This window comes from Hylobates moloch, unplaced genomic scaffold (genome assembly GCF_009828535.3).
Source record: "Hylobates moloch isolate HMO894 unplaced genomic scaffold, HMol_V3 SCAFFOLD_22, whole genome shotgun sequence".
In the NCBI taxonomy this organism is placed as follows: Eukaryota; Metazoa; Chordata; class Mammalia; order Primates; family Hylobatidae; genus Hylobates; species Hylobates moloch.
This window is the reverse complement of record NW_026652297.1, coordinates 2,945,205-3,054,052: the sequence shown is the minus strand read 5'-3', so window position 1 is coordinate 3,054,052 and position 108,848 is coordinate 2,945,205. Positions and strand designations below refer to the sequence as shown.

The 108,848-nt window shown below is 52.9% G+C and overlaps 6 protein-coding genes and 1 non-coding gene across 18 annotated transcripts; 2 read left to right on the top strand and 5 right to left on the bottom strand.

The window, feature by feature from the left end:
- Nucleotides 1-2,859: 2,859 nt before the first annotated feature.
- On the bottom strand, nucleotides 2,860-24,668 carry WNT10B (Wnt family member 10B). 4 transcript variants are annotated; one of them, XM_058433622.1, is made up of 9 exons: nucleotides 24,485-24,668; nucleotides 13,782-13,893; nucleotides 10,417-10,555; nucleotides 9,576-10,173; nucleotides 8,998-9,146; nucleotides 8,000-8,113; nucleotides 7,633-7,895; nucleotides 5,488-5,861; nucleotides 2,860-4,091 (listed from the first exon to the last, which is right to left on the bottom strand). In XM_058433622.1, exons 6-9 carry the CDS (start codon nucleotides 8,071-8,073, stop codon nucleotides 3,633-3,635), a joined length of 1,170 nt encoding a protein of 389 aa, XP_058289605.1. In that variant the 5' UTR covers nucleotides 8,074-8,113; nucleotides 8,998-9,146; nucleotides 9,576-10,173; nucleotides 10,417-10,555; nucleotides 13,782-13,893; nucleotides 24,485-24,668; the 3' UTR covers nucleotides 2,860-3,632. The 4 variants fall into 4 exon arrangements, with proteins under 4 accessions (XP_058289605.1, XP_032000074.1, XP_032000073.1 ...); XM_032144183.2 differs by lacking the exon at nucleotides 24,485-24,668 and adding an exon at nucleotides 17,119-17,195 and having other exon boundaries at nucleotides 9,576-9,799; nucleotides 10,405-10,555; XM_032144182.2 differs by lacking the exon at nucleotides 24,485-24,668 and adding an exon at nucleotides 17,119-17,195 and having other exon boundaries at nucleotides 9,576-10,144.
- LOC116462194 (U6 spliceosomal RNA) lies at nucleotides 13,123-13,226 on the top strand. Its single transcript, XR_004246283.1, has one exon. It is a non-coding gene; the product is annotated as a U6 spliceosomal RNA (small nuclear RNA).
- On the top strand, nucleotides 15,931-20,240 carry WNT1 (Wnt family member 1). The gene is made up of 4 exons (XM_032144184.1): nucleotides 15,931-16,363; nucleotides 17,088-17,341; nucleotides 18,044-18,309; nucleotides 18,772-20,240. The coding sequence occupies exons 1-4, from the start codon at nucleotides 16,260-16,262 to the stop codon at nucleotides 19,258-19,260; spliced, it is 1,113 nt and encodes a 370-aa protein (XP_032000075.1). The 5' UTR covers nucleotides 15,931-16,259; the 3' UTR covers nucleotides 19,261-20,240.
- A 7,947-nt stretch (nucleotides 24,669-32,615) lies between the features above and the next one.
- On the bottom strand, nucleotides 32,616-36,848 carry DDN (dendrin). Its single transcript, XM_032143464.2, has 2 exons — nucleotides 36,552-36,848; nucleotides 32,616-36,139 (listed from the first exon to the last, which is right to left on the bottom strand). The coding sequence occupies exons 1-2, from the start codon at nucleotides 36,758-36,760 to the stop codon at nucleotides 34,210-34,212; spliced, it is 2,139 nt and encodes a 712-aa protein (XP_031999355.1). The 5' UTR covers nucleotides 36,761-36,848; the 3' UTR covers nucleotides 32,616-34,209.
- A 2,895-nt stretch (nucleotides 36,849-39,743) lies between these two features.
- PRKAG1 (protein kinase AMP-activated non-catalytic subunit gamma 1) lies at nucleotides 39,744-56,299 on the bottom strand. Its single transcript, XM_032143471.2, has 12 exons — nucleotides 56,222-56,299; nucleotides 50,576-50,624; nucleotides 43,205-43,314; nucleotides 42,925-43,006; nucleotides 42,769-42,827; nucleotides 42,583-42,628; nucleotides 42,427-42,481; nucleotides 41,983-42,109; nucleotides 41,229-41,394; nucleotides 41,031-41,068; nucleotides 40,620-40,766; nucleotides 39,744-40,482 (listed from the first exon to the last, which is right to left on the bottom strand). Exons 1-12 carry the CDS (start codon nucleotides 56,228-56,230, stop codon nucleotides 40,375-40,377), a joined length of 996 nt encoding a protein of 331 aa, XP_031999362.1. The 5' UTR covers nucleotides 56,231-56,299; the 3' UTR covers nucleotides 39,744-40,374.
- A 170-nt stretch (nucleotides 56,300-56,469) lies between these two features.
- KMT2D (lysine methyltransferase 2D) lies at nucleotides 56,470-98,022 on the bottom strand. 8 transcript variants are annotated; one of them, XM_032143463.2, is made up of 55 exons: nucleotides 97,599-98,022; nucleotides 93,287-93,372; nucleotides 92,912-93,038; nucleotides 92,534-92,757; nucleotides 92,313-92,422; nucleotides 91,984-92,146; nucleotides 91,481-91,646; nucleotides 91,212-91,326; nucleotides 90,920-91,077; nucleotides 90,569-90,714; nucleotides 88,864-90,429; nucleotides 87,660-88,768; nucleotides 87,080-87,193; nucleotides 86,634-86,744; nucleotides 85,940-86,044; nucleotides 84,570-84,751; nucleotides 84,221-84,385; nucleotides 84,026-84,135; nucleotides 83,881-83,928; nucleotides 82,408-82,629; nucleotides 82,067-82,186; nucleotides 81,864-81,968; nucleotides 81,531-81,661; nucleotides 81,298-81,445; nucleotides 81,026-81,091; nucleotides 80,739-80,849; nucleotides 80,402-80,539; nucleotides 80,222-80,306; nucleotides 79,750-79,991; nucleotides 79,578-79,651; nucleotides 79,314-79,364; nucleotides 77,383-79,194; nucleotides 77,092-77,274; nucleotides 76,879-77,015; nucleotides 74,782-76,646; nucleotides 72,182-72,305; nucleotides 71,952-72,036; nucleotides 71,780-71,846; nucleotides 71,437-71,669; nucleotides 68,515-71,334; nucleotides 68,240-68,380; nucleotides 67,949-68,116; nucleotides 67,628-67,787; nucleotides 66,879-66,954; nucleotides 66,539-66,714; nucleotides 66,306-66,436; nucleotides 65,488-65,620; nucleotides 65,282-65,409; nucleotides 63,666-64,806; nucleotides 62,296-62,432; nucleotides 62,064-62,194; nucleotides 60,079-60,364; nucleotides 59,770-59,843; nucleotides 59,533-59,641; nucleotides 56,470-59,363 (listed from the first exon to the last, which is right to left on the bottom strand). In XM_032143463.2, the coding sequence occupies exons 2-55, from the start codon at nucleotides 93,333-93,335 to the stop codon at nucleotides 59,271-59,273; spliced, it is 16,671 nt and encodes a 5,556-aa protein (XP_031999354.1). In that variant the 5' UTR covers nucleotides 93,336-93,372; nucleotides 97,599-98,022; the 3' UTR covers nucleotides 56,470-59,270. The 8 variants fall into 8 exon arrangements, with proteins under 8 accessions (XP_031999354.1, XP_058289314.1, XP_058289320.1 ...); XM_058433331.1 differs by lacking the exons at nucleotides 91,481-91,646; nucleotides 91,984-92,146; nucleotides 92,313-92,422; ... (2 more) ...; nucleotides 93,287-93,372; nucleotides 97,599-98,022 and adding an exon at nucleotides 61,538-61,585 and having other exon boundaries at nucleotides 81,855-81,968; nucleotides 91,212-91,349; XM_058433337.1 differs by lacking the exons at nucleotides 91,481-91,646; nucleotides 91,984-92,146; nucleotides 92,313-92,422; ... (2 more) ...; nucleotides 93,287-93,372; nucleotides 97,599-98,022 and adding an exon at nucleotides 61,538-61,585 and having other exon boundaries at nucleotides 67,628-67,721; nucleotides 81,855-81,968; nucleotides 91,212-91,349.
- Nucleotides 98,023-102,766: 4,744 nt separating this feature from the next.
- RHEBL1 (RHEB like 1) lies at nucleotides 102,767-108,030 on the bottom strand. 2 transcript variants are annotated; one of them, XM_032143472.2, is made up of 8 exons: nucleotides 107,785-108,030; nucleotides 107,104-107,175; nucleotides 105,057-105,124; nucleotides 104,709-104,791; nucleotides 104,566-104,622; nucleotides 104,321-104,368; nucleotides 103,441-103,522; nucleotides 102,767-103,283 (listed from the first exon to the last, which is right to left on the bottom strand). In XM_032143472.2, exons 1-8 carry the CDS (start codon nucleotides 107,834-107,836, stop codon nucleotides 103,194-103,196), a joined length of 552 nt encoding a protein of 183 aa, XP_031999363.1. In that variant the 5' UTR covers nucleotides 107,837-108,030; the 3' UTR covers nucleotides 102,767-103,193. The 2 variants fall into 2 exon arrangements, with proteins under 2 accessions (XP_031999363.1, XP_058289325.1); XM_058433342.1 differs by lacking the exon at nucleotides 102,767-103,283 and having other exon boundaries at nucleotides 103,311-103,522; nucleotides 107,785-107,987.
- Between the last annotated feature and the right edge of the window lie 818 nt (nucleotides 108,031-108,848).

The window sequence follows — 108,848 nt, the reverse complement described above, 5'->3', positions numbered from 1 at the left end:
AAATTATCCGGGCCTGGTGGTGCACACCTGTATTCCCAGCTACTCAGGAGGTTGAGGCAGGAGGATCGGTTGAGCCTAGGAGGTGGAGGTTGCAGTAAGCCGAGATCACGCTACTGCACTCCAGCCTGGGTGACAGAGAGAGACCCTAAGACCCTGTCTCAAAAAAAAAAAAAAAAAGTACTGCCCTAACCTAATACTCCTCAAAATGTCCTCGCTACCTTGGTACTACTCTCATTTCATCTGATTTTGAGGGTAGCAGAAGTGTCTATTGTCTAGAAAAATGGAGAGAACTATTTCTACATTCTCTGGCCAAAGAAATAACCTGTTAGAGTCAGCATCTGGCAGCTGCATAAGTGTGCAGTCATTTGTGAAGTTCTAGCACCTTCCTTTTCTGCATTGAATCTTAGAAAGATAACAGTTTAGGCCGGGCTTGGTGGCTGACGCCCGTAATCCCAGCACTTTGGGAGGCCAAGGCGGATGGATCACCTGAGGTCAGGAGTTCAAGACCAGCCTGGCCAAAATGGCAAAACCCTATCTCTACTAAAAAATACAAAAATTAGCTGGGTGTGGTGGCCAGCACCTGTAATCCCAGCTACTTGGGAGGCTGAGGCAGGAATCGCTTGAACCTGGGAGGCAGAAGTTGCAGTGAGCCAAGATTGAGCCATTGCACTCAGCCTGGAAGACAGAGCAAGACACTGCATGAAAAAAAAAAAAAGAAAGAAAAGAAGAAAGAAGAAAGAAAGAAAGAAAGGAAGAAAGAAAAAGAAAAGAAAGAAAGAGAAAGGAAATAAAGGAAAGAAAGGAAGAAAACAGTTTATGTATGTATGTATTTATTTATTTATTGAGACGGAGTCTCGCTCTGTCACCCAGGCTAGAGTGCAGTGGCATGACCTTGGCTCACTACAAGCTCCACCTGCCGGGTTCATGCCATTCTCCTGCCTCAGCCTCCAGAGTAGCTGGGACCGCAGGCGCCCGCCACCATGCCCGGCTATTTTTTTTTTTTTTTTTTTTAGTAGAGACGGGGTTTCACCGTGTTAACCAGGATGGTCTTGATCTCCTGACCTGGTGATCTGCCCATCTCGGCCTCCCAAAGTGCTGGGATTACAAGCATGAGCCACCGCGCCCAGTCCAGTAACAGTTTATTTTCAGATGTTGGGCTAGGGCCAGGCACAGTGGCTCATGCCTGTAATCCTAGAACTTTGGGAGACTGAGGCGGGTGGATCACCTGAGGTTAGGAGTTTGAGACCAGCCTGGCCAACATGGTGAAACCCCATCTCTACTAAAAATACAAAAATTAGCCAGGCACGGTGGCACGCACCTGTAGTCCCAGCTACTTGGGAGGCTGAGGCAGAAGAATTGCTTGAATCAGAGAGGTGGAGGTTGCAGTGAGCCAAGATCACACCATTGCACTCCAGCCTGGGCAACAAGAGTGAAACTCCACTTCAAAAATAAATAAATAAATAAAAATCTTGTTCTGTTTAGTTGATGTTATCTCTTATAAGATAAAGGAATTATTTTACTAAGATGACATACAAAAGAGCTCTAAATGAGGAAAGTAATGGGAAGCTGAGACAGGCAGATCGCTTAAGGTCAGGAGTTCAAGACCAGCCTGGGCAACATGGTGAAACCCTATTAATACAAAAAAATACACACACAAAAAAAAATTAGCCAGGTGTGGTGGCATGTGTCTGTAGTCCCAGCTACTCTTGGGCCCAGACTTGAGCCCAAGAAGTAGAGTTTGCAGTGAGCCAAGATCACGTAACTGCACTCCAGCCAAGGCAACAGAGCGAAATCCTGTTTCAAAAAAATAATAATAGGCCGGGCACAGTGGCTCACACCTGTAATCCCAGCACTTTGGGAGACCAAGGCGTGTGGATCACTTGAGGCAAGGAGTTCGAGACCAGCCTGGTCAACCAACATAGCGAAAACCCATCTCTACTAAAAATGCAAAACGTAGCCAGGTGTGGTAATGCATACCTGTAATCCCAGCTACTCGGGAGACTAAGGCACAAGGATTGCTTGAACCCAGGAGGAGGAGGTTGCAGTGAGCCAAGATCTCACCATTGCCCTCCAGCCTGGGTGACAAAGCAAGACCCTGTCTCAATCAAATAAATAAGGACAAAAAACATGCAAATAATTCCATGAGAGAACATGCTGGTTTTGCTGGTTTCCAGAGAGAGAAACTCCCATTTCAAGCATCTGAATCTCTTTTATATGTTTCCCATCAGTCTTGCATCTACATCCCAAGTTCACTCCTTTGGAACCAGAGAAAAAAGTACCTGTTCTTTTGGGTCCAAGTTCAGTGTTGAGATACATTTAGGACTGAAAAACTCCAGAACGAAGGCAACCTCGTCTAGAACGAGGGTCAACAAACTGCAGCTAGGGGACCAAATTTGGTCTTGCAGCCCATTTCTGTGAATGAAGTTTTACTGGACACTGCCATGCTCATTCATTTATGTGTGGTCTATGGCTGCTGTTGATCTATAACAGCAGAGTTGAGTAATTGCGGCAGAGTTGAATAGTTGGGACAAAGACCACAAGTGTAATGTATTTACTATCTAGCCCTTTATAGAAAAAAAAAAAAAAAAAAAAATGCCAGCCCTTGTTCTAAGGCAGTGATCAAGGTGAAATCTGGAGTTGAGGCACATAGTCAATAGGGCCTACATCTGGAACTCTAGCCCTTCCCACATAGTCCTTCCTGGTTTTACAAAGGAAAAGTTGCCAACAAAGTCACTGAGATTCATTTCAAATCCTTTGCGGAACTCAGCAGGATATACATAAAGTCATTGAGTGTAGGAAGGTAGGAGAATTCACCTAGAAAAGAAGCTATGGACTGGGATCCCAAGTGTGGGTACATACATCACCATCTGCATCCACCAGTCCAGTAACTTAATTTATTTTAGTTTCAAACAGGAACCAAGAAAAAGTCTCAGTAGATAAATTATCCATTCCCACCCTTCCTGCTGAAGAAGGAAAAAGAGGCTCCAAGAGTCATGGGAAAACCCCTTCCTTTGGAGGGTCCCCATTAACATCTGAATGGAAGGAGACAACTTCCCTAAGGGCCTGGACAGACAACTCTCTGAGGATTCAGGGGAGAGTGCCCCTCAGCACTCTGTCCCTTTCCCAAGAAGAACCTCTCTACCACTGTCCCCCATTATCCCACAAGAGGGAGCCCAGGCTGCAGGAGAGGAGTTTGGGGATAGTACATAGGAGTGGATGATCGCTTTCTAGATACAGATCTTATGGCTCCAAACAGTGCCTGGGGTTATCCCTCAAGGGAGAGGAGTGGTGAAACTATAGGGACTCCCCAGCCAAAAGGAGTATGAATCAGGGTTAAAGGGGCTCTGGAGTTGAGAAGTGGGAGGAGCAATACAGTACATTTCATCTTAGTCCTTTCAGGTGTCTAAGGAGCAGAAGAGGGGTGGCAGCTTCCCCTCAAGACCCTCCAATTGTTGGGGAGAAGGCTACACATCCCAGAGTCCACCTGACCCCCACTACCCCTAAAGCTGTTTCCAGGTAGATACTTTAAGCTTCCAGGGACCAAGAGTGACCTTGGAAGGAAATCAGAGCAAAGGGCTGAAAAGGCGCCCCTCTCACAGTCCTCTTCCCCAGCCCCAAGGTGAGGCTGACCCTCACTTACACACATTCACCCACTCTGTAACCTTGCACTCATCACACAGCACATAGCAGCACCAGTGGAAGCGGCAATGGCAGCGCTCAACTCGTGTCTGCCGGAGCACGTTGTGCCCACGGCCACAGCACAAGCTGCCACAGCCATCCAACAGGCGGCTGGTCTTGTTGCAGGCCCGGCCCCTTGTCCCTGGGGAGCCCATAGTGGGGTCTCGCTCACAGAAGTCAGGAGACCTCTCAAAGTAGACCAGCTCTCCTGAGAGGCGACGGGGACGCAGACGGGGCTGGAAGGCTCCAGAATTGCGGTTGTGGGTATCAATGAAGATGGCCCGGCCCAGCCGCTCCCTCAACGCTGCCCCCACTGCCCGGAACTCTGGGGCCGCCCTCCAGCATGTCTTGAACTGGCAGCTGCCTGACGTGCCATGACACTTGCATTTCCGCTTCAGGTTTTCAGTTACCACCTAGAGCATCAGGGGGAGAAGAGGTGAAGCGGAGGGCAGCAAATGGACAGAACACAGAGACACAGGAGAGGAAAGGGAACAGAGAACACAGGGAGGGACAAATGGAGGCAAGAATAACATGGCATATCAGAACAGAAAGGACACTGCAGTTAGCTAATAGCCAACTTCCTCATTTTATGATGGCAGAATTGAAGACAGAGCAGTGTGATTTGTCCATCTTCCATCAACAGCTGGTAATAGAGCCAAGACTCAACTCTAGTTGTCCTGACTCCCAATCCAGTGCTCTTTCCATTGTAAGCACTTATAAAATTGGGAATCTGGCCCACAGCACGCCTAAATTCTGTAGGGAAGGTGGCTGTAATAAGAGCTACTATGCAGTCAGCCAACGATGAGGCACTATGCTGGGTATACTATTTGCTAGCTCAGTCTGTTTTTTTGTTTGTTTGTTTGTTTGTTTTTGTTTTTTGAGACGGAGCCTTGCTCTTGTCGCCCAGGCTGGCGCCATCTTGGCTCACTGCAACCTCCGCCTCCCAGGTTCGAGTGATTCTCCTGCCTCAGCCTCCTGAGTAGCTGGGATTACAGGCACATGCCACCACGCCCGGCTAATTTTTGTCCTTTTTTTTTTTTTTTTTTGAGAGGGAGTCTCGCTCTGTCACCCAGGCTGGAGTGCAGTGGCACGATCTAGGCTCACTGCAACCTCTGCCTCCCAGGTTCAAGTGATTCTCCTGCCTCAGTCTCCCCAGTAGCTGGGACTACAGGCACATGCCACCATGGCCGGCTAATTTTTTTGTATTTTTAATAGAGATGGGGTTTCCCATGTTAGCCAGGATGGTCTCGATCTCCTGACCTCTTGATCCACCCACCTTGGCCTCCCAGAGTGCTGAGATTACAGGTGTGAGCCACCGCGCCCGGCCTAATTTTTGTACTTTTAATAGAGATGGGGTTTCTCCACCTTGGTCAGGGTGGTCTTGAACTCTTGACCTCAGGTGATCCGCCTGCCTCAGCCTCCCAAAGTGCTGGGATTACAGGCGTGAGCCACCGCACCCGGCCCAATCTGTTTTTATATATATAATTTTTTAAAATAGAGAGATGGGGTCTCACAACGTTGCTCAGGCTGTTCCTGAACTCCTGGCCTCAAGCAGTCCTCCCCCCTCGGCCTCCAAAAGTGCTGAAATTATAGGCGTGAGCCACCACACTGGCCTGCTAGCTCAGTCTTAATAACATTGTAAGATAAGTATCATTAGGTTCTTTACAGATACAAAACTGAGGCTGGGTGACTTGCTGATGGTGAGTGTCAGTCACTCATCACACTTTATCCTATCATTTCCCTGTGCCTCTCAAACTCTAACCAGGCCTCAGAAGCTGGGGAGACCCAGGACAAGATGTACACACATACCTGGCGCCCCACCCTGTTGTTGTGGATTCGCATTCGTGCCTGGATGTCCCGGGGAGCTTCCCTGGAATCCAAGAAATCCCGAGAGAACTTCTCTCCAAAGTCCATGTCATGGTTACAGCCACCCCATTCCCATGTGTCCTGGGGGCCAGGGCTGGGGCTTGAGCCAGGGCCAGGGCTGGGCAGAGAGTGGGGGAAACTCTTGCCTCGGGACAGTGCCTGCAGCTGCAGCAGTTTGGCCCTCAGCCGATCCTGCTCACCACTGCCCTTCCAGCCACAGCCACAGCTCACCAGCTTGCCCAGGCTGCAGGCTGTGGCTACTGCGTGCATGACCCCAGCAGCCAGCATGGAGAAGGAAAAAGCACTTTCTCGGAAACCTGGGGATGAGAAGGGTGTGATGGCGGAGGTAAGGTTGACAGGCAGCTGAGAGTGTGGCGGCAGAAAGAAATAAACAGCCCCCCTCCAACTCCAGAAATTCCTAACTGAATCCTGACCCTGCCATTCACCAGCTGAGTGATTTGGAGGAAAGTCATGGGACAAGGAAGGGTACAGAAAGCACAGAGCCTCAGATTCTTCATTTCTAAAGGGAGGCGGGAGATGATGGGTCAAGATGATCTCTGAGGCCCATTCTCATTCTGTAAGTCTGTGATTTTCAGGTGTAGATGAAAGAGCTAGCCCAGAGGGAGAGACCCCTGGAGTCGGGAGATGACTAAGAGGGAGTCCCTGAGATCTTTGAAGATGTGTACAACTGAGTTCTACATCTGAAAGCCTTAGAAATTCCCCCAACCCTGCAGGGAGCTTGGGTGGGTGAGGTGGGAGCAGAGCCTTTTTGGTTCTGTTTTTTTTTTTTTTTTTTTTTTTTTAAATTCACTTCAGGGTTAATCAGTCTTTTAACAAACCTACCTTCCACCATCCTAGCACCCCCAAAGCACTGGAACTATGGAGCTGCCCTTCCGCTTCCCAGGATGTAGTTTTATATTTGCCCTTCAAGACTGCCCTTTTTATGTTTATCCTAACCTGCTATTACCCTATAAAACACTGAGAGGAGGAGAGAGGTGGGGGAGTGATTTTCCCTAAGGCCCTCTTAAAGGGTTGGCTTCTTTGTTATGTTTTGGGGGTCACAGAAGCTCAGGATGCCAAGCCTTTCCCAGACTTAAATAAACATGCTCACCATTTGGGTGTCGAAGACTTCCCCTACACCAGGCCCTGTGGGGAAGGAGGGGGACCCTCACTTCATTTTAGGCAGGGGCTCTCCGGAGCCCTGAGAAGATGAGAGACAGCACCCCCTGAGAGACCAGGCCTCTCCTACCCCAGGATCCAGGGCTCCTGGGCCAGCCTTCTGATCCCCCCAACTCCAACCCTCCAGGGGTGAAGCTGTTCGCACAAGTCTTGGGAATTCCCCTGCAGATGGCAGCTGCCTATTAACCCCATAGTCCCCAGAGCACTGCCCCCATCTCTGGGCTGAGCCCCCATGGGTCTTTACACCTCAGGGAGTGAACTCCAGCAGGGAACGGGGAGAGGCAGCCATGACTCCCAGACCAGGCCAGCAGTGACCTGTTCTCTGCCTCTCCAGCCGTTCTTCACCTGCTCAGGTGAGCAACACCTGGAGCCCCCACAGCACAGAGGAGGGGTCTGGCTCCCCAGCTTCAAAGTCATCAGGGTCTTTGTTCCCAGCTTTGGCTCCTGGGAACCCCAGCAATTAGGGGAGCAGATTTAACCCTTAAACGGTTGGGGGCGTCACCCCACCCCCGCTGAGGCACTGGGGACACCAGCCTGGGCTTGTCCAGCCAAGATGGGGGGAGAGAAAATGGGGGAGGGAATGGGGGACGTTTGAAGCTTCCAGGACTGGGGGCATCTCTTGTTCACAGGTGCAACCCAGATTAAGCTGAGCGGAGGCAGGAACGGGGGGCCCTAGGGTAGGAGAGCAGGGACCCAGCTGCCTCGCCGGCAGCACGCAGGTGGAAGTTAGGCGCGCAGGGGCCCAGACGAGTGGCCAGACCTGGCTCAAAGCGGCTCGGGGGGGGCGGGGAATTCCAGGAGAGGCCCCTCCCGGAGCCGCGAAACCATCCCTTCCCGCCTCCGCGCGCCTCGCCCTGCCCCCCGCCCCCTAGCCTCGGCGGCAGCGCCGACCCGCCCAGCCGGGCTCACCGCGCCTGAGGATGGCGCTGTGGTGCGGCAGGCGACCACCGCCCTCGAGCGCGGAGCAGTTCCAGCGCTGGTCGCGCAGCTGGTGCTGACACTCGTGGACCGCGATGTGCAGACCCTGAAGCGCGGACGCCGTCACGTCGGGGTTGCGCAGGCACAGGCCTAGCTGCCGCTTGCTCAGGCCGGACAGCGTCAAGCACACGGTGTTGGCCGTCAGCGGCGGCTCGCCAGGCAACTTCAGGCCCAGAATCTCATTGCTTAGAGCCCTGGGAACCAAGAAGGCGTCTGGGGTCTGCGGCCCAGACCCCGCCAACTCTCCCCACCCCGGGTCGGTGCTTCTATGGCCTGGGAGACAAGGGAAACTGCTCACCGACTGCACAACACCAGGAACAGGAGACCCGCGAGGCCCGAGGGCGGAGGCCGCGGCCGGGGCTCCTCCAGCATGTCGAAGCCCGGAGGCTCCGGTGGGCAGATCGATCAGGACCTGCGGGACAGGGAGACTTGATGCGGGTTCAGGAATAGGGCGGCTCGCCTGGGGAACCAAGTGATGCCCTTCTTCGGGCTCCTAACCCACCGGTGCCACCCTACTGACCCTTCTCATTCCTCCTCTAACAAAGCAAGAAGAATCACCCCTTGATTCCCAGAGTCCCTGAGGCTTGGAGGTCTTAAAGAAGAAGAGTGAAGGCGTTGTCCCAGCTCAGGACTCAAGCGAGCACCCCTGGAACCCTGCCCAATCAGACACAACGCCTGGCACACAGACACACACTCACTTGCAAACTCAGACACACAGACTCACAAACACTTGCTCCACAACCTCGCCTACTGCTCCCTTTTCCAGGGCCCCACAACTAGCTTCCCCGCCCTCACAGGGCTAGGGAGAGGGATAGGGAGGAGGTTCCCCACCACCTAAGGGGGTTTGTCACCTCCAGGTGTCATCAACGGCAAGTAGGCTCCATGAGAAAGGTCTAAGAATGAGTTCCCCACCCACACTGCCCCCTCCCTGAGCAGCAAGGAAAGAGGAGAGGCTCCAGGTGCAGGAAAGATGGGGAGGAGAGCCTGGCTCCCTCCTAAAAGGGACCGTGGCACAGACTGAGTCCTCTTCCCTATCCCTCACCTTGCCTAACTACAAGCTCCCCTCCTCCATAGTCGCCCATCTGGTCCTCACCCCTTGGCTCTCATATTCATTGCTTTCTAAATCTGGGGGCACTCCTTTATTCTCTGTGTCTTTATCTCGAGCAATATCTCTGGCTCTCTATGCGTCTCTGTGCTTCTGTGGGTGGATGCGTGTCTGTCTGTCTGACTACACACGTGCCTGTCTCTTCCCCGTGTGCACGTCCCTGCCCTCCCTGCTTTCCCAGGTCTAATTACCTCCAGTGGTTTGGGTGCGGGGTCCGAGACGGGCACGGTTGGGTTGCCTGGGCTTCACTAGTGCTGCTTAAACCGTGGGGAGACTGCGTTGGGTTCTGTCCCCTTGTCAGAGCCGCATTCTTCCAGGGCCGGGCCACTCCTCTTCACCGCTTCCCCAGCGCCGCCGCGGCCGCCGGGAGGAAGGGAGGGAGGAAGGGAGGGAGTGATCGAGAGAGCTAGTAAGCCGGCAAGCAAAGGACTGGGGGCTCTGGCTTTGCTCTCACCGAGCTCATGGTGGCTCTGCCGGGCTGACGGAGCTGCAGCCCCTCCCCGAGCCTGGGGCTTCCCCACCCTACCCTCCACTCCCAGCCTTGACCAGGCAAATGCAGCCTCCCCCTCCTCCCAGCGCGCGCGCGCGCGCGCGCACACAGACACAGACACACACACACACACACACACACACACACACACACACACACACACACACTCTCTCTCTCTCTCTCTCTCTCTCTCTCTCTCTCTCACACACACCCTCTCCCCCGACGCCTGGGTTCAGGCTTGGCCCCACTGAAGAAGGAGGTGGCCAGAGTTCCTCTCACCTGATCTGGAGTCTCCAAGGCTGCAGGGAGGGTGTAGTAACCTTCCTAGGGAGCCAGAACGGGGCCCAAGTGGCCACATCTTTCATCACTTCTCTTTGCGTCAGTTTCTCCACCAAGATCAGGGTGGCTGGAAGGTGACTTTGACAAGACGAGGATGGAGCCGGACAGTCTTTGGGCTTCTCGGTGTAGGACAGTCACATGTGGCACCCACAGTCTGAGCGCACCTGGGGTACTCAGAGCGGGCAGGAGAAGCACACGTCTGGGCAGCTTGGTTCCCACCCACCTCCAAGCCCTGCGCCTGCCCCTTTGGAGGGGTCAGCTTTGGCCTCAGAGTTTGGCCCTAGCAGAGGTTCAGGTAGCACCAAAGATCGTCAGCCTGCCCCGATGCTTCCTTGCCTGGCAGGGATGCTTGCCAACAGAGGTATCCTACCCTTCTCGGGATTCCCCGGTCTGCGCTTTGGGTGGCCTGGATTCCTGCTCCAAGTTGTAGACTTGCTTCTTATGGGATGAGGAGGGCCTTGGGATCCAAAATTGAGCCAAGCCCAAGGGCAGCCGGGAAAGAGCCTGGTCTTGCGGTGCACAGGCAAAGGCAAACCGCCTTAGGGAGATCCAGTGGCAGCGAAGGGGTTAGGCACCACCGTGCTCCCGCCTGACTCACCCTCGAAGCTCTAACCACTGCGGGCTATTTTTGCCAGAGAGGGGCCCCAGGCTTTCCAGCCGCCCCCCGCCCCTGCCAGACCGCAGCCCAAGGCACGGCTGGCCCCACGCGCCCCAGGCACATTGACTCAGACTGCCCCCAAGCCAGCAGAGGCACAGGGATGATACCCACAACCACAGTCACCTCTTCCTTGGTGGTGGCGTTGCAGCTCTGCTGGGCAGCCAGCCTCTAGTCTGTGCTGCTGGAGGTCTTGCCCATGCTGCAGGGGTCACTGTTGGATAGCGGGCACAGCAGTCAGACAGGAGATCGAGCGAACTTACATCTGTTGGGACATTTACAGATCACCTTTATGTGCCAGGCTGTGAGCAGTCTGGGGAGGTGAAAGTGCTATGGTCCCTGACACTGGACAGCCTGGACCAGGCTGCTTTTCTCTGATTCCCTACCTCTGGATGGGGAAGAGGGAGCACTAGAGTTCCTGACCCTCCTTCCCATTTAGAGGACAAGAGCCAAACCATGTGTGGCTTTGGAGGTCACCAGAATCTGCAAGCCCCATCTCATAGTTTTCATCCTTACACCTGGATTCATGATCCCTGCCAGTGTCCTTAGCCTTTTTCTTGCAGTCAGCCTGGGATTCCTGCCAGGTCCTTGGAAGAGGGGAATGAAGTTGCCTAAGCCTCTCTTCTCCATGGGGACCTCATGGACATTTGTATTTCTCTGTGTGTCTCTGGGTCCCCCTTAGGTTTGGGATTATTTTTTGCCTTCTGATTCTACCCTTGTCAGGCTCCAGCATACAGCCAGGTGCCAAGAAGGGGCGAGGGGCAGAACTACTACAATAGATTTCAACTTCCTGGTGACCCTAGGTCTCCCTAAGCAGGACTGTTCCAAATCCAAGGACCCAGAGTCCTGCTCCTTCTCCCTACTGAAGCCCAACTCTGGGACAAGAGGCCACAGGCCGGCAGACTGGGTGGCCTGAGCTGGCCCGCAGTGCCCTCAGCCCGACCGGCTGGCCTGAGCACTGACCCGCAGGCGGCTGGAGGGCGGTGGGACAGGCGGGGCCTGGAGAGGGCTGTGGGTGCACACCCATTGCCTAATACCCCAAGCACGCAGCCAGCTCCAAGAAAGGGGAGGGACGGGAACCAGAGAGACCTTGACGTGGGTCGGGGCCAATGACAGGAGGGGGAAAGTGGGGGGCTTTCATCACTGCAGGGAAGGACTAGGAGCAAGCTGGTTCCCCTTCCCCTCAATGAGAAGAGTGGAGGGCTGCCCTTCCCATCCTAGGGATGGAGGGTGTAACGAGAGCAATGTGGGAAGAACACTGGGGCCCTGGAGGGCGGGGGTCAAAGAAAAGAGTGGGGGCCCCTGGAGATTGGGGGATGTCGAGCAACTGAGGCGGTGGCTAAAGCCTCAGAAGCCTCCTCCTCCTCCTCCCCCCATGTTTGCCTTGGCCCGGGGTCCCGGGTGACTCATCTGTTGCTGAGCCGCTGATAGGGGCGGCCAGACCCGGGGAACCCAAATTATAGGCCCAGGAGGGATGGATGCACCCGTGGCGGTGAGCTCAGCTGCGCTGCCCACCCTCTGCTTAATGCGCCTTCTGCTGCAGCACCGTAGGCCACCACCCGGAGGCACCAAAGGGTCTGTGGGCCGACTGTATACTGGAGTCTCAGGAAGGCCCCACTTTCAGCAGTCCACCCCAACAAATCCATGGGATTACCTTAGACAGAATTTTGCCCCCTTCTCTACTCAGGCCTAATGGATGGGCTGTGCCTTCCCAGCCCAAGGGGGCAGTGCTGCCTGTGGGTGCTTCAAAGGAGGGTGGGCTCCTCTGCCCACAAACTCTAAACCCTGGTGCCCTGCTTCCTCTCCAGATCCCTAAGTCAAGGCAAAGCCCCTCTCCCCTCTAACATCTCACCTCTAACCCTATTCCAGGGGGGTGGTTTGCTACTGATTTTCAACTTCAAGCCTTTAAAGTCATCCACGGTCAAAATTGATACAGAGAAAAATGAAGCAGGGTAAAGGAGATTAGTAGTGGGATTCTATTTTATAAAGGGGGAGGGAAAACAAACTGAGGGAACAAATACATGGAGAGATCTGAGGAAAAGCATTTTAGAAGACAGGAAAGCAGGTGCACAGACCCTTAGAAAGGAGCATGCTTGGCTCAAAGGATTAGAAAAGAGGCCAGCGCGGCTAGTGGGGAGGAATTCACAAGGAAGACAGTGGCAGGCAATGAAGCTGGAGGGCTAGGAAGGAGGCCTCTGTAAAGATTTTGGCCTTTACTTTGAGTGAGATGGGGACTCCCTGGAAAATTTTGAGCAGAGAAATGAACTAATCAGACTTCTGTTTTAGGAAAGATGGCTCTGGGCTGGGCGCAGTGTCTCATGCCTGTAATCCCAGCACTTTGGGAGGCCGAGGTGGGCAGATCACGAGGTCAGGAGTTTGAGACCAGCCTGGCCAACATGGTGAAACCCTGCCTCTACTAAAAATACAAAAATTAGCTGGGAGTGTTGGCGGGTGCCTGTAATCCCAGCTACTCGGTACGCTGAGGCAGGAGAATTGCTTGAAACCGGAAGGTGGAGGTTGCAGTGAGCCGAGATCATACCATCTTGTGCTCTGCACAAGAGCAAAACTCCATCTCAAAAAAAAAAAAGAAAGAAATTGGCTCTAGTAATTAAATCAACTCTTTTGATTTTTGCAGTAAAATGGAGCACTGAAATGGAGCAATCTTGGGCAGTAATGTGGGGTCTAATGAAGTTTTTGGGTTTTTCAGATGGGTACTATTGCAGCATGTCTGCATGCTTATGTGTATGTTCCAGGAGAGAGATAAGTGGATGATGCATGAAAGAAAGAGGGGACAGTTGATATCATGATTATTTGATCTGAATAGAAATTTGGGTGCTTGTTTTGGCAGCACATATACTAAAATTGGAATGATACAGAGATTAGCATGGCCCCTGCACAAGGATGACATGCAAATTTGTGAAGCATTTCATATTTTAAAAAAGAAAAGAAAAAGAAATGTGAGCCAGGTCATAAACAATGTGACCCAGATCTAGGGGCCTTACCCTCTTCCCCCCTACTCCTGGTGGGTGGAATGTTGGAACAAAGCACAGTGGCTCCTTCCTCTCTTCCCACCTCTGCTTGACAACAGTGGTCAAAGACAGGGCTTCCATATTTTCCAGCCAGCCTCCCACCCTCACGATGTTGTATCAATCCACCAGGCCAAAAGATGTGACCCAGGCCCCAGTGGGAAGAAACTCGTAAGGGATAAAGGACAGGCTCCCCATGGTACATTGTCCATTTACTTGAGCCATCTATGCTGGGTGCTTTCTGCAGGGACTACTGACTTTTGGATCTATGGAGGATACTGGACCACTGCACCTTTTCCCTCCGGGGTGGATCCTTGGAAGGGCCAGATACACTAGGCTGGGCAAAAGGGAAGAAAAAAGGGAAAGAAGGACATTTCTTTCTAAAATAACTTCCATCAGGCTTCATTTGGGTTAATATACATCTCATTTAAAACACAAGTGCCCAGGAATATTAATGAAACTTACCTGGCATTTATTCCTTAGAGTGATTTCCCTGCCTTAGAAGGGAATCCTAGTCATTTCTGGGACTTGCGACTTTAGGTTCATGCCTGGGGAAATTTCTCAGTCAGAAGGCATCCTAAAAGACAAGGGAGATGAAAAAAAATGAGAGCTAGGACTCAAAAGGGAGGCAGGAAGGCCCTAAAAATTATTTTTACCCATCAATTTTGAGAAGGGTTCCCAGCCTGTAATTGCTGCACACTGGCAGGCAGCTGGTAAGGTCAAAAGAGCATGGGCTTTGAGTCAAATTGGTCTGGGTTTTAATCTCGCTCTACCATTGATTCATTTATTAGATGTGGACCTTGGACAACTGCCTGATCTATTTTTAATTCTGCAAAATGGGGAGAGAGAAGAGACCTTCCCTCCTTCCAGGGGCCATGTGTGTGGTGGTGGGGCATGATAACCAGGCTGGCAGTGCCCCCTATTCCCCATACAGGGAAAAGCAGCCACTTCTTTTCTTTTCTTTTTTCTTTTTTTTTTTTTTGTTTGAGACGGAGTCTCGCTCTGTCGCCCAGGCTGGAGTGCAATGGCGCGATCTTGGTTCACTGCAATCTCCACCTCCCAGGTTTAAGCCATTCTCCTGCCTCAGCCTCCCGAGTAGCTGGGACTACAGCTGCATGCCACCACACCCAGCTAATTTTTGTATTTTTATTAGAGATGGGATTTCACTATGTTGGCCAGGATGGTCTCGATCTCCTGACCTCGTGATCCACCTGCCTCGGCCTCCCAAAGTGCGGGGATTACAGGCATGAGCCACCGCCCCCAGCCTGTCACTTCTTCAATAGGAGGCCAAAGTGGCCTTGAAGCTGAGTAGGAGTCCCTGGGAGAGAAGAGAAAAGTGTACAATGGATGAGATGGTCACAGGCACTCTGGGTATCCCAGTGTGGTGGGAACTAGAGCTTTGGGGGAAGACAGAAACTTAGCAGAAAAATCCAAAGAGAAGCAAACACACGGAGGCACAAGTTTCCTAATCTAGGTTCAATGCAGCCAGCAACCCTTGTCTTCCCAGTCCTCTCCGTCACCATACATACATTGGACATCCACACCACTTCCCATCCTTTCTGAGCCTAGGCCTCAAAGACTTAGCCACTCCAAGCCGGGTTCACCTCAATATCATCTTGGTTGTAGGCTCGGCTCTCTCCCCCAATGACATGCACTGGTTGACACATACCACAGTGTGACACACCATAGGATGCCACAAGGTACAAAGGGCAACGGAATGACGAATACACACATATTTCATCTTCCCATGCACATGCTCATCCACCCACTCCACACACAGTCCAGACACTCTGCATCCCTCAATCATGCTCTGAGTCTCCTGTCGACAGTCGCCACCTCCTTCCTGACACACTGCCCCAGGCGGTGACTGTGACAAGGTGACTCCATGACCCTTTCTGACTTGAGCTAAATTCCAAAATTCTTTGGAAAGTTTCCTGACATCCTTCGTCAGAACAAGGAGTTTCTGCACGTACCAACACACAGGAGGATGCACCCTCAGAACACAGCATATTCTCACTCCCACCCATATTCACGTTGTCCCACTTCACACACACACACACACACACACACACAGCCACTTGTGCGCTTCTTCTGGCCCACATGAGCAAACTGCCTGTTGCTTTAGGTTTCTCTCCACCGCTAGGCTCCTTTTGGTTAGCTCACCCCCACAACTCATCCCCGGGATTTCCCTGACCACAGCCGCACTCACGCCCCCGTCTCCCCTTTTTCCTTCTCTGTCCAGCCATCGGGGGTTCCTGGGCGGTTAAGCGTCTCCCCGGAGTTGCTGCCCAGAACCACAGCTTTCCTTCCGACACTTAGGATGGGGGAGAGAGGGGATGTCGGAGGGGCCCGGGGTGACGTCGAGGGGACAACCCCACCGCGGGCGGCGAGGCGGGCTGGGTCCCTGGCGGGCTCTCCCCGCAGCACACTCTCGCCGCGCCCCCTGGCGGATGCTAGTCCCCGACGGGCTCCGGACGCTCAGCTGAGTGAGGCGGGCGCGCGTGGGAGGGTGTCCCAAGGGGAGGGGTCCGCGGCCAGTGCAGGCCCGGAGGCGGGGGCCACCGGGCAGGGGGCGGGGGTGAGCCCCGACGGCCAACCCGTCAGCTCTCGGCTCAGACGGGCGGGAACCACAGCCCCGATCGCTGCCCATTGTCTGCGCCCCTAACCGGTGCGCCCTGGTGCCACAGTGCGGCCCGGAGGGGCAGCCTCCTCCCGTCACTTCAGCCAGCGCCGCAACTATAAGAGGCGGTGCCGCCCGCCGTGGCCGCCTCAGCCCACCAGCCGGGACCGCGAGCCATGCTGTCCGCCGCCCGCCCCCAGGGTTGTTAAAGCCAGACTGCGAACTCTCGCCACTGCCGCCACCGCCGCGTCCCGTCCCACCGTCGCGGGCAACAGCCAAAGTCGCCGCAACTGCAGCACAGAGCCGGCAAAGCCAGGCAGGCCATGGGGCTCTGGGCGCTGTTGCCTGGCTGGGTTTCTGCTACGCTGCTGCTGGCGCTGGCCGCTCTGCCCGCAGCCCTGGCTGCCAACAGCAGTGGCCGATGGTGGTAAGTGAGCTGGTGCGGGGTCGCCACTTGTCCCGAGGCACAGAGCCAGGGGCCAACCCTACCCAGCTCCCACGCTGTGGGATCCGTCTGCAGACAGGCTCCCTCCCCGCTCTGACTTCCCTCCGCGACACCGAAGGGCGCTCTGGCATGGAGCTGCCCCAGACTCCAGCTCTGTACAAGTGGGGCGAATGATCCGCCCGCGGAGGCCTAAGATACCCCAGGCAGGGAGCCCACTCTCATCTAGCACCGCCCTTCCCCTTTGAGCGCCAACTCCAGCCTCACGGCGGTGGCCTCACCACAGGTTTCCCCACCTAGGGAAGTGAAGGGCCAGGAGTTCGCCTAGAAAGGAGGGGAGAAGAGGGTGGGACTCCTAAGCATTTCACGCCTTGGGTGGGCAAGAACTGCAGGCCATGATTATCTCGCTCAGGCTGACCGGAAGAGGCTCGGAGATTCAAGGTAGACACTCGGTCTCCGGGTACCTCCTCTGTCCAGTCTCCGGACCTAGGGCTCAGGCGAGCAGCCCTGGGACTACTGGGCACACACAAGTCTGGACGCCCAGTTCTTTCAAATTAGTGAGCCTGGGAGAGCCGGGTCATTAGCGTATTATTAATCTCCCGCCACTCTCTCCAGCCACATACCCCCAGGAAGAGGACCGGGTGGCACAGTTTTTATGGTTAGGGTGCGGATCCCCTTCCTGAGCCTGAGCTATCATACGTCCCACCAGGGGTATTGTGAACGTAGCCTCCTCCACGAACCTGCTGACGGACTCCAAGAGTCTGCAACTGGTACTCGAGCCCAGTCTGCAGCTGTTGAGCCGCAAACAGCGGCGTCTGATACGCCAAAATCCGGGGATCCTGCACAGCGTGAGTGGGGGGCTGCAGAGTGCCGTGCGCGAGTGCAAGTGGCAGTTCCGGAATCGCCGCTGGAACTGTCCCACTGCTCCAGGGCCCCACCTCTTCGGCAAGATCGTCAACCGAGGTGGGTGCCCAGGAAGGCGACGCTTCCGGGAGCAGGGGAAACGCGGGGTCACCCCCAGGGCATGGGCGGGCGAGTTCAGAGAAGGTGTCCCAGGCGCCTGGAGGGTCACACAATCAACCTTGCCAAGTGCCTCGTGCCCAGCGCCAGCTCGGGGCCAGACTTCTACCAGGTGTTTTCCAGCCGTGCACCCTGGAAACGAAGCTTAACTTTTCTGAGCTACTGCCCCAGATAAAGAAAGTTTCGGGTCGCCGACGCCGGCTGACCGCCGCTTTCCCCCAGCCTCTCTCAAAAGCGCCTGGGAAGCTGCTGTCTGCAGGCGTGTGTCTGGCCTCTCGCCCAGCAAGGCTTGCATCGCCAAAATGGGCCGAAAGTTTTGGGCTGCGAAGAAGTCTTGGGGATGTATGGTTCTTCCGCTCCCCTCTCTTCGGTTTGTCTCTCTGGGGCTGCTCCACTTCCGCTATCGAGCCAAAATGCGCCCTGGAACCTCCCAGTAAGGTGTGATTACGCCCGTGGACGTGGCTGCGTGCCCACGCACCTGCTTTCTCCACTAGCCCTAGAGACCAGCTTTCCAGCACTGCCAGCCCTGGCTCTCAGGACTCTAAGTGCGGAGTCGGGGGTGGGATTCCGGTCCCAAGCCCTTCATGAGGGTGCTGGCCGCGCCCCGCGTACCCCCTCGCTGATCCCCGCTCCCTTCTCCCACAGGCTGTCGAGAAACGGCGTTTATCTTCGCTATCACATCCGCCGGGGTCACCCATTCGGTGGCGCGCTCCTGCTCAGAGGGTTCCATCGAATCTTGCACGTGTGACTACCGGCGGCGCGGCCCCGGGGGCCCCGACTGGCACTGGGGTGGCTGCAGCGACAACATTGACTTCGGCCGCCTCTTCGGCCGGGAGTTCGTGGACTCCGGGGAGAAGGGGCGAGACCTGCGCTTCCTCATGAACCTTCACAACAACGAGGCAGGCCGTACGGTGAGCTTTGAGAGGCTCCGCACCCTAAGCGGAGCGGCAGGGGCCAACATCGGGCTGGGGAAGTGACGGTCGGTGAGATAAGGCAAGGGGCACCAGGAGAGGGCGTCCTGGGAGAGCCGGAGGCTTGGAACGAAGCCGGAGAATAGAGGAGACAGTGGCTGAGGGCAAAGGGATGCCTGGCCCGCGGACAGGTAGAAGAGGTTACAAATCAAGCACAGTCTCTTCGCTGTACAGATTCGAAAAATAAGCCTGAGAGGCCGAGACTGACTCGCCGCGGCGGAGCAGGGTTGGGCAGGGTTTCCAAATCTCAGCGGAACATTTCGCGCCTCCCTTCCCCTGGGCTCAGCTAGGCCTGGGCCTTTGCTGAGGTCCGGCCCCCGTGGCGTCCGGGAGAGGGCAGTGTCTGAGAGGGTGACTCTGGCCAGGTGCCCTGGGACAGTCTTTCTTCCCCTATCCCCGTAGACCGTATTCTCCGAGATGCGCCAGGAGTGCAAGTGCCACGGGATGTCCGGTTCGTGCACGGTGCGCACGTGCTGGATGCGGCTGCCCACGCTGCGCGCCGTGGGCGATGTGCTGCGCGACCGCTTCGACGGCGCCTCGCGCGTCCTCTACGGCAACCGCGGCAGCAACCGCGCTTCGCGGGCGGAGCTGCTGCGCCTGGAGCCGGAAGACCCGGCCCACAAACCGCCCTCCCCCCACGACCTCGTCTACTTCGAGAAATCGCCCAACTTCTGCACGTACAGCGGACGCCTGGGTACAGCGGGCACGGCAGGGCGCGCCTGTAACAGCTCGTCGCCCGCGCTGGACGGCTGCGAGCTGCTCTGCTGCGGCAGGGGCCACCGCACGCGCACGCAGCGCGTCACCGAGCGCTGCAACTGCACCTTCCACTGGTGCTGCCACGTCAGCTGCCGCAACTGCACGCACACGCGCGTACTGCACGAGTGTCTGTGAGGCGCTGCGCGGACTCGCCCCCAGGAACGCTCTCCTCGAGCCCTCCCCCAGACAGACTCGCTGGCACTCAAGACCCTGTTATTCGCCCACCCGAGTACCTCCAGTCATACTCCCCGCGGTTCATACGTATCCCATCTCTCCCACTTCCTCCTACCTGGGGACTCCTCAAACCACTTGCCTGGGGCGGCATGAACCCTCTTGCCATCCTGATGAACCTGCCCCGGACCTACCTCCCTCCCTCTCCGCGGGAGACCCCTTGTTGCACTGCCCCATGCTTGGCCAGGAGGTGAGAGAAGGATGGGTCCCCTCCGCCATGGGGTCGGCTCCTGACGGTGTCATTCTGCCTGCCCCATCGCGCCAGCGACCTCTCTGCCTGTCTTCTTCCCCTTTGTCCTGCGTTTTCTCCGGATCCTCCTAGGTCCCTTCCTATTCTCCTGCCACGGGTGCAGACCCTGAACCCACACCTGGGCATCAGGGCCTTTCTCTTCCCCACCTGTAGCTGAAGCAGGAGTTTACAGGGCAAAAGGGCAGCTGTGATGATGTGGAAATGAGGTTGGGGGAACAAGCAGAAATGCCCCCATTCTCCCAGTCTCTGTCGTGGAGCCATTGAACAGCTGTGAGCCATGCCTCCCTGGGCCACCTCCTACCCCTTCCTGTCCTGCCTCCTCATCAGTGTGTAAATAATTTGCACTGAAACGTGGATACAGAGCCACGAGTTTGGATGTTGTAAATAAAACTATTTATTGTGCTGGGTCCCAGCCTGGTTTGCAAAGACCCCCTCCAACCCAACCCAATCCCTCTCCACTCTTCTCTCCTTTCTCCCTGCAGCCTTGTCTGGTCCCTCTTCTCTCCTCAGTTTCTCAAAGATGCGTTTGCCTCCTGGAATCAGTATTTCCTTCCACTGTAGCTATTAGTGGCTCCTCGCCCCCACCAATGTAGCATCTTCCTCTGCAGAATAAAATCTCTATTTTTATCGATGATTTGGTGGCTTTTCCTTGAATCCAGAACACAACCTTGTTTGTGGTGTCCCCTATCCTCTCCTTTTACCACTCCGAGGCTTGGAAGCTTACCTCTCTCAAACAAATAGAATATGCTGTTGGGGGACTGGTTTCCTAACCTTGCCAGAGGACCCTGAGATTCTGACCCTTGGATGACCCTAACGAGGCCACTGGGAATCCAGCTCTCCTGAGAGAGGAACCTGGTCAGTAGCCAAACAACTCTGCAGGGTTCTTCTTCCTCGTGGAACAGCAACTGGCTGTGTGATATGGACAAGTGCATATACTTGGTGAATGGGGGTTAAACAACCTCAGTGCCTGCTTTTCCTGCCTGGAACAGCTATTGAGAAAATAGCTACTATTGAATGACAACTGTGACCATCTTCCAAAAAGTAGGAAGAGAAACTAAAGCAGAGTGCTGCTGCCCCTGATGTGGAGCTATTGGTCCCTGAAGCTTGGCTTCTTCAGCTGTGGTCAGGGCATTGGACAAGGGTGAAGCCCTTCCACCACCAGAAAAGCAAATACTGGCCTGGGGCAGTGGCTCATGCCTGCAATCCCAACACTTTGGGAGACCGAGGAGGGTAAATCGATTCAGCCCAGGAGTTTGCGACCAGCCTGGGCCACACAGGGAGACCCCACTTCTACAAAAATATATATATATATATATATGTGTGTGTGTGTGTGTGTGTGTGTGTGTGTGTGTGTGTGTGTATACTATTAGGTATTATATATGTGTATATATATATATATATATACATAAATACCTTATTAGGAGCCCCACTCCCAATCTTGGGCTCAGGGGGATCCAGATAATAGGTGATGAGCCTGGTGCTGGACCGAGAAGCTCAGAGATGCTGGTGGGAGAGAAGGGAGCAGGTAGGCTAGAATCCAAATGCAGGCTAGGCTTAAACCGATGTAACCAAAGGAAACCCTAATGTGGTCCATAACCAAACCACTAAGCTAGCCATTCCCATAAAGAACCAGAATGAGGATTTTCTTCCTAACACCACCAATGTGATGCCTCTGTGTGCACATTCGCCAGAGTCAGCGGGAGTTCTAATCCTACCCACGGCCCTAAACCTATCTCTAACTCTAATCCTCTTCCTGTCCCTAGGTCTAGGTTGAACCTTAGCCTTAACCCTAACTTCAGACAAACACTAACCCCTTCTAAGCTCTGAGGTCTGTCCCTAATCCTAACCCCTCCCCACAGGGGAGGATCAGAAGGGCAAGGGGAGCTGTGAAACACCCCACCTATCCCCTAAGAGCAACAACTGCTCCCAGCCAGCTTGAGAATTTCCCCTTCTCCCCTATTCTCTCCCCTCTTATTCAGGCCTCTTCTGCTGTTGGTGCCTCCCACCTCTCCCTGGATGTGTGGCCTGCTGTGGGCCTTTGGGATATGTGTAGGGGGTAGGGGAATGGAGCCAGGAACTGCTCAATCCTGCAACGACATCCCTTTCCCTTTCTTTCCACCTGCCAAGCCAGCACCACCTCAGCTCTGATTCCTCACCCTAGGGGGAGAAATGAAAACCTATTGATCCTGGGGAAGAGGCACCTGAAAAGCTTTGGGTTTCCATAAAGAGCACCCCGCAGAGAATGCCCAGTCTATAAGCCAAAGAGCTATTAGATCCCTCGACTCCCCAAATAAGAAGTTAATAGGCTGCCAGAGGTGGGAGGGGGGGCTTGGGCTCCTGCTAGACAGTGCCCAGAGTTGGGACGAAGCAGCAGGGTAGAGTCAAAGCATTGGCAGCTGTCTCCAACTACTTTCGCCTAAATTCAAACTCCAAGAATTGGAGTCAGTATCAGCTTTCAGGCTTGGAAGCTGGGGCACTCTGAACCAGGTTGACAAACAGGAGCTGGAGTAAGAGCAAGGGAAAGTGGTGAATTCTTTTCTGCCCCTACCCAGACTTCCAACAAATCTCGTGCTTTCTCAGGCTCAGTTGCCTTGCCTATCAGACAGGGATGGTTGTTGTTACTTAACCTTTCAGGGAGGTGATGAGGTTCAGATGAGATGATGTACATGAAAGCCTGGGTCATTTGAATACTCACTGACACCTCTTCTATACCAGGCATCTGCCAAATGCTGGCAATACAATGATTTATAAACCACAGTGCCTGCTTGGAGGAGGTTGGCAGTCTGGCCAGGGGATCAAGCACATCCTCAGATATTGTTAGTATAGTGGAGGGAGTGCAATGAAGGCTCAGTGAAGTGTAAAGCCTTCTGCACATAAATGAAGTTTAAGGGCAGACTCCCATACTCAAGCCCTCAGCATGGAGGCTCTTCTCTTCCAACGGCTGGAATTTCAAAGGTGATGGTGCTGGGAAGTACAGAATTAGGCTGGGCCCTCAATGGGCGGTAATAAAACACACACACACGCAAGCAAAAGGGTGGAGGGAACTGCAAAGCATTACATAAAAGCTAGTCATTTTGTTATTGTGATCATCTATGCTATCCTCACACAGGGCTGCAGCAGGTACATCCTGGGAAGAAGAACAACTGTGCCTAGAAAGAAGACTCACGAAGATCTCAGGGGCCACAGTAGGCTCAGGGTGGTGGCCATAGGATGGTGTCATCAGGACTGTGCCTGATGCACCACCTCTCACCCCTCTGATCTTCAGGTGCCAGGACCCTGGATACAGGTTGGCCTGAGCAAGTGAGGGAAAGACTAGTCCTGAAATATCCTGGGGGGAGTGGAAAAGCTGAGAAGAAAGGCAGGCTGTGCACAGTCCCCAGGGGGTCAGCAAGCCAGCACCACACACACCCTGCCACACGCACCCTGGAAAAACCCTGTCAGTGGGGCTGCAAATACCCTAGGGTCCAGCCTCCCCCAAAGCCTCCCCCCTCGCCCCAGGCTGGCTCAGTCCTCCTCTCCAGCGCAGAGGGAGAAAAATAACAAAACGAGGAGAAAATAAGCTGTTTGGCTGTGGTGTGAGCAGGAATATCCATGCAGGGCTGCCCACCACTCACCCTTACTCACTCTTTCCACACCCAGCCGGGGCGCCCAGCATGAGACAGACCACCCCCCTGCCCCCTCCCCCGTCTGGTCTAAAAGCAGACTCTGGTGAGCGAGCAGCAGGTTATAAATATGCCCAGGGAACTGCCGCCAACTCGCTCCCTTGTCATCCCCTGGGAGGGGCAGGGTGGGGTGGCTCCCAGGGAGGAGCCAGGGCTGCCCTGTTCCCTGAGGCCCAGGAGGAAGTGGGGCTTCCTACAGGCTACCATATTTTCCCCCTTTTCAAGGTGAAGGAACCACTGCCACTCCGTTTTCCCTGAATATTTGCTCATCTCTTCAGAGATGGGGTCCCTACCCTCCCTGGGCCCTGGCTGGAGGCTCAGAATGAAAGGGCCCAAAGCTCTCTGTGTCATGGCGCAGCCCGGTGCTACTTCTCTTCTTCACATGCATTTGCTCTCAGCAAAACAGAAGTTCATTCATTGATTCGACAAGCATTAACTGAAAGCCAGCTGAATGCCAGACCCTGTGCACAGGCCCACCTGTGTGCACAATGTCTGCACACACAGGTGCAAGCACACACAGCTGCCCCTACTCCATGTGCTCACATCACCTCCAGCCCCCACTAAGGACTTCCTGGCTTCAGCCTGGCAGGCTTATCAGGAAAGCAAAGCTTCCGGCTCCTGGTTGTGCCTCAGAGTAGGTTATGGGGCATGGGGCAGGGGGTGGCTGAGAACAGGACCCCAAACACTTCTGCTTCCACTACTTCCCCTGTAAATGAGGGGGTCCCTTCTCCCCTTCCTGCCCAATCATCCTCCCTAAGTAGGTGCCATGTGACGAAGAAAGAGCCATTCTTGGGATGCTGAGGGTACCTGTCCAGGCCGCCAGAGCCTCCCACCTCCCAGCCACTTGCCAACTAGGTGCCAAGCTGGGGCAAGAGGGGGCACTTCCACCCTGTGAAGCTCCCAGCTCTCCTCCCCCAGGGCTGAACCCCTCCCTTTTCCCTCCTCCCTATTAATCCTCGGAAGTTAAGGGGCCGTCCCTGGCGGCCCCTCAGCCCTATTGTGGCCCCTCACCCTCCTCGGCTGGCGTCTAATTAACTCCTCCTGCCCCTGGTTTTGTGTGCCCCCCTTACCCCACCTTGTCGGCCCCGCCCCTCTGCTCGGCCAGCTCCCCCCCACGGACATTCCAGCCAGGCCGGGCCAGTGTGCCAGGGCAACCAGGGCCGGACCGAGGCCTAATCCTCCCGCCGCCTGGCCCGGCTGGGGGAGCCCCACTCACCTCCCCGCTCTCTGGGGGCTGCCCGGCTCTGCTGTGGCGGAGACACACAATCGGGACAAAGGCACAGCCCCCAGGGGGCTAACTCAGCCTTCACGCCCAGGTTGTGCGGCATTTGGGGAGTTTAATGAATTGTCCATCACGCCTTTCAGGGCCCGCCCGTCAGCCTGGATTAATCTTCGGAGCCCTGGTGGGGTAGGAGACACTAAGCCTGTATTTATTACTCTCCCATTGTCACTAATTGAGGTAATTATCTGTGACTCTGGCCTGGCCAACAATGCGGCATTCACTCCTGGGACTTCGATGGGCCTGGCTCCCACTCTCGGCACCAGCCCTCCCCCCCACCCTCTTCCAAACCCGCCAAGGGCTACGATGGGCCCTGGAGCATGTTGGGAAAGTGGACAGTGTCCCACAATGCCTCACCTCCCCACCGGCGTCTCCCATAGCCATCACTACAGAGCTGTCTCCTGGTCCCCCCAGAGAAGGTGAGAAAAGAAGGCAGCCTCTGCCAGGGGATGGAGTTGGCTGGCAGAGCCCTCAGGCCGGAGAGGGACCTGTTTCTGAGGACTTTGGTTTTCTGGACTCTCCAACTCTCCTCATCTCCAGATGCGTGACACCAGGGTCTCACAGGGTGCTTTTGCGGATCCATCCTCAAGTCCCTATAGCCTCTAGGGTGTTAGGAGGCTCTAGCCTGTACGAGGCCTACTCTGGGGAGGTCCCTAAATCTACCAGCGCTGGCAGAGTGGCTGTGGATGTGATGGGAGATGCTGAGAGAGATAGCAGGAAAGGTTCTGCCAGGGGAAGAGCAAAAGGAGCCACGTCAAGAAGGAGCAGTCGAGAGTCACAGCATTCCCAGGGGTCACACTAATGTGGCCATGCAGCAACTTCGGGGAGAAACTTGGATTTGGAGGGGCAAGAGTTCCAAAGAGCGGATTTCACGTGGAGACAGCTTTCTGGATCAAGGTGGTTGGCCCTGGGGAGCAGGTGTGTGTGTAAAAGAAAGAGAGAGAGATAAGAAAGGAAGATTTAGGCAGAACTAGATTGTGAACTCCCTGAGGGCAGGAACTATGTCTTTGTGTCTTGGTCACTGTTGCTTTTATGAGAGCTTAACACTGTACCTTGCACGTAATAGGCACTGTCGAGTGAATGGATGAATACAGATGAAGCCGGTACTTGCTTTAAAACTGGGATCTGTGAGTTATTCTCGTCCACAGCTGCACTCAGGCTCCTCATTCTCTCAGGACTTGCTGGAAGGAGATGTCTATACCATCCCTGGACAGTGGGGTGGGCACTTCACCAGCTGTAACACGACAGATCCTGGCCGAACTCAGAGCGGTAGTTGGGATAGCGCCACCTTGTGGTGACTCTTGGGAGAGCCCCTGGAGAGACGCTGGCAAAGAAGGCAGGGTCATCTCTCAGGAGCAGGGGATCACCCCAGGCCGCAGCCATCCTTCTTCCTGTATGTCTGAACTGCATTGTTATGCCAGCGGTCCTGTGGCACAGTTTTATCATTTGTTCCTTCTTTATTCCAGCATTTTCTGAGAGCCTGCTCCACGCCAAACTTGTTGGGTATACAGAGCTAAATCACCTCCAGCAGCTCATGGTCCAGCAGGGGATTCCACAAGGTAACAAGACCAACGAGGTTACGATCAAGCCGCAGGAAAAAAATTAATCCAGGTGTAGAGGAGGCACTAGAACATTCCCAGCTCAAAAACTCCATCATTAACCTCTCCCTCAATTCCTCTCACCGAAGTGCAAATGTTTTATCTTCATTACCAAGAAACAGTCTGGGCATAGTGGCTCACAGCTGTAATCTCAGCACTTTGGGAGGCCGAGGCGGGTGGATCACTTGAGATCAGGAGTTCGAGACCAGCCTAGCCAACATGGTGAAACCCCTGTCTCTACTAAAAATACCCGGCTTATGGCCCCACCTGTAACCACTACTCTGAGGTTGAGGCAGGAGAACCTTGAACCATGAATGAAGTTTGGGTGACAAATCTCCCCAAAAAACAAACAAACAAAAAAACAAGAAATACTTCAAGTTCTGGCTCCCACACATCTTTCTAGGATTCACACTTCTGCCCCTCTGCATTCCCTAATGCCTCTGTTCCCTGTGAAAGCCACATATTTTCCCACCTCTCTGCATTTTCCCACATCCTAGAATGTCCCCTTTCCCTGTCTCCCACTGTTGAAACCCATCTCAGATGTTCCTTCCTCCATGAAGACTCTTCTGATTTCCCTTGGTAGAGTGGTCTTGCCTGTTCCAGCTCCTGAAGCACCATGTTGGTTTGGGCTTTCATCAGCAGCACATACTGGGTGTCCCATTGGTGGTTGTCTGTGTATATTACTCATCCTCCTACTAGGCTAGCCCTCGCAGCACTGACCTGGGAATATCATATGCCTTTGTTAAATGGTGAATAGATGGATACATGAATAAATGGATGCATGGACAGAGGAATAAATTGATGGAAGTATAAATGGGGCTGGGCACGGTGGCTCATGCCTGTAATCCCAGCACTTTGGGAGGCCAAGGCAGGCGGATCTCCTGAGATCAGGAGTTCGAGACCAGCCTGGCCAACATGGTGAAACCCTGTCTCTACTAAAAATACAAAAATTAGCCAGGTGTGTTGGTGGGCACCTGTAATCCCAGCTACTCAAGAGGCTGAGGCACGAGAATCACTAGAACCCAGGAGGCGGAGGCTGTAGTGAGCAGAGATCTCACCAATGCACTCCAGCCTGAGCGACAGAGTGAGATTCTGTCTTAAAGAAGAAAAAAAGGTAAAAATGGCCAGATAGATGACAAATAGGTTGGTGGATGGGTAGATAAGTGGATGTGGAATGTATAGATGGATGGGTGGGTGGATGGATGAATAGATGGATGAATGGAAAATCTATCCATAAAAGACTCACAAAAGGCTATGTAGGCTGAGTGCAGTGGCTTACACCCGTAATCCCAACATTTGGGGAGGCCAGGATGGGAGAATCGTTTGAGCCCAGGAGTTTGAGGTCAGCCTGGGCAACATAGGGAGACCCCGTCTCCACCAAAAAAAAAAAAATTAACCAGGCATGGTGACACGTACCTGTGGTTCCTGCTATTCAGGAGGCTGAGGTGGAAGGATCACTTTTGCTGGGGAGGCTGAGGCTGCAGTAAGTTGTAATCATGCCACTGCACTCCAGCCTGGGTGACATTGCAACATCCTGTCTCAGAAAAAGAAAAAAGAAAAAGAAAATGGCCAGATGTGGTGGCCCATGCCTGCAATCCCAGCACTTTGGAAGGGTGAGGCAGGTAGATCGCTTGAGGTCAGGAGTTCGAGACCAGCCTGGCCAACACGGTGAAACCCTGTCTCTACTAAAAATACAAAAATTAGCTGGGCGTGGTGGTGCGCGGCTGTAATCCCATCCACTTGGGAGGCTGAGGCAGAAGAATTATTTGAACCCGGGAGGTGGAGGTTGAAGTGAGCTGAGATCGCACCACTGCACTCCAGCCTGGGTGGCAGGAAAGAAAAGAAAATTTTAAAAAGCCTAGGTAGCACCAGAGGCTTCAAGGGAGGGAGCTCACCCCATGCTAGGATATGCAGAGGCAGAGGCAGTATCCAGGCCAAACTTTCCTTCACTAACATCTGCACTCTCAGCAACTTGGCTCCCAGAGGCCTAGATACATTCCACTCCCCATAAGAAGTCAGTCTGGGAGCTGCTCCTGTTTTCATCCTCCCTGGTCCCTCAGGAATGCTTTCATTAACGTATATTATGCCATCTTCCTGCACTGCAATGACTGTGGGTTTCCTCTTCCACATCTCTTTCCCTATATCATACACACCCTAGCTTGTGAGCTCCCCGAAGGGAGGAAGCATGCCTGAGTCTCTTTTGTGTCCCTAGCACCTGGCATATATGTTTAATGAGTGAGTTAACAAATGAACAACTGAGTGAGTACTGCCTCTTCCCCATAGACACATTTTACACACTTCCTGTGTCCTCATGTTCAGTTTTCTCTCCTGGCCCTCTCCTCCTCACACACTTCACACTCACACTCCTGACCTTGACACTCTGAAATTCCAGAGTTATATGCTGGGGCTTGCTTTCCTTACCTATTTGTGGCTGATCTAGGGAAGTCCCAGCCCTCCCCTGAGAGTCTGAAAGAGACGGCTCTTGACTCCTCTAAAGCCATATTAATTGGGTCCCATGGAGGGCAGAAAGGGGCTTCCCTAGGAAGAAGCTCTCTATTGGGAGGGTAGCAGGATCCTGCACTAACCTGAGGTCTGCTGCCCCAAATTGACCACATCCTCCTGCGTCTGCTGTCCCTACTCCTGACCAGTGAGGCTGTCCCAAGGTAGGGGGTGGTTGTGGCCTCTGTCTCAAGGCTGGCTGGCAGACACAGCCAGATTTAGAAGTCATTTTCGCAGCAGGGAGCCTCCAGTGTCCCACCCACAGAGCCCTGGAGGGTCAGTCTGTGATATGGCTCACCAGGGGCTGGCCCCTAGACCTGGAGTCACTCCTCCCCTTCTTGTCTCTCTCCTTTTTTTCCCCAGAATTTTGGCAGCTGGTGCTGACTCTATCCTTAGGCAAAGATGGAGTAACTTCTGGGGGAAGGGGTGTGCTGCACTGACACTCTAACTACCCAAGCACTGCCAGGGCACCATTCACCCATTAAAAGGGCTGTCCGTACCCACCCCAGGTTTCCCTCTCCTCTCCACTGGCATCTGCTGCCTGATTCTCCTCCTCCCCTACTTTTTTTTTTTTTTTTTTTTGAGACAGAGTCTTGCTCTGTGGCCCAGGCTGGAGTGCAGTGGTGCGATCTTGGCTCACTGCAAACTCCGTCTCCCAGAGTCAAGTGATTCTCCTGCCTCAGCCTCCCAAGTAGCTGGGATTACAGGCATGCATCACCACACCCAGCTAATTTTTGTATTTTTAGCAGAGACGAGGTTTCACCATGTTGGTCAGGCTGGTCTCGAACTCCTGACCTCATGATCCACCCACCTCTGCCTCCCAAAGTGTTGGGATTACAGGCGTGAGCCAGCGCGCCTGGCCTTTTTTTTTTTTTTTTTTTTAAGATGGAGTCTCGCTCTATAGCCCAGGCTGGAGTGCAGTGGCCTGATCTCAGCTCACTGCAACCTCCGCCTCTCGGGTTCAAGTGATTCTCCTGCCTCAGCCTTCCAAGTAGCTGGGACTACAGGTACCTACCACCACACCCGGCTAATTTTTGTATTTTTAGTAGAGATGGGGTTTCACCATATTGGCCAGGCTGGTCTTGAACCCCTGACATCATGATCCACCGGCCTTGGCCTCCCAAAGTGCTGGGATTACAGGCATGAGCCACCGCACCTGGCTGTCCTCCCCTACTTCTAATTCTCTCTGTCCCATCCTCCTGTTCTCATACCCCAACACTAATAAAATAGCCCTAGGGAGAAATAATAATCAGAGCTAACACTTAATCACCTACTATGTACCAGGTGTTGTTTTTTCTTTTCTTTTAATTTTTTTTCTTTTTAATTAAATAAATTTTAAAAAAAGAGAGAGAGAGAGACAGGCTCTTGCTAATTTGCCCAGGCTGGTCTCGAACTCCTGGGCTCAAGCAATCCTCCCACCTCAACCTCCCAAAATGCTGGTATTACATGGGTGAGCTACTGTGCCTGGCCAGTTGTTCTAAGTGTTTTACATATTGAATTATTTACTCCTCCCAACAACTCTAATAGAAAAGCACATTGTTTACTTGTTTATTTATTTATTTATTTATTTATTTATTGAGACAAGGTCTTGCTCTGTTGCCCAGGCTGGAGTGCAGTGGTGTAATCATAGCTCACTGCATCCTCAAACTTCTGGGCTCAAGCAATTCTCCCACCTCAGCCTCCTGAACAGATGGGACTACAGGAGAGTGCCACCACACTCAGCTAATGAAAAGCACTTTTAATAACCTTAGTTTATAACTGAGGACACCAAGGCACAGAGAGGTTGAGTAACTTGCCCAAGGTCACATAGCTAGTATGGGGTAGAAGCTCCAGAAACCATATTCTAAACACATTAGTCAAGTTGTTCGACTGTGTTAGCAGTGTGGGTGAGATTTTAGAAACTGGCTTCCTGTGTGTTCAACCTCAAAGGGGCTCAGGCAGGATGGTAAAGCCCACCCTCATAGGGCCAGCCCTTCCACTGTTGCATACAGCTCACCTCCTCTACCAGTCCCAGAGCCCTACAGCCCTTTGGTTGTAGAAAAATCTAGGCAGATGCTTTCATCCCTGCCCTGGTCTTTCTCAACTTTTTTTTTGTTGTTTTTTTTGTTGTTGTTGTTTTGTTTTTTTAAGACAGAGTCTCACTCTGTCACCCAGGCTAGAGTGCAGTGGTGCGATCTCGGCTTGCTGCAACCTCCACTTCCCAGGTTCAAGTGATTCTTGTGCCTCAACCTCCCCCATAGCTGGGATCACAGGCATGCACCACTACACCCGGCTAATTTTTGTATTTTTAATAGAGGTGGGGTTGGACCATGTTGGCCAGGCTTGTCCCAGTCTCAGGTGATCTGTTCACCTCAGCCTCCCAAAGTGCTGGGATTACAGGTGTGAGCCACCACACCCCGCCCTTCCTCAACTTTCCTCTTCAGCTGAAGTCCAGCCTCTTCCCAAGCCTGAAGGTCCAAGGCACATACTCCTCAGCTGTTCCAGGCTTACCCCAATCTGGTCTCAATTTTCACTCTTGCCTTATCTTCTACAGCTGCCATAAATGTACTGTCAACTGCAGGCAAATCAGACCATTGAGCAATTTCCTAAACATATCCTGCTTACCTGCATCCATGCCTCTATTTGGCTGATCCCTCTACTTGAAATGCCTCTTCACCAAATTCTACCGCTGAGGGCATCTCCTGCCCTCCGTGGAGCCTTCCCTTATCTCACAAAATCCATACAATCTCCCTCGTTTGACTCATGGTAATACTTAACATATTGCTCACCTTCACCCCATTGTTGGAAAGGCCTTACTCATCCCTATCCTGGAATCCAACACAGTTTCTTGTTCCCAGTAGGTGCTCAGTACACGCTCATAGTTAGAATTGGTAGTAGGTAGATAGAATTGTAGGTGAAAGGGAGACAGATCTCAATAACTGTTGTTTGTTTTTTTGAGTAGACAGAATTGTAGGTGAAAGGGAGACAGATCTCAATAACCTTTGTTTGTTTGTTTGTTTGTTTGTTTGTTTGAGATGTGGTCTGGCTCTGTTGTCCAGGCTGGAGTGCAGAGGCCCAGTCTTGGCTAATTGCAACCTCCTCCTCCCAGGTTCAAGCGATTCAGCGATTCTCGTGCCTCAGCCTCCTGAGTAGGTAGGATTACAGGTGCGCGCCACCACACCTGGCTAATTTTTGTATTTTTGGTAGAGACGGAGTTTCACCATGTTGGAGGCTGGTCTGGAATTCCTGACCTCAAGGGCAGATCTCAGGAACCTTTGATCTCTGCCCAAGGTGACACTCCTCCAGCTAGAGCTAACTTGAAACCTGGCAGTCTGGGTTCCTGGAAGTCTCTGGGATGAATCTTCCTGGATAGCTCTGACCAGTGTCTTCCCTCCGGTTCAGAAACCCAAAGAGGAGACCTTCCTCCACTGAACCAAGGCCAGCGGCCCAGCTCCTGTCAGATCGTCGCCACCCCCCACCCCAGGCGGTCCTGCCCCACTCCGAGTTCTGCTCAGAGTCCCTCTGGGTGCGGGCGGGGGTGAGGTCGAGATAATTGGAGACTAAAGCCGTAAGTGGTTTGAGAGCGGGGTTGGGGACCTGAACGCTGAGCGGGAGTTGGAGTTGACGGGTCTCGGTTGGAGTGGGAGCAGAGGCGGGCCGGGGGCCGGGGCCCGGGGCAGGACCGGGCGACTGAGTCTGGGAGAAGCCCCCGCGCCCGCGGAGCCGGCTGCTAAATTTACCCCGGCTGACTCAGCCCTTGCCCGGAATGGGGGGCGGGGGGAGGGCGCCAGGGCATTGGGAAGAGCCGACAGGGGTGGGCTGGGGGCAAGGAAGGGAGAGTCCCGGCTGGGGGAGAACAGAGGTGGGCTAGGAGCTCCCAACGAAGAAAGCAGCCCCCTCCCCGTCACACAGAGCGGGAAGTAGCAGAGGAGTCCCAGGGGAGCGCCACTGTGGGGAAAGGGTCAGTGAAAGGAAGACGATGCCAAGGCTGGATAAAGGGAAGCTTAGATTTATTGAGCGCCTACTGTGTGCCAGGCAGTGTGCAAGGCGCTTTACATACATTATCGCATTAAATCCTCACAACAACCCTGCGAGGTAGGTGTTTATAAACCCCCATTTGACAGATGAGGAAACTGAGGCTCAGGGAGGTGAAGTGATGAGGCCAAGTTCACATGGCTGATAAATGGCAGACAGAGGAGGTGTCCAAGGATCGGAGAGAAAAAAAAAAAAAGACTTCGGTGTCTGAGTCCCAAGCCGGCTGGGGTGGATGAGTACAAAGATGGGCCCGGAGGGCTCCAGAAGTCTGGGAGGCCGGAGGCCTGCTCCCGGCCCCGCACGGCTGGAGACTGCAAGGCGGGGGACCCGCGCTCGGAAACCAGGGATCGGATTGAGTGGCAGAGCCGGGATTAGCAGCTGGGGAGATCCGCGACCTGCGCGCGCCCTGTAGTGGCTGTAGAGAGTATCACACCCCACGCCTACTAGCTTCTGGGGACCGGCCTCTTTCCTTGCCTGGCCGGTTTCTGGAAGAGGCCAAGATGGGAGAAATTCTCAGGATTTTTTCAGGTGGGCGATACCACCTGGGAGGGAAATCGTGGCCACGCCTCAGAGCATCACTAAGGAGCACTGGGGTGGAGGAAAAGGGGAAGGCCTAAAGAGGTCCCAAGCTGATTCATTGGCGTCCTTCCCTCCCCAGCTCAGACCACCACAGGCCAGGGTCAGTGACAGGGCCGCTATCTTGCCCTGCCTTGGGGAGCCCTCACTTAAACCTGGAAGACTGGGATAGTAGTGCCTCACTCCCTTACCTCTTCTGCAAGCCTTGGGCAGTCTCCTGAATTGATCATGACTTCGGGTGACAAGGAGGCCTCCCAGAAACGCTCAAACTCTGTTCACTTATTCCCAACTCTCATTCTTGGCTTGTCGAGGGGAGGATGAGATAGAGTCCTTTCCAAAGATCTCAAAATGTCAGAGATGGAAGGACGGACCTTAGAATACCATCATTTTATATACCAGGAGGCCTGCAGGCCTGGAGAGGGAGAGTGACTGGCCTCAGTCAAACAGCAAGTCAGTGGCAGAGCTGGGATTGAAATCCAAGACTTGTGACACCAAGCTGAGCCCTCCTTCTGCTTTGTTGGTTGTTGCTGGACCTATGCCTCTTCTGCCAAGAACCCCTCTGTCATCTGGTCACTCTGTCACTGGGTCCAAAGCCTCTCCTTCACTTTTTCCCTCCTCCTCAGAGGCCCTGCCCTACCCTGCCCTCCTATGGCTGCCACCATCCCTGCCCTCCTGCCTGATCCTGGTTAGGCCTCTCTGCTCAGCTCCACACCCAGTGCATCAGCCCCTGCGAAGAGCTCACCCTTGTGCCCTGACCATAACAGACATTAATTAAATCTGCTCATTCTCACCTCTCCTGAAACAAAATCATTAATGGGCATATGCTTCCCTTCCTTTCATTTATATTTCAAGGATGGGAACAGGTATGGGTAAAGAGACAAGGAAAAGAGAAGCAAAGGAAGTCTGTGGGGAAGAATGGGGACCAGTGGACCCAAGGATGGATGTGTTGGGGACACAAATACAAGAAGGGGCCTCTCACTGCCTCTTCCTATTTCCCTGTTGGGTCCCTCTGATGTCCCTCACCCCGAAGAGGACCTCCTCGGTTTGGCTTATGACATCTAGGATCTCCTCGACACTGTCGCTCAGTTCCGCTGTCTTCCCATCTTCCTCTGGCGAACTGTTTCCAACCCCGGGCAGGGTCCTCTCATTCCGCCAGGAGGCGCCCGGGGCTTCTGTGTCGCTTCCATCAGAGGAGCCGCTATGGACGCTGAGCTCCTCAGCTTCGTCCGTGTCCGAGTCAGGGGCGGTGTGGCGGCGGATACGGGACACGGCTTCTCGCAGGGCCCCGGCGTAGGGCCCTGGGGTCCGCGCCCAGACCCGGCCGGCGCGCCGCTGGACCACCGCCACTCCCGAGCCCTCGGCTGTGCCCTGGGTTCCCGAAGCTGCTGGGCCTAAGGCTTGGTGCTCTGAGCTACCTGGCTGAGTGGGGGCGTCCCGCAGGTTTACTTCGGGGGCCGGGAGCCCCAAGATGCGGGAGGTGCGCTCCTCCAGTGAGGAGTCCTCCGGCCTCCCGCCCTCGGCTTCGCCCCCGCGGCCCCCGCCGGGCTGGTGTAAAAGGCGACTGCTCGACAGCTGCTTTTGGCAAGGGGAAGGAAAGACTGTGGCCCCTTCACCTTCCTCCTTGCCGGGCTTCGATTGGCTGGGGGAATCCCCCACCACGCGTGTCACCCCAGAGGGCAAAAGCTGCACCTGCTGGGTTCGGGGGGTTGGAACATATTGGGATCGTATCACTACGCACGTGGCGTCAATGACAAAGACGCCTTCCCCACGGGACGGGCCCTGGGAACTGCGGGGCAAGGTGTGGGCACGGCGGGTCGCCTTCCAACCCTCCAGGGTCTCCGGTCCTGCCCCCTCTCCAAGACCCAGAGATTCTCTCCATCCGGTGCCTCCGGGAGCCCAGGGTCTGGGGAGTGTCTGGCTATGGCGGGGCGGTTGCTTTTTAGGGGAGGGAATCCAGCATTTGGGAAACCAAATCTGTTCTCTTCCTTCTTTCCCTTCCCTCGAGCCCTTGAGGTGGTGCCTGGATCTGGGAGCGGGACGCGGGGCACAGGGAGCCGCAGTTCCAGACCCCGCAGGAGCTATCTCGGTGCCTGCGCTCCCTGTAGCCTTGGCTTGGGGATGGCTGTCGCTACCACTGTTCAGGTCAGCAGCAGCCAGCCCCAGGCTTTTCTCCACGACCCCCTTGCTGGGCTCTGGCCTTGCTCTGGCCGCTCCACAGCCTGGGGATCCCCCCAAGAGACCTTGCCCCTGTCGGAGACCCCAAGCCCCGAGGACGTCCCGGTAGATCCGAGGATCCAGCCTCTTCTTTGTGCGCCCTCCCTCTGTCCTGGCCGGATTCGGAGCTGGGGCGGATGAAGTGGGCACCTGAGAGTGCCCGGGGCCTCGCTTAGTCCCCAAGGTCCTATGGGGGCCTTCGTAAGAAGGTGGAGCCACATAGGGTGGCGGCCGGTCCCAGCGGCGTCGTAGGGCCGTCCCGGCAGAACCTCTCAGCAGCAGGTGAGCCTCGTAGCTTGGGGGCCCGGGCCGCCGACCTCCCCAGGGCCCCGCCCACGCCGACCCTGGGTCGCTCTGCGGCTGCGCGGATGGACGGGGCGCTCGCCCCACAGGCGCCAGGCGCTCGGGCCGCAAGGGAGCAGGGAGCCCTGCCAGCTGGGCCGCCCGAGGGGCGTTGCGGGGCTCCGGGCGGGGCCGACCCGGGGGGCTCCGTCGGGCCCCACCAGCCTTCCGCCTTTTTCGCTCGGTCTCCTTGGCCTCCCGCTCCTGCGACGCCGCTTTCCTTTTCTCTTGCTCCCGAGCTCGGACCTCGGCCAGGGGCCCCGCCCGCCAGTTGGTCGCCTCCTGCAGCACCCTGGAGGCCCAGGGCCGGCGGGGCGGCGGCTGTGGGGATCCCGGGCGCGGCCCACACCTGGGACAATGAGCAGGAACCCAGGTGAGCAGTTTGTGGGGGAAGGGAGCCGAGGTCCGGGGAGCTGGGAGCACTGGAGACCACTTGGGGCAGCCATGTGAAGGGGTGTGTGTGAGTGTGTGCGCGTGTGCACGTGCGTATATGTTAGGACTGAAGTCGAAGCGGGACTCCTCGCCATCTCTCCATGCACACTTTAACAACGTCTGCCCCATCTCACCTCCTGCCCTTTCTCACACCCACTCCTGTTCCCCCAGACAACGGGATGAGTCAGGCCCAAGCCCTCGGGAGCGGGCAGGGGTGGGAGGCGTGGGAAAGAGAAGGGGGACCAGCAGCGCTCGCTGGTGCCTGCGGGGAGGTCCGGACCCCACTCCCCGCCCCACCACTCTCTTCCCCTCACCCCTGCTTCACTCACGTGCGGTTCTGGAACCCGCGAGCCCAGTGGCTGGCCTGGAAGTCCATGGGCTGTCGAGAAGGGGCGCGGCGACTATAATGACAGGAAATAGTCTTCACTTCTATCACCAATAGCTTGGACTTCTGCACCCAGAGGCAGCTGCCAGACTCCTCATCCTGGAGCTCCCGGGGGCTGTCAGGCCCCTCGGAGAACAGTGGGCCATCCAGCATCCTGCCCCACCCCACCCCGGCCCCCCACCCTCCCACCCGCCCCAGGAGCCCCCTCCCAGCCCAGGGAGCCGGCGCCCACTGCAGAGCCGCGGGCCCGGGGACTGGGAACTATATATACCCGGGCACACGTGTGTGTGCCTGTCTCTGTGTGTGCGCGCGCATGTGACACCGCGCGGACTGCTCCGCGCTGCTACCTCCCCCATGTGCACGGCCGCCCCCTGGGGCCCGGGATTGGACGCCCCTTCCCACTGCTGTTGTCCCCCAAGCCTGATGGGATCGCACGAGTGGGCGGGGGAGGGGCTTATGATTCTTGCCAAGCTGACGGTGCCCCCTCCCCCGCCCCTATTTCTTCAACCTTCCTGCCGTTTTAACCCTTTACTCTCCTGCTTGTCAGGTTGCCTGACCACCAGGGTTCTGCCCCTGGCTTCCTGCCTCAGATTTCAGTTTCCCCAACATAGAGTGATGAGAATGGAACTCAAGGTCTCTGCCTGCCACTCTGCTGGTTTCCATGGGGTTGGGGTGCAGGAGGGGCTGGCCCACGGCTGGGGGGCTATTTTTAGCGGCAGTGGCTGTTCGGGTGCAGAGATGAGATGAGTAACCAGCTCCCATGCGGTGGAGAGAGGAGGCGGTGGCTTTTACCAAGCTTTTGTGCGACTGAGGGAGAGCTGCCTTCCCTAAGCTCAAAAAGGGTGACCCCTACACCGGTATCTCCTCGTCAGCTCAGTGCTGCAGCCTAGGACTGCTGGTACAGCACGACACAGGCGTCTGCCTTGGCCATCCAAGCTGCCCTACCAGTTCCATTCTACATGTTTGTCCTTGGGCAGCCAGGGAGCCCTCCCACAGCAGCAGGCTTTCACCTCCAATCCAGAGGCCAGGATTCGTGGGTTATATTGTTCTGCGCCCACACAGCCTGCCCAGCTTTATGGAGGACCAGAGTAAGTGCTTATGCACTCTCACCCTTCCAGAGGGGGGTGGAGGAGGAATGATGTGTTTGTTGGCAAAACTAATCCCCTAGCAACTGAAATGATAAAAGTAGCCTTTATTTTTTTCAATGTAGAACTCCCCCTCACCACCACCACAAAGCCTAGTTCACTCAGCCCCCGCCTTAAGTGGTGCTCCAGATGCTCACCTTTTGGGCTGCCTCTGTCCTGGGGGGCTGTTGCTTATATCCACATGATCCCTCCTCCTAAGCTTATACCAGGTGTCCCCTGATTCACCATGGTAATGTTAGTGGCAGCACAGCCCACGCCAACCCTTCCATGCAGAGACTTAGCAACCATGCCTGGCAACCATGGCAGCAGCTTCAGTGGAGGGGAGGGGTGCAGAGTGAGGGGAAAGAGAGTGTGTGGGGCATGGTTCCTAGGGAAGAAGGGATAATTTGCCTCTCTGGAGAGGAAAAGGTAAGAATGGAAGCTTGTGAGTCTCCCAGATTTTATCCCTTGTCTCTCCCTCAGCTTCATCCTCACACTGAGACTGATAGGTTGGGTTTTAGGGGGAAATGGGAGAAGCAAGAATTCCCAATTAGTTTTCCACTAATGTACACGGAGCCCTTTGGGTCCAGACCCTTCCTTTTAAGGGGATGGGGAACAACCGGAAAGGTTGTTGTGGGGCAGAGACTGACTGACTGAGAAACAACTCAACAAAACCAGGCCTCTGCTCCCTAACACAAAACTTTAGAGAACGCAAACATCCCCTGTCCCATCCACCCTACCCCCCTTGATTCCACACACCTGCCAGCTGCACTGATGACTTGACTCGAAGGTGCTTCCTTCCACCCTAGGTCCCACTAGAGTCCCGAGGCTTTTTAAAGCCCTTGCCTCCTCCCTAGGCAAATCTTCCTTAATGAGGGAATGTGACATAAGGGGCCATCTGTCCTTTCCACCATGTACTTACCCTCCCCACACATAAATATACTCTAATTCTAATAACTTGGAAGCCTTCCTCCCCCAAGCTTGAGAATGTGCTGTGAGAGCTGTAAAGGGGTGAAGGCAGAAGCAGGGGCTCCTCCGCAGCCATGATGCAACACTGAAAGCTGAGCTCTGATAAGGGCCACCTTCATTTTTTAAAATAAGCTTCCTCGGGCCGAAATCTGATGAGGGCCTTGATGCTTTTCCCTGTGTTCCATCAGGAGAACCCAGTACGCCCTGGCTGGAGGGTTATCAGAGGGGTTAGGCACTGTGGGGGCAGGGCTAACGAATGACTCCGAAATTGCTCCTGGCTTAGATGGGAAACTGTATCATACCTGTAAGGCCGGGGTGAGCTGGCACCCAAATTTAGCTCATACTCCAGTCTAGCAGTTCTTCTAATGTTGGGTGCTGACTGCTGTTTGGGTCTACATGGTTTCAGTACAGGGAATGGATCTGATGGAGTGACCACTGCCCTGCTGTTCTCCCACCATCCAGCTCATTCTCACCTTGGAAGAAAGGCAAGGGATTTGTAGATTTAAAGATAGTGCCGGCCTGGTGCGGTGGCTGATGCCTGTAATCCCAGCACTTTGGGAGGCTGAGGCAGGTGGATCACAAGGTCAGGAGTTCGAGACCAGCCTGGCCAATATGGGTGAAACTCCATCTTTACTAAAAAATACGAAAATTAGCTGGGTGTGGTGCACCTGTAGTCCCAGCTACTCAGGAGGCTGAGGCAGGAGAATCACTTGAACCCGGGAGGCAGAGGTTGCACTGAGCTGAGCTTGCGCCATTGCACTCCAACCTGGGCGACAGAGTGAGATTCCATCTCAAAAAAAAAAAAAAAAAAAAAAGATAGTGCCAACTCAGCAAAAGCCTAACAGTCCAACCTTCCATGACTAAGAAAAGCTGATGATGGTGGAGGATTCTCTGCCCAAAGGAGACCCTCAAGTCTGTCTACTCTTGTGTGTGTGTGCGTGTGTGTATGCATACACACGTTATTATTATTGTTATTAATGACCAGTTGAAGAAGCCATATAAAGTAGGAAGGTAGTACCCATCAACTGTAAAAATCAAACACTGCAATACCATGAAGAGATTCCTGTCATTTAATTAGATTTGCCACAAAAAGCAATAACCTTAGCTAACCACGCTGCCCTCCTCCTCCACCTAGCCCCCATCTCCCTTCATATGCACAAACACAGGAACCCAAAGCCCCTCCTCCCCACAATCCTCCCCACTCACATTATGGGAAGAAATGTCACTAAATGGACTTGGCCTCCTCCACATAGCATGGAACAGGTGAATAAAAATATCTTTATGAAGAATTTTGTTGTGCTATTATCTTAGGGTTGAATCAGAGCCGAGATGGAGGCAGAGGCAAGTGAGGTCTGGGGATCTCTTAGAGATCAGAATTTGTCTGAGAGGCACAGAGCCTATAGTTCACCCAGAAAGGGGGCTATATCTAAGAGGACAGGGGCTAGAATTGGCTAGGCTGAAAGTTTTTTCAAGTGTATGTGTGAGGGTAAGGGGAGCTATAAATCCATTCTCTTTCCTCCCCCATGCCTTCCCTAGCTCCCAGATAGAAGGGTAGGGGGCCCTGAACAGGGAACAGAGTCACAATTCCCTCAAGTTTCATCTGATTCCCACAGAGCTTCCAGCAGGCAGTGAGTTGGGCATATCCCCTGGTGCTGCCTGACCCCTTCCCCCAGCTCAGGGCTTCTTCTCTCCACCTGTGAGCACCAGGGCCTGCAGGATGTCAGACAGTGATACAATTCCCTTGACCACGTCATTTTCATCCACCACTACAAGTCGGTGAACCTGGCACAGAGCAACAAGGGAGAAAGGAAATGTTTAGTGCTGGCCTCAGGGGAAGCCCCTCTGCCCCTACTCTCCTTGCCAAACCCCACTCTCAAGGCTGCTCCCCTCAGCTCCTTTAGAGTTGCTGGCCTCCCTACCTCTGCTTCCACCAGCCTGTTGATGATGGTCTCCAGAGTCTCATGCAGGTAGCACTTGAGAACACCCTCAAAATAATGTGACCGGTGTTGCAAGGCTTTAGTCACAGACACATCTAGGTTGTTGTAGGTCTTTTCTGCTGCCAGATTCTGGGGAGACAGAGGAAGGAGCTTGCAGGGAAGCAAGAGAGCCAGCCTCCAAACCCTGCACCCGTCCAACCTCACCAGAGGGATTCAGGGCAATTGTCAGCCACCAGCCATACCCAACTCATTCAATTCCTTTTCAAATAGGATTTGAAAGCCTGGAAGCTTCTAAGACCCTTAGATCACAGAAGAGACCCCCTTCTCCCTCTCCATATTTAACAGTGCCCCCCCACCACTTCCCTACCTCCCAGACCCTCCACAATCACTCACGATAACATCAAACTTGGAGTAGATGTCCACCACACGCCCTAGGGGGACAGAGGCAGCTCAGTAAGGAGGATCTGGGATCTAAAGCTCCCCTACTCATAGAATCACCCTCCTGGCTAAGCTGAGGGGAAAGCAGATCTTCCCGGAGCCACCCTGACTTGCCTGGATCTTCCCTCCCTCTCCTTCTGCCCAATCTCTCACCCTTCTCATCCACCACTGGCAGGGCTGAGACTCGATGCTGTACAAAAATCCCCAGAGCCACATAGACGGGGGTGGTAGTGCGAACCATAGCAATATTGGCATAGGTGCCAATCTGTAGCTCTTCCAGAGACTTGGACATGAACTCTGGCTTGGGGAACTCAGTGATCTGAGGAAAGAACCAGCAGCTTAACTTTCAAGGCACCCAAAGCCACCCTTGGACACCCCCTCCAACCCAGTATATTAGAAATAAGGGCCAGGTACGCTGGCTTATGCCTATAATTCCAGCACTTTGGGAGGCTGAGAGGGGCATATTGCTTGAGCCCAGGAGTTCGAGACCAGCCTGGACAACATGGCAAAACCCCATCTCTATAAAAAATATCAAAAAATTAGCCAGGTGTGGTGGTACACACCTGTTGTCCCAGCTCTTCTGGGGGTTGAGGTTGGGGGTCACCTGAGCCCAAGAGGTTGGAGGCTGCAGTGAGCCATGATAGCGCCTCTGCACGCCAGCCTGGGCAACAGAGTAAGAACTTGTCTCAAAATAAATTAATAAATAAATAAGAAGTGGGGCTGGATGCAGTGGCTCACACCTGTAATCCTAGCACTTTGGGTGGCTGAGGCGGGAGGATCACTTGAGCTCAGGAGTTTGACACTAGCCTGGGCAACACAGTGAGAACTCGTCTCTCTTTTCAATCAATCAATCAATCAATCAATCAATGAAAAAAGAGAAAAAAGAACTGGGCTGAGGAGCACTTACAAACAATTTGAGGAACTTCAGAATGCGCTTGTGGGTGAGGATGTACAAAGTATTGCCTGACTCTGGGTCAATAACTGGCAGCCTGTGGATCTTGTTCCGAATTAATGAAGAGACAGCATCAAACAAGCTGTGAGAGGGTGGGAGATAATAAGTTCCACAGTGCTGGGGCTGAGGGCGATTAAACAGGTCCATAGAGTGTATCGCTAAACAGGGAAAACTGATGGTTAGGGAAGGGGGGCAGTGTACAGGCCAGACTTAAAGAGAAAGAGTGAGAGAGAGAGAGAGAGAGACTGTGTGTGTGTGTGTGTGTGTGTGTGTGTGTGTGTGTGTGTGTGTGTGTGTGTCTGTGTGTCTTTCTTCCCCTTTCCCTGGGTGTCTAGGGCATTAGCTAGGCTGATGGCAAATCTCTTCCCCTTTTTGGACAGATGGATAACTGGAACTCACCTGGCATTAGGAGAAATGCAGACAAGCGGTTTAAAGGAGTCCTGGAGATACACCTCTGAAGGGAAAAGGGATGGGTCACAAAATACCACCATGGAAAAGTGTTTCCCAGAAACCCTCCATCCCTTTACCCTTTTATAACCCCAATTCTCTACATACCTCTCCAAGTTTCTATCTTGTGTTCTTCTAGCTCATAGATCTGTACCTGAAAACAGAAGCAACAGAATTTGAGACCTGATCTCTCTGCTTCCTTAAGCCCTTGTGGCTTGCTTGGAGGAAAAGAAATGAGAATGAGGGACTTAGGGTAGGGAAAGTGATTTTGGTCATTGGGTTAAGGTTCCTTACCAAGGCTGATTTATAGTAGCGGTGCAGGATATTGATGAAATCAGTGATGGTCAGCATGCCTAGAGGACAAGACAGAGCCCTCAGCACTGCCCGAAGCTTGTCTCCCTGCCCAGCACAAGATGCCGATAATATTGTGTTCCAGAAACTTCTGCTTACCCACAAAACTTTGCTTCTTACTATCCCATAAAGGGGCAGCGCGTACACCATTAGTCACCAAAGCAAAAAAAGCTTTCTTCACCTGTAGCCAAGACAGTAATAATCATAAAGGCAAATCCACAGGGGCAGGACTGTAAAAAAGAACAGTGTTTGGGCATGTTGGGTAAAACATGAGACTAACTTCACAGAGGGATAAGGATATTACCCTTAGGATGAGATAGGATGAGAGGTATTAAACCACAGGCTCCAAAGGGAGAAGGGAAAAGAGGATTTCACCCACCTGCAGGGACGTATCAAATACAACCAATTTGGAGCTTGTGGGAATCAGGTCATAGCAGCGATGAGACTTCATGAAGGAAGTATACACGCTATTGTTGGATTCTGGGGTCTCTGCATATAGGGTGGGATAGTTAGTAGCTTCCTTCCACATAAAAACTCCCAATCAAAAGAGACAGAAAACAAAATAGTGTTCTAGTATCTCGAATATTTAGAGCATGATTTTTTTATAAGACCCCTTATTTTATGTCTTGTTCCTATTGTTTCCACAAAACCTGGATAAACCTCTTAGAAACCATTTCATCCAACCCCTGTATCCAGGTTAAGACTTTATCTGTTGGTCCCTATAGGTAAAAGAAGTTGACTAAAACATAAAGCCTATAGTATCTCTCTTTAACATGTTATAGTCTAAAAATGTTTTTCATCTTTAATCCAAGCTTTCTCTTTCATATATTTAGCACATTTTCACTTTCCTCTTTTTTCAATGAAGTAAGCTTCTTAAAATTCTTCCAAGACTGTGCTGGGGATGGTGGCAAGAACCTGTAATCCCAGCTACTCAGGAAGTTGAGGCAGAGAATCACTTGAACCCAGGAGCTGGAGGCCAGCCTGGGCAACACAGCGAACCCTGTCTCAATTAAAAAAAAATGTATTCTAGGACCTGCAAATGGGAAAGTGATGGTCCAAGTTGGGCCATTTCTCATTAACAATAAGTTGGAGCCCAGTGCTCAATCAACCTGGCTCAAAACACCCTGATAGTCCATTCTGGGATCACCCTGTAAATCAGAAATCATCCCACCTACTCTAGACAAATGGGAGATCCTGGCTAGTTTACCTTTTTCTATTCCTGTGATTTTAATTGCTTGCTCTAAACTAGGGAAGTAATCTCCTATAATAATAGCTTGAATGTGCTACATACTATACTACGTGCACTTAAAAATATTACATTGAGGCCGGGCATGGTGGCTCATGCCTGTAATCCCAGCGCTTTGGGAGGCCAAGGTGGGAGGATCACCTGAGGTCGGGAGTTCAAGACCAGCCTGACCAACATGGAGAAACCCCGTCTCTACTAAAAATACAAAATTAGCCAGGCGTGGTGGCGCATGCCTGTAATCCCACCTACTCGGGAGGCTGAGGCAGGAGAATCACTTGAACCCGGGAGGCAGAGGTTGCGGTGAGCCGAGATCGCAACATTGCACTCCAGCCTGGGCAACAAGAGTGAAACTCTGTGTCAAAAAAAAAAATAAATTAATAAATTAATAAATTAATTACATTGGCTGGGCATGGTGGCTCACACCTGTAACCCAGGACTTTGGGAGGCCAAGGTGGGTGGATCACCTGAGGTCAGGAGTTTGAGACCAGCCTGGCCAACATGGCGAAACCCCGTCTCTACTAAAAAAATACAAAAATTAGCCAGGCGTGGTGGCACGTGCCTGTAGTCCCAGCTACTCGGGGGCTGAGGCAGGAGAACTGCTTGAACCCAGGAGGCAGAGGTTGCAGTGAGACGACATTGTGCCTCTGCACTCCAGCCTGGGCAACAGAGTAAAACTCCATCTCAAAAAAAAAAAAAAAAATTACATAACTTAATCCTTACAACAAATGTGTAAGTACTGTCCTCATGTTTCAGATGAGAACATAGGTGTAGTTAAATAAACTGCTCAAGGTCACACCATTAATAAGTGGCAAGAAAGGCTCAAACAAACCCTGATCTGTTTCCAAATTTCATACTCTTAAGTCTTTAATCAATTTGGTTTTTAATATTTAATTTTTTAACCAAAGTTATATAGACATACAGTTTAAACAGTCAAACAGTTTTACAAATTTTGTTAAGCAAAAAATGCAGTCCTTGCAACCCACCTCCCTGTACTACCCTTCCCTAGAGATGAGAACATCTATCTACCTCTTTTAGTTGATTATTTTGGTACTTAATTCTATGTCCTTAAATAACATGCTTGTATTGCTAGTTTCCGATTTTTTTTTCATTTTGGGGCATTATTTATCATCCACCTACCAAAGAAGATGAGAATTTCTAGTTCTCTCTCCTACTAGACTTCACCACAAACATGTACTTCCCATTCTCCTTATTCCAGGAGCTAAACCATAATGTTGGTTATATCCGTATTTCAATCTTTTTTTTTTTTTGAGAGGGAGTCTTGCTCTGTCACCCAGGCTGAAGTGCAGTGGCACGATCTCAGCTTACTACAACCTCGGCCTTCCAGGTTCAAGCGATTCTCCTGCCTCAGCCTCGCGAGTAGCTGGGACTACAGGCGCCCGCCACCACGCCCGGCTAATTTTGTGTATTTTTAGTAGAGACGGGGTTTCACCGTGGTCTCGATCTCCTGACCTCGTGATTCGCCCGCCTCGGCCTCCCAAAGTGCTGGGATTACAAGCGTGAGCCACCGCGCCCGGCCGTTTGTTTAATTTTCTATGTATAATTCTTATAACTAATCCAACCTCCAAATGCTTCACCAACTGTTTAAATCTGCTTTCAAGAGGTTCAAAAGCATTAGATAGTCTATCAATTTAAACTACCCAAAGAAGTCTCGCTGGAGCCTTCTGACCTGCTCACATATGGGCTGGTTTGTCTGGTGTGCACTGCTGTCATCCTGAGATCTTTCATCACCATCCTGGGTACCCCTTTCACGTCTCTCCTCTACTGGTGCTCCTGTATCCTATATCGCGTTTTTATCTTTTTTGATTACTCCCTTATTTTGGTGGAACACATCTTCCAGTAGCTTCCTGAGAAAGGGTGCATGGGAGGTACGTTTTTTTGAGCCTTGCAGCCTGTAGGTATCTTTATTCTACCCTCATCCTTGGATTTATAATTCGGCTGAATAGAGAATCTGCAGGAAAGCTTGGAATGTATTTTCCTGCAGAATGTTGAAGGCATTGCTCCACTGCCTGCTAGCTGCTGGTGCTGTTGAGAGTCCAAGGCAATTCTGACTTTTTGTATGTGACTTTTTTTTCCTCTTTCTGAAAACTCATAGGATCTCTGTCTCCAGTGTTCTGAAATCTCAGGATGACTGTGCTTTGGGTGGGTCACTTTCATCCATTGTGCTGAATATTCGATGGGTCCTTTCAATATGAAAACTAATGTCCTCAAGTTCCAATAAATGTTCTTGAATTAGTTCCTCAATTATTTCCTTCCCTCTGTGTTGCCATTTTTCTCTTTCTATGACTCCTATTTAGATACTGGACCTCCTAGACTGATCCTTTAAATGTTTGTTTTGTGGGTTGTTGAAATCTTTCCTCTCCTTTTTTTTTTTTTTTTTTTAAAGAGACATTCTGTCACCCAGGCTGGAGTACAATGGCGAGATCATGGCTCACTGCAGCCTTGACCTTCTGGGCTCAAGCAATTCTCCTGTCTCAGCCTCCTGAGTAGCAGCTGGGACTACAAGTGCATGCCACTATACCTGGCTAGTTTTTATTTTTTTGTAGAGACAGGGTTTTGCTGTGTTGCTGAGCTGGTCTTGAACTCCTGGCCTCCCGCCTCAGTCTCCCAAAGTGCTGGGATTACAGGTATGAGCCACTGCACCTTCTCTCCTATTTTCTACTGTGTTGATTTTTAACTCTCCTTTCTGGGAAATTTCCTCATGTTGATTTTGGAAACCTCCAGCTGGATTTAAATTTTTGCTATTATATTTTTAATTTCCAAGAGTTCCTTTTTGTTTTCTGAAAATTCCTTCTTTAAAAAATTGTATCCTATACTTGTTTCATGGTGGAAATAAGGTTTTTTGTTGTTGTTATTTTGGTTTTTTTGAGACAGAGTTTCGCTCTTGTTGCCCAGGCTGGAGTGCAATGGTGCAATCTTGGCTCACAGCAACCTCCACCTCCCGGGTTCAAGCGATGCTCCTGTCTCAGCCTCCCGAGTATCTGGGATTACAGGTACATGCCACCATGCCCAGCTAATTTTTGTATTTTTAGTACAGACAGGGTTTCATCATATTGGTCAGGCTGGTCTCAAACTCCTGACCTCAGGTGATCTGCCTGCCTCGGCCTCCCAAAGTGCTGGGATTACAGGCGTGAGCCACTGTGCCCGGCTGTTGTTTTCTTTAAAGATATACTACTTTCACAGGTATTGAGAAATATGTTCCTTTACCTAAGATTATATTAATGTTATTAAAGTTTTCTTCTCACCTTTTCCTTCCAGTTGCTTTTTTCCTGTTTGTTTCTTCTGTGTGTACATGAGGTTGGGAGGGGCAGTTTGCTTTCTCATTTTTATTTATTTTTTACCAGGGAGATACAGAGTAAAACAAAGGTACATTCCAGGGTGGGGTGGGGGGCAGTTTGGATCACTTTTTTTTCACAGATCCTTTCTTTAGATGTTTGGTAATCCCTGGTTTCAAGGAGAACTTAAAGAGTGGAGGCTTTAAAGCTGAGTGGAAGCTCTAAGTGTGTAAGTGAGCCTTGCTGACTGTGAGTCATTTGGATAGGGAACATTCAATACTTATATATTTTAGGACTTCCCTTCAAGAGGATTCTGGAGAGAAAGATTATTCAATTTCATGCTTGGAGGGTGAAGTCTTTTCTGCCAGCACTCTGGAAACTGAAAAGGGGAAGAGGGCTGGAGGCTCAGCATCGAGTATAGTTCACTACCTGCTCCTGTTTTCAGTGCAGTACTTCAGCCCTAAGCTGTGCCCGAGTCCCTTGCCGGATTTCCAGTCTCTGCCACAGTTGGGAGGCGGAGTTGCCCGCTGTACTCAATGGCGTAGGGTGTCTGGGATCTGACTGTTTCTTAGACCTTCGATGCTTCTTGGCTTTCCTCACTGCTAGTTATAATTGTTTTCTCAGGTCTAAGTCGTTCATCACTCTTTTGTCTGCTTTTCAGCTTCCAAAAATTCATTGCTATTATCTCCTCTCCTGTTTTCCCTATGGTGTGTTTGTGTCTTTTCTTTAAAAAAAAATTCCTTTATGGTGGTTTTAGGGGAGTTTTTGTGAATATACATTCAATGTACCATCTTTTTTTTTTTTTTTTGAGACAGAGTCTTGCTCTGTCACCCAAGCTAGAGTGCAGTGGCGCGATCTCCACTCACTGCAACCTCCTCCTCCTGGGTTCAAGCGATTCTCCTGCCTCAGCCTCCCAAGTAGCTGGGATTCCAGGCATGTGTCACCATGCCTGGCTAATTTTTATATTTTTAGTAGAGATGGGGTTTCACCATGTTGGCCAGGCTGGTCTCGAACTCTTGTTCTCAAGTGATCCACCCGCCTCAGCCTCCCAAAGTGCTGGGATTACAAGCATGAGCCACTACGCACAGCCCAATCTACCGTCTTTAACTGGAAGCCTACCATCGTTATTCAAACTTGAGAATTCAGACTCCCAAGAACACGTCTTTGGACACCAGTTGAAGATACATACACTACATTGATAGTTAAATACTTTCATTCAGGCCACAGGCCCACAAACATATTGGATTTAGCTTTCTCAGTGCTTGTTTGTTTGTTTATAATTGAGATAGGATCTCACTCTCTGCCCAGGCTGGAGTGCAGTGGCACAATCACGGCTCGCTGCAGCCTCAACCTCCTGGGCTCAAGCAATCCTCCCACGTCAGCCTCCCCAGTGGCTGGGACTAGAGGTGCACACCACCATGCCTGGCTAATTTTTAATTTTTTTAGAGACAGGGTCTCACTAAGTTATCCAGGCTGGTTTCGAACTCCTGAGCTCAAGTGATCCTCCTGCCTTGGCCTCTCAAAGTGCTGGTGTTACACTGTGCCCAGACTTAAAATAATTTAAATCAAAATTTTTAAATCTAGAAATTTACATAAAAATCTAAATTTCTAGTGTCTTTTCAAAATCAGAAGATCTGGCAAAAATAGGTCTTAGTTGACCAGACCTAGATAGTTGTCGCCTTTTTTTTTTTTTTTTTTTTTTTGAGACGGAGTTTCGCTTTTGTTGCCCAGGCTGGAGTGCAATGGCATGATCTTGGCTCACTGCAACAAAATCCGCCTCCCAGGTTCAAGCGATTCTACGATTCTCCTGCCTCAGCCTCCCAAGTAGCTGGGATTATAGGCGCCCACCACCAAGCCCAGCTAATTTTTTCTACTTAGCAGAGATGGGGTTCCACCATGTTGATCAGACTGGTCTGTAACTCGTGATCTCAGATGATCCACCTGCCTCAGCCTCCCAATGTGGTGGGATTACAGGCGTGAGCCACCACACCTGGCTGCCTTCTTTAATTTTTTTTTTGAGACAGAGTCTTGCGCTGTCGCCCAGGCTGGGGCATAATGGCACGATCTCGGCTCACTGCAACCTCTGCCTCCTAGGTTCTAGCAATTCTCCTGCCTCAGCCTCCCAAGTAGCTGGGATTACAGGCATGCAGCTCCACGCCTGGGTAATTTTTTTATTTTTAGTAGAGACAAGGTTTCACCATGTTGGCCAGGCTGGTCTTCAACTTCTGACCTCAGGTGATCCACCTGCCTTGGCCTCCCAAACTGCTGGGAATACAGTCATGAATCACCATGCCCGGCCCAGCTGTCGCCTTCTTTTCATATGTCGTTCACTTCACTGCTTGGTCCATGTAGGCAATTTGAGTTTCTGGTTTCTGCCTTGGTGCTAATGCAAATGTACTCAGAAACATAAAATAGGCACTGGCCAGCATTGGAATTGTCTTCCCTGTGCTCTGGATTTTAGAGGTTTAGTGCTTCTATTACTAGATTAGTTCTAAGAGCCTTTTCCTAATTTTTTTCTTTTTTTTTTTTTTTTTTTTTTTTCTGAGACGGAGTTTCACTCTTGTTGCCCAGGCTGGAGTGCAATGGCACGATCTTGGCTCACTGCAATTTCTGCCTCCCCGGTTCAGGCAATTCTGCCTCAGCCCCCCAAGTAGCTGGGATTACAGGCGTGCGCCACCACACCTGGCCGATTTTGTATTTTTAGTAGAGACAGGGTTTCACCAGGTTGGTCAGGCTGGTCTCAAACTCCTGAGCTCAAGTGATCCATCTGCCTCGGCCTCCCAAAGTGCTGGGATTACAGGCGTAAGCCACTGCACTCAGCCCTTTGCATAATTTTTTGTGTACACTCAGTGGCTTTAGTGAGCTTGCTGGGTGATAAAAGCCTGGTAGCACTGTTTCTGGACTATGCAGAAAATACCCAGGACTTCTAACACATGGTTAGCCGGCCCAGAGTTGCCTATGGAAGTTTTCCCTGTACCTCAGATGTTTCTCTCAAGTGGTCTGATAACTGAAGATATTAATCATCCCCACTCTGCCCAAGAGTTATTCCTGGGTGATCTTGCCAAACTACTGTCACTGATTTTTGTGGTTTGGCACATTATCTGGCCCTGCTCTGATTTTCCCAGGGGAGAGATTCAAAAGCATTGTTGAAGACATTGTTAGGGTCAGGCTATTGGTTTCATGCCCAGTTTCCTTTCTTCAGTAAACTTACCTTGAGGATGCTCATTTTCCAGAGCTGGGGAGCTATCTGAAGAAACGACCTGGAGAGACAAGAAAACAGATTCAGCTTAACCTGGTTCCATCCATTTTAGCCTAGCAACATGAGGGGAAGGGCTGGTGAACAAACAATGACTTTCTTTAAAGCACTATAAAGCCACTGCCCCCACCAAACCCGTTTTTTTTTTCTGTTTTTGAGACAAGGTCTCGCTCTGTCACCCAGGCTGCTGTGCAGTGGTGTGATCACAGCTCACTTCAGCCTTGACCTCCTCGGGGTCAGGTGATCCCCTCTCACCTCAGCCTCCTGAGTAGCTGGGACTACAGGCGCAAGCCACCATACCCAGCTAATTTTTGTATTTTTAGTAGAGATGGAGTTTCGTCATGTTGCCCAGGCTGGTCTTGAACTCCTGGGCTCAAGTGATTGCCCTCCTTGGCCTCTCAAAGCACTACGATTACAGGCACGAGTTACTGCACCCAGCCTTATAAGGCTCTTCAGAAATATGATCTCATTTAATCTTCATAACAACCCTGAGGTAAATACTATTATTAGCCTTATTTTCACAGATTGTCTCTGAGGGTCAAGAGACATTAAGCAACTTGCCCAAGGTCACATGGCTGATAAGGGGTGGAGTAGGCATTCAAACACCTATCTTCTGGTTCCAGACTTGTGGTTTGCTTTTTGTTACATCAAAATTTTAATAAACAACATACTTGAAAAAACAAATTTTTAAAAAACTACGTGTACCTAACAAAATAATTTCTTATAACTGATGAAGAGTTTGGTTGGGTTTATCTTGGCAGTATTCATTTTTGTAAATTTTTTAGTTTGTTTTGTTTTGTTTTGAGGCAGAGTCTCGCTCTGTTGCCCAGGCTGGAGTGCAGTGGCGTGATCTTGGCTCACTGCAACTGCCTCCTCCTGGGTTCAAGCGATTCTCATGCCTCAGCCTCCTGACAGCTGGGATTACAGGCGTGCACCACCACACCCACCTAATTTTCATATTTATAACAGAGATGGGTTTTTACCATGTTGGCCAGGCTGGTCTCAAACTCCTGACCTCAACTGATCTGCCCGCCTCGGCCTCACAGAGTGCTGGGATTACAGGCATGAGCCACCACACCCGGCCATTTTTATAAAATGTTTGAATGTATTTACGCCATTCTGATGAAATTCTCTCTCTCTGGAATCACAGAAGAGAAGAAACCAATGCTGCTACAATATTGTGCCTTCCAGAAATGCTTCTATCCACTTCTGAGCTGAATAAGCATTATCTGCAAAGCTCATGTTCTTGTACACCATACTGCCTAATGAAACATTAAGTCCTAAAAGCTAGGACTAAAGATCTGAGCTTAAGGCTAACCCCTACGAGATTCTCACAGACCTACTTTATTAAAACATGGAAGCCAGAGAGACAGCATTGTCTTCCCCCAAACACAGACACTCACTAGGCATAGTTGTAGGCACTAGAACCACAGACATTGGTTCTACCATTGTCTACCTCCATGGCAGAGAGAGGGCCACAACTGGGGAGGATCCCAGTTGTCAGCCAGTCAAAACCTGAATGACTGAGAGGTGGATAAGGAACATGAATGTTCTGCAACTGGGAACTTGAGTCCACTCAGCACCCTTGTGAGTCAAAGGCTGCTATAGCCAGGGGATGCTGGTTTTCCAAGTTTCCCTTCCCAAGATAGTCTGAGATTAGAGAGTGCTTTGACTAGACAAAACTTAGAACCATTTCTGTGCTCCCTCAAGTGGGAACATTTGGAAATGCCATTGTTATTTAGGAACCCAGAAGGGATCACAATTTTCATCTGCTAGCATCAACAGTCTTGGCTCCATTTTCTCTGGGTGATAATCTCCAAAATAAAACCGTACTTCATCCCCATAGCTTCTGTAGTAACATGACATTAAAAACTTCAACCTGGGAGGTTGGCTGACAAAATTCCTAAACCAGGGAAGTTTAAGACAGCCCTAAACTTTTCTCCCTTAATGGGCTAGGGGAGAGTGCAGGGAATAAGGGGGATAATCTCCCTCTCTTCCCTCTGGACTGCATAAGACTGTCAGCTTGGCCTGCCATTTTGGCAAGACTATCAGAACAAGAGCCTCATCACTTATAAGTGGGAGAGAGGGCTGTGATAAAGATAGACACATGATATATCAGAGTCTCACAAAGATCTACACAAAGGCACAAAAACAGCTACTTCTGTAGAATTTACCCATCATATGATATATACTGTACTGTGCTACAGTTGTTTTGTTCATTATCTATCCAAACAGATTATAAATTCCTGGAAACCTAGAACTATCTTATACTTTGTATCTCCCATACCACCAAGCACAGGGTTTTGCATATAATTCACAGTTGTTTTGTTTTTTAATTCTCAAAGAATGATGCACACCGATATGAACAGATATGCCCAAGACTAAGTTACAGAGGGAGGAAAGAAACTTATAGCTAACTAGAGATACAGATACCAACACAAGACAGTCAAACACAACTGAGTATGTGACTTTTTTTGGGGCGGGGGTGAACAGAGTCTCGCTGTGTCGCCCAGGCTGGAGTGCAGTGGCGCGATCCTGGCTCACCGGAATCTCCGCCTCCCGGGTTCAAGCGATTCTCCTGCCTCAGCCTCCCAAGTAGCTGGGACTACAGGTGCCTGCCACCACGCCCAGCTAAGTTTTTTTGTATTTTTAGTAGAGACGGGGTTTCACTATGTTGGCCAGGCTGGTCGTAAACTCCTGACCTCGTGATCCACCCGCCTCGGCCTCCCAAAGTGCTGGGATTACAGGCATGCGCCACCGAGCCTGGCCGTGACTTTTAACTTTCTGCCTGTTTCACCATATCAGAGGGGGAATTATGTAATTACGTCTACTCCTTTCTACCTTTTTTTTTTTTGAGACAGGGTCTCACTCTGTCATTCAGGCTGGAGTGCAGTGGCACGATCACAGATCACTGCATCTTCAACTTCCCCAGCTTCTCCGACTTCTGCCTCCCGGGCTGCTGGGACTACAGGAACACACCACCAGGCCCAGCTACTTTTTGTATTTTTTTTTATAGAGATGGGGTCTCGCTATGTTGACCAGGCTGGTCTTAAGCTCCTGGGCTCAAGCGATCCGCCCACCTTGGCCTCCCAAAGTTCTGGGATTACAGGCATGAGCCACTGCACCTGGCCTCCTTTCTACTTTTAATAACATAAGAGACCTGAGAAAGTACCACTGTACCACGTAAGTACAAAATATTACAGAGACACAGTCTACATCTGACAAATAGACTCGCAATTTCTTCCAAACTTCTGATCTACATTTCCAATTATTGGTTTGACAACCATAGATGTCACAGAGACTCCTCAAATGCTTCAATACGAAACAAAACATTTGTTCCTCCAATCCTGTTATTCTCGCTGTGGTTCCCATCTTGTTTTGCACAGCTGTCTTCTTAACAGTTATCAGCTAAGTTGGTATGTTAGAAATGCCTCAGATCCATCTCTCTCATTGCCAATTTCACAGCCTTAATTTAGGCTTTTACCTCTCACCTCTGCAACATTGTTTAAACTGGGGTCCTTGGCCCAAATCTATCTGCTCTTCAATTTATCTTTCATGCTTTCACCAAGTTTGTTCACCAAAGCATCTCAGATTTGGAAGGGACTTTCATCTCCATTAACAAGAAACTTTACTTTTCGAAGTAGCTCAGTCCATGTACAGAAAGCTGCTATGAACATTCCTAAAGGACATTCACTGACTTGCTCATAAATCTTCCGTGGGTCCCCATTACAAAACAAAGTTCAAATTTAGCATGGTGTGTAATACCTTCAACCTGATCTTAGCCTACTTCTCCAGTCGTTTCTCCCACTGTGACCAAATCCAAAGTCAGCAACATCAAGCCGCTGGCTCACCCCCAATTCTCTACATACCCCAATTTCAGTGCCCTTGCTCACACCGTTCTCTCAATTTGCAGTGCCCTCTCCTAGGTCCAAAGTAATTTTTCTCTCAACTATTCTGTCACAGTCCTTTTTCATATTGATGATAGCATTTATTATATTCTACCTTTAAATAACAGCTGTTGCTGGCTTGCCCTCACCCTCACTCCAGTTAGGCTGAACATTTTCAAAGGAATTTTCTTTCTTTTTTTTTGGAGACAGGATCTCACTGTATCACTCAGACTGGAGTGCAGTGGCATGATCTCAGCTCACTCCAGCCTCTACCTCCTTGAATCAAGCGATCCTCCCACCTGAGCCTCCCGAGTAGCTGGGACTACAGGAACACACCACCACCACCACCACGCCTGGGTAATTTTTCTATTTTTGTTTTTGTCGAGACAGGGTTTCACCATGTTGCCCAGGCTGATGCTGAACTCCTGAGCTCAAGCAATCCACTTGCCTTGGCCTCCCAAAGTACTGGAATTACAGGTGTGAGCCACCACACCTGGCTGAGTTTTCTTTTCCTCTTTTTAACTTCTACCCCAGAGCCTAATCCAGTACATAAACTGTGAAGGCTAAATTAGAAAATCTATATAAAAATGCTTTGTAAACCATAATACATTTGCAATTAAGTAGAATATGACATGTTATTTTAAACTTAATGGAATTAGACTCCTTATTTTTGTTCAAGATTGTCCTGATTAGTCAGAACTGGCTCCCTTGCCTGGGATACCAACTGCGAATCGTTTTAGTACTTTGGTCGGTTTTCTTTTTGAAAACCTGAAAGAAACAACCTCTCTGTGGGCAGAGAAACGGTGTGGCAAAGAATTACTCTGGGCATGTAATCCAAAGCAAAGTGAACCTGCAGTCCTTTCGTAACTACAGTAGCAGGTGATAAAAACCAAGATGGAAAGAGTTACTCTGCCTGAAAGAAGACACATGGTTAAAAACTGTGGAGAGGGAGGTGTATGGGAGGGGTTACAGAGCGCTAGAAAAAGACTCCTGAGAGTGAGGGTGGGTGCAAACATGTAGCAGGCAACCCGCAGCAGCATCTGTGGGAGGGTAACAGGGCGCTTCCACAATTGGTCAATGCCTGCTCGCCAAGAATGAGCTATGCCAAAACCCCTGCTTAGAGTCGCAGAGCGGGCCACGACCTAAAATTGTCCAGGGACACATCGGCCTCTAACACTGCAAGATTTCCTCTTTCAAGCAAACCTCAATTCTCGGTCTTATTAAGGGAATGTGACTTCACTGGATGCAGTATAAAGATCTTCAGACGTCCTCCTGCCGGGGATTGCAGGGATCAAAGAAAGACCACCGAGGTCCAGCAGCTACCTGCAAGTGGAGATCCCTCTGGACGCCCCCTGCCTCACCCAGCAAAGCCGGATCACAACCCTGCGCTCTCAAACCTCTAAAAGGGCTTGAGGTGCTAAAACGAAAGGAGGCCCGAGATTGCCACGGCATACGTGGGTTGCAAGGAGGGAGCCAGGAGTCACTGCCTGCTTGGGCTAAGGGTACCGCGTACGGAAAGGCGGCGGGGGCGCAGCCCAGTTCTAGGAGATGCGCCCAGCGAAGAAGCGGAGGGACAGGGTCACGGGATAGGGCAGACACCCGGCTGCTTTTTGTTTGCTAGACACCAGCGCCAGCCCCTGCCCGGCCCTCCCGGTCTCCTAAAGGGGGGTCTTTGGCTCCACAGCGCCCCCGACCGCCCTCCTGCACTCCTCACCGTCTCCATTGCAAGAGGCGCCGGCTTGGTTTCCTCGCTTTAGGAAACTCTCTTGGGGCAGGCCCCGCCCCACATCCGGTGCGGCGACGCCACTTCCGCCCACGTCATGGCAGTCGCCAAACTGGGGCGGAAGGCAGGGAACCCACCCTTCCGGCGGTGGCGGGCCTCGGTAACCGCCCTCCCCCGGGTCCTCACGGACCGCACGGATCCGGCTGACGGCGAGGGTCACGGGACGGAGCCGCTTGTATTTAAAATGTTCTTTTTTTATTTGTCGTTTAAAAACAAACTTGGAAGAAGCAAAATCCAAAACTTGCCCTTTGCCTCTCGCAACATAAATTATGTACAGTTCAGAATGATCGCTGATACAAAACATGCCAAGGACAGGGGCGCTGAGGGTGGAGGGAGAGAGGGCGCTTTAAAAAAGGGAACCATTTCATCCGTTGTTACGAAGGACCAACCTTGCTGTACAGGATACACACAACACAAAATAAAGTCTTCACGGGATTCACACTTGTCAGCGATTTATTTTTTAAAAAGGGGGAGGGTCCTGGAGGTGAGGGGAGAAGACTGTAAAGGGGAAAACTGAAAATTGAGTATGTGTGAGTGTAAACCAACCCAAAATACAAACACGGGGGCGGGGGGTGGGGTGGGGGGTTCTGATGCAATTATACAGGCAGGGTACTTAAAAAAACCAACCAAAATTCCAACCTTGTAGCTTGGGTCTGAGTTATAGTTTATATAAAAATTAAAAACTGTATAAGGTTTCTTCACTAAATTCTACAGGACTATCGGATACCTAGCATATGCTTACAAAGTCTGCCCCATCCCCTTTTCCCAATCCCAGGGCCCAAGCCCCAAACACAGCCTGACTCACGGGAGCCAATCTCCGCCTCCCTGTAGCCTAGACCTTCTGCTCTCGGAAAAGGAACATCCAAGGGCTGTGGCTTTGAGGGTAGCAGCCCAGTCTTCCTACTGTCTGATTTAATTACAGCGGTTCCTGTGGGAGTGGGGGGTGTTATTCTCTTAAACATTTGCAGCTTGAAACAGTTGAGGAAGCAGCTTTTAAAAAAAAAAAAAAAAACTCCCTACCCCCAACAATCCACAACCCCCCAAATTCAAAACAAAACAAAAACAAACCTAAAATCACAACAGCGACCAAGCTCCCCCTCCAGCAGGCCTGCCCGTTCACCACCACCAAGCCCACCCCTACACTCCAGACATCTGATTCTTGAAAATATTAATTACAAAATGCCCTTTGCCCACAGCCCCTAGAAGAGAACTGCATATAAGCTTCATCTTCATCCCCACGGTTCCCTACCAGAGAGGGGTTTGGGGCCTCACCCACCCCTTACCTACCCCCACCCCCAGGAAGAGGTTCAACTGCAGCACAAGCTTGGGCAGAAAGGGGAAGGGAAGGGAGACAAGGAACCCATCACCCTCTGGCTCCCCCTGGGGTCAGCTCTCTTTTGTGCGTTATAACATAGTCCAACTATACAACAGGGGGTGGGAATTGCCCAGCCTCTATACCCCCAACTTACAGCAGTCACAGCCAGGGGGTGGGGAGTGGGGTGGGGGGTGAGGAAAAGGGCGGTAGGTTGGGTAATGGAGGGGGCCCCCCCACAAGGGGAGCTCCATGTGTCCGCCCCACACCCCCCTACCATTTATAAACTGGTTTTGTAAAAAGAAAATAGATATATTTATATAGAATATATAAAGCACAAAAATTAGTAGTTTTACATTTGCTCTCCCCGGGGGTGGGGGGAGAGGGGAGGGTTCTCACCTCCAGCCGGCTCCCCCATGCCCCACAAGACTATGTACAATCCCATGTATAAATAGATAAATACCCCCCACCCTCCCCGCGCTGACACTAAGCTCCCCCACCCCCACATCACCACCCCTTCCCACCAGACCAGCAGCAGTTTGGTGACTGAGGGAAAGTGGGAGCTCCGGGCCACACCCTGCCTCACTAGGTATGGGCATGCCACTCAGGGATAGCCCTCACCCTATCCCCCACCCAACCCGTCCAGGGGCTGGAGGGCAAACGGGCTCATGATGGGGTTGGGAAAACAGGAGGGAGATATCCTGGTCCTAGGTTTAGCTCCCTCCTGCCCCCCATGTCCAGATGGAGAAGGAAGTCCTAGAGCAACTAGGGGCCAGTCATCCCCAATCTTCATCAACATTTGCCTCAACCACCATCCCATGCCCATAATTAGAAACAAAGATGGATTTTTTGTTGTTGTTTTTCTTCCTCCTCCTACCCCCCTTCCACCCACTCAGAAGAGGGCAGTGAGGTGGGGGAGAGGGTTGGGGCAGTAGGGGGCTTGGAGAGGGTCTCACATTTCAAAACAGCAAAAAATCCAACACTTAAATGAGGTAGGTGTGGGTGCGGGGTCTCCTTGCCCGGCTTGCCCAGCTTGCCCTCCTAGGCAGCTGGGCGCCTCTTTCCCGTTCATGTTGCATTTGTCAGAGTGGAAAACAAGGAAACACAACCCTTAGAGAGACAGAAACACAGAGGAAAAGAGGGAAACAGAGACAGATCAAGAGGGAGGGGGATGGGGGTGAGGGTGGGGGCAGGACCCGGCAGGCAGGGCCAGGTGTGGGACCCGGCCTTTGGGATTGTCAAGCTTAGTCAAGTCTCTTTGCAGCCTTGAGTTGGGCCGGAGAGGTCAGTGGGAGCAGCAGGGCTGTGAGGCCCGGCCACACATCCTCTTCCCCCACCCTGCTGCCTCCCAGATGCTTCTGGGTAGTTCCCGGCCCATATCCCCCTCAAACCTGAGATGCCCAATGGCTGCTTCTGTCTGGCCCCTCCTGGAGCTGGGGGCAGAGATGCCAGCCTGAGGGCCGGTGGTGGGGAAGAGGGTTGTCCCTGGTGCCCAGGGTGGGCTTGGCCTAGGGCCCTCTGCCCCAGCCTCCTGCTCCAGGGGCTCCGGTCAGCCGGCAGCCCCAGCCCTGGGTCCTGGCTCTGGCTGCTACCTCTCTTCCCCCTCATCCCTTTCAGGGAAGAGGTTGTGGGTAGGGGGACTCCCCTGCCTGGTAGCCTCAAAGCTTCTTAGTTCATCCATTTCCGACAATTCCAGGCTCCACAGTGGCAGGGGATCTTGTGCTGATCGTCCTCAAAATCAAACTGATAGTCATAGGTTAGCTGAAAAGAGAAGAGGGCAGAATCAATGCTGGTCCCCACAGGAAGAGGGGAGGGCAGAGAAGATATGATCTGAGGTGCCCAGCCTAGGAATCCACATTTAGGGAATGGCAGAGAAGGGGTGAAAGGAGGAGGAGCTGCTTTGTCACTCACTCAGGATACTTCCTCTCACCTCCTCTCCTTTGGGGATTCGCCGGCTGGAGATGATGATGATTTTGTCCTCTTTGTCAAATGTCACGACTTCGGCCACACAGTTAGGGGCACAGGAATGGTTAATGTACCTGGGCAGTGGGACAGAGTCAGGGATGTCAGGCAACTAACTTGGGACAATTTTGATTCTTTGTTGGTCTATCCCCCAGAGTGCCACTCTGAGGGACCACTAAATCCCTCCTTCCTCGTCGTCTCTCACCTGGCAGGGCCGCCGGTCAACGTAGCATCAATCACATGTTCATTGTTTATTCGGAACATGTAGATGCCTCGATTCTAGAAAGGCAGAGGTTGCAGAAGAAGGGACAAGAGTATCAGAGAGTGGCAGCGGTGGCTGTGGGATCAGGTAGGAGACTCAGGCAGTGGGCTTCTGTTGCATGTTCTTCATTTCTCCTGCCTTTCCCTTCTCCCCACCACAGCTTTCCTCCTGCTCTCCTGTGACCAATCCTGCCCATTGCTCCTTGGTTGAGTGCGGACTAGGCACCACGATGGCCCCTCTGCCAGCTCATACCTGCTCTTCGTAGATTTTCTCCCGCCGGTTGGCCACCTCGTTCCGAATGATGGTGCCAATGTACTCGATGACCATCGTGTGCTTTTCTAGGTCCTTGGCTGCATAGAGCCCCAGGCCCTGGATACGGGAGCGAGCCAGGTACACGTTGTTCTTCCATTCGGTGCGCAGCCGCCGGTACTGAGATGACTTGGAGTGCACAAACTGCTTGCTGTACGGGGTGTTGGTCTCGCCTGTGAAGGTGCTCTGATATGCCTTAGACATGCTGGTGCTGTTCAGGGTATGGGGCCTGGGAGGTGATACAATCCATGACAAGACAGCTCTCCCTCAGACCAAGCACACACCACCCACCTCCTCTGCCACCTCCTGGGATGTGCAACACACCAGTTAGGGGCGTGTGCTGCTGGCAAGCACTGGAAGTGCAGCCTTGGGAAAGGAGTAAAGGCAACTGGCTCTCAGCTCTGGTGAGGAAGCAACTAGCTACAGGGACCCTTCTGACACCCTAGGTGGCACAGAGAGCCCAGGGTGAGGGGTGGGGTGTGGAGGGAGATGGGGGGCACCAATTCCCCTACACTGAGCCTGCTCTCCCATCTCCCACTTCCTACCACTCTCCTGCCAAACCATTCTCAAGGCCACGCTCCTCTGGGAAGTTTTCCGCAAGCAGCCCAGGCCTAGAATTTAAGCTGATGGTTTGCTTGACTGTCTGAATCCTACCTCCTGCACACACTGGAAGCCCTGAAAATGGGGACTGCGCCTACCACGCTGGGCTAGATGTGAATTAAAACTGGCTGTGAACTCACAGCCTAAAGGTGGTATCCTTTCTTCGGACTGTCCCCTTCTCTGACATAACATTGGGCTCTGTGCAGATGGCTCAGTGCAGGGGAATGACGGCTGCCTGGCAGGATGCCTTTTACCACCTTAGGGCACCAGCCAAATTCTTGCCATCCCAGAGCAGTGGTTTTCAAACGTTTCTGGTTCTTTTTTTATTTAGCAGAAATCTTTGCTTTTTTCTTTAACAAAATGTTGACTGGAACTCCAATACATAAACTAGATGACAATGGAGCTCTTCTGGTTTAATCCAATTTGGGGAAGGAAGAGATATGCATGGGAAGGCCAAGTTCAACCCATCAGTTTATGTGATCCAGGACTTTTTGGAACACATGCACTCAGTTTGAAAACCACCATTGCAGGGCATCAAGGACAAGGCTGGCTAGGGATAGAGTCTCTGACACTCTACGACAGCCTAGGAGCCACCAAAGACCTTCAAGAAAGCCCTGCTACCACAGATTCTGCCTCCCTCTACCCAGGGACTAAGGTCCCTGGTACACAGAAAGAACAAGGACCCGCAGTGAAGAGGTAAGGGTCTGGTCCCAACTGTGTGACCTTTGCCTAGTCATTTAATCTTTCTGGGTCTCAGTTTTCTCAGCTGTAAAATGGGGGTCATACCACCTGCCCTACCTACCTCATAAGGTTGTTGTGAGGATCAAATGAGATAATGGATGTGAAAACGCTTTGAAAAAAAAAGTATAAAGTGCTATACAAATGTAAGGTTTTATTATTTTTCTATTATATCTCTAACTATTTATTTCTGACACCAACACTCATGGGGAAGGGAAGGTGACCCTAGCACCCCATGGGGTATCTGAGGTTTGGGAGAATCACAGGCCCTCCCCCGGAAGTAAAACAGGAGAAGAAAGAGGTGACCAGGTCCCTTATATATTTCATAAAATTTCACCAGTTTACCCATTACCTCCCCAGGGTGCCCAAGATAATTCTGTCCTATATCCCAAGTGCATCTGAGCAGGTTGGGAGAGGAGGAAAAGGATACCCTACTAACACCTGCGTGCCCTCTAATTAGGAAGTCTAAGAGTGATTCCCCAGGTTCTCCACGGAAACTCTGATCTGTATCCTAAATCCTCATAATGGGACCAGAGGATCCCTGTCAACACCCACACCCACATCCCTTGGCTCCAGCATCACAAGCTCACCGTTTGTAGTGTGTGAGGATTTTAGGCTCTGATCGGGCACAGCCAGTGGGGTTGATCATGAGTGGCAGCTCCATAAGGGGGTGGCGCCCATAGCGGAATAAATAGTTTTGACAGCTCTCCACCCCGGGCAGCTGTGGGCACAGTTCATACTCACCTTAGCCTGAGTTTTTCTGGGGTTAGGCCAAAGTTCTCAGTGCCCGCCAAGCCCCCCAGCTCCCAGCCCCTTCCTTACTGATTCAGCTATGCGAAGCACGGCATGCACCGTCAGCCCAAAGAGCTCCTCGCCCTTCAGATACTCAGGGAAGAGTCGCAGCATGTCAGCCTCTTTTCTCATGGCAGCCACAGGCTCAATGATGCGATTCCACACGGCTGAGAAGCAGGGAAGAGAGCAGTCCTCAGAGGCAACTTCTGCTCACTGACCTCCAGTCCCTAACCCCAATCCAGAACTGCAGTTGTTTTCTGAGGCCTTCAAGCCTCCCTATCATGAAGGTGTGTCGGTCTTCCAGATCCTCTCTTGGCCTCCTAGTCTCACTCTCTCTTAAGAAGCAGGAGGTTTCCAACCCCAAGGGGTCATCACAGAGCCTTGAGACACAAACCCAGGGCCCACGAGACCCAGCGTAGGCCATGGGAGGTCCCTAGTGAAAGACCGGGCATGCTTTGGAGTTGGAAAGACTTGGGTTCAGGTTCTAGTACTGGTCATGAGACCTTGAGCCAAATACAGTCATGTGCAGCTTAACAACATTTCATTCAATGAGGAATGATATATACAACAGTGGTCTGGTAAGATTATAATACTGTACTTTTACTGTATCTTTTCTATGTTTAGATGCACATACTTACCCTATGTTACAACTGCCTACAGTATTTAGTACAGTTACATGCTGTACAGATTTGTAGCCTAGGAGCAATGGGGTATACCACAGAGCCTAGGTGTGTAGTATGCTACGCCATCTAGGTTTGTGTAGTACACTCTATGAAGTTCACACAATGACAAAATCACCAAACAATGCATTTCTCAGAATGTATCCCTGTCATTTAGCAATGCATGACTGTACTTAAATCTGAGACTCAGTTTCTTTATGTATAAACCGGGCATAATCGTAGTATAATACTTACCTCATAGGGTTGTATGAACAAAATAAACTACACAAATCACTTAGCTTAGTTTGTGGCTCACAGTACACACTCAAAAAAAGGTACCTGCTCTTACTGTTATTTTATCATTAACCCTAAAACTAAAATCAAAATAATTCTGATTTCGTCCAGGGAAAAACAACCACAAGGAACTCGGTTAGGGTTAGGTTGGGTGAGGCAGATGACAGTCTCAGAACTGCTTCCTTTTGTTCCACTGAGGATAGCAAAAGAACTAGAATATGTGAGATTAGACAAGCAAAATATTTTCAACTACAAGGGAATTTAGGGTGACAGAGAGGCTCAAACACTTTCACTGGGCATTTTCAAGAGACCCCCCTGCCTGCCTGAGGTGGGGGAAGGAGGATCACTCACATAGAAGCTACAGGTCCTCTTATAGACACTGTAACAGTGACCCTGGGAGAAACTTTTCCCATTCCATATTATCCATTTCAAGGGCCCACTGCTCACCCTGGGGAGAGGCGTCAGTGAAGACCAGGTCCTCCAGGCCCTGCTCGATGACTTTGATTACAAACTCTGGCCGCCCGTTGTTCTCACCAATAGAACAGCGATAGCAACAGCGACGATTGTTGGTGCGGAGGCTCCAATAGATGCGCGTGGCCTCGTAGCCCACGGGATAGAGGGCAGTGGCACTGTGAAAGTCAGCCATCTGGTGAGGCAGCAGCTGTCCGATGGCGTGGAACACAAGGCCCCCCACACGGAACATGTGCAGCCGTTCTCCCCGCTGAATGATGCTGGCGATTTGCTTCACCTCGTCCCGCTCAATGTAGACCCGCCGGAAGACAGCAAAAGAGCTCAGCTCTTGCTCACAGGGCCCCTTGATCTTATGCATTGGACACAGCATGGTCTTGTCCTTGAAGAACATGCACTTGGCACGGATGGCACAAGCAAAATGGTAGACATTGGGGCAACGCATGCGATTGCAGCTGCTGGTGGCACCAGTTCGCTGGCACAGGGAGCACTTGGTTAGCAGTCCTCGGTGCAGGGCAACCTCCACATTCATCAGTGCCCCGCCCTGGGTCTCATACACCTCCGTGGACCAAAGGGCACAGTTGAGGTGCACCCACAGGTCCAGGTCCAGGTTCAGCAGGCGGGCAGGCCCATCAGTGGCCCCGTCACCCTCCTCATGACAGAAACAGCAGCGACGCATGTCTCGTGGTACCTTGTCAGGTCGCAAGGCTGTGCCAAGCTGCTCCATAAACTCTGCCACTTCCCGCTCATCCTCCTGCCGCCCACTGCCCTTCTGGATGGTCAACAGCAGCCGAAGCCGCTTCCAGCGCACTCCTTTCCATTTCTTGAGGCGAGGAGGACGGGAATCTTCACCTTCTTCAGGAGGCCGGGCACGGGGCTTGGGTCGGGCTGATTCAGGGGATGAGGCCAGTGGCAGAGGTGAGGGGACGGGTGGCTCAGCCAAGGGTTCGGCGGGAAGTTCAACCAAGGGTTCAGTAGGGGGACTGGCAGGAGAAGGTGCCAAGGGGGAAGGGGGCGGGGAGGGTTCTTCAGGAGGTGGGGCCGAGAGCTGTCGCACATCCAGATTGGAGACATTGCAGGTATAGCTGTGCTGGGTGGGTGGCTCTGGGGCGGGGCTCTCCTGTAGGAGGGTGCCCTGTATCATTAGTGCCAGCTCCTCATCTAACTAGCTCCCTCCTTCCCCTCACCCATATCCCACCCTCCCAAAAGGCCTCCACATTCTTTGTCCTAGACGGCCTCTTTTTCCTTTTCTTTTTTTTTTTTTGAGACAGAGTCTTGCTCTGTTGCCCAGGCTGGATCCAGTGGCATGATCTTGGCTCACTGCAACCTCTGCCTCCTGGGTTCAAGGGATTCTCATGCCTCAGCCTTTCGAGTAGCTGGGATTACAGGCATGCACCATCACGCCTGGCTACTGTTTTTTGTTTTCAGTAGAGATGGGGTTTCGCCATGTTGGCCAGGCTGGTCTCAAACTCCTGGCCTAAAGTGATTCACTCGCCTTGCCTCCCAAAGCACTAGGATTACAGACGTGAGCCACCGCGCCTGGCCGGCAGCCCCTTTTTTTCTAACACCCGCCCCTTCTTCTCCCCCAGACCTACCTGTTTCAGGAGGTTCAAGATGTCTAGTTGGCTCTTCAGGGTATAGCCAGGCAACACTGCATCGAACTGCTTCAGCCAATCAGGGCCAGTGTCTGGGCTCTTGCCTCCCAGACCCTTTTCCTTCCCACCTGCAGAAAGGAGTGGATCAGAGCCTCCCACCAGAATCACTCCCCTCGAGTCCCAAAGCGCTTCCCTGCCACACTCACCAGGACCCTCAGCTTCCCCCTTCTTGAGCTCAGTGCCTGCCCGGGCGGGGCTCTCTGGGAACAGCACCTCATAGGAATTGGGGATCTTCATGCTTAGCAGCTCCGCCACTGCCACCATCACGCCATTCAGGTTCTGCCAGGGCCGGGGAAGGGATGGGAGAAACATATCAGCCAAGTGTCTGAGGTGAGCTCTACTACCAGCTGGGTGGGGACAAGGACACCTAGAACCCACTCCCCAGGGTAGTTCTATCCTATGTCACCCAGCTCTTTTCATAGACTTCCCTCACAGCAGCCTTTCCCAAGCTGCTGTGGGCACCGACGGGAGCTCCACGAAAAGGGAACTACATCAACTACGTTTAGGAAATGATGCATGCTCTATCCATGACTTGGAGGCTCATGACACACGTTAACAAATTAAAAGGACTTGAGGACTCTTGTAATAAAGAAACCCATATTGTCATTTTAACTGTGTTTTCCAACTTTCTTTGACCACAGAAGCCTGTTAATATTTTCAGAACAGCTGACAGAGTCCCACCAAACATGACTGGGGCAATGCTGTCATGTAGTACCTGTGTCATTACACACACAGGCGCTCCTTAGTGGTTGACTTGTCTGTCTTTACCATGGGACTATGAGCCCCGTGACGGCAGGAACCATGATTCATTTACCCGAATCCCACAGCCTCTAGCCCAGGCTTTCACATACAATAGGTACTCAGTACAAGTTTTTGAACGACTACATTTTTTCTTATCCAGACAAATTCCAGGGACTGCCCTCTGATCAGGTTCCCCTCAGCCTCGAGGTACCCCAGGACACACCTTGGCTGCAGCAGCAGAGACTGTGAGCATGACTGACACCTCACTTCCTTTGCCCTTTTCCCAAGTTGTGGCAGGCAGCTTTCCAGGGACCTCCAGTTCAAGGGCCCCATAAGGTTTGGTATCTGGGAAGACTGAATGAGAAAGAGAGATTTGTGTAACACTTGGCCGCCTCTCCCCCGGCTTCGGACAACCCAGGTGAACTGGGCCTGGCCCACATCCAGAGTAGCACATACCTGGGATGCTGGCCCGAGGAATGAGGGGGATGACAGGGGAGAGGGCCCGGTCCTCTTGCTCCCACCGGCCTGAGCCCAGATGAGGGAAACGAGGGGCCTCCTCTCCCAAGATGCTCTCAGGAGATGAAGCTGGCACAATGCTGTCAGGAGAATCGCTATCCTCATCACTCTCCATCCTGGGGACCAAAAGTAGACATTTGTTGCTACAGCCCTGCAGACTCCCCTCCCAAATCTAGAGATGAATAGATGTCTTACTTGAAATCTCCACTGGCCAAAGGAAATATGAGGCAACCTGTACCCCACCCTTGTTCCTCATCCCCATTTCCGGCCCCGCCCCTACCTGACATCCTCAGTCTGATTGTGAGGGGGTGTAGGCAAGGCGGCCAGCAGGTCTAGACTCTTCACCTCTGAAGTATCTGAGGGGTGGGTAGGGAGAAGAAAAGTCAGGTGAGGGTGGCCAGGGCTGATGGTACCTTCTCCCAGTATTTTAGGCCTAATTAGCATGAGATCTCAGCTGTCATGATTAACTGTCCCCCCCACCTACCAGTTTGGGGCAAACAAGCAATCCTTCCATCTTGGCCTCCCGAGGTGTTGGGATTACAGGCATAAGCTACCATGCCTGGTGGCAGTTGGCTTTAGATACACTCTTTGGAGTTTGTTTAGTCATTTAACAACTCCATTAGGTGAGTACTACGATAGCCATTTTACAGTGAGGAAACGGAGGCTCACACAAGTCAATCAAGTTACTCGGATACAGTAACACAGTTGAATGAATGCAGGAACCAGAATTCAAATTCAGATCAGAGTCTAGCTCCACACTCACTAAAGCCGGACTGTTCCTTCTATACAAAGCTTCATAAAGATGCTCTCTGCCACCCACCTCTCCTATTGCATCTGCTCTAGACTCCAAATGTCCATTCTGGCCCCCAAGAAATGAGTCCTGAAGGGGCCCTTCCTACCTCAGGTGCCCTGTTATGTAAACACACAGGATAGCAGGCAACCCACTCATTTCTAAACTGTACAGCATACTAACTGGTTTGGACTCCATCTACCAAACCCCACCAGGAGTGGCATCTGCTCTTGACTTACCCCTCAGTGCCCTTTCAGTATCCCGGGCAGAGGCAGCATCCTTGGGGTGCTCCCCCAGCTCTTCAGATGGGGTGACGCCATTCACCATCTTCTGCTGCACCGATGGGGGTGGGGTGGGGGGCAGCGACGAGGGTGGTGTCGGCGGGTTACTCAGGTTATTCTGGGGGGTGGGGGGTGGGGTGTTGTGTGCAAGATGGCATAGGGAGACTGATATAATCTCCTGGCCCCACTCTACGTCAGCAGTTCCCTCAAGTTTTCCATTCCCACCCTCACCTTCCCAAGAACTTCACTATTCCCAAAAAATATTGCCATTTTTCTGACCTTGGTAAGCAGCTGGGAATAGTAGTCAGGGCCAGTGGGCAGCGCCCCACTTCCAAAGGCCCCCCGCAGCTGGCTCTGCCCACTGACTGGGCAGCCGCTGCCAAAGGGGGCAAAGAGGCTAAAATTGGCGGTGATGGCAGGCTCCGTTAGGGGCAGCAGGGACAGCTCCTACAAGGGGCAAGATGACAAAGTTCAAAACCTGCAGCGTTTGCGTCGCTGTCTTGCACAGCTGGGGGACAGGGTGCCCGCTATCCTGGGACGGGACCAGGGGACTGGCTCCTGGGGGGTCACCTGTTTCAGCTGTTTCAGCAAGGCCTCGCTGGCCCTGACCCCGTCCTCCTTCCGCAGCTTCTTTCGGGAGCTCACCAACCTGTCGCTTGCCTTCTGTACCCGCTTGGGCTTCGGTGTCAAAGGCTTCCTTGCTGCTGCATCCTAAGCCAAATAAGCCCAGTGAAGGCTGCTACCCTCCTCCTCAGAGCCCTCTTCTGTCTGACCCAGGCTCTCATTCTGCCCCCCACGGGCTCTAGGCCCCACTCTACCTGCTCCACTCTACCCAGAGTACTCACCTCCTTGTTGCTGGGGGTACCCTGTAGTTTCTGCTCCAGCCCAGCCAGCTTGCTGTCAATGTGCCCGTTGATCTCAGCTCGCAGCCCCTCAGACCCCCGCCCAGTGCTGAGCTGCACATTCTTTGCCCGGAGTAGCTTCTGCAAGAGCAGATGCCCAGCTTCTGAGCGAGGGCCTGCCAGCAGGAGGTGGTTGCTGGTTCCTGGTGCCCCTATTGGCTCCCCATTGGCCTCCCTCTTCACTGACTGGGCTCCCAGGGCACACGGCTCTTCCCGAGGTTCCTGCTTGATGCTGAGCTGGGATGCCTCAGGCACCACCTGTCCATTCACCTGGTCCAGATGCCCAGGTACCAGGCTGCTCTGCTCTGGCTTCTGGGTTTCTGCTAGGTTGTCTGAGGGATCCCAAGGTCCCAGACCCTTGCCAAACAAGGTATCTGCAAGCTGGGCAGCAGCAGGTGAGACCCTCCCAGGAGGCAGCTCCAAGGTTGGCCCCTGGGGTTTGGGGGTCCCTGGATGGGTGGGAGGGAGCTGGGCCTCAGTGGGAAGCTGGGAGCTGGGGGAAGGTAATTGTGAAGGTCTCTTTGGCTCTTGAGGGCTGGATGGTGGAGGTGTGGGATGGACAGGGCCAAGGACTGGTCCTGTAGATAAGGCTCCTGGTGGGGCAGGGAGCCGGGGTGGGCCCTGAGGTCGAGGCCCTGCCCCTAGCTCCTGGAGGGGGCCTGTCTGTGGTCCAGGGAAGCCCCCAAGTTGAGGTTGGCAGCCCAGGAGGCCCTGGAGGGGAGAGGTCTGGGTCCCAGGCTCCTGGTAGGGTGGGGTCTGGCGTACTGCCTGACTCTGCTGCAGCTGCCGCTGCATGAGGAGTGCCTGTAGCTGCTGCTGCTGCTGAGGACTTAAGTGCCGCAGCTGTGGGTTTTTGGCCAGGACTCCTTGGAGCTGCGCTCGAAGCTGACCTACCGTAGGCATGATTCCAACCCCAGGCAGACCCTGCCCAGACTGGAGGACAGGTCCTGGTTTGGGAGGTTGTGGCCCTGTATTATTTTGCATGGGCCGCTCTAGCATGGGCTGTTGGGGGCCCAGAAGGTTCTGGGTCATGGGCCCAGGCTGATCCCCTAAGGAAACAGAGGGCTGAGCCAGCAGGTGGGGCATAGATGAGGCCTCAGAAGATGATCCACTGCCTAGCTGCCCATGGCTTCCTCCACCTGCTGTGTGGAGCAGGCTAACTTTCTGCTGCTGTTGTCCTGGAAGCCTCAGAGGTGGCTGCAGCTGCAGAGAGCTGGGCTGAGGCTGGGGCTGGGGTTGGACAAGCAGGAGTTGTGAGTCCGCAGAGAGTGAAGGCTTTACCTCTCCTGGTTCAGTGGCCATTGACTCAGGGGTAGTTCCTATTGCTAACGGCCCTCCCTGATGTGTAGAGGGCCCCTCAGTGGCCTCTGAAGAAACAGCCGGGTCTACGGTGTTTTGTTCCTTGCCCGTCAGGAGGAGGGTTGGGCCCAGGGCTCCAGGGCTAGAAAAGTGTTGAAGAGGCTTTGCTGGCATGCCAGGGCCAAGTGCCACTTGCTGCTGTTGTTGTTGCTGAGGAGACAGTAAAGTTCGACTCTGGTTTAAAAGGCCCATCTGCTGCTGTTGCTGCTGCTGCTGTTGAAACTGCTGCTGTTGTTGTTGCTGTTGTAGCTGCTGCTGCTGCTGTTGAAGCTGCTGCTGCTGTTGCTGTTGTAGCTGCTGTTGTTGCTGTTGAAGCTGCTGCTGCTGTTGTTGAAGCTGTTGCTGCTGTTGAAGTTGTTGCTGCTGAAGTTGCTGTTGCTGTTGCAGCTGCTGCTGCTGCTGCTGCTGCTGCTGCTGCTGCTGCTGCTGCTGCTGCTGCTGCTGAAGCTGCTGTAAAGAGCCCATGGGCTGAGCGCTCAGTTTGGGCTGCCCACTGTGTGACATCAGACTCTGCTGAAGATGGGACAGCCCTGCCATGGACCCTTGCTGTTGGTGCTGTTGTTGCTGCTGCTGGGCTGTGACCAGCCTGTGTCCCATAAGGCCCTGACCCTGCTGTGCCAGCTGGGGGGAACTGAGCACCCGGGACTGGGTCATAAGCACCTGTCTGTGAGGGCCCTGGGGGCCCAAAGCTCCAGGGTGCTGCTGCTGCAACACAGCCACCTGGGCAGGGCCCAGCATGCCCTGGGGCCCCTGGGGTGGTTGAGGGGAAAGCTGCTGGACCAGGAGGCCTTGGTGGCTGCTGGGAGGCAGAAGCCCCTGGGGCTTGGGACCCAGAGCTTGGTTTGTCTGTACTCCAGGCCCCTGCTGCTGTTGCTGCTGGATTGCCACCTGTCCTAGAAGGTGCTGCTGCTGCTGCTGCTGCTGCTGCTGCTGCTGCTGCAGTTTCTGGGCCAGCTGCATACGTTGCTGCTGCAGCTGCAGCTGCCTTTCCTGTAAAAGCCTTGAATCGGGTCCGAGGCTTCGAAGAGCAAGGTTGCCAGGGAAGAAGCCCCCCGAGGGGCCAGCCAGGGATCCAGCCCCACCAGAATGTTGCTGTTGCTGCTGTTGGGCCAGAGCTGTATTAAGGAAGGGGCCACCAGGCTGTCCAGGTAGTGCCATACCCCCAGGGGGCAGGCGAAGACCTCCGGCTTGCCCACCCGGAGGCCCCTGTGGTGGCTGCAGCCCATGGCCAGGGAGCAGCTGACCAGGGAGCTTGGTGAGCAGCCGGGGACTCTGGGAAGGGCTGAGAGCCAGCACAGCTGAGTGTTGTTGCTGTTGCTGCTGCTGCTGCTGCTGCTGCTGTTGCTGCTGCTTGTTCCGATATTCCGCCATGAGATTAGTGTGCTCCTTCTGCTGCTTCCGGACCTAACATGGGAGGGTCGGAAAGGTCAGGCTGGGGCATGCTCCCCCCATGCCATCCCTCTTCCCTGCCTTCTGGGTGCTAGGCTGAAGTTTGCTTTCCCCCACCTGATCCAGTTGTTTCTGGATCTTGCTCTGCTGCTCTGTAACCAGCTTGAGCTTCTCAGCATCAGCTTCTGGGAACTCACGGCCAGCTTTTTTGGCAGTGCGCTGCTTGGCACACAGAGCCTTCCGGGACTTGCGGTGTACACCAATCTGCTCCTCTAGCACCTTCAGCTGCATCTGTAGGAGCTGCTGGGTATGGAACAGCCACTCCTCATACTGCCGCTGGTCAGCTTCATCTAGGAAAAGAAGCTGGGTGTCAGGACCTGCAAAACGGTAATCCCAATCCCTCTCCCTCCATATGTCCCAAACCACTTCCCTGCACCTTCTTCCCATGCCCCATACTCACTGATCACTCCCTGAGCAAAAGTGGGCGGGTTGGGACGAGGCTGGGAGGGATCACCAGCACTCCGCTCCTGCAATGAGAGAGGCTGCTAAAGGGTCGTTGTTCCCTGCTAGGCCCTAAGAAGGGTGGCCCAGTGGCATAAGACACAAGTTCCTACTCCCACCTGACCACCTACCTGGCCACTCCCAGCTGCCACATGGTTCTGCAGATCACTGCCAGGTCCCCCCGAGAGCCTCTGGGCTAGCAGAGACACTTGCTGTCTGGAGTTCACCAAAGCACAGAGAATAAGTGTTGGCAGTAAGAAAGTTGGAAAGCAAAGAGACATGGGACAAGTAGGGAGGGGGGCAAAGAAGGGGTGTGACTGGGAAAGAAAAGGGCCAACCCCATTCCAGCCCTGAGTCTTACCTGTTCATACCAGGTGCCACCCCAATGCTGCCCTGAGCCATCACTTTCTTGATGCCTTTCAAAGCCACCATCTTGGCCTTTGCAATGGGATCAATGATATCTTCTGCAGCAAATTTGTCCAGGTCTGGAGAGGGGAGAACCAAGTGAGCTGGGCTATGGGGACAATGCTCCATTGAATATCTGCGATTCCCTTCAACATCCTGACTTCAACCATGCCAGGCAGAACAATGGCATGGCAAGGCAGAAAGACCACTGAATTAGGAGCCAGTCGGCCTGGATGAATCAGCTCTATTATTCACAGGACATGTGGTCCTGTTTTTACTTGCACCGTGCTAGAAAAAGGGGCTCTGCAAATATTTGTTGAGTCAACCTGTGTTATTTCACCTCAGTTTACCCATTTATTTGATACAGATGATGATCCCTACTCCGTCTACCTCACAGAGGTATTAAGAGGATCAAATGTGACAAGAATATAAGTACACTTTATGACTTGGAAAGCATTCTTCAAAGGTAATGTTCTTAGTGCAACTAGCACATCCCAAGCACCCAAGATGCTGGCACTGTTGCAAAGCCCTAGATTCCAGAGCTGTTTTGGGCATCACCTGTAGTCCACTCTCCTGTCTGTCTAGAATGCTGGGCAAAAAAGAAGAAACAACCAACCACCAAAAACTTACATCTTCCTAAAATACACTTTGTATATTTCTCCACTGCTCAGAAAACTTAAGTGAGCTCCCACTTTCTTTTTTTTCTTTTCTTTCTTTTTTTTTTTAAAGACAGTCTTGCTCTTGTCACCCAGGCTGGAGTGCAATGGTGCAATTTCAGCTCACTGCAACCTCTGCCTCCTGGGTTCAAGCGATTCTCCTGCCTCAGCCTCCCGAGTAGCTGTGATTACAGGCGCCCACCACCAAGCCCAGCTAATTTTTGTATTTTTAGTAGAAACGAGGTTTCACCATGTTGGCCAGGCTGGTCTGGAACTCCTGACCTCAGGTGATCCACCCACCTCAGCCTCCCAAAGTGATGGGATTAAAGGCATGAGCCACAGCACCTGGCCAGAGCTCCCACTTTCTTAAGGAGTAACCAAACTCCCTCTCCTGGAATTCTGAGGCAGTAAACAGTTAAGAGGAGTACCGACCAGATTTCAGATCTAGCTCTGCTAGCTGCTATGTAATCTTGGACAAGTTACTTAACCTCCACTTCTGTTTCCTCTTCTGTAATCAAAGATAATAATACCTATTTAATGAGTCTGCTGTAATGATTAAATTGGACAAAAAGTATAAAGTGCTCAGTAAACTGCTTGGCAAATAGTAATTACTCAATAAATGCTATTATAATTTGAGGTCTTTTTCAATCTGGCCCCCAACTTACCTCACCAAAATTATGTCACTCACTTCACTCGAAACAGTTTACTCCAGCCTAACCAATTCACTCACTGTTCTTGAAACATCCCATAGGTTTTCCCACCATTAGAGCCTCAGTGAACTTGTTCACCCATCCCAATTGCTTTTTCTCTTCCTAAGACAGAGTCTCGCTCTGTTGCCCAGGCTGGAGTGCAGTGGAGTGATCTCAGCTAACTGCAACCTCCACCTCCTGGGTTCAAGCAATTCTCCTGCCTCAGCCGCTCAAGTAGCTGGAACTACAGGTGTGCACCACCACACCCAGCTAATTTTTTTTTTTTTTTTTTTTTTTTTGAGATGGAGTTTCACTCTTGTTGCCCAGGCTGGAGTGCAATGAGGTGATCTCGGCTCACCACAACCTCTGCCTCTTGAGTTCAATCAATTCTCCTGCCTCAGCCTCCCGAGTAGCTGGGATTACAGGATGCACCACCACGCCCAGCTCACACCCAGCTAATTTTTATATTTTTAGTAGCGATGGGGTTTCATCATCTTGGCCAGGCTGGTCTTGAACTCCTGATCTTTTTTTTTTTTTGAGATGGAGTCTGGCTCTGTCGCCCAGGCTGGAGTGCAGTGGCGCAATCTCGGCTCACTGCAAGCTCCGCCCCCCGGGTTTACGCCATTCTCCTGCCTCAGCCTCTCCGAGTAGCTGGGACTACAGGCGCCCGCCACCATGCCCGGCTATTTTTTTGTATTTTTTAGTAGAGACGGGGTTTCACCGTGGTCTCGATCTCCTGACCTCGTGATCCACCTGCCTTGGCCTCCCAAAGTGCTGGGATTACAAGCGTGAGCCACCGCGCCCGGCCTTGAACTCCTGATCTTAAGTGATCCACCTGCCTTGGCCTCCCAAAGTGCTGGGACTACAGGCGTGAGCCATCGTGCCTGGCCTCAACTGCTTTTTTTTTGCACCACTTCTCTTCAAGTCTTAAGCTTTCAACTTCACTACAGCCACAAAGGCTCTGCTAATTAGGCTTCATTCATACATTCATTCCATTTATTCAAACATCTGCTACATGCCTACTATATGCCAGGAACTGTTCTCTCTCTTCTTAAAAGCTAGTGTTTCTGCCTCTACCACTAGTATATTTAGCCCAAGTTCTTTGTGTCCCATCTTAAGTAGGGATTATTTGAGGTTTCTAGCCTCAGTGCCCATTTAGTGATAACAATGATCACCCTGAGTAACTTGGCTATGTTACTAGCCAAGGTTACCTGTATCTGGGAAGAAGCTGTTTGCCAGCTGCTGCTGCATTGCCAGTTGCTGCGGCTTCATGCACATGGAAGGTGGCATGGTGCCCATGGGCTTCTGTGATAGCACTGGCTGTGAGCTCTGCTGGGGTACCAAGCTTGCCTGCCCTCCATGCTGCCCACTTAGCATATGCCCTTGATTGGACACCATAGCCATGGACGGAGCCAGGCGTTGCTGGAGGGCATGAGCTGGTGGCTGGGTGGGCATCAGTGGTTGGGGCAAGCCTGGCTGTCGGGCACCTGCAAGACCCAGGGAAAGCTGCTGTTGGGACCCAGCCAAACTGGGAGAAGAGCCCTCATGTGGCAAAGACATGGCCTGGGCAGGGCCTGGTGCAGATAGTAGGGAATGCTGCTGCTGCTGTTGCTGCTGCTGCTGGGCAGGCTGCAACTGTGCTGAAAGCTGCTGCTTCTTTTGCAGCTCCTTCTTCTCATGCTCCAACAGGTCCTCAATGAGCAGGGGTAACTCGCTGGCTACCAGTGAGCTCTCCATCTTGTCTAGCTCATCCCCAGATGCTGCAGGTCCACCAGGCAAGGTCAAAGCCCCACTCTCGAGCTCAAACTTTTCCAGCAGGGAGGATCCTCCTGGGCCACTCAGTGGGCTGGGGGTCAGCAGGTGAGCTGGTGGTCCTCCTGTGGCCCCAAAGGAGCCCTTCTCAGCTGTGTGCCCATTGCTAGAAAATGACCCTGTGCCCATCCGGGTATCCCTGCTGCCCATCACACTCTGTCCTGGCTTTAGCCCCAGGCCAAGGGAATTGGCAGCAGGTGCGGGCTCTACTTTGGGGGTAGCAATGGTGAACTGGCAAGGGGAAGGGTGGCGTCCACCCTCCTCCACCTTGGGCTTCACCTCAGGGAGAACAGATGCCAGGCGGGGCTCAGAGGCATCAGCAGCAGGGGGAGGGCGCTCCTCAGGGCCCAAGGGTCCTGGCTCCACCCCCCGCAGCAGGGCCTCCCGTTCAGCCTTCTCATTAGCCGATTCTACCAGCCTCAGGTGCTCATTGAAGATATCCTTCTTGTCCCCAGTGTCCAGCTCAGGATCAGTATATGCCAGCAGGTCAAACTCGTCTCCATTGAGCAGGTCATCCAAGTGGGGGTCATTGGTCTCCAGGTTTTCTAAGGTGCCCAGTTCATCATCACCCTTGGCCACATCCACACCCAGACCCAGGTGAGCAAGCTCTTCATCATCCTCTAGGGCCTTGTGGGCATCAAAATCATCATCCAGCTCAGGATCCTCACAGGGCAACTTCCCAGCTTCCAGGGCCAGAGGAGTGGGGCGGCCAAGCTCAGTGCTCGAGGGGGGCCGGTTGACCAGCTCCAAGCCAGTTGGCAGGGTAGGACCCTTGGCATGGGGTGTCGGATGAAGACTGTTGTTCAATTCAGGGGCCGGTGGGGCTGAGGGTTTCTGTGGGGGAAGACCTGATACCGCCAGGCCCCGAAGCCCTTCAGGAGCCAGTCGGTGGGGGTCCTCACTTACAGGGTAAAAACGGGGTCTCTGAGGTGGGCCCTGACCAGGAAACGGAGTGCCCCCAGGTCCCAGTCCTTTCTGTACATTGTGCCGAAGCTCAATGAACTGGGCAGGACCAGCTGGACCAGGCACTGGCTCACCAGGGCCTGCCAGACGGGTGGGAATTCCCGCCAACGGGGAACCTAGGGCTTGGCGGCCAAGTTCAGGTCCAGGAGTTGATGGAAAGCGAGCTGACATGGCAAATCGCATGGAGGTTGCTGCTGTTGCCTGTTGTTGCTGCCACAGTTGTTGCTGTTGCTGCTGTAAGGGCAGGGACCCAGGATAGGGTGCTCGCTGATAGAAAGTTTGGGAGCCTCCTACCAGTTGCCTGGAAGAATATACAGTAGTCAGTAAGATGAAATCAGATGAAAAGGAGCAAGAACATGGGCTTAGGGCATTGAGGAAGGACAGAATTAATGCAGTGAAGGAGAAAAGGAATGAAGAAGAACAGAAAGTGATACTGGAAAAGGATTAGTGATACAGGAAAATCACAAGAGCATGCAACAGTGATAAAATCCATCCCCCTTGGTTTACCCCCAGGGAACCTCCTGGAGCCTCACCGGCTGTTCACATCCATAGAGGAAGGCGTGGCTGGTGGAGGCGGCCGGGAGAGTCGGTCATCGCTAGGGAAGGACCCTGGCCCCAGGATGGGGCCACTCAGCTTGCTTGGGGGCAACCCCACAAGGCTGCTCTTGTCCTAGAAGAGACAAGGTAGATGAAGGTGGGGCAACCTTCAGTATCCTGGCCCCACTATCCCTTGCCACTCTACCTACCTGTGTCCCAGCAAAGGGGGTCTGGCCTCGACTCAGCTGCTCAAAGGCAGGGCTGCTGGGCTCAGCACCCCAGCTGCCTGGAGGCCCCACTGCTCCTGCAGCTGCTGCGGCTGTTTCCTTCTCCTGCCGCAGGGTGTTGCGCTGGATCTGCTGCCGAATCAGCAGCTCTCGTAGTCGCTGGCGCTGTGCAAAAAAAAAATAAGAGGAATAAGCCCATTCTACTCCAATCATGGGGCTGCCCCAGAGACAGCAGCGATATGGGGGGGGGCTTAGCTCCAGGTGTCAACTCACCTGCCGTTGCTTCTCCAACTCTGTTTGGCTAAGGCCGGACATGCCTGGGTCCTGGGTACCTGGGAGTTCAGCTGTCGCCAGAGAGCTACCCATTCCAGCCCCTGGGTCTTCTCGCTTTTCGACAGGAGAGGTGATGCCTGATCGCTGTGGGGCTCCATGGGACAGGTAGGGGAGGGGTCCGTCGGGTGCAGGTGGTGGCAGAACTGACGGAGGGCGTAGCGGGGACAGCCCATAGCTCTCCCCTGTGGACCCGCTGCTGGGCCCCAGGGGGCTGCCCGATGGGTGGAAGTTCCCTGTGGCTACTGTGTAGTTTGTGCTTTGAGGCTTGCCCAAGGTGGGGCCGGGCCCAAAATGGCTGTTGATCCCATGGGGTGGCGGGAGACCAGGCTGAGGGACAGGGGGCTTTAGGGAAGGCTCTCCTACTGCCTGAGGGAAAGTGAAACGCATGGGAGAGGGGGTGCCCACTAATGCGCCCGTCCCAGGGGACCGGACAAAATTGGGGGGCTGCCCACTTGGGACCTTGGCATGGAGCTCACCTGCTGGCCCCGAGGGCAGGGCTGCTGGGAAACCCCCAGCCCCCAGCGAAGTGTGGGCTAGAGACCCAGCCTTAAAGGCAACTTCAGGGGGCTGGGGTCGGGGTGGCTTATGCAATGGGGCAAATGGATCACGGGACTGAGGGCGTGAGGGTGGGCGAGAATAAGGGTCAGGGGACTGGAAGCGAGGGGTAACAGGGGATGGGCAAAAAGCTTCAGCAGACAGAGGACGGGGTGTCAGTGGAGACTGGGAGCTGGACTGGGACTGAGGACTGGCAGGCACTCGGGAGAAAGGGTCAGAGGGCAGTGAGCGAGGGGGCAGAGCACAGCAGCTCTCAGGGGGCGGAGGCTGGGGCCGAGGAGTCAATGGGGGCTGAGCATAGGGGTCAGTGTAGGAGCCAGGGCGAAAGATGTCCGGGTGACTTGGAGGAGAAGGTGCCAAAGCCTGGGCAGGGGGTGGCTCCTGGGGCCTTAGGCCCAGGCCCGGGCTCTGGGGCTCTACCTGAGATGCCCGAGGGGTCAGCGGGGCTTTGAAGACATCAGGTGTCTTTAACTCCAGGCCACCCAGGTGGGGGCCTGAGGAGGGTGAGTCAACAAAGCCCAGGTTTGGGGGCCCATAGCTAGGAGAGGATGCCCCAAGCTCTTCCTTCTTCACCTCTAGGGCCTTCCGGGACTCCCCAAAAGGTGGGGGCGAGAGCAGGGGCTCGGAAGCTTTGCCTCCCCCTACCCCAGGGCTCTCAGGCACAGCCAAGTTATCCAGCGAGGGGCAGCGGGGTTTGAGGAATGGGTCAGGTGTGGAGGGCTGGTGTCTGGGGGTGCCAGGTGGGGTAGTGTGGAATTCCCCTGGCTGGCCAGTCCCAGGACGAGATGAGGCGCCCAGCATTGGGGTCTGCGCAGGGGCCCCCGTCGGACTAGGATAGGGGGGATAGGTGGGTGGTGCCGTGGGGAAGCGGGGCTCCAGGGGATAGGCAGGGGCCAGTCCAAAGGGGTCCTGCGAAGGCACTTGGGCGGGCACCTGGGGTGGGAGCTTAAGGAAGAGCTCACCAGGCGAGTCAGGGCCAGGCACCGAGCCCGCCGGCGGCTTCAGGAACCCATCCGCAGAGGTAGACAAGCCGGCGGGGGTAGTGGGGCTGCCAATGAAAATGGTGGGGGCAGCAGCGGGGGGCGGGCTGCCCAGTGCCCCTGGCTGCGGGGGAATGCGGAGATGTAGGGCCGGTCGGTCAGTCTTACGGGCTATGTCGCCCACCTTGGTCTGCTTGTTGATCTGGCTCTCAGCCTGCTACAGGGGGAGACCAGGCATAGGGCAGTCAGGCTGCTGCAGGCAGGCCCCGTGGCCCTCCACCCTCCAGAGAGGCCACCCACTAGAGGACTGCTACACCCCAGCCCAGCCCCACTCACCTTCTGCACCTTGTTGATGCGGTGAGCTGCCCGGTTATCTTTGGCCTTTTGCTGAGGGATATGGGACACAGCCTTAGGGCCTAGTGCTCAGTCTCATGCCCTGCCCCGCTACTGTACAGTGTTTTCACACTCCCTACCCAGAAGCTGATCCCTTCTGGCCCAGCTGCTTTAGGAGTAGGGAGTGGAAAGAACTGAGGTAAACTACCCAAAGATCCCTCCCTCCCTCTCAGTTCTCATGCTAATCCATGCTCCTGTCTGTCTCACCAGGTAGGGGGCTTTGTCAGCTGCTGGAACCTTTCTCCAGAGCTTCATGATTTGTTTGCAACGGCTTGACCAGTCTGGAGGGCAGAGGGAGTGAGTCAGAGAACACTTGGCAGGCGACTCCTCCACCTGCCATGTTGCCAGGCTGTCTCCCTTGCCCTCATCCCACAGGTACCTGGGTAATCTTGCTTGAGATTAGGAAAATTGATGTTGGCATAGAGCACGGGTGAGATGGTGGACAGCTGGCCCAACTCCTCATCCTTCTCCCAGCGCTGAAGACTCCGCTGGTTATAGGAGAGTCCGTCGCCCTCACCCTCTGTGGTGGGGGTTGTGGGGGTGGAGGGCGTGGTGCCACCTGAGCCTGTCCAAGGGCTGTCGGGCTCACCGGGTTCCGGGCTAAAGAAGCCCCCGCGCTCCCTGGGGCGCAGGGGCAGAGAGTCACAGGGCGCAGGGATGCCAAGTCCCACCCCAGACAAACTGCCCAGGGCCCCAGGCCACTGCCCTGCCCCAAAAGAGGACGGTCACTAACAAGGGAATGGGGAGGAGCAGGGGAAGTGCTGCAGGAGTCCGAGGGAGGCGAGGCATGAACTCAGATGCAGGGAAAGGACAACGGGGACTGCCCACGAAGGTTATGCAGAGACACCAACCTAGAATCCAGGAATGGGGACTGGCAGAGGCCTGGGTAGGAGTCCATTGGACTGCTGGAGGGCAGATTGCCCAAAGGGAGTCCACCTACAAGACGGACAGGATCAGAGAAAAGAGCAACTGGCCCATCCTGGAGGCAAGCTTGGTTATGTCAGTCTTCAGACCACTCCCACCTGTATTACCTTGAAGAAAGGGCCTCTGCAGTGGCGTACGGCTGCCTTCTAGGCCAGGGGTTCCACAACCCAGATGCTGTTCTCGTTCAGAGCCCAGAACATCCTTGAAGAGCTGCTGCAGGTCCTTGGATTCCATCTTGGGCAGTTCTGTGGGGGAATGAAGGACACTGTTGAGGAAGACTGGGAAGTTCAGGTGACACCACAGGTCTACAAATGATCATGGCCAGGAACGGTGCCCAGGACTCCCCACCAGAGAAGCTGTACAGATCACAGTCCCAAAGATAGGACCTCCTCCTTCTCCCATAGAAAACCCTTATACACAAAGAGGTGCGGGTCACAGCCTCACCTTCTGTGGAAATCCTGTCTAAGTCAGAGCTAAGCATCCCTTCCCCTGGGGTGCCTGGCTTCTCAGGGTCACTGGGCACTGGGGATGCCTTCACGCCCCCATCCTCAGGTCCTGTAAATGCCAGGAGAAACCCATGGGTCAAGGCCAGTATGGGTCATGGCCACTCTGAACCACAGAGGTCCATGGGAGAGTTTCCAGCCTCCAACCCTGACAATGCTCAGGGGCACAGCAGAGGGACAGAGGCAAGCAAGGCCAAGACAGGACACAGTCCCCCCGGCAGCCCTCACCTGGTGTATCAGCTTTGCCCTCGAGGCCACGGGATTCTTCATCTGCAATATCTGGACCATCATCTCCTATGAGCAAGAGTCCCCACTCCAATCACAGATGTCCTACATCTGATGCCCAGAACAGGTCTCCAGTCCCACAGCCCTACAGGCCAGGACCCTTGACCCCACCCTCGACTCCTGGAGGCCAGTCCATTTCCCATCAAATAACTTGCCAGCTCCTAAGCCAGAAGAAAGTTGGATTCTCTCAGACCACTCACTCCCACATAACTAACCTTTCTGCGATGTGGGGAGTTCCTTCCTTTCTGAGCCTCCATCTCCCTTGGCTTTTGGGGTCCCTAGTCCAAAGCCTGGCCGGCCCACCCCAACTGCAAAAAGGGCCTTACGGCTCAGGTCCAGCAGCTCCTTCCCAAAGAAGGCTTCCTGTGGGGCAGTGAAGGAGAAACGGGTTTCTTCATGCCCCGCAGGGCACAGACACCTCCCTCACTGCTTGGAGCCTGAGACCCACCTGCAGGTAAGCAGGGAACATGTCCTCCAGTTTGCTCTTCTTGCGCCCTCGCCGCTGTTGCTTCTTCTTCTCATCCCCTTCAGCTAAGCTCTGCTCCACGGCTCCCTCTGCAGGCAGGTCAGCAGGTATCACTGTGGACAGAACGGAAGTGTCAGACTGTGGGTTGAGAGCATGCTGCTCCCAACTTGTAGGGTGACGCTTTGTGCCTACTCTCTCCCACAACACCAGCTGGGTCTACCACCCTCTTGGCCCTTTCAATGAGTCCACCCCCTGGGTCTCTCTAGCATTGCCCCACCTTCTCCCAGGCCCCACTGGTGCCCTCACCCGTCTCACCCTCGTCGGGCTGCCCATCCCCACTCAACACCTCCGCCTGTGCAGCAGGCCCCTTTTTCGTGCGTGTGTGGGATTTCCGCTGTCGCACCATGAAGCCACCAATGCCTATGAGGAGGCAGAGCTGCGGATGAGAAGCCGCTGGGGGACCTGTTGAGCTGCCCCGCACCACCCCACCACCCCACAACCCCATCCCAGGACCTCACCAGGCCGATAAGGTTTACGCTTGCGTTTTTTGCTTTCCTCGGTCTCCTCTTTGCCAGGCTCCACATCAGGGCTGACAGGGCCCTCCAGTTTAATTTCGCACTCCATGTGCTCCACACCACCTGTGTATGGTGACAGAAGAGATGGAGGCAGATCAGAACTATGGGCCCTTTTAACCTTGTCATCCTGCCACTGAGAGCTGAATACCTTGCCTCAGAGCCACTTAGACAAGACAGCAGTGCTTAAGGGTAACTGTGAGTGGCAATGTAGCCCCCACCCAACATCCCACTCCCAGAGTCACACTCCCCCTACTCTGCCGCTCCCTAAGATTCCCCAAGCTAACCTTCACCCTTGAGCAGCTCATCGGTGTCCAGGTCCCCATCCTTCTTGTCATCAGGGCCAAGGGCATCTGAGGGCTCAGAACCCTCCAATCCTGCCTCGCCTGGGAGGCCAAGCCGTCCTCGCCGTTGGCGCCGCTTGTGCAGGGGTGACATGGTCAGGTTACGCAGCAAGGCCATGCCAGTTTCTGTCAGCCACACACCTTCGAAGCGAAAGTACTGGGGCTCTGCATAAGAGGAAAGAGTGTGTGATCCCTGGATGGAAGCCCCAGGGAAACCAGAACTGCAAGTTTCAACCTATATCCTTAGCTGAGACAAAGGCAGTGACAAAAGTCCAGCTTAGGGTCTAAATGCGGGGGAGAACAGGCCACCAAGGGGCACTGGCTGAGGCCCGAGTTCTCTGTCAGTGACCCAGGGATATTCAGAGAGGGACCGTAACTCAGAAGCCTGCCTTTGCTCATGATTAACCCTAGGTTCACTAAATAGATTCTCTTGCTGTCTGGGGCTATGAGGGCCCCTACTTGCTGAATGCCAGCACACAGTGTCCTAGATGCCAGCAGCAGTGCCATATCACGATGGAGATGTCCCTGGCCCCTTTCACTTAGGAAAAAGAGTTATGTTCTCAGCTGGGCGCGGTGCTCACGCTTGTAATCCCAGCACTTTGGGAGGCCAAGGCTGGCAGATCACGAGGTCAGGAGATCGAGACCATCCTGGCTAACACGGTGAAACCCCGTCTCTACTAAAAAATACAAAAAATTAGCCGGGCGTGGTGGCGGGCACCTGTAGTCCCAGCTACTCGGAGAGGCTGAAGCAGGAGAATGGCGTGAACCCGGGAGGCGAAGCTTGCAGTGAGCCGAGCTTGTGCCACCGCACTCCAGCCTGGGCAACAGAGCGAGACTCCATCTCAAAAATAAATAAATAAATAAATAAAAGTTCTGAAGATGAAATTCTGGGCCGGGCGCAGTGGCTCAAGCTTGTAATCCCAGCACTTTGGGAGGCCGAGGCAGGCGAATCACGAGGTCAGGAGATCGAGACCACGGTGAAACCCCGTCTCTACTAAAAATACAAAAAATTAGCCGGGCGTCGTGGTGGGCGCCTGTAGTCCCAGCTACTCGGAGAGGCTGAGGCAGGAGAATGGCGTGAACCCGGGAGGCGGAGCTTGCAGTGAGCCGAGATTGCGCCACTGCACTCCAGCCTGGGCGACAGAGCGAGACTCCGTCTCAAAAAAAAAAAGAAATTCTGGCAGTGAAGAGACCATGGTGCCTGATGAAAGGAACACTGCCCAGGAAGCTGGAGATCTTGGTTCTAGGCATAACTTTGCCACTACCTTACTAGGTGACCTTGGGCAGGCCACTTAACATCCCTGGGTCTGAGTTTCCTCCTCTTAAAATAAGGAGATGAAGCTAGGGGGTTGGAGCTAGACTAGATGATGTCTGACGTCTGGTCTGGCTTTGGCATTCAAAATTTCTGTGACTCACCTGGCTCTTTCACCTTCATGGGCACCAGCTCTGGAGGTGCAACAGGCGCTACAGAGAGAAGGACAAACGGAGGTGGCTGAGGTCCTGTCCCAAAGCAAGGTACCCCTGCCCTGACTCCTCCCCCTACCCAGCAGCTGGTACTCACCCACAGGCTTTACCACATAGGGCTGGCAGGAGACACAGTCAAAGCCTTCATCGGCTGCCTGCTCCACATCGTCCTCTGTGAAGAGGCTCTCACAGCCAGCATGCATCCACCTGGAGAACAGAGACTGGAGGAAATAAGCTCAGGCAATGCGAGGCTGGCAACAGGTCCAAAGTGAGGAGAAAGGGATGTTCTCACCGTTCACAGTGGCGGCACTGGATTAGTAGGTCCTCTTCTACATAAGGAGCATGACAGATAGGGCAGGTCACCAGGCTGGCACAGGGCCCACAGTGTGTGTAACTATTCTGCCATTCACAGTGGAAGCCAGGGGAAGCAGCCCCACACTGCATACAGGACACACACCTGGTAGGAGCAGGAAAACAGAGCCTTAGCACCCAACCTACCCAAAGTACCCAGAAGTCCCCTCACCAGAAACCCAAGCCACCAGCCTGGCCTCCTAAACCCAGCCTCTGTCACATACTCAACATCATATCCACTTCAACATCTCAACGCCCCAGGGCTCCACTGAAGATCCCAGTCTCCTTACCACTTGCACTTCCAGCCGCCCTTGGGGACGGTGAGCAGTGGGGGGTCCAGGCAGTATGTGTGGTAGCTAATATCACAGTCATCACAGAGCAGCAGGCGTGAGGGGTCGGAGGCCTGGCCACACACCTCACACACAATACACTCCACACAACGCCAGCCCTTGAGCAGCATCACCTTGGTGATCTGGGGCAGAAGATGGGAACTTCTCAGGGTGTGAGGTGGAAAAGAGGTGGAACTTCTTTTTTTTTTTTTTTTTTTTTTTTTTTTTGGAGACGGAGTTTTGCTCTTGTTCCCCAGGCTGGAGTGCAATGGCGCGATCTCGGCTCACTGCAACCTCCGCCAGGTACAAGCGATTCACTTGTCTCAGCCTCCCAAGTAGCTGTGATTACAGGCATCTGCCACCACGCCCGGCTAATTTTTTTGTATTTAGTAGAGACGGAGTTTCACCATGTTAGTCAGGCTGGTCACCAACTCCTGACCTTAGGTGATCCACCCGCCTCAGCCTCCCGAAGTGAAGTGCTGGGATTACAGGTATGTGACACCGTGCCCAGCCTAGGAGGTAGGACTTCTAAGGGTGAGGCTGGAGGAACCCCAATGCAGAGACTAGGCCTCCATCTGAGCACACGGAGACTTAGGCAGAACACCCTTGTCCCCAGAACAGTGACTCTAAACTTAGGCTCCCAATGATCTCTGCTGATCAGAGAAGAGCTGCACTAGCCACTGCCTCATTGTGAATGGAATAGCAATCTTTCCACTAGCCAAGCCCCTAAAAAGAGACTGTGGACCGAATTAGGTCCCCTAGTTTTTCTTTTCTTTTTTTTTTTTTTTTTTTTTTTTTGAGACGGATCTCGCTCTGTTGCCCAGGCTGGAGTGGAGTGCAGTGGCGTGATCTCGGCTCACTGCAACCTCCGCCTCCTGGGTTCAAGCAATTGTCCTGCCTCGGCCTCCCGAGTTGCTGAGATTACAGGCACACGCTACCACACTCGCCTAATTTTTGTATTTTTAGTAGAGACAGGGTTTCACCATGTTGGCCACAATGGTCCTGAACTCCTAATCTCAGGTGATCCACCCACCTAGGCCTCCCAAAGTGCTGGGATTACAGGTGGGAGCCACCATGCCCGGCCTTGTTGTTATTTTTTACGATGGACTGAATTATACCAGCAAGTCAGGGCCTACCACAAAGAAACTATCAAGTCCACCTTGAGTTCCAAAGTACTTTTCCCCAAGAAGAGTTTGATAACCACTGGTGACTAATGAACAACATCCATGACCAATGGCCGCTTGAAGAGGTGGTATGGCCAGGACAAGGAACTAGGGTAAGAATTAACTGACCCTATTCCCCAGCCTGCACCTCTTGGGCCCTGAACTCACCTTGCTGTTGACACAGTAAGGGTGATAGCACTGAGAGCACTGCGAACAGGCAAGGAGGTGGCCCTCTGCCCCCCGGCCAAAGCTGCCACATACCACACACATGTCCTGGGGAAACACAGAGAAACCCAAATGTCCAACTAGATCTCCCCATCCCACTCAGATCCAGCCTACTATGACACTACAACACTGATTTGTGACCAGAGTCAGGAAGCCCATCCCACAGCATTAGGACGCTGTCAGCTACCAAGGGACCCTGCACCTTCCTAGGATGCCTCACTCACCTAATCAGGTCACTTGAATTTATAAAGCCTGACATGGGCAAAGGTAAGAAGAAATTAAAGGAAGATAAGATGGGGTAAAGACTGGTCAGGTGAGAATCACATATGTGAAAAAATTCTATGAGCTTCAAGATTATTCAAGTGAGGACACATGTAAGTTCCCTAAGCTATAAACTTCAAAAGGGCAAAGACTTTTTCACTGCTATTTCTGTAGCTCCTAGCTCAGTGCCAAGTTCAGAGATACTCAAGAGAAATGTGATGGATGGACAAACCAATGAACAACATGATTAGAATTCATGGTCTGTTTTCTCATTAGCTGGGTATCCCCAAAAGTAGGTCCAGTTTTACCCATCTATCCCCTCACCAAAACACACACATACACAATGTTCAGTGTGCCAGGTCTCACTGTATGGTACCTGCATTAGGACAAATTTGTCTGTGTTGGAGAAGAGAACCACGGTATTCTGCATGGTGTCATCATCTTCTTCCTCCTCCTCCTTACTGGGAGAGCTATCAATGTCAGCAACCTGATGGGCAGAGAGTTGTGGAAAGTGAGGCAGATAAATCTGCCCCCACCAAGCTACTTTCCTCTTTGGTGTTGGGGGAAGAAAGTGTGAACCCTTGGCTAAGATGAAGGCCGAAAGCCAGGAATAACAGACAGAACACCCCAGCTCCCAAACTGAGCCTCAGCCTGATAGCAGAGATTTCAGAAAAACCTGGGGGCCAAGTGGCCAGGAATTCAGACACAGCCAGACAGGCCCTAGACGAGCAGGCAGGTAGGCCAGCACGCAAGGGACTGGCAGGACTCAGAGGGTGCTAAAGCATGGCTGGGGGATGGGAGGAATAGGAGGCGTCTCCTTACTACCAGAGTCTCAATGGAAGAAGCAGTTGACTTTAGCCGGGCCCGGCCTCTACCACGTCCTCCATGGGCTCCTCCACGAGGCCGGCGTCTTCCTGGGAAACTGCTGCTGCGACCCTGAGTGAAAGAACGGGACAATGACAGGAGCGTGTCAAGGGCTAGTGTGTTGGGTTTACACATTTGAACAGAAGAAGTGACAAATGGACAGAGTAAGACAGTTGTAATAAGCCCAGGAGTCCCACTCAGGGCAGGGGAAAAGGCCAAACTCCCAGATATCAACAAGCGCATAGCTCTAGCCCAAACCCATTCTTCCCCTCCCAAGAGTGGCTGACATGGACAAGGAGAAAAAAACAGTGGCTTGAAAGAACCAAGTTTCTGGTCCCAATTCTATGACTGAGTAACCATGAATCTCGGCAAGTTACTTGTCCCTTCTACGTATTAGTATTTTCTCCTTAATAACTGGAATAAAGGATCTCCAAGTCTAGGATTCGCAAAGCAAGGTGGGAAGGTATCAGTGACACAGGACTGTACCTCTGACAGTGGGCTAACTCTGATCACATCCCGCAGCTAGACAGCCCCTCACCTGTTTGATGCGGGAACGGGCTGGGGAGCTGCGCCGCCGCCCCTTCTCCCCCTCAGCTTTGCCTCCACTGATAGCTGTCCCAGCATCGCACAATAGTGAGTCATCAGTCTCTGGCAGTGAGTCGGTACAGAGCCGTAGGGAGCCCTCATCTCGGGCTGGACTAACATCCGTAGAGACCCCCAGCTCCATGGACAGGGAGCCACCACCCTCTGGGTCTGGAGAGCCCAGGAGGGGCTCTAAGCCAGGAAAACTGGCACTGGCATCGCCCTGGCTCAGATTAGAGATCTCGTTAACGATGTCGGATTTGATGAGAGTGGGTGGTGTGGGGGCCACCGGTGCACGTGGCTCTTCCTGTTCTTCACATGGTGAGCCCTGCCCTGCTGTCTGCTTACATTCAGGGTAGACCTCCATAGGGGTCACGGGGGCCAGCTCCTCGGGGTCCAGGAGCACAGGGGAGCCTTTAAGTTCACTAGCCAAACTGCCAGGGGTCTGTCCAGCCTCTGGCTGTGAACCCGGAGCATCAATCCCATCCAGAGGGGCTGTGTCTTCCCCTAGGCCAGAGAAGTCATCCAGGGCTGGGGCAGGGCTGGGGGCGGGGCAGGAAAGGTCCCCCATTGGGGAAGGGAGAGGACTGGTGGCACTGGGTTCCAAGGCTGGGCATTCAGGTTCTGAAACTTTCTCCGTCTCCATCTCGTGCAGCTCAGCCTCATCTGAGACTCCCACGACCTTCCCTATGGGACTCAACGGGGAGGGAACGGACAGTGGCAGGGCAGGAGGAGAGCACTGAGAAGGAGGGGAGTTTTGGGGAGCCAGGGAATGCTGAAGGAGTGGCGAACACTGAGGGGGAAGGGGATCCATCAGGATGGGAGAAGCCGGCCCCATTGGGGAGCCTGGAGATGGGGGAAGGATCATAGGGGGGACAGGCTCAGGGTCAGTGCAGTTAGCTTCTGGTGGAGGGCTGATGGGTGTCTCCAGGATGGGGGCAGCCAAGGGTGACTCAGGGTCACTGTCCCCTTTGGAACCAAAGGGGTACTCTAACTCCCCCAAAGGAGACAGGGCCGGTGGGGCCACAGCTGTGATAATGGGTGAGAGCGGAGGAGGAAGGGGATCTGGAAGGAAAGAGAAAAAAGAGGGGCTCTTAGATTAGATGTGCCATGAAGAGTTACAGCTGTTCCAGAGTAAGAGCGTACTAACATCCCCTTACCTGGTGGCATCAGCTGAGGTGATAAGGATGGCTCCCCAGATGGGGACAAGGGCAGCTCCTCGGGCAGAGGGGACAGAGGTGGTTCCCCAGGCTCAGACAGGGCTGGCTCTCCAAGCAAGGGAGATAAGGATGGTTCCCCATGGGGAGGGAACAAGGGCAGCTCCTCAGGTCCAGGGCATTGGCCTGGCTCCTCTGCGGGCTCTTCAGGCCGAGGGGACAGGGGTGGCTCCTCAAGCTGAGGGGACAGATGCAATTCCTCAGGCCGGGGGGACAGGCATGGTTCCTCAGACTGGGGGGACAGGTGTGATTCCTCAGGCTGGGGGGACAAGCATGGCTCCTCAGGCACAGGAGACAGGTGCGGCTCCTCAGTCTTGGGGGACAGGTGCAATTCCTCAGGCTGAGGGGACAGATGTGGTCCCTCAGCCTGGGGGGACAAGTGTGGCTCCTCAGGCACAGCGCACAGGCATGGCTCCTCAGGCTGGGGGTACAGGTGTGGCTCCTCAGCCTGCGGAGATAGGTGCGGCTCCTCAGGCCGGGGGGACAGGTGTGGCTCCTCAGGCTGCAGGGGCAGGTGTGGCTCCTCAGGCCGGGGTGACAGGCGCGGCTCCTCGGACGGGGGGCAGAGTTGCGGCTCCTCAGGTAGTGGTGACAGGGGTGACTCCTCCAGCGGCAGGGACATGAGCGAGTCCTCCGGTCGTGGGGGAGCAGGGGAGTCCTCAGGTGGTGGGGATGTGGGGGAGTCCTCAGGTGGTGGGGAGAGGCGTGAAGCCTCAGGTGGAGGGGACGTGGGAGACTCCTCAGGTGGTGGGGACAAGGGAGATTCCTCAGGCGGTGGGGACAGGCGTGACGCCACAGGCAGGGGGCATAGGCGCGAGACCTCAGGTGGGGGGGACATAGGTGATTCTTCAGGTGGTGGGGACATAGGCGAGTCCTCAGGTGGTGGGGACAGGCGTGATGCCTCAGGTGGTGGGGAGAGGGGAGACTCCTCAGGTGGAGGGGACAGAGGAGACTCTTCAAATGGTGGGAACAGACGAGCTGCCTCCGGTGGTGGAGACATGGGTGACTCTTCAGGTGGAGGGGACATGGGTGACTCCTCGGACAGTGGAGACAGGCGAGATGCTTCAGGTGGCGGGGAAGTGGGCAATTCCTCAGGTGGTGGGGACAAAGGAGATTCCTCAAATGGTGGGGACAGGGGCGATGCTTCAGGTGGTGGGGATAGAGGCGTCTCAAGTGCAGGAGATGGGGGTGACTCTTCCGGTGGAGAGAAGGGCGACTCCTCCAGTGGAGAAAAAGGTGATGATTCAGGTGGGGGAGACAGAGGAGACTCCTCAGGCGGCGGAGAGAGGGGCGATTCCTCTGGTGGCTGGGACAGGTGCAATGCCTCAGGAAGCGGGGATGCGGGCGATTCCTCAGGTGGCGGGGACAGGCGTGATGCCTCAGGTGGTGGGGACGTGGGTGATTCCTCAGGTGGTGGGGACAGGGGTGACTCCTCAGGTGGGGGCAGCAGTGGCATCTCCTCGTTTAGGGGGGCCTCCAACTGGGGCTCAAGTTGGACCCCTGCTCTCCCTGCAGACACAACAACACGATGCTCCTATCTAGCTCATATCTACTCCACAGAAAGTGTGGGGTCTGGGGCAATGCACAAACTGTCTCTTGCCACAGAATAAAAGGGGATGAATTTCAGGGACCCTCAAACCCTACTCACCTAGTGGTTTGGCTTCACATTGCAGGGGCCCCGGTTCCTTGGGTTGCATAGAGGTCACGTGCCCACCCTTTGGCTGCCCTTGGCATGCAACGTACAGAGCATCAGGCTCGTCAGTGGGGGTATCGCCAGGCTCTGGGGGTGAAAATCTGCAGAGGGTACAGGGGAGCAGGCACTGTGGCTCTCACCAGCTAACAAATCCTAGACAGCACACTGGGGCAATGCACAAATGCTGTGAATGGCACTGCCCACCTTAGGGCTCTCCTCTCAAAGTCCACTCAATTTAATAAGGCCCCTGCCAATCTCAGTCCTTCCAACCTGCCAGCCCAATCTCAGTCAGTCCACACCACTTACCTGCTACACACAGGGGTATGCTGCTCAGCAACGGAGCTGACAGGCTGACCTCCCTGGGCTTTGTGACAGCGGTGACAGAGAGAGTAGTTCTCAAACCACTCCGAGTTAGGATTCAGTTCTGCTGAGCCCGCCCCACAGGCCCGGCACACCCGGCATGCCTAAGGGAAGGGAGTGGGCAAAACAGGCATTGGTCAGACAGCAAAGACTAAATGAAAGTACACAACTTGTCAAGACAGAGAATGCTGTAGGAGGCACAGTTAGGGACAATAGGGAAGAATCAGGGTACACTCACCTTGCACTTCCAAGAGTGAGCAGGCAGTTCCTCCATGGGTGGTTTTAGGCAGAAAGTATGGTATCCTTTGTCACACGTCTCACAAACCAACATCTTAGAGTCATTCCCAGGTTTCCTGCAGGTGCACAGGGAACATTACAGTGTCCTCTCTGCCCTCGTTTCCTTTCTTTTTTGTTGTTTTCATGTTAACAGGCCTTCTCCGACTGCCCTCATTTTCAACCCTAACCTGTGTTGTGCCTAAGACTTCCCTCCTGCCCTTCCATTCCTACCTGCAGGCTTGGCACACTTTGCATTCAGGGCACTGCCAGCCAGCACGTTTGCGGGCAGTCAGAGCAGTGTCCAGGCAGGCCCCGTGATAGTGATGTCCACAGCTGGTACAGAAGAACAGGTCACACAACTCCCCTGGCCCCTCACACACTGCACAGCGAGCCTCCTCTGCAGGGGGTAGAGACACCACAGGTCAGCTATGGATTCCTTGTAAGCCTCAGCACATTGCTGTACACAAAACAGGCACTCCATGGGCACAGAATTAACAAACAACAAAGTTACTGAGTGCCTGTCCAACGTCTGCCAGCTACTGTTCTAGGCACTGGAGACACAATGGTAAATGAAACAGGCAAAACCCTGGTGCTCACAAAGTTCACACCTATTTTAGTGGGCAGACCAACAGTAAATAACTCTATACTTTGATCGGTGCTCTGTAGAGTACAAAAATCCAAGGCACACTTGGTCTCTCATTTGCCCTATGACCACAAAGATCAGTACTTCTCACCCAGATGTGCAGCCCCCTCACTGTGCTCTGGGCATAGCAGCTGCAGTGTTTTCATGGATAGGAAGGAACCACTGGCAGTCGCGCAGGGGAAGTGGTAAAGCCGTGGACATCCAGGTGAGCGGCAAGGGATGGAGGCACCGAGCCTGGTGCAGTGGGAGCAGCGCTGCCAGGGTGAAGAAAGAGCCTCAGTGTCAGCCAGCTCTCCCCAGACAAACAGTTCAGGCACTAGCTCTGCCCCAGGATACCCATGGTCCTTCTCATTCCAGCCTGACTCTCAGAAGCCCACCAGCCCTGCCCTTCACCTACGCAATCCCCTGGCCCAGCCCCACCTGTGAGATCCCTGAGAAGATGGCCTTGTCCACACCACATAGTTCTGGGCCCTCCTGCCCCCACACGCCTGCCGACCATGCAGCACACCAATGGTGAGCCCAGCAGGACCCTTTACAGGTGGGAAGAGGTAAACAGAAAGGAAAGAATTAACAAAAAGAGGATCGCTGGCTCAGGACTACCCAGCCCTTATCCCATTTCCTGCCCCATTCTCCTCACTCACCTCCAGGTTCTCCTAGGTGGGCAGGTGTAAGGCCCTCAGGGAAACCAATCTGTGATAGGTCCTCACTGGGCAGCACTGTCTCACTGGGCCCTGGGCTCCCCCCAGGGGACACCACTGGACACCGGGGCCAATCAAATGGCAACTCAAAGCGCCGTAGCTCCCGCTGCCCGTGTAGACTGGGCTCCCCGCAGTTACAGAGAGCACAACGCCGCACCGGACCCCCACTGTGGACACACAAGCATCGGTACCACGCCAGGCCCCCAGCAACCCCATGATGTGGCATGCCCATGCTTCCCCAACACTCATTTCCCTAAATTCTCTTCCTTGAAAGCCCTAGACTCTCAAATCAAAACCCTCATGTGCCCTCAAACAAGTTACCTGCAGTCCTGAGGAGTCTCCTGAAGCCTGGGACTCCCAGAACTAAGGACAGAGACCTCTCCCACATGTGGGTTGGGCAGGTCTGACTCAGTGGCACTTGGGTCCTCAGAAGCTGCAGGTCCATCAGCTGAATAAACAGACAAACGCATGTGTCAGCCATCATCCCTATTTAATACAAAGTCCACTCACCAGACGCATGAGATTATCCAAAACCTGAGTGGATCAGAGTGATGATATTTCAACTGTTGTCCCAAAGAACAAAGTTGTTCCATTACTTATCTGCTACATAGACTTAGTTCATGTCCTTGTGCCAGGACCAGAAATGTAAGGTTGCCCATGAAATCTAAAAGCAAACAAACAATCTGTCCTACTCACCTGCCGGTTCTGAATCTTTATCCTCACCAGCCAGCTTCTGGCTGTCCATCCCTCTCTCCGACTGGGCAGGGCCCTCTCGGGGAGACCTGTTGGTGCCAAGAAAGAGATCTATATGCCTACTAAGTCTTCCCAAGAAGCACTTTTCCCAGAATCCCGGGAGGAAGGCATCCAGACCCTCCAGACCTCAGAGCAAAGCCATACTACAAACTCCTATACTGACAAGAAAGTCATTCTCCCTAACCTGTAGGGTCACTTCCTCCCCAGATAAACACGTACCCTCTTCTCACACTCTGGAGAGATTCTCAAGGGATCCATTTGACTTTCCCACTTCCAGCCTCCTCTGTAAGAGTTCCTGGGGCCACAGCATCCAACTAGAAGCATATCCATTTACATCTAATACTGCTCTTTGCCTCGCCTCTGGGTTTTTGGCTTTTGGTGAGCCCTATTCCCACACCTTTCCCTCAAGTCTCAAGTAAGCTGCCATTCTAGAGGCCAGTCTGGGCCAAGCCAGGGGTAGTCATGACCCAGGAAGCCTGAGTCCAGCAAAAATCCCTCTCCCAGAGGCAGAGTCTGAGGCACTGCAAGAGATGGAACACACTACTGGATGGATCTCCCCCACCGCCACTTGTTTCTACGAGGACATCACCATTACAAAAGAAGAAACTCCCTAATTTCCACCCACTTCCAACCCAAATCCAGCCCAGACCAACCCCTGGCCCATGCCCTAACTGAGCTCAGGGTCTCACCCAGCCTGAAGGTCTCAGGTCATTGCCCTTAGCAACACCAACTGCCCTTCCTCTTCAGATATCCCTAGTAGTTAACAGAAGTGGACCTTGAGAGTTACTGAGCATGTGTAGCCAGGCCTGAGGCTAAGCATGCTGGGAGTTGTAGTCTCAGGAAGCATACAGCCACTCAGAGGAGTTCTAAACAGGGCAGGACATAGCACAGCACAGCGGAGTAGCTTCCTTCCTCTTCCCTCAAGCAGGGTTTCCACACACATACATGGGGGTGGGGAATAACGGTCCCTTGTCCCTTCTTCTAAGAAATGCGTGCCTGTATCAGAGCCAAATGAAACACACTAAAGTTATACCTAAAAAAGTTGAGACTTACACCTTTGGGCATTATTTTCCTAGATCTCAGAGGGAATTAAGCACAGTGGGAAAAAAAAGAACAATAATTACAGACATGAAGAATAGGAAAGGGATCCTACAGAAGGAGGGAGAAAGTGGTAAGCGTTAGCAGCTTGTAGTAGGAAGTGTAGACCCTTTCTCTTAATCAGAGAAGGTATACAGTGTTCCTAGAGAAAGTGGTGGTGAGGTAGGGGAAATCCCTAAAACAGAACTCTAAACAATAAAAGTTTGAGAAATTCATCTCTCGCCTTTTCCACTCTTCTTGACTAACCAGAGTGACCACACCACCCTTAGCAAGGATAGCCCCTCCTCCCAAACTGGAAGGCAAATACCCCAGTCAGCCACTTACGGTTGAATGACTGGGACAAATGAGACAGGGGGAACCCTCAAAGGTGCCCCAAATCAGTAAATCAATTCCCTAAGAACTACAGTATCACTCCTTCTGCCCTGAACTCACCCTTTATTTCCAGATACTGGCTATGCCCCTCTGGAGACATGTCGCAGGAAAGAAAATTCCTTTTTCCCCTAACACTCTCAGAACCCACTGGAGAAAGTAAAGCATCACCTGATACGCATCATCTCCATTCCCAAGCCATCTCTCTTTCCCAAACCTGCCACACAACCACACTTGAAAGGAAAGCAGGGTGGGTCATCTGGCCGGCTCATATAAAAGCTGCTCCAGAACTTCAAGGAGTCCTTAGAAGCTACCATGGGAAGTGCGAGGTGGAGGTGAGGGCAGCAGCCAGGCCCCTCTTCCAGTCAGTCATTCAAGTCCTGACCACACCCAGAAGGTCCAAGGGGCCCTTAAAGTTTTCTAATCCTTTGCATCTTACTATATCTTACCACCACATACCCCTAAAGATCCTCTACCCACTGTGGTCTCAAAGTTGAGGCCAAAAGAGTCACAAACATCAAGAAGTAAAAGGCAACAATGATAATACAGTGGGTAGGAGGAGGGCTGCCTCACACAAGGCCAGAGGGGCAAATTCCTCAGCCCTCCCCCGAGCTCAGCCCTCTCAGGCTGGTAAGGCTGGTACTGCTCAAGAAGGTACAGAAACCACCTTCATCTGGCCTTGAGAGAGTACTAACATCCTCTACAGCCAGAGCCCATTCATGGGGCCATGGAAGATGAGAGATTAAGAAGCAAAGAGAAAAATGTCATACAACTTTTACCAAAAATAATCCAGGGGGCACCTCCAAAAAGCCTGAGCCCTCAGTCCCTATTTCCCCATCCCTGCAGTCCAGCATAGGGATCCCAATGCTGATTCCCAGTTAACAGGCCCCTGAACATATCTCAACAAAGACCCCAGGTTCCCCAGTCCCATCATTCACAGCCAGTAAACTGACATACACACACACCAAGGATTTTTTTCCCTGGATCTAAACTGGGGTAGTTTAGGCTTCCTCCACAGAACTAGAGATCCCATACAGTAGGTACAGATCTAGGGAGTAAAACTGTGCTGGCACCCCTCAGTCCTATACCTAAGAGGTCCAAAACAGCAAAGAAAAGGACAGGGATTTATCTCAACCCACTCTCCTTCCTGCCTCCCTCCCAGATCAACAGCTTTCACTCCATTTTCCCAGACAAGGGGGAAATGGACGCTTGGAGAGGTGTAAGGCTGAAGCAGGCCCTTGAGTGAACAGCTCTTCAGTAGGACTCAGGACTTCCTGGTTCCCAGCCTGGACTCAAACCACACCTCTTCCCACCCCCATTTTGGGTCAGCCCTCCGAGATGGATCCAAATGCAACACTGGCCCTGCAGACCCTCTGAACTGTGTCCCTGGCTCATCCTGAGAGCAGGCACAGCTAACAAGGTGCAGTCCTACATAAGGAAGTTGTTTCGGGACAAACAGGAGGGACTCTCCATAGAATGAAGGAGTGGAGAGCAGGATTGACAGCTCACCTCACTCCACTACCCCGTGCCATCTCTCACCTTTCAGAAATCTTTAAAAGGCAAAACCCCTATTTTCTCCTTTCCAAAACCAGACTCAAAGAAATCTAGTATATGTATGTTGCAGCAGACAGAATGAGGGAGCAAAATGCACCAGCCAAATCCCTGCTGGGTAGCATGACAGGTGTGAGAGGGGCAGTCCCAGCCCAAGCAAGGCCCACAGGATTGAGGCTCAAGCTGCAGGCACATATACACCCTTTCTCCCAATACCTTCTGCCAGGGGTGGAATCACTGGTTTCCAGGAGAAAAGAGCTCTGATCAAGCCATTTCTCCTCCAGAGAGACACAGGCCACCCCATTCTGCACAGTTGGTACAGGATCAGAAAACCAGTTAACAATCCCTGGTCAAAAAAGGGTTGGAGAGGTCTGGGAGGGGCTTGCAGGACTGGCCAGGGACTCATGGGCAGCCAGCTCTCCATACCAGGCCGGGAGAAGGCAAAAGACAAAAGCCATTTTTTGCAGCCTACATTCGCAGGGAGCAAATCTCAACGGCCTCCTCTATAATCCTCTGGAGATTAGATCCATCCCAAGAGGAGGGGAGGCAAAGCAGGCTAAGACAGCACTAGGCCTCACTGGGGTCACTTTGCCAGGCAGGGGCAGTTTAAAGTTGAACAGCAGGGCCAGAGCTGCCCCAGCCCCGCCTCCTTCTTGCCCCAGCCACCCCCTTCATCACAACTAGTCAGTTTCCACACACTCTCCCTTTGCCCAGTGAAAGGAGGCCTGGTGAAGGATCTGGGGTTCCTTGAGTTTTCCAGGGACTGCTTTGGGTGCCCAACTCGGTAGGAACAACCTTAAAGTCCAACTGGCATAAGTCTGACCTGGCAGTAGCACACTCCCCCACCATCCCAAGTTGCTCTGTCCCAAGGCCCACAAGGAACCCTGAGAGGAGAAGCAGCAGCCTGGGATTGGTACTGGCATCAGGGCCCGGGTCCTAGTTTAGTCGAGCTCCCCCAACACAAAAATAAACAGGCAGAGAGGCTATCTAGCCAGGTTCCCAAACTCCCGTGGTTCCCTGAACCCCCAGTCTTTAAAGAGGCACACCCCAAGACACCAGGCCTCAGTTCTGCCCTGGTGACTGGCTCAGGTTCCCTTGACAGACCCTGCCAAAGGAACGCTCCCCAGCTCTGGCACCCCCTTCTCCAACCTAAAGGCCAGCTCTGGCTAAGAGAGTCCATCTGGCTGTGCCCCCAGTCCAACCCTTTCTGGGCCCTGGCCGGGCGGACTTCACTCACCTCTTCACAGGGCGATCCAGAAATCCTCATCCGAGAACATGGCCAGAGCCCGGGCCGCTCCCCGACCTCCAACCGCCAGAGCGATCACAGCCGCCCCCCGCACGGGGGGGCTTAGGGGGGCCAAGAACGGTAAATCCAGGTCGGAGTGGCCACCCTCCCCCCACAAAAAAACAGCAAGAAGCCAAAGACGGGTTCTCTGCCTCAGGTTCCAGCAGTTTAGGTTTCCATGGACAGCCCCAGGGCGGCGAATCCCGAGCGGACACAAAGAGAGCACCGGTGGCTTTGATCTTGGGCGAGCAGGCTCCGCATCCGCGTCGCCGGGCGGCCTCTCAGTCCTAGGGCCCGGCCAGCGCCCCGGCCGCCCGCGCCGGGCTCGGGCGGAACGTCGAGGCTCTCCAGATGGAACGTCGAGGCACCTCCCCAGCAGCCCGGAAGGAATGCCGCGCCGCCCCGCGCCTGGCCCGGATGGAACGTGAGACCCTCGCAGGAGCGCCGAGCCCCTCTCTCCGCCCCGGCCGGCGCCCGGGGCCGCGCGAGCTACGGCGACGCGGGGCCGGCGGGGCCGTGGGGCTGAACCTGACACACACCCAGCACCGGGCTTCTCGACCCCGAGCGCTCACCCTCGGCGGCTTCGAGCCCCCCACCTTCTGCTCCCCCCGGGGAAGGGAGGAGGCTAGGTGGGCGAGGAAGAGGAAGGGGCGGGCGGTGCGAGCCCTCTGCCCGCTCCCCTCCGGCCGCTCCAGGCCCTGCGCTCGCCTCCCTTCCCCTCTGGCCTCGGGAGCTGCCCCGCCCCCGGCCTGGCCGGCTGTGGTCGGTGGCACCCCCTCGACCCCCGGCTGACTGTGATCGCAGGCGGCCTAGAGGTGCATGGCCCAACCCCGGCTCCCGGCACCGGGGGGTCAGGAAACTGAGCGGAAAGTGGGGAACGAGGCAGCCATTTGCAACCGGAGAGGAAAGTAGTGCAGCGCGGCGCCGCTCCGCCTCCCCCCCTCCGCCTCCTGTTCGGCCGGTAGGGTGGTTCCTGCGAAGGGGCTATTTCCTGGCGCAAGAGCTGGGCAGCGGTCGTGGAGATTCGTGAAGCCTTCGGCGCGAGATCCGGGGGGGCCTTTTGCCCGGGGCACCCCACTAGACAGGGGGAGAAAGGAGAAGAGGCGGCCCTATTTTGTGTTGGAGCGGAGCGGCGGAGGGATCCCGCCCTCTCGGAGGAAAGGCTGTGACTCTGCAGTTCTACGCACACGCTGCGGGATCCTTCCGCCCCGGGTTAACCCCGACCGCGCCGGGCCGGCAGCAGGGCAGACACGTGGGAAAGAAGCCCCCCTCCTCTCCGCCGCGGCCCTGGAGTCGCCTCATTTACAACCCAGGCCGCGAAACTAGGACTCCGGCCGCTTTCTAATTCCATTACCTTGCAGTCATTGGTCCCTGAAATTCCAACTGCCCCTTGCTTTGGCCAGGGGCAGTCTTTCCCGGGAGGGGGATGGAAGAAGAGCCAGGAGATTGGCCGCTGCTCAGCATCCTGGGAACTGGAGTCCGCAAATGGAGAAAGTGAGGTACGGCGCCTGGCGCTGCAGAGGGTGAACTCTTGCCACGTTTGGGGACCCGAAGAAAACTGGACGAGTCCCTAGTCGTTCCTTCTGACTCCCAGTCCCCCGTGTGAGGAAAGACTGTCGGTGCCCACACAGTCACTACACACACCTCCCCATCGAAACATAAAGATAGAGCCTCCCTTCCTTTTCAGGGTGCCCCCACTCCCACCTCCAGTCCTTCCAGATATTCAGTACCCGTGTCCCTTTTTTAGTAAACTGAGGTAGCCTCGCTGCTACCTGGCCGGAGTACTGTCCTGGACAAGATCGCAAAACATACTCTTTGCAGGCACCACCACCCCACCGTAAGTCTGGATGAGAAAACATTGGAATGCCTCTTCTGCATCAACGCACACGTGGGGTGGACAAAAGGAGACAAATTAACTATGTCCAGATACTTTATATATTCCTAGTTATTCCTCACCTTCATTATGAGTTACATGGAATTATCTCCATATTACAGATGAAGATTAAGGCTACAATAGGTAAGATTGCCCACAGAACTACATCTAGTGAGAAGTTGAGCCATTATTCAAACCAAAGGCCACGTTTTTCCTAGGATTACAAATAATAATACTACATTTTTTTTAAAGAAGATGTGGAGAAAGAGGCAGGCAGATTCGATCCAATGCCAGCTTTGTGAGGAAAGGGTTTACGATGCTGTCCAACAGAACTTTTTTTTTTTTTTTTGAGACGGAGTCTCGCACTGTCGTCCGGGTTGGAGTGCAGTGGTGCGATCTCAGCTCACTGCAACTTCCGCCTCCCGGGTTCACGCGATTCTCCTGCCTCAGCCTCCCTAGTAGCTGGGATTACAGGCGCACACCACCAGACCCGGCTACTTTTTTGTATTTTTAGCAGAGACAGGGTTTCACTATGTTGGCCAGCCTGGTCTCGAACTCCTGACCTTGTGATCCGCTCGCCCTGGTCTCCCAAAGTGCTGGGATTACAGGCATGAGCCACCGCGCCCGGCCCCAACAGAACTTTTCTACAGTGATGGAAATGGACTAAATCTACACTATCTAATATGGTAGCCATCAACTACATGTAGCTCTCGAGCACTTTGAAATGCAGGTGGTACAAGTAAGGAACTTTTTATTTTAATGAAATTAAATAGCCACATGTGAGGTGATGCTTTTATATTCGACAGTGCAGGAGACCTTAATCCCTACTGGTCAGAGTAATAGGAGGGATCAGGACTAGGTTTGTCCTCTTCCAGCCACACATTGGCATCATGTTTTCTGCACTGACCATTCACACATATTTGAGCAAAAAAACTCCAGCAGTGATCCCACACTTGTTTTAATTACGATAGAATAAGTTAACCAAGAAATAAGTTGGAAAATGGAAGGCCCCTCCCAGGTTTGCACGCAGAGGCAGGGAGAGGCAGACCCTCACCAGAAAGACCTCCAGTAATAACACAGAGAGCCACCCACTATTTCGGGTTTTTTTTGTTGTTTTTTTTTTTGAGATGGAGTTTCGCTCTTGTTGCCCAGGCTGGAGTGAAATGGCGCGATCTTGGCTCACTGCAACCTCCACCTCCTAGGTTCAAGCGATTATCCTGCCTCAGCCTCCCTAGTAACTGGGATTACAGGCGCCCACCATCACACCCAGCTAATTTATTTTTAGTAGAGATGGGGTTTCACCACGTTGGCCAGGCTGGTCTCAAGCTCCTGACCTCAGGTGATCCACCCACTTTGGTCTCCCAAAGTGCTAGGATTACAGGTATGAGCCACTGCACCCAGCCACCACCCACTATTTCTTAAGGACTTATTATGTGTGAAGAACTGTAGTAAACTTTGCATATATTACCTCGTTTAATTTTCACCTCAACTCTATGAAGCACACTTAGCCACTCTTCATAAATGAGAAATGGTGGCTCTGAGAAGTTAAGTGACCGCCCGAGGCCACACAGCTAAGTGGAGGAGCTATTAACCGCTATCACTACTGTCCCCAGGCCTTAAGATTATTGATAAACTAGAAAACTTTAGATGTTTCTAAGTCTACCCCAGACCTCATGAAAATGGCAGCAGGAAAGTAGGCCCCTGTAATGAGTATCCCAGGTCAGATGTGCAAAAGGACTTAATTTTAATATAAGGAGAGAGGGTGGTGACCTACCAGAAGAACCTCCTAAGCCAGTGAGATTGTTGTTTGGAGTATGTTTCTTCTAGCAGCCCTTATTTCTTTTTAGATTCTGTATCAGAAAAGCAAAAGCAGCTGTCAGGACTTTTGAAAATCAACATGACAAGCCATATCCCCAACTGTAAGCCTGGAGCCAGGCACTGACAAAGTCACAGCTAAAAATCACATTTAGGTTTTGTCAGTCCTTCCCAAGTAAGTACATTGATAGGGTACCTCGGGCTCCCCCAGTTGTCAGAAGAGGTCTGTACCTTCCCTGTGAAGATCTACCATTCAAATAATCCTTACAGGTCCTTGGAGGAGGTATTAGACTAGTTAGGCAATCAGGCTGGTGGGAGGGTGGGGATCAAGAAAAGCGGAGGCAAACAGGACCAAACTTTCCTAGCTGAAATATCAATCCTACTGAGGCGGTAGGCCCATAAAAGCAGAACCAATAGCCTTTGACACCTAAAAAAAGTAGCACACCACCAAAGGGGTAAAAAGTACAAAAAGATTAAAGGTATGAAAAGAGCAAAGAACGGCCATTTTAATGAAAGACACTGGGGACATGGAGGGCCAGGGGACTGATATGCACCAGAGGCATTATTTCTTACTTACTCAACACTCTTGGGAAGTCAGTCTTCACAACTTTAGTCTCTGCCTCTACACTCCTTCTCAATTCTTACATCATTAGGAATGAGGGGCTTCCTTCCTTCTCCTGAAACTCCATCCTCTCTGAGTCCAAGCAAATGCCGAGGCCCCAGGAAGACAGCTAGGTCAGCATGTTGCAGTTGGCCACTAGAGGGTGGTGTTTCTGTAATTAAGGGGATCTTGAAAGGCTACAAAACTTGGACGGGAGTGGCAGCCAACTGCACTTAGTATATGAGGAACCCAGCAGAATATAAAGGTGGGAAAGGCAAGCAGTAAATCTTAGGATAATGGTCCTTAATAAGTGAGGAATAAGGAATAGGAACAAGGTAGGAGGAAAGATTTCCCACCAGAGACCACAGCCATCACTCCTTGGAAAAAGAGAATGGCTCTGAGCTCTCCCTAGATACATAGAAGTCAACAATAAGGCCGGGCGCGGTGGCTCACGCCTGTAATCCCAGCACTTTGGGAGGCCGAGGTGGGTGGATCACTTAAGGTCAGGAGTTTAGGCCGGGCGCGGTGGCTCACGCCTGTAATCCCAGCACTTTGGGAGGCTGAGGTGGGTGGATCACTTAAGGTCAGGAGTTTGAGACCAGCCTGGCCAACATGGTGAAACCCCATCTCTACTAAAAATAAAAAAATTAGCCAGGCGTGGTGGCGGATGCTTGCGGAAGACTGAGGCAGGAGAACTGCCTGAACCTGGGAGGCGGAGGTTGCAGCGAGCCAAGATCGCAGCACTGCACCACTCCAGCCTGGGCAACAGAGTGAAACTCCATCACACACACACACACACACACACACACACACACACACACACAAAAGAAGTCAACAACAAAAGATTTCTCAGTTTATTTGCATATATACATTGTCACTCCAGGGAGCCAGCTCTATTTCAGAAGTCCCCGGCTCCCCTTACCCAGCCAACACCCAAAACCCACCCAAGAGGATGGGTCCTGCATAAATAATGCCCAGGACTCATATCCTGACCCCACAGGTTATAACATAATTCATCTAGCAAAACCAGAGGGCTAGAGGCCAGTGTCCATGAGAGGTCCTTGCCCCTTTGTAAACATTGACATCCAGGCCACTGGAGCCTGGGGAAAGTGTGCAAACATGAGGATGCCACACTGTGTGTCCAGGGGCCAGGAACACAGCTGGCAACCATACCCGTGAAGTCCTGAGGGTCTGCCCCCCACTGGAACATGGCAAGTGCCAGGGGCAGAAACAAGGCAGTTACCCCACACCCAAGGGCTCACATGAGATGGCAGCGACGCTCTTGCCCATAGGAATTCTCCACACGGGCAATCTCCTGGATGACTTTGGTGAAGATGCCTTGAGTCAGCTATAAGAGGAGAGGATTTAGGGCAAAAGTCAGTTCAGTGCCAATACCACCCAGCTCTGGGGTGAAAGCCCCATTCCCTCAACATTCCCACCACCAAGCAGTACAATAAGGAAAACACGGCTACCATCACCACCCTTCTAGTCTTCAGGCCCAGCACCTGATTCTCTCGAGCAGATGACTCCATAAATGTTGCACCCCAGGACTCTGCCAGCTTCTTTCCTTCAACTGCCTGTACCTCTCTGGAAGCAAATTTGGGACATAAAGATGGAGGATAGAAATGTCAGTAAGTGCTCTGAAAAATCTTCAGAATCAAGACTTCCTGGCCAGGCACGGTGGCTCATGCCTGTAATGCAGCACTTTGGGAGGCCGAGGTGGTGGATCACTTGAGCTCAGGGGTTCAAGACCAGCCTGGACAACACAGTGAAACACCATCTCTATTAAAAAAATGGGCCACATGCGGTTGCTCATGCCTGTAATCCCGACACTTTGGGAGGCTAGGCGGGCGGATCACAAGGTCAGGAGATCGAGACCTGGCTAACACGGCGAAACCCCGTCTCTACTAAAAATACAAAAAATTAGCTGGGCGTGGTGGCACGCGCCTGTAGTCCCAGCTACTCAGGAAGCTGAGGCAGGAGACTCGCTTGAACCCGGGAGGCAGAGGTTGCAGCGAGCCGAGATCATACCACTGCACTCTAGCCTGGAAACAGAGCAAGACTCCATCTAAAAAAAAAAAAAAAAAAAAGAGAGAAAAGAAAAAGACTTCCTCTGACCCATGCCATTTCCCCAAGTTTTGGGAGGAGGGCTGTGGAAGGGGAAGATATAGGTAAACAAAGGAACAATGGGTGAATCTAGGACTGAGGCTTGAAATACGAAATTGTGGCTTTTAAGATAGAAGTATTATCTTCCTTAAGCTTCAAGTTAGAGACAAAGAGAGGTGAAATGACTTGTTTGAATCAGTGGAAGAGCCAGGATGAGAGCCTGACTGATTCCCAGTGCATTTCACTTCCTTTGGCTCTAAGTAGCAGAGCTTTACATACCTCTCTGGAGAGAGATCTGCCTTGTTCCCCACTAGAACCACTGGCACCCTGTGAGGAAACAGCAGTTACTTCAGAATCCCCTCATTCCCCGCATTCCCCAACTCCTTATATCAAGGCTGGACGACTCCTTATCAGACCAGGCAGGATCTATATCCGAGCCTCCTCTCTAACTTGACAATTCTCCCCTCTGCTCTCTCCCACCCCCTCGTGCCCACACTATGTCCCTATCCGCCAGGGCCACTTACCGGGTTTTCCCATGGCCTTCGTGTAGCTTTTGGTACAGACTCTCAATGACTTGGAAGCTTTAAACACAAGAATTGGAGCTATAACTTTATGAGACAGTCCTTAGGTCCTCCCAAGTCCCGCACTCACAACCTTGGTCACTTACCTATGCAGAGAGGTGACAGAATACACAAGCACATAACCATGGACCCCAATGATGAATGAATAGGGCAGAATGCTGTACTCATCCTGGCAAGAAATGGAAACATCAGTACCTAGATCCAAACCACTAAGATGGCAAAGGTTGGTGGGACAACATCCAGGTGACCCTCCCTGGGGCATGCCCTACTATAGTCACTTCAATGTGCATTTATGGAACAGCTCCAATGAGCCCTGCACACTGTTAGCAGGTAAAATGCTTTTAATACTACTTTAAAGATGAGCCACAAAGACTACCAGACTTCATTTCCGAGGGCTGAACTGCCACATTTGGATACCATACCCCAACTGGTACCTGCCCTGCTGTGTCCACCAGGTGTAGGTGAAACTCATCTTTGCCAAGAGTCACTATCTTGCTGTAAGCTGAAAAGAAAAGAAAATTTGACTGTGAAGTGCCTTATAGGGCCAGGGATGTATGTCCTCTGACTTTTTTTTTTTTTTTTTGAGACAACAGTCTCACTCTATTGTCCAGGCTGGGGTGCAGTGGCACGATCTCAGCTCACTGCAACCTCTGCCACCCAGGTTCAAGCGATTCTTCTGCCTCAGCCTCCCGAGTAGCTGGGATTACAGGTGCCTGCCACCGCACCTGGCTAATTACATTTTTTTTTTTTGAGATGAGGTCTTGCTATGTTGCCCAGGCTGTAGAGCAGTGGCTATTCACAGGTGCACTCTTAGCACCCTATAGCCTGGAACTCCTGGGCTCAAGCGATCCTGTCACCTCAGCCTCCCAAGTAGCTGGAACTACAGGTGTGCACCTCTGCACCTGGCTGTCTCTTTACCTTTTTTTTTTTTTTTTTTGGCAGCATTTTTTAAAGTAGATTCTTGGTTGGGTGCAGTGGCTCACACCTGTAATCCCAGCACTTTGGGAGGCCAGGGCAGGCGGATCACTTAAGACCAAGAGTTTGAGACCAGCCTGGCCAGCATAGTGAAACTCTGTCTCTACTAAAAATACAAAAAATTAGCCGGGCATGGTGGTGCATGTCTGTAGTCCCAGCTACTCAGGAGGCTGAAGCATGAGAATTGCTTGAACCCAGGAGGTGGAGGTTGCAGTGAGCTGAGAATGCGGCACTGCGCTCCAGCCTGGGTGACAGAGCGAGACTCTGTCTCGAAAAGAAAAGAAAAAGAATTAATTTTGTTTTATTGATGAATAATAAATGTACCAAGTTTCAGGGTACATGTGACAATTTAATACATTCATATAATTTGTAAACATCAAATAAGTATATCTGGAATATTCATCACCTCAAATATTTGTCTTTTCTTTATGCTAGAACTGTTTGAATTCTTCTAGCTATTTTGAAATGTAAAATAGCTTATTGTAAGCTATAGTCACCCTACTGATCTACTAAGTCTTATTTCTTCTATCAAACTATATATTTGTACCCATTGATCAATTTATCTTCATCCCTCCCACTTCCTTCCCCCTTACATTCTTTTCATTCTTTTTTTTTTTTTTTTTTTTTTAGACGTTGCTTCACTCTTGTTGCCCAGGCTAGAGCGCAGTGGCACGATCTTGGCTCACTGCAACCTCCACCTCCTGGGTTCAAGCAATTCTCCTGCCTCAGCCTCCCGAGTAGATGGGATTACAGATGTCCATCACCATGTCCAGCTAATTTTTTGTATTTTTAGTACAGATGGGGTTTCACCATGTTGGCCAGGCTGGTCTCGAACTCTTGACCTCAGGTGATCCACCTGCCTTGGCCTCCCAAAGAACTGGGATTACAGGCGTGAGCCATGGTGCCCAGCTTTTTTTTTTTTTTTTTTTGAGACCGTCTCAGCCTGACACCCAGGCTGGTGTGCAGTGGCACGATCTTGGCTCACTGCCACTTTTGCCTCTTGGGTTCAAGCGATTCTCCTACCTCAGCCTCCTTAGTAGCTGGGATTACAGACGCGCGCCACCATGCCCAGCTAATTTTGGTATTTTTAGTAGAGATGAGGTTTCACCATGTTGGCCAGGCTGGTCTCGAAATCCAGACCTCAATCCATCCGCCCGCCTCAGCTTCCCAAAGTGCTGGGATTACAGGCATGAGCCACTGCGCCTGGCCTCCCCTTACATTCTTAACCTTGGGGGTGACACAGATAGATCAGCTCCAGGGAGTTATCCAGGTAACTGGAAAGACACGCTAAGGTTCTTAATGTCTACATCTAAACTATCCCAGACTCAGTATCTTGCAAAATCCATACTCTAGCCATCCATCGAACAGGATTGCTAAAGAAGAAATCAGATGTAATGTCTAAATAAATCAGCCCCTTCGCACCAGAGAAATACATTATGGAGTTGGGTGGGGTATCCAAGCCCTCCGGGTCGCATCACCAGCACATTAGGGGAGAAGTCTACTCACTATTCTCCACTGTAGGATCGTAGCCTTCCGAGAACTCGCCTTCCACAAATTGATGTGCCAAAGATGTCTTCCCTGTGGGGAGCAGTGTGACAGTTGTATCCAAATCATCCATCCACATTCACATCCTCTGTCCTTTCGGACTGTGGCCCAGGACCAAAGGGGGCCCCAAATTAACACCACAGTCTGTGAGTGCCTCAAGCAATGCTATCCTTTGTGTCTACCCTCGCCCTCTTTTCGCCCAGGGTCTCTGTACTTTGGCTACCGGATGCATTCAGAAGCGCAGCAGGAAGCCTTTCCCGCCGCCTTCCCCACCCCATCCCACTCGTAGGAAGATCCAAGATTCCCTAGGATCAAGTCCGCCCCGCCCCAGGACACCTGCGACTATCTGTCCGCACGGAGACCGCGTCCCGGTTTTCAAATTGTGACCCCACCCCTATCCCCAAAGTAACGCTGGGACCACTCTGAGATTCCCGCAGCCAGGTCCGCATTAACCCTTAAGTGCTCCCGCTTCCTGTAGCCTCCACACACCACCAACCTTTATTCCTCCACTCTTCCAATCCTCGCTCTACAACCCCATCCTTACGATGTCATCATTCCTCCCGGGGTCGCGTTCCCACGGCAGCGCGCCTCTTCTGGCTACAAAGCTGCTGCGCGTCCGAGCTCTGCAGGGCGGAGACTCACCTACAGAGCGGTATCCGAGGATGACCACCTTCCTGTAGCGGACCAGCGGCATGGCAGGAGCCCGCCCCAGGGGCTTGCGGAACTGCGGGCTGAGAGAGCCCGAAGACGAGGTCAGGATGTGGGCAGGCGCGGCAGTTGGTGCAGGAAAGTCGCTCACCCCGAAGCGGCCGTGGGCAAGTTAGAGGGAAACCAAAACAAGCGCCGCGCCCGGAGCTGCCCACGTGATCACAACACAGCACGTCTAACGCGAGGGAGCCTGGCGCCAGGGGAACTAGTGAGCCGCGCCGCGCCGGGCTCCGCCCCCCAGGCCGCTCGCCATTGGTCCATTAGAATGGGTAAGGGCGGTGCCGCCAGCAGGAGGGAAGGGTGGGCCTCACGTGGAGCGGGAGAACTGGGAGCTGCGCTTGCGCAGACTGGAGCCGGTTCATTCATAAAGAAACAGAAAGGAACCCGGGGTCCTAAAGACGTTTGCGCATTTGCAGCCTAGCTGAAGTGGCTGCGAAGAATTATGAATGGAAAATACCCGTTTTGTGGTTTCCGGTCATAAGATTCTAGCCCTCCCTTTTGCATGGTCTCTGGGGTCCTTAGACAGGGAGAAAAAGGCCAAAGTTCCAATATATTCCCTCTTCTTCCCCCAGCCTTCAGCCCCAGACCTATCAAGGTTTCCAGTCTTCCAGCATCTAATTTCAAACTGCAATTCTTATTCTTGCGGAAATTGCTAGAATTTATGATCAAGTAGTCTGAGGCTTCTTCTTCATCATCATGATCCTCAAATATTCATTTTTCTTTTTTTTTTTTTTTTTGAGACGGAGTCTTTCTCTGTCGCCCAGGTTGGAGTGCACTGGCGCGATCTCGGCTCACTGCAAGCTCCGCCTCCCGGGTTCACGCCATTCTCCTGCCTCAGCCTCCCGAGTAGCTGGGATTACAGGCGCCCGCCACCACGCCCGGCTAATTTTTTGTATTTTTAGTAGAGACGGGGTTTCACCATGTTAGCCAGGATGGTCTCGATCTCCTGACCTCGTGATCCGCCCGCCTCGGCCTCCCAAAGTGCTGGGATTACAGGC

What these genes read in the sequence shown, in the direction of transcription:
- KMT2D (XM_032143463.2), bottom strand. Translation starts at nt 93,335, where the DNA reads ATGGACAGCCAGAAGCTGGCTGGTGAGGATAAAGATTCAGAACCGGCA. An exon ending in GGATGGGCAGCCCGACGAGG is followed by an intron (nt 81,662 to 81,863) that starts GTGAGACGGGTG and finishes TTCTGTCCACAG; the next exon opens with TGATACCTGCTGACCTGCCT. An exon ending in TCCCCATTCCTGGATTCTAG is followed by an intron (nt 79,992 to 80,221) that starts GTTGGTGTCTCT and finishes CCTGCGCCCCAG; the next exon opens with GGAGCGCGGGGGCTTCTTTA.
- WNT10B (XM_058433622.1), bottom strand. Translation starts at nt 8,073, where the DNA reads ATGCTGGAGGAGCCCCGGCCGCGGCCTCCGCCCTCGGGCCTCGCGGGT. An exon ending in CAGCGCCATCCTCAGGCGCG is followed by an intron (nt 5,862 to 7,632) that starts GTGAGCCCGGCT and finishes TCTCATCCCCAG; the next exon opens with GTTTCCGAGAAAGTGCTTTT. An exon ending in ACAACAGGGTGGGGCGCCAG is followed by an intron (nt 4,092 to 5,487) that starts GTATGTGTGTAC and finishes CTGATGCTCTAG; the next exon opens with GTGGTAACTGAAAACCTGAA.
- DDN (XM_032143464.2), bottom strand. Translation starts at nt 36,760, where the DNA reads ATGCTGGATGGCCCACTGTTCTCCGAGGGGCCTGACAGCCCCCGGGAG. An exon ending in CGCGGGTTCCAGAACCGCAC is followed by an intron (nt 36,140 to 36,551) that starts GTGAGTGAAGCA and finishes TCATTGTCCCAG; the next exon opens with GTGTGGGCCGCGCCCGGGAT.
- WNT1 (XM_032144184.1), top strand. Translation starts at nt 16,260, where the DNA reads ATGGGGCTCTGGGCGCTGTTGCCTGGCTGGGTTTCTGCTACGCTGCTG. An exon ending in CGGCAAGATCGTCAACCGAG is followed by an intron (nt 17,342 to 18,043) that starts GTGGGTGCCCAG and finishes CTTCTCCCACAG; the next exon opens with GCTGTCGAGAAACGGCGTTT. An exon ending in ACAACGAGGCAGGCCGTACG is followed by an intron (nt 18,310 to 18,771) that starts GTGAGCTTTGAG and finishes CTATCCCCGTAG; the next exon opens with ACCGTATTCTCCGAGATGCG.
- PRKAG1 (XM_032143471.2), bottom strand. An exon ending in CAAGATAGAAACTTGGAGAG is followed by an intron (nt 42,482 to 42,582) that starts GTATGTAGAGAA and finishes TTTTCCCTTCAG; the next exon opens with AGGTGTATCTCCAGGACTCC. An exon ending in ACAGGCTGGTGGAAGCAGAG is followed by an intron (nt 40,483 to 40,619) that starts GTAGGGAGGCCA and finishes GCTCTGTGCCAG; the next exon opens with GTTCACCGACTTGTAGTGGT.
- RHEBL1 (XM_058433342.1), bottom strand. Translation starts at nt 107,836, where the DNA reads ATGCCGCTGGTCCGCTACAGGAAGGTGGTCATCCTCGGATACCGCTCT. An exon ending in TCTGTCACCTCTCTGCATAG is followed by an intron (nt 104,623 to 104,708) that starts GTAAGTGACCAA and finishes TTGTGTTTAAAG; the next exon opens with CTTCCAAGTCATTGAGAGTC. An exon ending in GAAGGCCATGGGAAAACCCG is followed by an intron (nt 104,369 to 104,565) that starts GTAAGTGGCCCT and finishes GTTTCCTCACAG; the next exon opens with GGTGCCAGTGGTTCTAGTGG.